This window comes from Cyanistes caeruleus, chromosome 2, assembly GCF_971803275.1.
Source record: "Cyanistes caeruleus chromosome 2, bCyaCae1.hap1.1, whole genome shotgun sequence".
Lineage (NCBI taxonomy): Eukaryota > Metazoa > Chordata > Aves > Passeriformes > Paridae > Cyanistes > Cyanistes caeruleus.
Window position 1 is genome coordinate 75,203,664 of NC_141702.1, and position 123,211 is coordinate 75,326,874.

General features: G+C 38.4%; 1 protein-coding gene and 1 long non-coding RNA gene across 5 annotated transcripts; one reads left to right on the forward strand and one right to left on the reverse strand.

Annotated features, from left to right (window-relative positions):
- Nucleotides 1-15,639: 15,639 nt before the first annotated feature.
- Nucleotides 15,640-45,116, forward strand: LOC147654928 (uncharacterized). Its single transcript, XR_015283469.1, has 4 exons — nt 15,640-15,826; nt 43,133-43,222; nt 43,934-43,999; nt 44,369-45,116. It is a non-coding gene; the product is annotated as an uncharacterized LOC147654928 (long non-coding RNA).
- An 8,899-nt stretch (nt 45,117-54,015) lies between these two features.
- Nucleotides 54,016-102,706, reverse strand: LOC147654929 (uncharacterized). 4 transcript variants are annotated; one of them, XM_086877964.1, is made up of 9 exons: nt 102,269-102,706; nt 98,307-98,377; nt 69,453-69,551; nt 68,416-68,520; nt 67,333-67,395; nt 66,666-66,847; nt 57,468-58,769; nt 56,534-57,327; nt 54,016-55,261 (listed from the first exon to the last, which is right to left on the reverse strand). In XM_086877964.1, the coding sequence occupies exons 1-4, from the start codon at nt 102,670-102,672 to the stop codon at nt 68,507-68,509; spliced, it is 588 nt and encodes a 195-aa protein (XP_086734090.1). In that variant the 5' UTR covers nt 102,673-102,706; the 3' UTR covers nt 54,016-55,261; nt 56,534-57,327; nt 57,468-58,769; nt 66,666-66,847; nt 67,333-67,395; nt 68,416-68,506. The 4 variants fall into 4 exon arrangements, 2 of the variants coding, with proteins under 2 accessions (XP_086734090.1, XP_086734091.1); XR_015283468.1 differs by lacking the exons at nt 66,666-66,847; nt 67,333-67,395; nt 68,416-68,520; nt 69,453-69,551 and adding an exon at nt 98,568-98,757 and having other exon boundaries at nt 56,580-57,327; nt 102,269-102,617; XM_086877965.1 differs by lacking the exons at nt 54,016-55,261; nt 66,666-66,847; nt 67,333-67,395; nt 68,416-68,520; nt 69,453-69,551.
- Between the last annotated feature and the right edge of the window lie 20,505 nt (nt 102,707-123,211).

Genomic DNA, 123,211 nt, shown 5'->3' on the forward strand with positions numbered 1-123,211 from the left:
GTGTTTGCTGAAGGGGTGAAAAGCACACAGTTATCTTCTGAATTTTGTTTGTTGACCTCTACTGAATGGCTATGCAGGCATCTAGTGACCTCAGGATGCTTTGTGAAGTTAAGGTACACAACCCTCTGAAAAAAAGCAAGAATCAAACTGAAGAGACCATCTTCCTTCAAATTAAATATAGAAAGTATTTGGTTTGTTGGGGTTTTTTTTTTGGGTTTTTTTTTTTTGGTTAAAAAAACAAATGGCCTCTCCAAGCAAAGAAAAATTAACAAAAATAAAGTACTATCCCCCAAAAACCCCAAATAAAACATATAATCAACAATATGAATGGTAAATATATTCATAATGTTTAGTTTATTTAAGAATTTTATTTATTTTTTTCTGAAATTTTCAAAATAATTCAAGAGCACTATGGGGTGGGGGTCAAGGAAGTCTACTATCTGTTATTAATTTGAACTTTTCTCTAACATGAACTGAAAAATAATAGAATTTCCAACGTACTACTTGCTATCTTAAGTTTCTAAACCTTTAGATGTCAGACATTTACCCAGTCATGGATTCTGCATCCAAGTCTGACTTGGACTATTAGAAGTGAAAGTTTATTTCCCTAAAACTCCTGCATGTTTTGATTTCTTTTTATCCAGCAAAAATTAGTTTGCTTTGTATAATATCATTATATGTTGAAGGATGCAATGTAATCATGTTATTATTTCCATCATGTGAGTTTCTCTTTCTTATGGAGGAAACTCCAGTATCAGTTACTTGAGCCACATTTCATATTTGGAATGACTGCAGAATAGGCTACATTTGTGCTGGATTCACTCGTGGCCATGGATGGTGGTTATGGGCCACATTTCTCACTGATTTAATTACCCTCAGTTAAATGGCTTTATATGGGGTCTTCATCCCATCTACTGTGGGTCTTGTGTGTCTCTGTGACTCATATTAGAAGAACCCACTGTGCCAAAAAAGCAGTAATTTTACCAAATCTTAGAAAAATATGAAGCCCTTTTGTTTATGGTTACACAACATCATGTTAGGGACTAGTGGCTATTTTATGCACATGCATTTATGTACCAAAACATTTCCCTACTGAACACAAAAGCCTTTAGGTGTTGGTGTTGGAAGATCCTGTACAAATGTTGTCAGAGCAACCGAAGGAAAAAAATGCTTTATTAAATAACAAGACTCTTCCAAACATCAGAGAAACAGAGCAGGAAAAATATTATCCCTCTTGTACTGAAAGTAGGAAGTCTCTCCTAATTTGGTGACTTTCTGATCATCTATGTGGAAAGGCAAAACTGTGGCAGAAAGTGATGATTCGGGAACTTTGGTCATTATTTGCAATTTGGCTGATGTCTTGAAATGCCATGTGGTCTAATAGCTGGTGAAAAAATACTTGATGTTTTATGAATAAATGTTAATTGTAGGTGCAAATCTGAGTGCTGTTTTTTGACGTAACAGTTGTTATAAGCTTATAAACTAAGAAAAGGATAAACTCCCCCATACTACCAATGGCTGATTATGGTTCCATAATTTATGGTGCTGAATCATTTCTGTAACATAGCAAATAAAAAGCACAACCACCTGCAATAGATTATGTTGATTCGTTTTGCTGGCAGATGTGAGAGAGCATCATTGCTCATTAGACAGTAAGCTTAATTGGTTTTCTCTAGAATTACATAGACAATATTCTATTAATCTGTTCACACACAGGGTGTTTAGTTTCCAAATCCCTGAATTATTGTTTAATTGTTAACATTTTTGCAGAGAGTGGTTATTCTCTGGGGTTGATTTATAATAAAAACGTGGCTTTGTCCTTTAAGTGGAAGGGAATTACAGATGAAAAGGTCACATGAGATACTCACTGTGATATGCCTCCCCCATTTGGAGTCAATATACTTCCTGTTTGAGAATGGAGATTTTTAAAGACAAGCAGATGATGGGGAAAATTCCAGGGAGCCAGAGGGAGAGGAGGGTGAAGCCTAGGTCCTGAGCATTCAATAACGGGTGACTAGAATCAGTGATTGGAAATTACCTATCCCCATTTTTTTCTGAAGTATCACACCCTGCAGGTAGGGGGGACCTGCTAACACAGCACTTAGATCCTTGGGTACTCTAAGCTCCAGGCTGAGCAGAGACTGGTTTAATGCTCAGGTTGCCTCACCTTTCCTCTGAAATGCTGGCCCCTGGTGAACCTGTGTCCTTGCTGTTGACTGGAGAGGGGGAGGTGAATCCACACCGAGGTGCTGCAGGAGAGGCCAGATGGGCGAGGTCCAGCTGTAGGCCCCATGGACAACTGGAACCTCTCAGGCTTTTCTGTGAGCCTCTGGCTCTGCTCACTTCTGTGCTTCTCTGATGCAGCAACAGATAGTACATGCTCCACATCCTGCCCCGTGGAGCAGCTCTGAACTGGCACTGCTGGGAGTCATGCTGGGATGATGTCCCTCGAGGTCTGCTTGAGCAAAGAAAGCAATCCAGGAGTGGGATGTGCTTCCCTGTCTTGGTCCTGTGGTAGAGACAAGAACATGGACTCAGAGAGATATCCTGAACCATCATTCTTCTGACACCAGATGTGCTGTATTAGAGGGTCTGTAATAAACACATCAAGCTACTCCTAAAACACAGTGATGCAAGTTGCTCTTAGTGTGCTTAATAAGTGCTGTCAGAACCTCACTGCCTGAGCCAAACATTGCTTGAGATGCCAGTTAAACTGCATTGTATGCCACTGGGAAATTAGGTAGCCTGTGTCTCCACTGTTAGGGATGACTGCTCTTACTATCATCTCTTTCTGTTGCAAAGAACCCTGGAATCCTTTTAAGAAGACAGTTTTCTCAAGAAGCACAGACTTGTGCCATGTTTTTCAGCGGTGCCTGTCCACAAAACAAGCTTACTCCTTTTGAGAGAGGGGTGTTACAATTTCAACTAATGGACTTTTCTTCCTGCTTTCTATGGGTCCTAGTGAAGGTCCATGGTAGTAGGAGTCAGTTTCTTCTGTTGTGGTATCTTGTGGAGCAATGGATGTAGTGTATGTAAAATGACATGAATCACCCAATTACTTTAATAACTGTGTATTAATTCCATATCTCAGAATAAGTTTCTGTAAAAGAAAATTTTCTGAAAAGATTTCCTAGGCTTTCCAAAACAAACCCTGAGAATCTTCAACTGTCTTGTGTGCTAGTCACCAGTTAACTTTAGAAGTACTAACTTTAAAAGCAGTAACTTTAGGAAGACTTATTTTTAAATTCCCTGAGGCTGCGTTAAACATGTACCTTCTACTTTCCCTTCTTCTGCCTTACACCTCCAACCCATGTTTCTCTGGCAACAAAAAGGTAGCTCAGATTTAGATATTAAGTCTGTATTTGTCATGCTTCTGGTTCTTTGTGTTCTCTAACACCACATCGGGAAAAATCCTTCCAACCTGGAGAAAGATATGAGGGTATTTTTTGTTAGAAATAGAGTGTTTCCAAATAGAAATGAGTAATTACTGCAGTGCAAATGAATGGATGCTGCAGATAGCTTTTTTAAAATGAGGAATGCATTAGTCTCTTCCAGTCTCCTCTATCTGGAAGCTGAATTTGGCAATGGTTGAAATGCAGGAAGAGGAAACAGGGAAAGTTTGTTCTTTTAAAATCAGGATCAGAGATTTGGATGGTATAAAATCACGTAGCTGTACTTTTTTCCAGTTTATCATTGGTCTGACTAGGTCAGAGATTAATTTGGTGGATAGATTAGGATATATTTAATATCATCAAGTACAAAGGAGACAAATAATTAAAAATATCAAAATCCTTGGAAGAAAGTATAATGGAAAAAGGACAACTGGTGTGAACTGGAGGAAGAAAGATTTCCTGGGCTTTTTTCAAAGCTTCATACTTAGGGCCACCTTGATTGAGTGGAAGCAAAATGCCAGGAGTTTGTCGTGTAAAAGTCCAAGGCTGCCATTAAAAAAGGAAAATAGAACAGAATAGCCAAATGACAATGATGCCACTGCTATAAAAAATGATTGTCTATAAATACAGTTCAAGCAGATCCTGTAAACAGAATAAAAAATAAAACTCAGAACAGGAGAGGCCTCGTATTTTCAGGGGCAAAAACAAGCCCGTCAGCTTTTCAGGATCTTAGAAGTCATCAATGTCTCAATAAGAAAGTGCAATCAAAAGAGTTACAGAAAGCCTTGTTAATTGTTTTAGGTTGCAAGCCTGCAAATAAGGATTGGAACTAGAAAATGCCTGAGTAATTTAATTGCTTAGACTAGTGCCGTTCTGCCAGCTGGCCTGGCAGGATACAGAATTTTTTGGAGCAGCTTGCCATGCCATTTGCAGGACTGTTCTCTACAGATGTCAACACCTTAGGTGACATCAGTGTATGAGCTTAGAAAATGTGTAATATGTATGCACAATATCTGACCGAAAAGGAATCTGAAAGAAACATAAAACTTTTTGGAATGGCCATACTTCCCAAAAAAGGGACATGGGCAGGTCTCCACTCTGATAGAGAGCTCTATTGGTAGCTTGTCAATCCACACAATGCAGAATTTATTGGGATTTTACTAGGAAATGTATTAGTTTTGCAGAGAGGGGTAACACTTCTAGTCCAGAGGAGTTTCAGATATACCTCTTCCCTGAACTCAGGTTTCTGAGTGCCATGCGGGCACAACTTGCTCAGCTGGACCTGCCATTCCTTTCACAGTTAGAGATTCTTTTTGTGAAGTCCCAGGCAGAAGTAGAGGAATTTCAGCCACTGCATGCTCACCCTGCAGGAAGTGAAAAGCCCCAGCTAATTTCCTCACTAACTGTTCCCTGTCTCTAACAACTGTCCATAGCTTAAACCCTGCACTGCTTATTCTCTGTCTAAAATTGGCTTTATATCCAGGGGGATAGAAAGGCTGTGTCCAGATTTGTTTTGGTTTAAAGCAGCAATGCACATGCCCTGGTTGTTCCTGTTGCCTAGTGCTCCTGGAACGTGGCAAATGTACTACAGCCCATGTTGAGGGCTATCCAAATCAGAAACACATTAAGCATATGTATTATATCAAATGTCCTGTTCTGGGGACCTGACTAAGGTTAGCTTGAGGTAAAACCCCCAAACTGCTTTTGATGAGGGGACATCAGTACCAGCTGGTTTGATTTATGTGTATTTGTATGTGTGATTTATTATACCAAAATATTCCATGGCGTATTTAGATGCAGTCAGAACAGATCTGGGAAATTCATGTGGAATATCAATACTGGGTTCCACTAATCACACACTGGTAGGAAAATAGATTTCTGAGGTCATATACTCCTTTGTTTTGTTCTAAGAGACTACATCGCCCTGATATTATTAATAGCTAAGTTAAAGGACAATTGATAATTATTTGGATAAAATCCATACCTGTATAACTGAGGTTGACTTTTGAGTGTTGTGCAATAGGGCTGGCAACAGCTTTTTCTTTAACAAACATCTAAACATTGTACTGTATCTCACTACAATGAATCTTGTTAATTAGTATGAGAAGAAAAAAAGAAAAAAAATCACAGCCATACAAAATAACACTAATAGCCTGAAGTATGAGGGTGTTTTAGGGACTTTAAAATGGAAGACTAATTGAAAAAATGAAATATCTTGGGATTCTGATATTTACTTTCCTGATTTTGAGCCACTAGGGTCCAATTACTTCACAGTTGCTATCTTTTCTCCAAAATTATGTGGTTCAAAATTCTATTTTTCTTAAGCAAAAAAAAAAAATAGTTCTCTTTTTTGTACTTTCCAGAAAATGCTAATGAAAAGGCCAAAATCCTGGCAACACTGGAGCAAACTTAGCAGTATCATATGGTCTCGGTGACTCTAACTGGAGTCTGTCCAGTGCCCTGGCCTCATATCCTAGCTATAGCAATGCATGGCAGGCAAAAATTCCTGAAGTAAAGAGCAGCATTTGCAATAGGCATGAGCAAGGAGATCTGTTGGAAAGGTGAGTAGTGATCACACAGCTATCCTGTGAAGATTTCTCAAGATGAAGAATCCGTTTTACCTTAGAGTAATATTTATTACCATCCAGCCTCTGGTATAGGAAACCTTCTGCCACATCTTTCCTGGACAAAGGTTCAAGCAGAATTATCCTGGCCATCTTCAAACCCACAGGGGTGTCTGCAGGACACAGGTGAAGATTCTGGTGCCATTTGTGTTGATAGAGTGGTGAGGGCTGCCTGACTAGCACAAAAGACTCCATTATGCCCATTACTCTCCAGTGCACTTGAATTAGGCGCAAGTGCCAGATGACTTGGCCATGAGTGAACCCAGCCTCAGTGACCAGTGACCCTTACTGTTACAGTGATGGGAGGCAGCTGACACCTTATCAGACAGCTCTTGAGCTGGGATGTGGAGAGGCAGATCACTTGCCCATTATATCCTACTTCTGCAGTTTCACTGGGAATCTGGATGGCCAGGAAGAGTAGTCTGCACTGCTGAGGGCAGTTAGAGAATTCACACCCTGGAGGAAACACCTTCCCTTTTCCATAGAAATATGTTTGGGAAAGGGGTACTGTCTTTTTAGGAGAAGAGAGTTGGCTAGGGGTTGTGTGGTAAGTAATTAATTTTGACTTATTTCTGTGTATATGTATGTGCTATAGGCTGGTTTTGTTTTAACTATAAGAGTTGTGTTCCCCCTGAAGTTGAACTATGATTTTGTTCAACCACAAAATAGGAGGAAGAAGTATCACTTCAGGTTTGAGGGTATTAAAACCCTGGAATTACCTGAAATAACCATGGTAACAAGCTCTGAAGTAATGGCAGTTGCTCATATTACCATAGAAACAGGATTTAAGAAGTGGAAATTACCTATAATTTATCTCTGTTGCTTACAGTGACAATAATATAACATGTATTTTGTGAAAAATACATACGTTTTGCCCACAGTAACTGTCAAGAAGTTACTAAAAATTATTTAAACATATTCAAAAGTGTTTTTATTATTTTGTTGCCATGGTAATATTTTGTTATTAGTCCCCACAAGAGTGACATGCAAAAAAGAATGAACAATTGTAATAAAGTGTAAAATTCATAGGTGATATTACCTGTGATATAGCACAAACAAATGATAAAGTCAGATTATGTTACTCCTGAATAGGCCAAAATTGTTTGTTGTAATTCTTGATAAATAGTTTCATACTTGAGCAGCTGTGTGTTTGTGCTCTGTACCTACTGAAATGGCAGTAGGTGCAGCAGAGCACAGGCTGATGGCACAAGTCCCAAACGGGCACAGGACCTTTCCTTGGCTGGTGGACAACCGTGTGTAGAGCAGGCAAGCAAGTGCAGTGTAAGTGAAGCCAGAGAAGCCAAAATGAAGCACAAAGCCCTTGCTCTGGGGTAAGATTGGGCATCTCCTTGTTCCTGTGGATTTTTTGAGACTCGGTAGAAATTAAAAAGGAAAATGTAGCAATTCATCTGTCAGTCTGAAGTTGTGAGCTATTGTGTTTGTAACAATGTAAGATGCTAAGACCTTATGTCACTCAGACATTAAGATGATTTGGAAAACTGGTAGACCAGTTTTGGCTTGTTGGTCTGTTCCCTCTCTCTTACCTGCTGCAGAGCATCTAAGAGATGCTAAGCAGAGATTCCTGTTTCTTGGTCATCTAGTGTGCTCTAGCCCAGTTCCTAGAGTTGTTTGCACTAGTTTAGGTGTTCTGCATGGTTGTGGAAGTTTAAATCAGAAATATGTTTTCCTTCTGGGCTTTTATACGCGTGGATTAGCAATTTCACTAATGATTCTTTACCTTAATTTACATTGGGGACCGTATGATCTGCTATTTATATCAGCAGAGGATAAATTTGGCTGGATATCCTTTGTTGGCTGAAGTGACAGCAAGCTGAGTATGTGCATATCTGGCAAGGCTGTCTAACAATAGAGCAGGTGGGCAGAGGCCACTGTGTACAGCAAAGTGGGAGGACCCCGGGTACATGCATGCTCGTAAAATGATGGGGGTTTAACTCTAAATATTGATTAATTACTTCTTTATTAGCACAGCAGAGCCCTAACCTACAGGGAAACTCTTAATTGAAAGAGTTGAACACAGCTAATGGAGCTGGACTGCTGTAACAGCCTCTGCCAGGGACTGAGGCAAGCTAGTGAATGAAAAAGCCAGCACTTGTGCTGTCTTGGGCAAATAAGGAGAAAGCTTGGTGGAGGCAGTGCCATGCACAAGGTCTCTGTGATAGGGACAGTGCTTCTTTAGAAATCAAAGAAGTCACAACCACTTCTTGCTGGCCCCCTTCCCCACCCACTCCAAAACAACACAAGACAAAAAGCCCCAGCCAGCAAAGAGGGAACACCTGACCCCAGTATTTAATGTCATCAGTCATACAAGTATTTACGGTCATGAGTATACTACAAGGTGTTTCTCATTAAACATGATAATACTGAAAACTGTATAATTAACGATTATTGATAATTAACCCTATATAAATCTCAATATAAATAGCTGGTTAGAAGAGAAAGATTTCAGTCTTCTCATTAATGTCTACAGATTTGGGGTTAGGTTTAACTGAATTCCTAAGGGATGGATCATTAAAAATTATTCAATTTCTTTAAACACATTTAAATAATGCCATTTAATAACTATATGGCAGCAGGAAAATATAGTGACCAAAACTCATTTTCATGTTAGAATGAAAGATTCTACTTTGATAATTCCTCCAACCTTTTAAAAACTGCTTGTATTTAAGTAGCAATGAGAAAATATAAACTGGCACATATTTCATTGCAGAGGAAATAAATGAAACCAAGTCTGAGGAGGCTTGTGTTTAATCATTAAATGCACAACATTTTTCTGTGGTGAATTAGCCATTTGTCTTACTAATGCAAAGCCTCAAGAGAGCTAGAGGCACAGTGGACAAATTCAGTGGCTATGCGTGGGTGACCTCTAGGGACTTTGGTAAGAATTCTGCATGGACAGAAAAAGGTCTGGTGTCAGAGTGTCTCCTCATATGTCAGTGAATGTGATCTTGAAATTGCAACCACACTTTGCTTCCTCCTGCATCTTTAACATATCAGTCAAAGAGCAAAATATTACTTTGGGCTGGAAGAAAATGAATAAGGCACCATGAGGTTTTGTTGTAAGGTGATTTTTCATGTGACTTCTGTAGAAAATAAATCCATGGTAGCATTTCTCAGCGTTGCAGCATGTCCCCTAATTCATAGTCTTTCCTCAGTGGGTTTAGCAGAGTTAGTTTAGTGGTAGGGCTTGTCTTTGCTTAAAAGGTTGTCTAAGGAAGGGAATATTTGCTGGGATTCAAAATATGAACCCTCATATATATTTTTTTTTTTCCAAAAGTGAATACTTCAATTAACTAATTTTTTTTCATTACATTTCATTTATTTCATGCATTTCATGCACAAACCATATTGATCTAATTGATTTTGAAAAAGGCGTTAATATTTGAAGCCTTCTTAGACTAGAAGGCTGAAGTGATATTAATATTTTCATTATATAGCATCAGTTAAATATCAGCTCCATCAGGCTTTCCAGAAATCCATGCATACTGTTCGTGTTTCCTGGCAGTAACACTTCATATCTGACTTCATTAAGAGCCTGTGAATTCAGTCATATGGATCCTGCCTACCTGATTTTCGTAGAATTTCTGCCCAGGTGTATATCCTTGTCTTTCTCTGCTGCATCTGGGTCAGCTTCAGAGGTTGCCTTTCGATTTCAATTAACATGCTAATTTAGCAAGAGTATATTTTTAGGATGGAAATGTAGCTATTACAGTGTCTTTGCCACAGCTGGTGAGAATACAGTGATCTGGAGTCCAGGTACAGTTTAGATGGTGGAATTGTTAATATTTCAAATGTTCAGGCTGGGAAACAATCAAGCTTTTACCTATAGAGCCTTTTTGACAGTGTATAGAGTTGAATTACTGAGAGTTGTGAGTTTTGAGAACTCTGAGAATTACTATTGAGTATAAAAGAGTCTCTTACTTGTGTGAGATTGCATTTACAGGCAATAATTGCAGGACCATGGGTACAAGATACTCCTTTTCTTTCCATCTTTGAATGGTGCATTCTGTAACATGGCTCCAGGATTGCTGGGTGCTCTTGGTCTGGGAATGGTATGTAAGATTCATTATATCTGCATGTTTGTATTAAAGAAACTACCTGTTATGTTAGTAAAAGGTCTTGTGGTACACTGGGAGGCATTTTTAAGTTTTCTGTGTTCTCTAGCCATGTGGTGCAACAATACAGCATTGTTACTGCTAGTATCAAGCTGTAAGCTCTGTATTGAACTTGTATGGCCTCAGGATTGGTGTTTATGAGGCTTGTTTAACTTTTTTTACTTGCATGAAAATTCCTTTTGCTTGATTTAGCTGGTTTCTTTAACCGATTGTGTGTCTATTCCAATTTTTTTAAAACTTTTATTATCTTTCTAAGGTACAACCTTTTCTATAAATAGGATTAATGAGCAGTTATTCTGAGTAGATGCAGAAATTTATGACTAATGAATTACTGTAGTGTAAAGAAGAGGCCTTGGCAATTGAAGATGCAGGAAGTGACTTGGAGGGGCACTGACAGGGAGCAATAAGAGATGTGGCTTGGCTAAGAAAACCCAACAAATATTAACAATTTTCCAATCATTGCTCAAAAAACCACAAAGCTGAAGCTAGAGAAAACTGGCTTCAGAGGTATAAAAAGAGAATAAAGAAGTAGTATCTGACATATGTAAAAGGCACCATAAATAGCAAACTTAGAGGTGATATGGAGATGCAGACTGATGAAGGAGGGATCACAGAGTAAATCTGTGTTACCTGGTATATAAAAAGGGCTCCAAATGGAGTGACAAAGAAACCCATGAAAAAATATATTCCTCCAGATGCTCATAGCTTGCTGTAATGCCTTTTTCCTTGCTTCTATCAACTCCACAGTTAAAGCACCAGCTTTATGACTCAGAGGAGCAGTGTAGGGTTAACATAACACCAAGAAATGGGATACAGATGGAGTCTGTGTGAAATATTGAGTGCTACAACAATTATTGAGGGTTTTTTTGTATACTAATGATATTATTGTCTTTTCCTTTTTTGTAACAGCCAGTTCTGCACTGACAGCAATCAGATTTAAAATTTCAGTTGCATAAATTCCTGACTTTAAGCAAAGGATGTGTTTCTTCATTATTCATGAATGAGATTTTGACCTCAACAAAATGTCCTTCCTGCTCTCAAAAGCGTGGGCAAAAGCTTAGTTTTAAAACTGTGGACAGATTTTTCAAATACCTGCTTGTGTTTGTGTCAAGCTGTAGCAATCCAGAATCTCAGGTCCCCACTTATCCTCCTGAAAGCAGTTTGACTCACTTAATTTCAAAATCTGCTGTCACTAGTTCTTCACTTAAGTGCTCTAACTTAGTGCAAATATGCCCTTTAGGAGGCACAAACTGCACAATTGGCACCTTCATGAATCTCTGTGTGGAAAAATGTAAGACTTTAATCTGCAAGTATGTTTTTCACGTTATCTGCTTGAAAAAGTATTTTCTTGGGGCAGGGACTGAGTGCTTGCTTGCATTATTTCTGGTGCTGCTGACTAATGGGAGCCCTAAGAAAAATCACCAATCAACTATGGCAGTCCAAATCCAAATAAGGATGACTTTTGTTTGTTGGAAGGAAAAGACACAGTGGCTACAACTTGTTGGTACTGTCTCAGAAATAATGATAGCCATCTTTGTTAAAAAACAATCTCTTTAAAAGTACTGTAATTAAAATTGAGTGGGTACAAAATTTCTTCTTGCAAGGGTCCAGAGAGAGTTGAAAACAAGCATATTACAGATAAAGGAAGTAGGAGATTGACTAACATCCTTCATCAGATGCTGTGACCTGACTGGTACCCACAGTGCCAAACAGTATCCCAAAGTTCAGCAAAGGTTTCCGAACATTCTGATGCTTTGGCCACTTTCCTCCATCCAAGTAACCAGCAGAAGACCACGGTCTGTCAAAATCTTTGGATGGACACTTAAGTTTCTAAGAGTAAACTTTAGGAAAACCTGAATGAAACTTGGAGGTTTGTGGTTCCTTAGCTGTATGGCTCATTTCTGAGCCAGCCATCAGCATCCATGTCCTGGGGGTTTATCAGTCCAAGAATATTTCACATGGATAGAAGGACCAGTGCAGATCTGCTGATCCAGTGCCACTAGAAACAGGGGGCCTACATGACAGAAACAGTAGTGACACTGGAATGGAACAACTGAAACAAAACAGTAATGGGAAAGGGGCAAAGGGAATACAAGGGGATGAGAACTGAAAACAAAACAAGAACTTAAAGTATGAAGAACTCGTCCCATTCTTATACACATTGGTATAGAGTCAGCACAGCTGTTCTGGCAATTATTCTAATTCAAATTTAAAATTTGGGTTGTCATAAAGTAGTGTGTCTCAGAGGGACATCTCTTTCTTGCTTCAGTTTGATCTTCTCATTTAGCACCATTTGCCTTGCAAATAGGAAAGAAAACATCTGGAGGAGAGTTAAAATAGCAGGAGGAAGGAGAAGAGGAAACCTACTCTCTGTGAACAGATTTTTGCTTCAGTAATAAAGCTTCTTTTCAGACTAGCAGCGAATGTGGTACAGATGGATACAAAGTAGTGTAGTAAAGCTCTGTAGCCTTTGTGAAAGGCAGATGTTTGAATACTTGCTATAACCTTTTTCACTCGTATTCTGTACAGAGACATTGAGAAGAGGAAAGTTCCTCTTGAACAAAAAAAGATGTCTGCAAGGGATGCTTTCACTTACATATATATACCTGGCTTCACAGCCTGGGTGGTGGAAACCAGAACAGCATAACATGGAATAACCTCAAATATTTTCTCTGTTCTGGGCTTTTTACTGGCTCTATCAGAATCTTGCTGAAAGCATGTGTCTCACTAGCTGGTATTTCCAGTTGGGTCTGGAGATAGAATCATAGAATCTTTAAGGCTGGAAATGGCCTATAAGATCACAGTGCAACCATAAACACAACATTGCCAAGTCCAGCCGTGAACCATGTCCCAAAGTCCCACACCTGCATTTCTTTTAAATAACTCCAGGAAAGATGACTCAACCACATTCCTGGGCAGTCTGTCCATATAACTGAAAAACCTTTTGATAAAGAAGTTTTTCCTTAATATCTAAATTGCTCCTGGAACAATTTGAGGCCATTTACCCTAATTTTATTGCCTGTTACTTTGGAGAAGAGGCTGACATCCACCACCTACGTCCTTTCAGGTATTTGTAGAGAGCAACTTGCTGTCTTCTTCAAACTGACTGAGGGCATGCTTGATCCCTTTATCCATGTCATTGGTAAAAATATTGAACAAAACTGGCCCCAATACAGAGAACTGGGGAACACCACTTGGAACCTGGTAGGAAACATGTAACACTAACAGAACCACACACACAGAAAAAAACCCAACAAACAACCAGCAGCAAACAAACCACCAAACCTCATACACATTGCTTTTTGTGGCTAATGTGAAGCTTTGGCTTTTTTTGCCAAAAAAAAAGGACCTCAGTCTCTGCATAAAGCTTGCAAGTATGCCAAAATACAATTCTGTCAGTATTTTGAGTGCCACATGGTAACATGCTGTGAAAACGTGTTAGCAGCCATAAAGCACCACTAAACAGCAGACTCTTAAAAATGTAGTGTACTGGCCTCTTATGTATCTAAAAGTTAATTCTTTTGTAAGTAAGGTGGTTTATAGGATAAAGTCATTACGGATGATTTAAATGTCCTTTCCCCCCCCTAACTTTAAACATGATAAAAAAAAAAAGTTTGTTAAATATTGCAGGGCATGAAGTTGAAGGGATGGAAGCAGATCTCCTGTTGAGATGGAAGATCTGGTAGTGTGGAGCTTGGAGAAGAAAAGGCTCAGGAGGATCTGGTGGAAGTATAGAAATACCTGAAGGGAAAGTGAAAAGATGTTGGACACAGGCTGTTTTCAGCGATGCCTGGTGACCGGGCAGAGGACAATGGGCACCAACTGAAACACACAGGAAGCTGTCTCTAGATCAGGAAACACTTTTTTTGCTATGAGGGTGACTTAGCCCTGGCACAGGTTCTTTAGGGAAATCATGGGGTCTCCATTCTTGGAGATATCCAAAACTCATCTGGTTCTGGGCAGCCTGCTCTAGGTGACCTGGCTTGAGCAGTGAGGTTGGACCAGATGACCTCTAGAGGTCAACCTCAGCCATTCTGTGTTTCTCCTGAACTTAGCATGTTTTAGATTGCCTTGGAGAACAGGACATTCAGGTAGAAAATACATTTCTTCCAGTGGCTGCTCCTCAGTGCAGGTCTGCTCAAGGGCAAAAGCATTGGTTTGCCAGGAAGAAGCAATGTCTCATTGGGCATCTCTTCTAATCACTGGTTAGGTGTGAACTCTGAAGTTGCTATTGGCTTGTTTGCATCTGATTTCTTACCGATGCAAAATTTTCCTCTAACAAGATAAAAAAAGGGGAAGTGAAGGTACAAAAATGGCAGACCAGAAGTGGTGGGGATTTCTGGTCCACAAACAAAATTTTGGGCTATTTTTTGATAGCAAAGCATTAAAGGTCCTGATGAAAAGGTGGAAAAATATGAAATTGTTGAAGGACTGCTTCCTCTGAAAATGTCAAGTGAACATATTTCTGTGGGATGTTTTGGAAATGGAAATTCTGCAGAGTACTTTAATTTCAAGACTGTGGCATTTGTGATTGGGAGGACACGAGGCTTTGGTGGCTCATTTGTGAGGTTTTTGGTGTGCACGGTTGTGTTAGTGTTAGATGGTTCCTATTAGATTGGGGGCTAGACATAATGTCTGTAAAACAGAACATGTTATCAGAAATTTCTGTCCCCTGTAAGAGAAAGAGAATAAATGTTTCTAGATATAAGCACAAGTGAAATGGTCTCTAGTCAAAATGTTCAGCACTGTTTCCACTGGCAGAGATGAAAATTGGGTTAGTGAGTAGGAAGCTTTCCTTGAGTTCCATTGTGGGACAACATCTTCGGTATTTATTTTGTTGTTCTTGCAATTGAACAACAATGTCCCTCCAGCCACAGGTCCTATAGCTTTGTGCTCCTCTGACATCAACCTACTAGCTTATAATTTGGTGGTTAAATAAGTGCCGAAAAGTAATTTCTGCCTCCATATGGAAAGGTGTTCAATGTTATACACTTTCCCAAAAACTACTTTTGCCACCCAGAAGTAAAATATCAGCCTGAGTAGCTCCTTTGACCTCACTCCAGCTCTTTCTATGAAAACAGACAAAGCAGAGGAAGTTCTGCTGGACACTGTCAGCTGAAGTCAAAAGGACAAATTTAACTTAAAGGTGTTGATCTAGCTCTCTCTTCACTTTGGAAGCAGAACCTGAACTTTAAATATCTTAATCAAAATTCCTCTTTGGTTCCATTTTGAAGGCTTTAAAATAATTTCACTCTCCCCATTGTAAAGTGCCTTTACCACTGCTCCTGGTGTCTCCATTTTTTGCTCTGATCCTCCACTGATGGGGAGTATTTAAGCTATTTGGAACTGGAGCAAGTCAGATCCAGGAGACAGACTGATTCCAGAGGTGGTGGCAGGTCTGGGATGGGCTCTGAGGCTGCAACAAACCAGCAGCAATTAATTTAACAGCAATCAGCTGCTGTTAAATGGCCTCTTTTCCATCCTCGCTTTGTTTTCAGACCTTGATTTGACCAGAGCTTGACTTATTCTTAAAGGAGTGATTCACTGCTGGTATCCCCATATGTCCATAGCCATTCTCTCAGCTGACTTTTCACGCAGCAGATGGTTTACTTAGTTGTTGCATTCATACACCAGATTTTTTACTACCTTAATGTTGCACATTATCAGTGGAAATGTGGTAAGTGAGGATGATGATCTGTAGTGATAATTGAAATTGAACTTCTGTGACTCTTGCTGCAACTGTGGTATGTACCTAACTTCCAGATTATTCTGCCTTATGTTGTTTTCTGTCCCTGTTCTATTTCACCAGAAGTACAGGGCTGTAAATCCAGATTTCTGACTACTATTTTCTGCTAGATCAAAATAAACAGGAACAAAATTATTTTGTTTGCTAACCCAAAAGGAAGCCCTATGTAGAATTGAAGTAATAGGTTTAAGAGTGCTGAAAATTTTGCTGTCTTATTAGCCACTCAATTTCCCATACTTTAGCTGTGGAAAATAGGGCTTTAGACTGTCTCTGTTCCCTTTATTACCTGGTAGGGAACATTACTTAGATCTCATGTCCCCTTAACAGTTAACTATTTTGAAGAATGGCATTCATGCTTACATTTAACTGCACTACAAATCTGTTGCAATGAATACAAGATGGAAATGTAGTTAGGTGTGCTGCATCAGAATGTGTTCTCTGTAATTTATTGCTTGTGCCATGCACTGTGAAACTTGCTGCAATTGCAAAGTTTATATGGTACTGGGTGTGTGCATGCTAAAGCAAAGCACACAAATTTTAAGCACTGATGACATCTTAAAAAAGCTCATATCAGACTGTTCTCCTTGCCTTCACTACTCAGAAAACCTCTATTCAAAAATCAGTATTCTCTTTCATGAGATTCTTTCACTGGTGTAGGCTACTAGACAAGGATGGATTTAAAATATGACTTCAAACTCCTGTGGTGTTATGAAGTTCTGTCCCCAGTCAGGTAGTGAAATGTAGAAATATGATTACTTTTCACAACACTTAGTTTTGGTCTTGAGGAATCAGTCTGTTTAGATGTCATTTTGCCTGATGACAAAATTATTTTAAATATTTTTACATTTTAAAAGAAAGTGTTTTCCTAAATCTCTTTATAAAAGGTCTAAGACTGGATATGTTTCCTCAAAATAATTAATGAAATTCTGTATATTAATATGTTCTGATGTTCCCTTGGAAAAAGCTGCTTGGTTGGTACTATTCTTTAACTCAGCTAAAAGAGCTGTGTATGACTTGCCAGTGTGTGAGATTCAGGTCTGTATGTGCTTGCATATAAATTTATTACCTGCTGTAATTAGGTGTAGTTGTGCTCATTATTATTATAGGAAAATCTCTTTAAGCACTTTTCCTGTTAATTCTTCTAATGCAAAAGTAATTTTTTTTAAAGAAGAGACATGTTAGCTACAGAGTTACAGTTTCCTTTCAAATTGCAATATTTTAACTGAGTTAAAATTACTCTGTTTAGTGGTACTGTGTATCATATTTAAAAACACGGTAAAATTGTAAGTGTTCTGAGTGACTGAGTTACAGCAGAGCATTTTAAATTTTAATGAGGTTGAATTTGGCTTTACAGTGATAAAGATGGAAACCATCTGAAATTCAAACTAGGTTTAGCACATAAGTGGGAGTCAACATGACAATAGACTGGAGCTGGTGGGGTTGAGTAGATGACTGAGGCCTTTCTGTCTCTCAGTTTTAACAAGCTGATGAATTTCTATAAGGGTGCTCTGGAGGGTGAGGAGGGGATGTAAACTGGCAGAGATGAATCTATGAATTTTTTACCTAGAACTTCACTTATCCTTGTGCAGCATCTCTGAAACAGAGACTGGCATCTCCCATTTTCTTCCTTCTCTCCACTCCAGAGACAAAAGCTGCTATACAGTGCAGTGTTGTGTCCATTTCTCATGAAATCTGAGCCAGTAAGAAGGCAACAGGATTAGCAGGTATTAAGGACATTGCCCCACATATACAGGATAACTCAGTGATTCAGCATATGCATTATGTGAAGGAGTTTTGACATTATTGTGGGGAAAAAACACAAACCACAAACACCGCCCCACTCTCCCTGCTTATTGCACTTATTATGAAATAGTCTGTTATAAACATTTGGTTATTTGGATCAGAAGGAGTCATATAAGAAGACAGAGTTCTTATATTTGTTTGTTTTGGGGTTTTTTTGTTTTGTTTTGTTTTCCCCTGCATCCCTGTGGAAAGGTTGTTGGCCAATTATTAAGAGCATATAATCACCAAATATATCTGAGATTGTTCTTCTTATACTCTGTTCTATTTATTATAGTTTTATTTAGCATTTTTCCACTTGGCATCTAGATTTTAGAGAACCATAATTGGAGCCTTTGTCCTGTGTCACCTAGAGAACTGTTATTGATGACTTCTTGATACTCTTCTTAAAAGAAAATAGCAATCTACAGACCAAAAAGATCTCAGCCATAGAAGTATATGTCTAAAGTAGATGAAATTTTTGTGTGGATCATTTTCTAGACTTGAACAATATTATTTGTATTCAGTAATAATGGCTACATTAAATAATAATAATAGATCAGTATTTCATCCTGACATTTACTGTTACACATTCAGTAGACATTCTCAAGAAACTCTCTAATTTTGTGAGCCATTCTTTCATTTAACATATTTATTAATTCCATGGAAAAGTCTGCTGGAAAAAGTAAAGTTTTGAAGCTCTAGCCAGCTTTAAACTGTGGTCAAAATGTCTTTGGTTCTTAGGTACTTGAGCTGAAGTAACCACAGTTCATTGTACCTTGACTTAAGTAGTTATGGGAGCTACCTTAGTACTCTTTTTGTTTCTTTTTTGCTGCTAGGTAGTGGTTTTGGGGGGAAATGTGTTCATTGTTTGGTGGGAGTTTTTTGAATTTTTATTTTACTATATCTACCTAACCCCATGGCTAAGATCCATTTACTGTTCTATTTCTCTGCCTCTGGCATGAAACTTTTCTTCTGTGCTGTTCAGATCAAGGCAATGCTTAAATCTCATTTATCTAATAAGTAGTCAATTTAATTTCTGCAGGTAACACTGAAGTCTTATAAATAAGTAGATGTCATTTCATGATTCATCTTGAAAAAATAAATTAAATGGGGAATTTTGTATGGTTTATAGAAAATTTAAACCGACTGGACATTTAATATCAATAAAAATATTCAACATATTTCTGATTTGAAGTGTTTACAAAGGACTGTTTTTTCAACACAGTGAGTTCAGAAAAACTATGTGTTTGCTGGTTTTTAAAGAAGAAATCTTTACAATGGAAGATTTTTTAGTCTAGCAAATGTGGACAACTCTTGTTTGGCCTGTGCTAGCAGTATGACTATGAGTTTTTGAAAGTGCAAATTCACTTGTAAATGTTTAGAGTTGCTTTCTTACATTTGGGTAAACTTTTAGTTTATAAAGCACTTCAGAAGATTACATTTTCTCCTTAGGTGAAACTGGCTGCAATAGTGGTTCCCAGTAAGGGTTTTCTGGAAGCATTTCTGTGCAATGTGTCATAGTTTTCTTTCCATCCGTACTGATGTTCACTTATGGCTTTCTCTCAACACAGAAGTTTTCAGGCAGCACTACCTTGTTGAAAAAGCCTAAAATATATATAGACAGGGCATTTATTTTTAAAATATCGTTAGCCCAAACCTTGAATTTTCACTGCTTTGAAATGTTTATCTTCTATTTCCGTGCTTACTGGTTGAATAGGTTCTAAACTCCTGATTCTTTCAAGTCATCAGTCTTTATTTCCAGAAAGTGGCAAATGCTACAGGCATACCAGGCAGAAGCTACGCTCATTGTTATAGTGAATTCTGTGTCTTTTAAATGAAAAATGTGTTAAATTTTGTCTAGACATATGTGGCTGTTTATGTATAGTTGTACATGTTGCTTTTATATAAATCCTGATGCTTTATTCTTTAGACAACATTTTTCTTTTCTTCTTTCCTTGTCTCTCAGCCTCAGTTCTGGCAAGCAAAACTCAAAGGCAAGAGTACTGGTAGTAGCATGTTCTGTCTTTGGCTATTTGCCTTGCAGCTCCACACTGCAAGAAAGGAAGACCTGAAGAGCATTTTATAGAAAGCAGCTAGGGCTAAAACCAAGATGAATGGCATAATGAAATTTTTTTTCACCACTTCCTCTTTAATGAGTGTTATGTTTTGGTAGCCTATAGAAATAGGAAAATTAGTCTGCTGCCATTGGCATAATTAATCATAGAAGGCTACTAACAATGATGAAAAGGGTCGTTGCTAGCAGGAAAAACAGCCTATATCAATTAAGAATTTTCCTAATTGAATTCTCGTAGTAGAATTCTCAGGCAGAGAGAATCTGAAGAACTGACTAGACAGAAAAGGTTGTGTGGTTTGTCAAGTGTCTAACACTTGTACTGAGAGGTATCAACAGATGTAGCTTGTAGCAAAGTCCATTTAAGTATTTAACTTGAACTGAAAACAAAAACATTTGCTGTGCTTTTTTTTTTTAAATACACCAAAATTATAGCATTGTGCTCACTTCTTATGAGGAGAGGGTAAAATAAAATTGATGATTAACGTGTAGATTGAGTTCTTTACGCAGAAAAAACCTATCCCCTACCCCTTTCTTCCTTACCCTTTTTCATAGAGAACAGATCACTTTTTTCTATGGATTATGAATGAGTTTTGCAAAATTTCACCTCAATCGGTATCCTCTATATCCTACAGTATATAGGACACTACTTTTCATTATTGTTGTTTTGTAACCTTATATCTGGAGAGATGTCTCTGCATGGGGTAAAATAAAACAACACTCTAGAGGATGACTGAAAATAAAATGGAACATTATTTAGGAAGCCATGCACTGAATAGCAGCCTTTCTGGCATTTCCAAACCCCAAACCATACTGGAGTCCATTCCTTGAATCAGAAAACCTTTACACATCTCCATAGATATCCCTTTCTATTGTTTTCTTTCTTCTGTTAATCTGCTTTCAGATTAAGGCCTACTTTCTTTTATTTTCTTGGTAAAATCACAGGCATGATCTTGTGCCTCTCCAAAGCCTAATTCAAAAGTTAATCTATGAGACACTAAGATTTTACTCAGGTGATGCTGCTACAGCCAATCACCCTCACTGTAAGAAAAGGTGGCTGAGCTTCCACAGGGAGAAGGAGGAGACCTGGGACCTATCCCTATGTACAGTTATGTGCTGGTTTTTTGCTGGTTTTTTTGGTGCTCATAACTAAAACTACCTTTAAAAACATATAGGTTAGCAAGTTGTGTTAACTTAGCTAACACAGCTGCAATAGAAAGTTTAAAGCAGGAGAAACACTTGAATATCATTCAATTAACAAGCATCTTGTACTAATCAGTGAAAGAAATTTTGCAACCTGTCCTTCTGATCTCATTAGGAAACAAATTTTAGAGAACATTCTGGAAGGAATTTGTTGCCTATTTTGAGTGATCATAGATAGTAGGTGTGAAGGTTCTTTACCTGTTCATTAAGAGTTAAATTTGGATTCAGCTGCAGCCCTCTGTTATTCCTTCCCGATGTAAGGAGGTACCTTGTTTTTGCAATCCAAGAAGGCAGGAAAAACATGCTGTTGCCTACCACGTTAACTTGCTTATTATTTCTGTAGGACTTAATCAGGGAGCTGGTGGCAGTCAAAAAGAAAAAAAAAAAAACAACCAAAAAACCCAACCAAGGTAGAAGTAGAATCTAGGGGAATGGACTATTAATTCTTGTGTGCATTATACCTCCCCACTGCATGATATCTGGGGCATAGGACACGTGCTTGCCAAGCCTGATTGTTCCCTCAGCAGAGAATAAGGAACAGGGAAGATAAATCTTTTACATGAGAAAAGCCGTGAACTTTTCTTTAGGCTAACACAATTTTATTTGCTAAATTGTCACATTTGAAGGAAGACAGAGCCCTGAGATGGAGTGACTAGAGACTTTGTATAGGTTTAATTACCCCTCTAAGCAGAAAAAATATTAAGAGCACCTGAATACTGATAAGTACAAATAAGTAATTTGGTCAATGAAAATGTCTAAAGGAGACTTGTTTCCTGCAGGATAAACAGCTTCATCAGGGTTCTTATATATTTCTACTGCCCAGCAGGAGAGGCAGGTACTTTAACTTACCTTTTTGGTATTCAGCTTTTGAGGTATTTCTGTTTTTTCACAATTTTTGTTCCTTTTGGGAGGGACTTTTTCTTCACTATTGTGACTCGAAGCAGCTGGGAGACAAAACTTGCTTCTGTCTTTTAGTTTGAGATCAGCATCACTGGGTACCCCTAAGTCTTCCAAGATGTCTACTGCAGAGCTAAGACTCTCTCTTTGGTAGCCTCCTCCGGTACAAATCCTTGGAAATGCATGGCAATAAATGGTTCAATGGCAATAAAAGGCATATTCCATACTTGGGCAGGAAGGATAATTACAGATATTTTAAGAACTATTTGAATGTTTCTGAGTAGTGACTCATCCCTAGGTTCTTCTGCACAACTGGTATATTTTCTGTCACAGTTATATTGCAACCAGGATGTTATAATTCTGTTTATATTTGTGCATATCTATCCCCTGTATGGCTTAGCCTGCCTTAACAGTGTGTAAATACTGCTGAGTAAATAACAAATGAAAGGTGAGCCTGGAAAGACAGTGTTCTATTAGTCATTAAAAAGCTCAGACACCTGCGATAGAATTTTTATGAGTCTGTTTTCTGAGAGACTTTCAGTGAAGGGTGAATGTCAGTCATCTAGCATGCTGATTTGATAATAGTTTGGATCCATTTCAGATACCTGTCTGCAAATCAGACTGAAAATGCTGAATTTGGAAAGAAGGGGAAATTAATTATTTCAGGATGTTTACGAATGCCTCTAGTTATATTTTGGTTTAATACTAATTGAAATCAGTCTTTTAACAATATGATGACTCCACCCCACCCAGTCCACATCTACAGATGTACTAGAAGTGGAAAAAAAAAAAAAAAAAGGGACTCAACTAAATATTTAAATATTTTGATCTTTCTGCAAGGATTTTGTTGCTTTAAAAAAAATAATATAAATCGGTACCAAAAGAAAGATGACAGCATGTGTATACGTCTTTTCTCCCCTCTTAAACTCCCGCTTGCTCTGAGCATTCATCACAAGACCAAAAATCCTAGAGTGGTTTGGGTTGGGATGGACCATAAAGATCATCTTGTTCCAACCCTCCTTCCCTGAGCAGGAGCATCTCCCACTACAGCAGGTTGCTCAGAGCTCCATCCAACCTGGCCTTGAACACTTTTAGCGATGGGGCATCCACAGATTTGCTGGGCAATATGTTCCAGTGCCTCACAGTAAAGAATTTCTTGCTAATACCTAATCTAAACCTTCACCTTAAGGCCATTCCCCTTTGTCCTATCGCTACATTCCTCTGTGAGAGGTCCCTTTCCAGGTTTCTTGTAGGCTCTTTTGAGTCCTGGAAGTCTGCTGTAAGGTTTCCCCTGGGAGCTGTTTCTGGTGAGGTCTCAAAGGGCAGAATCCCCTCCTTCACCCTGCTGGCCATGATGCTCTTGATGCAGCCCAGGACACAGCTGGCTTTCTGGGCTCTGAGCACACACTGTCAGCTCATGTTGAGGTTCTCATCCACCAACACCCCCAAGCCCTTGTCCTCAGGGCTGCTTTTTTTACACCCTCTACCCAGCCTCTACTTATGCACACTTAATTTCATGGATTTTTTTTTTTTTTCAATGTAACCTTTTCAGTTTTGTTTAGTACCCGTTCCAAACTCAGGAGCTGAATCATGGTAGCTGTACTCCTACCTGAGATTAGTTGAATCTGCCTATATTTTCTTATTGTGGATTTTTCTTTTCCCTGGTTTTGGAACAAAAATGAGGCCCCTGAGCAAAGTGGTCTGTGGGAAGCGGCTTGCTGCTCTCAAAGAAATCATTTGATAAATGGAGTGATAGAAGGCTTCAGGGGAGTGCTCTGTCAATTTCAAGAGGAATAAAGTGTGTTTAATTAAAGTAATCTCTGTTTAGATTAAAATAAATCATTTAGTGCCAAGGGTGGGTTTTTTTTAATGACTATGGGATGCCATTCAAAGGAGATGCAGGAAGCTGATATAGTACTTAAAACTCTATTTCCTCAACTCATGATTGATCACTTAGATGATGTACTCTGCCAAGAAAATGTTTATTAAACAGTATTCCACAGCACACCAGTAATTGGTAGGAGATGTGGCACTGAGGAAAGAGCAACAATTCTGGAACAGAGAAGTTCAAAGGGACAGAGACTTTGCAATGCATCAGAGGATTGACTATTTTGAAGTGACAACCCATGAACTGTAGGCTGCCAAGTTCTGTCAGCACTGTAATAGTTGCCAAGAGAAGTGTCCTGCAGTTAGGCAGCCTCAAAATATTAGATCTACAGATAAAATTTAGGAGTATAACTGCTCTTAATGAGCTTGGAAAAAATTAATGATCCTGCATCCAGTTGTGAGGGCAGTTTTATTGGGACTTCAGTCTCTCACTTTTAATTTCTTCTGTTTTTTGCTTTTTTTTTTTCTTCTTTTTAGCCAGTAACTTGGCTCAAACCCATTTTGATATCCCAAATTATTTCTATGTCTTGTGCTGCACAGCAGAACCTAAAATTATCTGAGCTCTGCAGTGGTGGGAGCACCTGCTCTCTCAGAGCTTTCTCCCACATACAGCTGAACATTCCCCATGCTGAAATGTGGTGGAGAAACAACTAAACAATTCTTCAGAACTGGTGAGGTGATATGTGATGCTGGGGATCAGGGACAGTAGCACAATTTGTAACAGAGACAATCTTTGAAAGACAGAGTTCTCCTGGAAAACTGTGTTGATGCATGCCTTCATGCCATGTAATGAGGAGGAGAAACTTAAATTTCTACAGATATACACAACTTGGAGTTAAGTGTCTTGGCTTTCTATGTTCAAGGAATGTAGGCAACAAAAGAAAGGGGGATGGTGCCTCATGTTAATACCCATTATGTCTTATCAGGATGACTTGGCTTTTGGTTTTGTGACAGGGTGTCTCTTTCTTCTCTTTCACACTAGGTCAGAGTTAACCCATTGATCTTTGTAACATATATGAACACCCTAAAATGGTTCATCTAGCTGGTGAACTAAAGGTTTTCTTCATCCAGGTATCATCACTGCTGGGGGTGTCTCCTACGGAGTTCTGCTCTGCTTCTGTGAAATAAACATAGAGCTGCTGCTGCTTCCTGTGTACTACACAGAACTTCTAGGAAAGGTATCATTTTGTCAAGGCTCCACAGCTCTCCTTAGCTTCATTCAGCACTGAAGAAACCTTTTGTATGTAGCATTCTCTGGCAAAATATACAATGAATGAATCTGAACTGATAGGGTGAATGTTGTCTGCTCTGAGGTGTGGTTCAGTTAATACTCCACCCCAGATTTGAAGGCGAAACACTAACCCGTGTTTGGCTGGATTCCTGATGTGCTCAGTACTTTTGAGACTTGAGTTATTACATATCAAATATTTGTTCATGATTTGTCTTTAACGCTCTGTGTCCAAGTGTGGTTTCTGAGGATAGTTGTAGTGGAAATTAGCTGCTTTTTCATAAAAAAGATAGGCCAGTGATGCTCGACTGGATTATTTTTTGTATAGAGACTTCCTTGATTATGCTATTTAATCCCTGTTGTAGTTTAGGAAGGGTAATCCCCAGTTTAAATCTCCTGCCAAGCTTCTCTAAATCATGCTGCTGCCTGTTCACTCTCCCTCCTCCTTTTCTGCCCCCATGGGTGGCTGAAGAGGAGATCTGGAGACGCAAAAGGCAAAGACCAAAAGCTGGGATAAGAAAAACTTATTGGAAATGGCAATGAGATAAAAAAAAGGAGCAGTTACAACAAGACTATTGACAACAAGTGTGTGCATGAATCCTTCCTCTTCTAGTGAAGAGCTGTTTAGTGATTTCTCCACTGATACCGGTTATGTAATTATCTGTGTATTTTAGACTCCTCATTTCCTCATACAGGAATAGTGCTCTTGTACTTTTACAGTAAAATAATTTTTTATACAGACATTGTAGGAATAATTTATCTTTTGAAGTTCTTTTAAACTCTAGTATTAAACACTTGCAGTTCTGACATTCTAATCTGAAAGCCAAAATGGAAAATATGATGGCAAAGTGCTTTCATCTGACTCTCCCTGGTTTTGACTTCACAATCAAGCCCTCCAAGAAGATCAGTTCACGGTAATTTGTTTTCCACAGACCGGTCCATTCTTTTCCAAGCAAGTTTTATGGTTTTGGGGTTAAAAAGAATGCGTGCTGTATATTTCTATATTAGTGCCCCCAGGAGGTTACTGGGTAGCAGGAAACAAGCGTCATGGCAACTGAAAGAAAAGCCTCTCTCGAAGCTGCTAGCCCAGCATGGTTCTCCTTGCGTGGCTCTTGCCACTTTGAACTGCCATTAAGAAAAGTGCTCCTTGGGGTTTTGTTCATTGTTTTGCTTTTTTTCTTCCCTCCAGCAGTCTTCAGTAACTTTCTTTGATTCTCACCACTCACTCACTCTAAAATTAGGGGAATAAAAACCCCAAAAACTTAAAAAATTATGGTGAAATAAGAGATGTAAGCAAATCTTAAAAGCTGTTGTCCTGGCCTCATAGAAAAAAAAAAAAAAAAAAAAAGAAACAAGGATTATCTGTAAACCAGTGGGAAATATTGATTTTTCAATTAGGCAAAAATAACTCAAATGTATTCAGTATAAAATATTTACAAATTAACTCTTTCCCCTTTACACAGGCAGAAATTGAATTACCATGAATTCTCTCAAATTTCTTAAATCTTTTCTTTAATGTGCATCCTTGGTGTATGTTTGAGTTCCAACCCCTTCATCTGAGGGTTTGTTAGTGATTTTGCAAGAAAATACTCAAACGTATATTTACAATATTTAAAAGCAAGACCACAAAGCAAGTCATATAGACAATCTTCACTAGTCCTTGCACTGGTACAGAAATAGCATGTTATTAACTCTTTCTGTCACTCTTTGGGTCAGTCTGCATTGTGATTTTTGAGTTAAATAACAGGTCTAGAGCAGAAGGGTGCTTGAATGGGCTATTTACATCTGTTCAATATAAAGCATTACCTTCATGTCAACCTTGCTAATTTGCTGATGGCTCAAAGATTAAGAGGAAGGCATATCTGAAAAACTCCTAATGTTAACCTAAGCACAGTGAATTCTGAGTTGAATGAATAAATAATCAAGCAGGCTAGAAGCACAATGAAAAATTGTTGCTTGATCATGCAATTCTGCTGAGTTTAAAGCCATGTTAGAGTGCTGTTTACAATCACAGGAGACTGATAGAAAATTTGTTTGGTTCAGCATGGTTGGAAGCAGCTGTGAACACTTCACAGAATTGACTGCTGAGTTGGAGGGTCTTTGTCTTGTCAGCAAAATTTTTGGATCCTTCTACAACTTCGAGATCTGCCTGCTGCAAGAATTTGTAAATCTGCTCACCTTTGGTCAATACTTTTGCAATGGAGAGCAGGGTTAGGATGAACTGACTTTCTGTTTTGATATTCAGCAACTGGATATCTGCAGACAGTGCTGTCTTCCCATCCTGTGGTTTTTCCCAGGGTGAAGTACAGATTCACTGAGGTGGGAACATGCTTCCAGAAATTATCTAGTCCATAGTCCACTCCTCCAACCACAAATGGATCAGAGAGAGGTGTTAAATTACAGGAGGCTGCTCAGGACTGTGACCAATTCAATTTCAAATAGCTACAAGGACAGACATTTCACTACTTGTTCTCATATTTGGTCATCTTCAATGTAAAAAAGTGTTTTCTTAGGTTCAGAGAGGTTTTCCTGTGCTTCAGTTTGTGCCAGTTGCCTCTTCTCCTGTCACTGGGAACTACCAAGAAGAGTCTGGATCTGCCTTCCTACTTCCCCCTCAGGTATTTATTATACATTTATCAGATCCCCCTGAGCCTTCTCCAGACTGAACAGTCCCAATTCTCCCAGGCTCTACTCATATACAGAACAGAATGGAATGTCTGTTGAAAGGGACCTACATTGGCCATCTAGTTCAACTGCCTGCCTAGTTCTGAGCTGACTAAAAGTGTAAGCATGTTATCAAGGTAATTATCCAAAGGTCTCTTAAACACTGGCAGGCTTGGGACACCTCCCACTTGGAAGAATGAATAGATTCCAGTTTTGAGGGATGCCCCCAGACCCTCAAGATTTTCTGTAGATGATCAGTTCTGATTTAGAAGATGCTAGTTCTTGCATTACTGTGGAGTGAACTCCATTAGACACAACAGACTTGTGAATATTCTTTGATAAAGCTGATCCCTGACAATTTCAGTGTCACTGTCACATGGTCCTCTGGCTCAGGGGCAACCCAATCTCTGAGTATGAAAAATTTAGCCAAAGTTTGCATCTAATGCTTCCCATTTTGTCTCCCTTTAAGCCAGATGCCTGTCTTCAACTAGTATTGGTCCAATGTTTTCTTACTATTAGCATACTTTAAAAAGCCTTCCTTATTATCTGATACAAGACTCTCCAGCCTCAATTCTAACTAAACTTCAGCCTTTGGCACCCTCTCCCTGCATAAAAAAACTACAGGTCTTTCTGTGAAGCCTGACCTTGTTTCTGGGGATGATTGTTTCTTTTCTGCTGTGTGAGGAGCACCCTGTCCAGCCAATCTGGCATGGTCTCCTACTTGTTTGACTTTTAAAGTGGTATTGCCTCCTCTTGTGCTTCTGAAAGATGGTCATGAAAAGCTGGATAGCCCTCAAAGACTCCTGAGACCTCAAAAGGAGATTCCCAGGGTACCCTGCGAAACAGCTCTCTGAATAGCTTATAGCTTGCTCTCCTGATGTCCAAGATAGAAACACTGCTGTCCTTTTTTCTCACTGAAAATTCAGGACTCAACAAATTCATGATCACTGTGACCTAGGTAGGCAACCACCTGCCTTCACATCCCTCATGAATCCTTCTCTGTTTACAAATAGCAAGTCTAGGAGGATATATAAAAGTTATCTCCCACAAACTTCAAGAATTTACAACACCTGTTTGTCACGGTAGGATGGTGCTCCCAGCTAATGTCTTAGAATTTGAAATCACCACTAGGGACAAGGGCTAGAGATCAGAAATCTCCCCTAATTGCCTATGGAATTATTCATGCTCCAGGATTTAGACATCTTCATGGCTATTCACTAGACTTGTTGCAGATATCTCTTGCACTGGGGAGCCCAGAATCAGACTCAGTGCTCCAAACTTGCCTCAGCAGTATCAGGCAGAGAGGAAGGACACTTACCTTGACCTGGCAAAGTTCTCTTAATGCAGCTCAGAGCACTGTTTGCTGTCTTTTCTGCAGGGGCACATTGCTGTTATGTGTTCTTTCATTACACCTAGTTCCTACCTGTAAAGCTGGGTTTTGGCTGGTCAGAATCCAGCATGTGCTCATCAATGGATTTGCTCCTCCATAGGTCTGGGATTTTGCATTTCCTTTGTGGAACTGCATGAGGTTCCTGTCTCTTCCCTTCTCCAGTCTGTTCTATCCTTCTGCATAATAGCAAAACAGCCTGATGCATCAAACACTCCTCCTAATTCAATATAATCTGAAAACTTGCTAAAGTTTCACTCTTTCCCATTATTAATGGGACTTGTCATGAAGAAGTTCAATTGTATTGATCTCAGAACACATCTCTTGGGAGCACCAAGCACTCCCCACAACTGGACTTCAGTGCCACTGATGACAATCTTGTGAGTCCAGCAGTTCAGTCAATTTTCAGTTTACTTCTGTCTATTTACCCACCCCATAATTCATCAGTTGTCTATGATGTCATGGGAGATAGTGTTAAAGCCTTACTAAATTTTGTTACAAGCAACATCCAGTTCATCCCATTCTCCCTGCTTCCTTATCCACCAGTTCCCATGACCTTGCAAAGACAATTGGAGTTTTTCTTACTGTGATGTTGGCCTACTCCTTCAGCACCTACGAGTACTTCCCATCAAGTCAGCGTGTGTTCTTGTGTAAGCATTCCCAAACTTGATCCTTGCACATGAAAGAGATGTCTTCCCTGTCCTCATAAATTTGCTGGTAATACTGGAATTTCAGAGAAATTGCAATGCTCTGCCTTTTCCCTGAAATCCAGTTATAATTAAGCTGATGAGATTCCTGCCATTTGAATCAAGCAGTGTTCATCAGTATGCTCTGAAATTTCAGAAATCTTTTTCAATGAGGGAAATAATGGTTGCATTGACACTTATTCCCCACCCTCCTCTGCAAAAAACTCTCCACAGCAATGATTTTTAGGTCTGCTCCATTCAATTTGGGTTAGTTTTTTGGGCAAGTGTGGCTGTGATAGGTTGATGCTTGAATTGAAGGCTAAAGGAGTTTAAATAAAGCTAAACTAAGGCACTAGAAAAATGGAATTTGGAGGAAAACAGTTAAATGGTGGAATATGTGAAGTCTAAGTCCTACCAGTTACAAAGGTGGAGAAAGTGCTCAAGTGATATGGTGGAAAAGAAATTCACTGCTAATTACCTCAGACGGGACTGGAAGGTCATCTACATCTTACAAGATTCTCTTGTTTGTTTTTTCTTTGCCATTGCTATGCAGTTGGGGAACAAAGAGTTAACTTAAATGTATGTGCTGGGAAGTCAAATAAACCTCTGCAGAATTAGCAGTGTAATTCTGTTAAATCTGCAGTTTAATGTGAAAAGTGACGCTTCTGCATGCTAAACTCTAAAGCCAGATTAGAAGGTGTTCATGAATAGTGAACAAATCCTGCTTGAATCATCCTACATGTTTTACTTTTATGGAATTGAATGGGTAAATTAATCTCAAAATCTTGCATTACTTTGCTTCTGTGAATGAAAGGCAGCTTGAACAATGGTAAAACACTGCAGTTGTTTTTGGTTTTTTTAGTGTGTTATATTGGTACTGGATGTACCTTTATTCATCTACTGTGATCTTGAATTTCTTGTTGTCAGTATTTATTTGGTTCTGTGGGTAGCAGTGGATCTCTACTGGGTTTGAGTGCTTTTGTGTTTTATCCATCAGGATGTTATCACGGTGGTGTTCTGGGGTTTTGGTTTAGGCTTTTTGGTCACAGTAATAATAATATTACTAATATAGTTCCTACTAATAATGTTATTATTAGTAGGAACTATAACTGGTAATATTATTAAATATACTATTTAATATAATACTATATTATGTATATTATACTATATACTATTTGATATAATAAATTATATTATTTATATATAAGTAATATATATATAAAAACCTATTTGAGCTGCTATCAAATTATTGAAAAGCCTCAATGTAATGCAGTAGCAATAACAAGGTCTATGGTGATCTAGCAAGTGACAGACTATCTGTCCACATTTCCTGTGTATAGTTAGTTTCTTCCCTCCTTTCTACTTTGTTCTTTGGTCTAATTGTCTATGTCAGAAATAATTTAGACTGCTGGCTGTAGCATAGAAGTGGGAGAACTGTGTATGGACTTCTAACACTGTTATTATCTTTTTGGTGTGGCCTTGACTTAGATTTTTTTTTATTCCAAGAAATGATAATACCTTTCTAGTTCTAGATGTTTGTTTAGCATATGATAACTAATGTGTCACTTGTTCAACTTTTTCTTTTAGCTTGGAGGAAAAGAGTCTCAGGGGCAACCTTATTGCTCTGTATAACTATGTGAAAAGAGGTTGTAATCCTGTGGGAATTCAGTCTCATCTACCAGGTGAAAAATGACAAGACCACAGGAAATGGCCTCAGGTTGCACCTGGGGAGGTTTATATAGGATTTTAGGAAAAAAAATTGTTCACTGGAAGGATTTTCAGGTATTGGGACAGAATGCATAGGAAAGTGATGGAATCACCATCTCTGGAATTTTTCAAAAGGCATGCACAACATGGCACTTGGGTATATGTGAACACTGTGATTCTGGGGTTAGTGCTTGGACCTGATGATCTTAGAGACATTTTTCAACCTTAATGATCCTATGATTCTACTACAGACATGTTATTCTTAAAAAGGAAAGGCCCCACACTCAAATCTTGCTAGGACAAAATTCATTTAAGAAGAAGGATGATTAGTGGTCTATTCTTCAGGCAGACTTACATAGAGATATGCTTCTCTTTGCCTCCTTCAGGAGGCCAGTGAGGTGAGGCTATGTGTCATTCAGCTAAAGGCTGCTGTGCTGTAATCTGTCCATCACAGAGCTTCACATGAGGCACTGAGTGTCCACTGGCACCCACAGACAAAGAAAAGGACTTTTTTCTTCTTTACTAGATGCTAAACTTATCATCTCTCACCTGAGCTAGCTGGTATTGTTTTCCTTCTCCCCTGCTGCTTTTCAAAGTTCTTCCCAGCCTCTTATTTTTAACCAGTTCAAATGTTGTTCAGGCTCCACACACTTTCTACCCAAAATGATCATCTTTGAGGCAACTGAGGGTAAGAGCACTTTGATTTATAATTTAAGGAAGTGTGTATTTGTAGGTGTGTTGATGAATAGCTCTTCGGAGAGAATAGGAAAATATTAACTTTCAAACAGAGTGCTGCCTTTGCTAATCTAAGTACAAATACACGGCTTCAGAAAGTATGGTTTTTGTACTGTTTCCTTAATTAAAAGTGGGAAAAAATTCCCTTGGGGTGAGAGAAATGTTTGTAGATCCAGCTGAGAGTTTCTTTACTTAGAGCACATCTAAATTATTTCTAGGTACCAAGGTGATGTCTGAATTTTACTCCACTTCATATATATGACTTTATAATAATTGCAGTAGCTGGGAGTATGGAAAATGCAGCATGTATTGTAAAGCAGCAGACATAAAAACAATAAAATCTCCTTAAAAGTAAAATATGCCATTCTCATGAGCCACATGAAATACTGTATTCAGCTGTGGTATTCTACAACCTCAGTTTGTGGAAGGAAACAGATAAATAATAATTATTCAAAAATTCTTGATGCCTAAGCTGAGATAAACTGAATGTAGGCATATGGAGATATGGGGCAAGGCATACAGCCGTGATAGGAGAAGAATGAAATCTCTTCCTCAGTCATTTGTCTCAAACGAGGGCTGTGTCACTTTACTGGTGCCAGCCTGGGGTGCTGCCACCCCCACCCTACTTAGGTCTGCTCTATTCCTTTTTTCCTGGTAGTCTGCAATGATGTTGGGCTGGGGCAAAAGGGCAGTCCAAATTTCTGTCCCTTTGTTTTGTGTCTCAGTGAGACAATCCTTTTTCCTGTGGCTGACAATGGAAAAAATCTGCAGTTTAAGTGGTGTGTCTTAGCTGTGCTGCTTTCTTTTTCTGCAAAGTAGTTGTTACTTGTAACAGAGTTGCAGTCAACATAAAGTGCTCTGAATCACGAACAATTAAAACCACATTATATGTGAGCCACAATTTCTGACTGTGAAATTGTCCATGACCAGTTGCAATGGGCACACCTCTTGTGCTGTAGTAACGACGTCTACTTTCCTCTTTTTCTTTTTTCCCTTGGTAGCTGGGATGGGTTTGTCTGAAAGTCAGATGCTGCTGTGCAGTGCTTCACTTTGCTCTCATCATCCACATCATCCTCTAATAAGATAGCTTCAAAACTAATGAGAGCCCTTGATTGCAGGTCTCATTAACCCACTCTCTGCCTCAGGTGCTTATTAAGCATTCTCCTCTTGTTTGTTTGACTCTTGAGATACAGAAGTGAGGAGTGGAAGACGGTGTAAAAATGCTGTAGTGAACTTTTTTTTTTAAATGTCCTGACTGGGGAAAAATAACAGATGTCTAATCTCATTGCATCTTTTAGAACAGAGGAGCTGTCAGTGCCCTGATTTATTTAAAAAAGGAGGAAATTACCTGAGCTACAAAAATGTGCTGCTGACACAAGCTACACTCAGACTAGACTAACACAGGATGAATTAATGAAAATAATGCTGTTGGGCAATTTACAGTAAAGTCCCTGATCTGAAAAATAAAATTAGACAAGGAAGAACTGGTGCAGGATGGAACAGGAATACAAGCAACTTTGTGGCTAGAGAACAGCCTCAAATATCAACGTCCCAGGCTGTGAGAGGAAGGTGTGGGAGAGGTGGAACAGAGAAGAACAAAAACTCATAATCTCTGGGAAAGCAGGATATCAGTATTCTCCTTGCTTGATGTGTTATCAGTACCTGCCATGCTTGTATTCTTATTTTTGTCAGCTTTACTGTGCAGTGGTTCATTGAATGATGTATCATTCACAGCCTTGTACATTACGTGTCTGGCTCTACAAAACAATTAGTTGGGATATTAAGTGATACTAAAAACATTTAGTAGAGCCCAGGAATTTGATATGCTACAGATTATTTAATCAGGTTTTTTTACCTACCACTGGTGTCATCCATTGTCTGCTGTATATGTCTCTTTCATAATTTACCAAGTGTTTTCTGCATTAGCCATATCTTATTTACACATTATATGAGAGAAAATTAAAGTTTAATTCTGTTAAATCTGTGTGGGACAAATATTTGAACTCTGAGGTTAAAAACAAAATCCCTGTAGGAACAGAGTTAAAAAGTACAGTGTCCCTTGATTTTATAATGCCATTCTTGCTGTTGAATACTGATGGTTTTTTTCCCACATTTCTCATTGAAACCTGTGGTTTCCTGGATTATTGATATTGCTGCTGGAACCTGTGTTATCTTAAGGTCTATGTCTTCTCTGGCCTCTGAGGAGACAGACTGGTCCTGTGTTGAGTGTTTTTGTTTCCAGATGTGGTGCAGATATATCACCCACACAGTCATGTAAGAGGTCTTAAATATGTGTTTTGTCACCTGTGAAAATGAGTGCAACACTTAGCAAGAACACTTTGGAAGTCAATGACTACCACATAGTACTCTAATAAGAGAAGTGAAATGCTGAGCCTTGACTGTTGTTATGAAGGTTCTTCCAAAAATATTTTTTTTATTTTTGTAGCTATCCTTAATTGTTCCACCAGTTTTCCTGATCTGCCTCCATATTTTTTAGATTATGTCCTTTTTCATTTATTCATAAACATTTCTTTATGCTCATCACCATTAATTAGATAGCAACCAATTGTAACCAAGGATCAATTTATCTGGCAGCAATTTATCCTGACCAAAGCAGAAAAAAAATTGTGGAAGTTATATTTTTAAGCAGCAGATGATTTAGTTCAGAGGTCTTGATCAAATTAAATGGAGGATCAAATTAAGTGCCAACTGGTGACTAAATTATACTGTAGACACTGTACTCACAACAACTAGTTTTCCCATGCAAATGTTTATGAGGTGAAAATGGGTAGTTATTTAGAGCTGTAGCAGCTGTGTCCCATATTTTTGACTCTCTTTCATTCATCTGTCTCTCAGTCACTTCAGAGGAAATATTACTTCTCCAGGAGACACATTCAAACTGCCCTAATGCAGCAGTTTGGTCTCTTTCCAAGAAATGCCATACAAGTGATGCAGTCACTGACTCCTAACTGAGGCAGTAACTAAGGAAAGCAAGCACATCAGAACTGCCAGTACATGAGCTATACAACTGGCAGGAATACAAAACATAGACAGCACAGCAGAGGCATTGTACAGCTTTCCCTATCAAATACAGCAAGAATCTCTTGTTCACAGTCTTAATATACACAGTTTTAAAGCAATGCAAATTTTGTCAAATAGCTCGACGTTCTTCATTCCAAAGTGTAATTGATTTAAGAGCAGAATGGAGTTCTGTGCCTTTGCTGGGAGAGGGAATAAGCAGAAGAAAATGAAGTATGGTCTTGTAATATGAGATATTAAAACCAAAACTGCAAATGGAGAATAAAATGTTTCATTGAGAAGCACATTAAGGTTCACAGTGCTCTTTTTCTGCTCTAGTTGTGCATGAGGCACCTCAGGCCAAATACCATCCATGGTGTGCCTCCCTCTCCTTTGTGCAGTCATATGGGGTCAGACAGAGTCAGTAATTAACAGCTGGTAGGATGGAGTCTAATCATAAGTCCTGACAGCCATTTTGTACCGATCACTTCAGACAACTCTATGCTCTATAAAACTCTACTTGAGTGCCTCCCTCTGAGTCCAGTGGCAGATTTGTGTCCATAGATGCAAGGAGTGTGAAAGCTTCCTTCTGGTCTCCCATGCCTTCCCATTTCTCAGTGCAAGTGACAGATCCTGTGAATCAGCTGAGTCAGTGTTTTCAGTCTCCAAAGGTGTCATTTGTGCTCTACTCTGCTGATTACTTAGGGAGGAATATCTTTTCTTGTGACTCGACTGAGATGAAAATTCTGTTGCTGTGTTGGTGTAGCCCTTGCTTTTAGCTGTCTGTTCAAAAGTCAAAGATACTGCATTTTTTTAGAGAAAAGAATGTGACATACCTATAAAGTAACTTAGAATAAGTCAGTCTTGGTATGAGGGCTAAACATAACACACTAGAGTGAAATTGACCCAGAAATTTGCCTATAAAGTGGGACTCCAGTGGCTACTGACTCTCTCTCCTAATCCTGTGCAATCTGAGATTTGAGTCGAGCATTATTTGGGTTTCATCATCCACACAGATTCATATTCATCCACTGAATATGAAGTTCTCTTCCCCTTTACCCACTCTTTCTTGACTTTCCTGTTCTGAAGACAATGCTATTAGAACAAGCAGCCAGCACACATGAGATTGTCTGTGTCTGATCAAGGAGGTTTCAGACGGGAGCTGCTGTTCCTTTCTGACACAACACGTGTGTTCTTTGGACCCTACACGTGGTGTTTAACAAGTGCTCAGCAGAGAATGGCAATTAGGGTAAATAGAGAGCAAGGCTGAATCACTGTGGATTTGCAGCTGATGGTGTATTGATTTAGGGAAAAGAATGTTGAATTTATTGCAAGAGGTGACAGTATAAAAGCAGGATAGCAAAGTTAGCAAAACTAATGCTATATGTAATGGTTTAGGGAAGAAAATGGTGAGAAGAGAGAGGTGTGATAACCTTTCAGGTACAGAGTAACTTGGTAATGTTCCTCTCAGTTTACGGTGATAGCTAATCATAGTTTCAGATGTTCATGTCTTATTTGTGATGAACCTTACAGAAATTGGTCATGAAAATTGCAAAATATAAAAGTGGTAACATTTAAAAAAAAATATGGAAACTTTGTTATTGTTACACCTTTCTGGATTTTGGATTCTAGTGTTTGTCCTAGTTATTAGGAGAATATGTATGGTAGTCAGTAGACTTATTTAATGGAGACATTTTTATTTACTAAGATGTTTCAATGCTTTTCTGAGCTCTGTGATATAAGCTGTAGCATGCAGTGCTGATACCTACAGCGTATTGCAGAAACTTACTTCCTCAAGTGATAGTAAAAAAGGTACAAGGCCTTTCCCATGTGGAGAGCTGCTGTTTGTAGTAGCTTTCATTGATCTGTGCAGTACAGCTGTGAAAACATTTTGGTCATTTTCCTAGGAAGAGAGATAAAATCCTTGTGGGTTTTCATGTCCGTCACCAAAATCTGACTGCAGCCATGAAAGGACAGTCAAATTTCTCTCTTGTTCTGTGTCACTGTGTTGCTGACTTAATGAACATTGCCACTCTCTCCAGGCACCTGGGATAGCCAGAGGGTTAAAGCCTAGCAAAGACATTTTCCCCCTAATTTCTTAGATTCTTGGCATTGCTTCTGAAATGTTGGCAATAGAGAGCCTACAGTTTTTCAAATTGCCCACTCTCAGCAGACATCCTGATTTAAGGTGGCCAGCTGTTCATCATTACTCAGGGCCCTCATTAACTTACAAATCTGCTGGACTCATCATTACACTCAGGTTATGGAGTAGTGTTATTAGTAATGCAAAGTGGAGTTGAATCCAAATGCTTAAACTGTTGTTCATGGTCTTAAATTTTAATCGAGTTTCTCCTCAGCTGAAATATCATTTTCATAATATTAAGGTTTATGCAAAGTAACCTATTATTTATTGTGATTTTACTGAAGATTAACATCAAATTAACTCTTAGTTAACAGTCAGTTGTTTTAATATAGTTATTCAATTGCAGGGACTTGAGAGATAATAGTGAAATGGTTGCATATGGTGCTGCTTATATTACTGGTTATAGATTTATTTATTTTTTTATAGTAAGAATTCAGCAAAATCTAAGCCTATGGATTAATACCACTATATTATCACAGACATTATAGAAGTGCTATTGGTATGTCTGTGATATTATTGTTAAAGCTAAGGGTTGTGATTTTTTGTCATGCAATTAGCAAAAATACAAACTGTCTAGCTAAGATCGCAGTAATGGGGCAAGGCAGTCAGCAACTTCTTGGTGCTCTGGGGACATCAGGGTATTTTGATTCATGCTGCCTTGCACAGAGAACAGTGGGTATGAATTAGTCTCAATTCACTGTTTTGCCACAGCAGTAGCAGGATGGTACTAATGTATAAGGATGGTGTTAGAGTTTGGTCTGAATCTGCTACTTTATCTTGATTTTGTGTAGTGCAGCAAAAACTTTTATTAGAAAAGTATTTAATTGACATTTTACATTAAAACCAAAAAAACCAAACAAACAAAAATTAAAAAAATGGGGTTTTTTTGTGTTTCAAACCCACACACTAGAAGTATAACACCTGTGCAGAAGTGGATGGGCCTCAATGGGATCAAAGGTGTAGTTTGGCTAGGTTTGTTAAGTGTTGTGGCTTTTGTTTTGGTTTGTTTTTTTAATGTTCACACTGCATAAACTGTCAGTAGGAAAGAAATGACATAAGAAGCAGTGTAACATTTGATCTTTTGTTTCTATGCCGTTTAAGTGAACTCTTCACTTCATTGTTCCCTAAATACATTTCTTATTTTAGTCTGAACATAGCCAGGAAAAACTTCAAGGTGCTGTGAGTTTCATATCTTTTTGTCTGTTAATTGAAATGCCTTCTGTCAAATTTCTATTCTGTATATTGATATACGGTAGAAACAAACTTTAATATTCTCTCTGACAGCTAAATACCCTGACCTTTTTTGACTGTTCATTGTTCAGCATGTTTTCCAAGTCTTCAATCATTCTTTTTTTATAGTCATATATTGCCACATCCTTTTTTTTTCGTAAATGCACCAGATCTGAATTCTTATATGCTTATTACATGGGCACACAGGGCTTGGGTCTTCCCCTGTGTTTCAGAATTGATCCTGTAAAGCATCTCCTTTCACAGCAAGTTTTGTGAAAGTATTTCCTGTGATACTTAGATGTCTAGAATTCTGCAACAAAGGACTTTGGATGATAAATTTGGAAAAAGAGGTTGTGTGGTTGTGTCTACTACCTGGCCCAAGAGTCTGTATTTTTAGAAAATGAATGATTTTATGCTTGAGGAGAGTGGGGCATTTAAAAACTGTTTAGGATGATCCAGATGTGTTGCTGTCCACCCTCTGTTTATCTGTAAATTTATTGTCTAGCATCTGGGATGCCTCTCCCCTCCCCTGAGCACTGGATTTAATATCTAGTAAGTATGTTAGGTCTCAGAACACATCTCCAGAAATGCTGTTGCTCAACCGTGGCTCCACATTTAAAACAACATTTTAAGGTCTATTACTCTGGGAGGTTTGAATTTGTGTAATGTATGCCATGCCTATCTTGCATAATTGTAATTCATTAATTAAGGTCAAATCTAATCCTTTACAGAAATCTATTACGTTAACAAGTTTACCCACCTATCAGAAAAAGCTCATTTGAAAACAAGATTTAGAATTCATAAGCCCATGTTCATTGTCTTTGATTGCATTGCATTCCTTTTAATACCTAACAGTGCCATAAATTAGTCATTCCATTATTTTATTGGGACTGATGCCAGGTCTACTGATTGCTGATGTTAAGCTAGTCAGTCCATTTGCCTTTGCAAAGTATTGTTCCATCACTGCTTGATTTTCTTGCACTGTTAAACTTTTTAGGTCTCCAGAAGCTACTGAAAATATTCTGTGGTTCAGGTTGCTTCTCAGACAGCTCTTTTTTACATGACTGCATATATTTTGTGGCTTCTTTTGTTTTGCTTTCCTGAGAACTTTATATTTGAAATGTTAAACTGGCATTTACATTTCAACAGTAACTGAAGATGATGCAGAAGTATTTTGTTATCTTTAAGGGATGCAAATACTTTTACTATTTCTTCAAATCTTCAGGAGAAAGATGTTTAATACTTATGCCCTTTTTTGCATTATCATACATAACTTGTAATCCATAGGCATTATTATTGAGATAATTTGTGTTCATGTTGTGCTTAAAAAATCTTTGAGTGCCAGTCAGAGAGATACTTTTATGTCTATTATTTGCTACATAAAATTTCTGTGCTTTCTAGCTTTTAATTCATATTCAATGTTATAATGCTGTCATTTTCTTTGTGTGAGTGTGTGTGTATTGACAGATTTTTCTTGTCTTTCTAAAAGTGACTTCTTAGTCAAAGTGACTTTCAGAGCAGATGGATTGTGACTTTTGGGGACATAAAGGTATTTTAGATCATCTTTAGCTATCTTAACTACAATATGCATTTTTTTTGCTTCTCTAGTGTGAGTAGACTGATGTTTTTAGACTTGACAAAAGGACATACTTACAAACATTACACTTAGGTTACTAAGTTTCACTTTTGCACCTGTATGCAACAAGATAATGACATCTGACTCTGAGAAATAGTTAATCCCCTTGTTTTGGGAATTTTTCATGTGCCCAGGTGATGGCTGATGTAGAATGATCATGTGTTGGATGTGGAATATTTGTGAGTCAGATTTTTTTTTTTTTTCCATGTGAAACAAGTGAAAATTGCAGAATATTTTAGTTCTAATATTCAAAGACCTCTAGTATTTGAGATTTAGCTTGTTTTTATCTGGGAGAACTTATGGGAGAAGTTTATGGTGTGCTCCTGCATACAGTGATGGTCTGTAGAGAAGCCACCTATATCTTAGATGGTGACCATTTATCTGTAAATGTTTGGGAGCTCTTGCTTCAGAGGTGGGATGGACTTGGAGAGCGGCAGTACTCCCCACATTCCTTTACCATCTGGTTCCTATTGGCTGGCTTTAAATAATTACATTTTGAAAACATTCCACATTTAATTCACTGATTTTTAGTGCTAACTAGTCTGGGTTGATGTACGTGAGGATCTCTTGTTTCCGTAAATAGGTCCTCACTGGCATTGTAGCCGTAATTTCCTCATTTTCAGGCCATATCTTTGGTACAGTGTCCCACTGTGGGCAATTTCTGAAAAGTCTTATGGTACTTATTTTTCTTCCAAGTTCCCTTAAGAGCATATCTGTATTTCTTGAGTACACATGGGCTCAGAGAGGGAAAAGTTAATCCCAAGGTCAAAAAGCCCCACTGATGTAGTGGAGAGAGTGGATTTTATGAACGATCAGTATGCTCTTGTCCTTGCAAGTTTTCTGTGTGTAAATAAGAAGAAGAAATTCGGGACATTATATTTGTTCAAGTAGATGCTGATTCAGACAAGAACTTAAGTGTGTGTCTCATCCTCAGAATGCAAGAAGGCTCATCTCTATTCAACAAAGCTTTTATGTCACCACTTAGAGATAGGCACATGCTCAAGTGCTTCCCCAAAATAGAAATGTAATTATTTTCTGTGCGTTGACTTAAAACACTTTGCTTAGGCTGGCACTTGTCATGTCTTCAGTAATCTGCTCCCGATTAGTAAGCAAACCCCTCTGTCCTTTTCAGTGAAGGGTTTAAAGCTGAGTTTTACAATGCACATACCTGTCTGTACTGCCTCTGTGTTTGCAGTACTGAACTTCAATGACAGATGGAGAGCTCAGGTGGGGAATTGCAAGCTGGGGTTAGCTAAAACCTCTGCTTGCTTACCTTTTACCTGTTTAATCAAATATAATATCAGACCTGATGGATTTTTTTATGTTAGTGCTAAGAAATAGCTTTTTTACTTATTAAAAATGTTGCCTTTGGAAAATATCTTTTGTCTATTTTTTGGGTTTTTTTCCCCTTTTGTTAATTTCACTTTTTATAGTGTTTGGGTCTTATTGTTTTGCTTCTTTGTTTTTGTTTGCTTGTTTCTTTGGTTTTTTTTTAGTTTGGTTTGATATAATGTTTATGTTGTCCTCAGCTGGATTATTCTGGAAGAAAGGAACTGTACTAACACAGTAGGGAGCCTTTGCTTAATTGCTGAGGCTTGTATGCAACAGGGCAGTGCTCCTGTTCATTCCCATGGCAGCTTAAAAAAAAAAAAAAAGTGGTATTTTTCAAAGCCAACTAAGGTGATCTGAATAGCTTTTCCCTCAAAAATGTCCAAAATAATTGGATTCTAGAAACAGTCCTTGTGGGGTTTTTTGTTTGGTTGTTTTTTTGTTTTGAGGTGTCAATCTGTTGAAAGTCATGTCAATACCAAAAATTTTCTGGGCTGCAATAGGGATAGGGTCTCCTTGGACAAGGTTTTGCTCCTGAAAAAAACCAAAAACATCTGTATGCAGCAGCTTCGTTTAATGTGAAAGTAGAGAAAGAGTGTGGAAGAGAGTTAAAAAAAAAAACCAAAACAATGTCTTAGGAAACATTGTCCCCTAAGACAATGGCAATGCTGCAGTTCATACGTAATATTACAGAGTTAATGTGTCCTCTCCTCTGAATGTTGTCTGTGCAAGTAGGGATTCGTTGTGTTTTGTTGTTTTTCAGCATGTAATCCTTGGTGAGTGCATAGCTCGCATCATTTTTAGGATGAGTCCATGCGCCTAATCCCTTGTGCTCTGCATGCTTTTTCTGCTCCTTTCATTTTTGAACAGATAGGTTGACTTGTTCTTTATACACATATGCTTCTCTGTACCCCTGTGAATCCTCTGTACCTCCATGGTTCCTCACAGACCACACAAAGTACTCCTAGTGCTCTCGTGATTGTGTGGTAACACACTAGGAACCTTTAACTCGTAAGGCTTGCCTAAAGGCAGGTCCATCAACTCCTGTTTGATGTGAGCCAGTGTATGTCTGTATTATCTCAAGTGACTCCACAAAAATATTCATATTTTATTGAACTCCTGCTAATATTTGCACGTGTTCATTCAACACATGAGCTTGACTGTACTAGCACCAGCACTTTGTGCAGGCAGCAGAAGCATTCAAATTTGAAGAACTCAGCCACAGGGTTGGTCTGGAAGAAAGGAGATGACAGCAGTAAAGCCACAAAACAGTGTTGAGGATCTGGGATGAATTGTGTCTTGCCTTTGCCTTCCTCTGTGTTGGTCTTTATTTTAATCTGTTTAGGAAAGATGAGTAAAGCTGTGACGTTTGCTGTGCAGTGCCACTGTTGAAGATATCCTAACCCAATTTTCCATTGATAGGCCACTGCTAGAGTTTGGAGGCCCCAAAAATTGCTAGGAAAATCAGACACAGACCATACAATAGTATTTGGATTAGCAGCAAAATTAAAATGATATTACTTTTGAGCTATTAAGCTGATATATTTGTCTTCTGCTTCAGGGTGCTCAGCCATCTCCCTGCAGGCGTTCTTTGCCTGGTTTTTCAATGATCTATATTTCTTTGATATGTGCAGGGGACCATCTGGGAAGATTGTCCTTTTGGGACAGAAACTCTTCTGGCTGTGAAGAGAGATGATGGATGCTCCAATGCCTACCTGTTACCTGTGAGAGAAAAAGAAATTACTAGAAGCATAAGTGTTTTTCTTTCCCAAATCTCCCTCCAGCCTCATCCTGCTGGATTTCTGAAGGTGTTTGGTCCTCCCAAAGAGGCCTTGGATTGGGGTCAGTAGGAAAGTGGGCACTTGCCAACACAGGGCAGTGGAGATCCATGTCACCGGAGGACGCACGTCAGGCTCACCCACCTGACACAAACACCTTAGCTCAGATTGTCTTACTATTCCTGGACTATATAATTTCCAGCCTGCTTAACAGTGTGTGACAATGTTTTATAAGGAATTTTGGGTGGATAAGAGTGGGGTGCAGAAGACAGAGGGCAAATGACATCTCCAGTTCTTTTACTGGGCAGGAACTGGATTGCTGAGAATATTTTTTCTTTTGATTCTGGTTACTGAACTGCTTAGAGACTGCAGGTGCTCCCTAACCTGCATCCTAGCCTTTATGCTAACATCTTGGCATCCCACCAGCAGTGCAGCATGAAGAAAAATTCCCTTCTTTCTCCAGGCCACATTTCCTCTGAAAGGACTTGAGGTTATTGTTTTGGTACTGTGTTGGTGTTAGTTTGGTTTTGGTTTCTTTTCACTCTTTGTTCTGTTTGCCTGTTTTAGGGGTTGTGACACAAAGCTCTAAGAAAATCCAGCTTGAATTTAGGCTTCTATGCCTAGGGCCCAAAACATGTTCTTTTTTTATACCTGCAGAAGAGCACACATAAGGAGTGGAGTACTTAGAGAATTAGTCAGATGTTCTGTTCCACAACACAGCAGGTGAGACTTGGACCCAGATTTTTGTTCTTGTTTAAAGCATTATTTTTGCCAGCTAAACCCATTCCTTTCCTAGAAAAAAAAACCCCAATGTTTATCATATCTCCTAATCAAATAATTGTTTTTTTTCTCATCATAAAATAGTTAATAAAATACAATAAATATTAAAAAATAAAGATAAAAGCATATCTTCCCCAAATAATGGAAAACCTGCCAATTTTCACTGAATTTGGTTATAGAAAAATTGTAATTTTGGATATTAAAATGGACACGAGAAATAATTTCTCAAGCATTAAATGCTTGAAAACAGAATATGTTACTGAGTGCTTTCCCTACCATATAATAAGTTTGTAGCTCTTTCTGCCTGTGCAGATCCGCTCTCCTGAGATCTCTGATTTTAGTTTGAAGAGGAAGGAAGATTGAAGAGAAGGCATTCAGCTATTTCCTTGTGAAATGTCATCATTGCAGGTTCCAACTCAGATTATTAGACTGAAGAGATGATCGGTATGTGGATCCTTATTTCACAGTCATCTGAGACTTAAAATACTGTGTAGACTATAAATTGGTTGGAAGGGTGAATAGAATGTCTACCCATGCCAAATCTAGATTTCTGTGGTCATGCTAACACAGCACTTCACAAATTACACAGTGCAGGATACAAAGCTGGATGGGTCATAAACTTCAAAGGCCCTCAGTGGGATCTGTTTGTTTTAGACTCTTAATTATGGCAAATTTTTTCCTGATGATACAATGAGTTTAGAAATACAGAGAGTTATGTGTGCTATGGATGGGAACACACTCTGTAGCTATCTAAAATGAGAGATAGTTTGATGTTGGAATTGGAAAATAACAGATATTGCAGGCATCAGAGATGTTCCAAATGAGAGTCAATGATTCTCAGCTAAGCAGAGGCTCACAGGCACAGTTAGGACAACTAAACATCTACAAAAATCTGGATGGTGTCCACATCAAGCAGAAACAAATTGTTGTCTGGGGTGGTCCAGGAGATATAATGAAATAAAATTTAGCAAAGCAAAAAGAGCAAACTAAAAATTGCAGAGCATACAAAACAAAAACATTTTCTTAAATAAACTAGCATAATTAAAAACTTATTTTGAGGTATTTGGCTTCTGAACTATCTAGTTTGTCAGAAAGAATCAAGCACAAAGTAGCCCTGAACAGGTATATGTTAAGTGTTCCATCTTCACAGATACAGACTTTCTAACTTCTTTCCTTTAATGTGAGACAGCTTGAGTGAGTGGGGAAACCTTTTGATTGTGCAGATTTTTACACCCATGTTCTGAAAGCTTTCACTGTTTATTTTTGGTAGGCTTGTAGTTAGCAGATAAGTACATAGTTGCAGAAAAGAAAACCTGATGAGGAGAGAATGAGGGGACGCTCTACCGTTCCTTAAGCATTCAACAAGGTCCAGTATGGTCTGAAGAGAGGTTTTTCCTTAAGATGTCAAGCCCTGCTCCTGCTCCTTTTCTTTCTGGTTCTCAGCCTCTTTCCCAGGTCTTCTGCCACCCATCTGAAGGCTGAGAACAGGTGCTGTGCTCAGAGAAAATACTGCTGCTTCCCACTCTCTGCCTCTTGTAGCCCTCTGTTTCCAGAGGGAGTTTGCATGCAAGTGATGCATAAATAAAACCATTGAAGCTCAGGCTGCAGGTTACCTGCTTGTTTTTCAAGTCCTGCTGAAATTCTGGAGCTTCTCATTCATATCTTCACTCTCTTGGGATGGGAATGTTGAGTCTTGAAGACATGAGACTGCTGCTGCTAGTTATTGCTAAAGTGAGAAAATTGTTTCTGCCTTCCATATTTAGCAGGTACCAGACCCTTAATAAGATAGAGCCAAACACCTAGACCTTGGCTGCTTGAAATCAAGGGATCCTGTGTGAAAGTTGCAAGAGATTTTAATTTTTTCTGTTCATGGAGCAAAACCAAGGTGTATACAATAAGCTGTGCTTGTATCTCAGCTTGTCAGAAAGAGATAAGGTCCTTCTGGCTGTTGTTAAAGGTCAAGCAAGGAAACATGGGTAAGTATAAAATGTTTAGTGTGACTTCAATCTGCGACAAAGAGATGCCAGAACTGAAAGAGGTTCCCTTTGCTGAAGAATTAAAAACTGGAATACATATCCTGTAAACTGATGTTTACAGGGTTGGCAGCACGCATAGAGGGAATTTCTCTTTTTTCTAGGAGACCCAAAGAGGATGCATGAGAGCTGGACTTGTCAGGCAACAGCAGACTTACAAAAACAAATTTATGAAATTTGACAGCTAGTGCTAGGAGTGGGGAATAGTGGGAGATAAGTAGAGTGACTTGATACCAGGTGGCAAATTATATAGAGCCTTAGAAGTGCTGTTATATGTGACTTGTGAACTGGTAAACTGACAGATACCAAAATCCCCAGCAAGGGGGACCATTGCTGAGCAGATGCTTTTTGAATGAAGCTGTGAAAGTGCCAGTACTCCATCCAGATCTGCCTATTCAGCACTTTCATTTGCAGTCTAGAAAGTAAACACAAAACTGCTACTGAATTGAAGAGCAGTCAGAAATGCACACTGGGAGAGTGAGATGAAAGACATCAGTTTTTCAGAAAACTGTCTAGGGAACACATGCAGTGTAGTACATAAACACAGGGAGGAAAAAATGGGCTCTGAAATACATTAGTTTAGGGAGGGAAAAGGTAAAGATAGAGCTAGTGGCTGAAAGAAAAAGGACAACATATTTAAAGAAGGAAAATCAGTGTGCACACAAAGATTCTAGCAAGGGATTGACCACTGGAACAAATTGCGATGAGTAAAAACAGCTTTCTGTCTCCCTTCACATCAAAACTGTCTGGAAGATATATTTTTAACCAAACAGAATTCATGTGGGCAGACTGGTATTGTTATTAGATATAAAGGTGGACAGGGTATATAATTCTAAAATGTCTTTGAAACTCTGAAACAATAAACCACTGCCTGCAGTGGTTTAAATTGAGTATAAGTCTTTATCATTCACTTTGTGCCTTCCCTCAGGAGGCTGAAGCAGTTATGCATTGCAGTAGAATCCCATCAATTTGAATAGCACAACAGTTCTGTGTAAGGAGGAGTAACACATAATATGGAGTTTCCTTACCCTTGCTCTGGTGTCTGCATTCTCGCCTGCCTTTATGGGCTTTGGTTCCAAGTCAACAGTTAGTTCACAGTTTCTGGGGTCAGATTTTCTAGCTCTTGGGACTCTGACGTGTCTTTGGGAGTCCGAAGTAGATTCTTGTTCTTGTTCTCAGCTTTCCAAGGGAAGAACTGGAGCTGTAATGACGTAGCATTAGTGTAAGAAACTGTTATTCTTTTTCCCTTCTGTTTTCGTTACAGAAAAATCAGTCTGCTTTAAGGAAATGAAGTTTTAATCACTCTGTAATTACAATGATGCATCAGAAACTTGTTGAATATTGTCACATAATGCTTCATTAGAATGAGGATTAGTTGTTCGTCAAACAATAAGGAGCTACAATATCCTTTTCTACAGGAAGCTTTGTCTTTAGGAGGGATGTTGCAATAAGTATATTAATATATAAGAATATTTGGTATGAAATGATGTTTTCCCAACTAATAAGAAATGTCTCCTTTTCTTCACCTTTTTTAGGTCATGGTTGTATTTGACAAATAATTCCATTTACAGCATATTGTTGCTTGTAAAATATAATAGTTTGTCCTTCAATGTCTAGAAGAGAAGACAAACCAGGAAAGTCTCTGTTTCTGGAAACTTGCCTTGTCTTTTTCAAGCCAGAGAGCTTATCTGGTGAGCTCAAAATGCCTGGCAAAAATGGGCTGCCTCTAAGAGACTCCAAAACCAGGCAAGTCCAGGGGTGATTGGAAGGAGAGTCCTGCATTTGCCAATTAAAGCCTTCTCACAGCCTTGGGAAAAAGAGAAAAAAAGTACACAGGAACATACGCACTTGCATGTCTGTCTGCCATAAAGGCTTTGACAGAATTTAGTGAACCATAGTGAATGTATACCATGGAAGCATCTGGTCTGTGGTTTCAGCTGAATGCCCTTCATTTCATTGTCTGTTTGCTTGTGTGTTACGAATTTCATGGACTGGCTCAGGTTGTTCACACTGCCTTAGAGGCAAAAAGGATGTTTCCCTCAGCACAGCACTCAATGTCCTTCACAACAGATTGACTTCCCTGGAGAAACACAAGTGTCATTCAAGCACAGACGATACAATGGAAATCTCATTCTCACGGTTTTTTGAATTGAAACAAATTTTCAATTTCTAGTACAAGTGAGCATTCCAAATAAAAATATGACATGGAGAGACCCAGTCAAGAATAGATTATGTTCTTGAATATGCATCTTGTAAGCAAATGAAAGGAAGCTGGCTGGAAATATTGCTATAATCTTTGCAAGAATGAAAGTGAAACTTTGTTCTCTCTCTAAGTAGCATACTAACTTTGGTGTCTGAATGTCAAGAGAGAAAAAAAAAAAACCACCATGAAACTTAATGTAAAGGAGGAATGAAAAAATAGAAAAAAAATGAAGATAAAATCCTGACTTTTCAAAATTCTCACATGTAACACTAAACTTTCAGTGCTTCTGTGTGGTCGGTCCTCCAATTGTATCCAAGTATAACCTTCTCTGAAGCTCTTGTTATTTTAAACATGTTTTTGGTTTCTCTTCTGTGAAAAAGAAGGATCATGAGCAAAACAAACGTGAACCTAGAGGAAATAGAAGTACCTTTATGGCCAATAGGTTTGATCACAACTCTCCTTCTAAGTTTCTCTGGTCATTTCTCTCGCTCCCCGCCAGCTAAGGAGAAAATGCATTTGTCTTGGCAAGGGAAGTGCTTTGCCCCTATTTCGTGAGAGTAATATGGATAATGAAAACTCTTGAGGGAAGGGGAGCAGCAGTTGGAAAGCTGTCATTATACCCTGGTGAAGTTATTTGTACCCTGGTGGGTAATAGAAGGTCCCCCATCTACTGTAGAAAAGACAGACAGTGTGGGAGCTGCAAATAAAGGGAGGTGAGTTTGTGCATGCAAGGGAATTCAGTCAAAGCAATTAGGAGGCCTCTGTGACTGGGACAAGAAGGTATAAACACTTAAGCAATTGAAGATAAAGAAACTGTGAGCTTTTGTGGCTGTTGTTTTGTGTAATTTAGCAAATATTCTTTATCTATTAGGTCTATGTGTGTAAAACATATTCAGTGAAGGGTTTTTATTCTTCATCTTTGTCTGTTTTTTATAGGCCAAAGCAGCTTCCCGTCCTTAAAAGTAAAACATTTATTAAAAAGCTCTGTTACACATGTGTGGATTAAAGGAACACAAGTGTTTTTAACCTCAAAAGAAATAACAAGTTTAAAAAGTCTTTCCATGTTGTGGTAAATTTTAACTCACCATTACTCTTGAGCATATTGTTGAGGTCCCATCTCAAGACAGCCATACAGATTTTGGATATAGAGGACTTGAAATATCAAAGAGAAGACAGCAGCTTAATGGAACTGGTTGGTAAAAAAAAAAGAAAAGGCCAAAGAAACACATAATATGTACTTCTTGTTAGGTAACCCTGGATTCATTTTTTTTCCCTGATGAAGACCAAGTGAAAAAATGCAAAACAACAAAATCCAAAAAAACAAATACCCCACAACAAACCAAATAAAACCCATTAAGAAGCAAAACAAAGAAAAAAAAAAAACAAAGCAGAATGAAACCAATCAAACAAACCTCAAAAAATGGATTATATTTCATAGTCATTTTGGCAGCATGACATCTAGAGAATTTGCAGGATGAAGAACCTGACCCTTCAGCAACAGCTATTCTTTGGATGTTCTGGTAGCCGGATGTTCAGTCTGGCATTTGCTGCACTGGCATTTCTGATAGTTGTGGTATCCAGAAAAGCTTAGACTTCACTGAATCAACATATTTGAGTAAAAACTTGTCATTAGAGACACTGAACTAGGGGTAATTGTTTGTTCCTATGACCCAGACAGATTTGTTGTGGAATGCAACATCCATGGCTGAATATCCTGCAAAGGCTATTGCTGAATAAATTATCCTTGTGGCTTCTTGAACACACTAAATATAGAAGAATGGAGCATAATACAAATTATTTTAAAAGGTTACTCCATTTCAGTTTGGTAGATTCCTTCCTGCTAGTTAGTAGAAGCAAGAGCAAAGGTAATTCTTGGTGAACCCAGGACAAAATATAAGACCATTCAATTTGGTGCTTTGTGTTTGAGGTGGCTGGAATGAGATTATTTACAGGGACTTCTATCAGTGAAATCTATCCTTGACCATAAGTTCCATGTGTGTAGGGATGTGTGCTCATGAGCACAAGTATGAAAAGGCCCAGTTTAGATTAGATTTCCCTGTCAGGGGAACTGGGTTTTAGGAAATCATCCAGATCGTTTCTTCACCTTCACAAAATCAATTTCATTTTGATGATGACAAGACTCGTCTTCCTAATCCTTGTAGATTCTTCATTCTGCAATCTGGGATGTGTCCTTTCTTGATATGTGAAATCTTACTCCAAGGGATAGACTAAATCTTTCTTGAAAGATTCCCAGTACTCAAGTAGTCTTATCTTCCCCCTACTCTCCTCAAATTTTTCTCTTTTTTTATTATTTTCAAGCAGGAGAAAGATAATTTTCTACTTTTCCAAACTATATTTCCTTTATCTGAAAATATGGGGGACTCTGTAAAGAAAACTTCATTTGAGAGAATTGTCTGCACTAGAATTTACAAAGATGGAGCAAATAAACTTTCAAAATAAGTTTACTGATACCAAAATATATTCATAAACTTTCATTTGCAGAGGTTTATGGTAAAAGAACTGCATACACACACACACACATGAAAAAAAGTGTCTTATTTTGTTGAATAAGCTCACACATTAGCAGATGAGGTTTCTTGTAGAGCAGTGGTAGTGAACAACATATGAATTATCTTTCCTCGATGTACTTTAAAACTGCACAAGGGAACCTGCTTTATAAACTTGTTCACTGTAACCATGAACACTCATAAACAATAAAGGCATTGTGAAGTGCAGCTTTGCTTTTCTTGGAATGAAATGCCCATTTTTTAAGTCTTTATTTTTTCCTCATTTGAAATCCCAATAAACTTTATGAGAATGTTGATTCTGAAATTCTAATTCTGCAAGAAGAGAAAACAAGAGTACACATTCAGGTAAGATTTATGTGATCTAAAAACACATACACTTCTTTTTTCACACTTTGAAATGGAAGTTGTTTTTAATCTACAGATAATAGAAATGTTAGAAACAACCTCCAGAAAATGGAGACAGAACAATATTTTAGTTTTCTCTGTAAAAAATGGTTTAGAAATAAATTGCTCACAGTTAAGTATGTGCACTGAAAACAGATTTTTTTTTTCTTTCCCTCTGATATGAATGGAAAGATGCCTCCAGTGTATGGATTAGAATGGGATCTTTGCTGCAGCCTTTATAATGGAATTGTTATCAAGAACTTCTATTATGAAGTTGGATATTTTCACAGCTAAAATGTCTGCTTTTATTATTCTCTTTTAGGCCTTAATATGATATACTTAACAATATTTTCAGCATATTAGGATTTAAATACAGGGAGACTTTTAACTTACACTTTGAATTCAATGCTTACAAAGAGTTAGGCAATTTTCTTCCTGAGTCGTCGTGTCAGATAAAGACTTATCCTTAACAGAGGAGGGGCACATTAGAGAGATGTTCTGTCATTGACAGTTTTGGGATTTTATTGCTGTTCTCCATTCTGTCCCACTCATCCTCTGCATTCTTCAGGAGTCTCCAATCCAAAATCTCTTTCCTTGTGGCTGGCTAAGTGTGACCAGGCACACCGTGTGCTCCGGTCATTGCTCTGTGCTGGACTTGCAAGGCTTAAATATCATGTGAGAAGAAATTGTGAGTGGCAAGTGGTTTTACTATCATGATGTCTAATCATTAGGCACTTGAGCAATCATTGCCCCTTATAACTAAAGATTTAAGAATTAAATTGTTTAACAGAGAAACAGAACACTCAGTTCAGAATATGCGCTCTTCTAAACAACTCACATGTTTAGAAACACTCAGGAACACTGCATATCCAACCTATGGCTATAGAATTTGCTGCTTTTTAACAGGAACAATGGGATCTCTAAAGACTAATTTAAATTATGGCTATAAATGCAATAATACAGTTTTTTAAAAGGTTTTTATTGCAAATTCTTGTCTTTCAAAATTTTATTTGGGTTTTAAAAAATGTTTCCATCTCAGACTAAAATAAATGCACAACCTGTAGTCATGCCAATGTGTTAAAAGTGTGAGTGGCCTCAGCAGCAATTATAGTATGGTAAAAAGTTTTGGGCTGGAAGGGACCTCTTAATATTTGTGAACACACCTTCCTCCCCTCCTCCCCACCATGGGTAGGGATATCTTTCACTAGGTAAGGCTGCTCAAAGCCCCTGTCCTTCCAGTTCTGATAATTTCTCTAGGTAAAAAAATCCACTGGCTCACCACCCTCAAAGTAAAAAACAAAACAAAAAATTCTTCCTTATGTCCTATCTAAATCTAGCATCTTACAGTTTAAAAACATTTCCCCTTTTCCTGTCACTGCAGGCTTTGGTAAAAAGGCTACCTCTTAAATGCCATCTTTATATAGGTCCAGTGTTAACAATTTTTCTAAAGTTAGGAAAAAATGGAAAGTAACAAACTTAAGCTGCTAAATTTGCGGAAGATAAGAAACATTTAGTAAGTCTGACTCATAAAGCCTATTTACACTAATTCTTTTGACACTTTCTCAGAAACATGTTGGTGGAATTTTTTGACCTCTGAAGATGATATGCCACAAGATTTTTGCTATCACCAAATATCTTCAGTTCTTGGCTACGGGTTTGAATTGTCCATAAGTTCATTTATTTAAATACATGTAGTGTTTCTAATTACTTTTAGTTATGTATACCTGAATAAAGGGGAAAACAATATGCTGCTTCTAGCAAGGTCAGCTGGAAGCTCTTTTCACTTGATATTATTCTGGTTCTGTCTAGTAATATTGCCAGGGTACTGGAAAAATATCATACTGTGACATTACTTGTGGTTTCTATTTCTAGTTGTGTTCCTATTTTCATCATTCCTTCACCTTCATCTTTCTGAGGACTTCAAGGAATAAAAGAAAATCTATAATTGGTGCTATATCCATTAGCATAATTATACAGAGCAGCCTGTGTAGTTGTCTTAATATGCTGTCCATACTGCAGAAACTGCATTTCAACTATAAAATGACTACTGTGGTCTTGTAGACCTTTGATAAGAGGGAGCATAATTACTGAAGTATACCTCTGTGATCTTTTCTCTCAGTTGTCTCTGTTCTGCTCTCTAACTCTCTCTGTTTTTTGTGTTAGAGCACGGCCATATTTCTGTTATAGTAGCCCCTCAAATGAAGACTTTCAAGTTTTTTTAGTAGTTTTTCAGTTGTTCTTCCCTAAATATTTCACTTTTTTTCCCCCTAAATGTGTTCTACACAGAACTTTGACCTTCAGGGATGGTATTTGACCAAATTCTTACTTGCTGCCAACGGTGTGGAGAATAGTCCAACAGTCTCATTTGCTGTTCACTACATTGAGAGAGAAAAGGTTGCAGATTTCAAAGAAAAAGGAGGAACTAAAGCGTTGTGACAACCAGCTGATGTGATCCATTTCTGTGGATATGGCACCTCCCGCCCTTCTTGATGGATAGGCAGGACTCAGGCTGGGCAGAAAGGAAACAAGCTGTGCTCAGGGGGATTCAGCTTCTCAACTGGCCTGCAGTTTGGTGGGATATCATTTGATTCCTTCAGAAAATTTTGCCTAGATATGTTGACATTTTGTTGTCTTTTTTTTGTTTGACAGGTTTTGTTGGGTTTTGTTGTGTTCTCCTGGCCCTCCTGTGCACCCCAGCTTGCCCCCACTAATCACAGATCTTTAACTTGGCAGTGAAGCAGTGAGAGCTTTGGCTGCTGCAGTCTGCTCTGTATTTTTATGCCAGTGTACATCACCATTCCTTTTTCTTAATTTTTTTTTCTTTTTTTTTTTTTTTTATTTAGGACTGCAGCAAATGACACCACCACATACATTATCATAACCTCACAACTCTTGCAAAATTTAATTGAGAAGTACCTCTAGTGCACTGACAGAATTTCCTGAGAAGTTGGTTCAATGATGTTTTTGTCTTATTTCCTGTAAACTCCATAACTAGTGCATTTCAGAAGTTCCAGAATGAACATAAAAAAATGGTACTTGGTGAAGCTAAATTAATGTTTTTCTCCATTACTGTGTAAAGTTTGTAGTTCACTATATCTGAATATAGATTGAAACTAATATGTAAAAAACATTATTTCAGAACGGGGTTGCTTGGAAAGCAAGACAAAGGAAATAAACTGCTAATTTGAGAAGAGTTGGCTGACCAAAAGTCCTTTTGCCTGCTGAAATTGTGTCCAGTTCTTTTCTTAGGTGGGGAGAGTTTCAACTGCAATGTAATTCCAGTTATAAAGTATGGGTTCATCCTAGCACCAGTCATCACTGGTACTTTGGTGATAAGGGCAGTGTCTGCATGATATATGATCTTTATCAGCTTTGTGCCTTTTCTAACATTAAACTAGGCTCTCAAGAGTTGTTTCCTGCTGTTAATATCATTGCTTTCACCAGCAGGTCTTTATTTGTGAATGAACTGAAATTGAAGCAAGTATTTTCATAATTCCATATTTTTCCTACTTGCAGGTCACCTAGAATTTTTTTTTTTCATTCAGTAGATATTATGCTTTGTTAGGGTCAAATTTCATATTATCCCAACTCTCTTGCTCACTGCTTCCTTTCAGGCAACAAATCTCATTCTGCAGGGGTGTAATCTGGTCCTGTATGAAGTTCTTTGAGCTTTGCAGGTCACGATAGTTCCCAGGAGAAGCAAAAAATGTGTGCCTTTTCTGCATTGGCTTTTAGGACTCTGGTAAACTGGAGCTCTAGGACTGATTCCCTACATGACTTCTTGTAGGAAACTCTCTCTTACTTTCCATATAGACTTGATGCATCGCTGCATTTTGATAACTCTTGTTTCAATAGCTGGCACACTGAATCAATGCAGTGTATTGCTGTTAATTCTCCAAAATATCTCATTAGTGGCTGAGAAAAGATGTTTTAATTCAGACACAGTACAGGTGAAACAGAAATGAGAAAGATAGGCAGCTCTTATCCAATGGTGTTGAGGCGTTGACTCAATTGTTTTATTTTCCTCTTAAATCTGTTATTCATCACTACTGACATTCTGAAACAATGAGAGAATTATGGCATAAATAATGCTGCCTCAATGAATACTCCCTTATCTATATGGTGAATATACAGTATTTTTAAAATACTAAGCATGTGCATTAAATACTTTATTTTTGCATAAAGTATCAAAAAAGGAGCTAAAATTGCATTTTCATTATAGAATAAAACAAGGACAAAATTAACATCGCCATTATAGTCCATTATATTTATTTAATTTTTTATTATTATTTAGCACTGGGGGATCTGAATAGCTTTGATAAAAAAACTATTTTTCTGACTTTTTTTGTGTAGAAAAGTTGTTTTGAAGAGTAGTTCTGCAAGAAAAGGAGTAAATTCTTCTTAAAGTAACTGATAATTGGAAAAAGATGACCCATTGACTTGACTGTCTCTTTACTGGATTACTTGTTATATACGAGCTAGAAACTGCGAACTGTATCTCTAACCTCAATTCTTCATCTATAAGTGGGGGTTTTTTTGATGTGTTTGAGAATAGGGAGTACCTGTTATTAACATTTTTATGGGGAATTTTCATTGGGATGCAAGATGACTTTTACTATGTGTTTCATGAAGCTTTTAATTTTTGTGCATGTTAATGATGCATTTTGTTAGATTTCTTTGGTTATTTTCTATTTTGAACACAGAGAAGGAACTTTTTAGTTCTATGATGATGTTCCCAGCTAAAACCTGAAGACTCTTAATATGCTACTGTTTATCAAGTCACTTAGTGTCACTTTCAATGTGACAGAAGAGTACAGTCCCTGAAGGACCTTCCCACACTTCATTAACATCTACTAAAAACCATTAAAAATATTAATGAGAATTGATTTCTTCAATAAAAAGAGTGATAAAGATTAAATGTGGACCATCAGATAAATGCCATGAACAACCAGCAGTATCAGGGATGAATCCGTGCAAGCTATCACCTTTGAACGTTAATGTTAACTAGAAAGGCTTTGAGCTAGCCATAAATATCAATCCAGATGAAAGCCTACACTTACAAACTGACTCAAGCAAATGTGTTGTTGAGGAAAGGCTCAGACACTTATATTTCCAGCAAAATTCCAGCTTAAAGTTTTTCTGCCTTTTCCTAGATTTATTGGTTTGTTTGTTTTGGGGTTTTTTTGGGGGGTTTTTGGGTTTTTTTTTGTTTGTTATTTTGGTTTTTTGTTTGTTTTTGGTTTTGTTTGTTTGTTTTCAAAATATGGGCATTTTACAGCTTTTTGTATTAAAAATCTTGAGTTTTCTGTAATGAAAGAAGAAGTCTTACCCCTTGTTCTTGCAGAGTCATCAGGACACAGTCCTGGGCTCTTTACCTAGTATTTTCTGCCTCTCTTGTGTCTAAGACAAAAGATGGTTGCAAAATGAGCTGGACTTGTTGCTCCTGAATGAAAATAGAAGTTGGGTAGAACCAGGTGGCTGTTCACTTGCTTTCACTGTTGCTGTTCTTTAACCATCTGACTCAGTGCATTGCTCCATTGGAGATACCAGATCTTGACTCTTAGAAATCTTCAACAGAGATATTTTGTAAATTGTTAAGAGGTTTGTTCATGTGCTAAACTTGTGTTCTCTTTCACCCTCTATGTGGGGTACCTGGAAAAGTGTGTTTCTCTTCTGTCATCAAGGTGCCAGTTTTATGCAAAGGAGTCAGAGGTAGAAAGACCTGGTGGGATTGGCTTTATCATTCTTTCAGTTTGCTGTCTTGCTGAACACTAGCTAGAAACCACTGGCTAATAGCTACAGATCCTATTTTTTGTCCTTTGTGTTCAGTAACTTGGACAGAGTCAACCACTTCTGTTGCATTGACTGGCACAGTCCCACATGAAACAGAAAACCACACTGACCTGAGGAGATCCCATGATTCAGGTGTGCTGATTCCCTAAGTTTCCCCAGAAGTTACCCACTTTTTGAGTAGTGTTTAGCCCTCTTCTGAAATAAAACAAACCAGCCCAGATAGGCTTTCTTTCTTGAAATGTTCTGGGAGTGTTGTTTCTGAAACACTCATGTCCTCTGTTGTCCTGAAAAACTCTTTGCTTCAAATTGCTTCCAACTTCACTTATGCTGCTAAATGAAAAACAAGAAACACCTAGTAAATTGTTGGCACTCCGTGATCAATTAATAATCGTTACTTCTTTTCAAAGTGGCTGCAGACTGTACACCAGGGATCTGCATCAATAGCAAAGAAATCTGTCAGTGCTACTTACAGCTTGAAAGCTCTATCCTGTTCATTTGTTGAGCTCCCAGAGTGCTTGTTCCTTTGCATTCCTCAGGTTTCTAAGATTCCTTTAGAAAAACAGAACAGTCTGGCTTAGTTCTGTGTAGTGCTTGTAATGGTATGTGTCCTATGCCTGATTTATAGATATATATATATATAGCATTCCTGGAGGGGTTTATTATCTTATGAATATTAATGATCTTACTATCTTATGGCTATTAATGATCTTATTATCTTACGTGCAAGCCTCTCCAAGATTAGAAAATGCAGACCTAGGTGACTCCCAGTGCAAATAATTTTTAACATCTGTCTGCCCTGAACCTCCAACAGCCATGGCTGAGTTAGGACGTGACCTAGCCCAAGGGAACTGGGACCAGTGGCAGGAGTTTTAACAATGTATAGTCTTGCCTGGGTTTTGAACAGCTTGCTGCAAACCATGGCTGGTGTTGATCTGGTACCAGCCTTAGCAAATTAATTGCTACATTGCAGCTGTTTATACTCATTATATGTCCATGTGTTTCGTATTTAGAAGGTGGCAACCTTAAAAAGACCTTGAAAAATTTCCTAGTCCATGCTTCTATCCCTGAGGCAGATCAGCTATGCCTCAATCTTCTCTAATGATGTTTGTTTGTCAGGCCTGTTGTCAAAAACCCCTCCAGTGGTGGTTCTGCCAATGAACTCAGGCAACCTCTTCAGTGTTTTTCTCTCCCTACTGCTGGAAAGACTAGCCTGAATCTGACAGCAAGAGAGATTCATGTTGATCATGACTATTGCTGTTCATTGGCAAAAGACGTTGGAAAATAATTTATTTTCTTGTTCTTTGCAGCAGTACGTAATCTATCTGGAAGATGTTAGCTTTCAGCCTTCTCTTCCTTATACTGGGCAGCACCAAGTCCTGTAAGCTTTCCTTGGAGGACAGGTTTTGCAGTGGCTGAGGATTTTTTTGCCTTTCAACTGTCTTCACCTTCTTGAAAGATGATAGCCAAACACAGAAGGACCCTTCTTAGTCCTGAATAAAAGTATTTTCAGGCTCTGTTTCTTTTTTCAAATCCAACTGAAGGCGTTGTTTTCCAGGAACAGAATGAATATTGTACTCATGGCATGCTGTAATCCCCAGATCCCTTTCCAGAGAACTGCTGTGCTGAGACATTCTCCATCCCATATAGTCCCCTGGGTTACAGTTGTTTTGGATAAATTACATTCTCTGCTTCCAGATCAGTTTATGCACCTGTATCCCTAATGCTGGCTTTTGAAACTTCTCCATCCTTGATGCCATTTGCTAAACTAAATTCTGGAAAAGATTTCAAGAAGGTAATTTAAGATTAAAAGCACACATAACAAAACAGCAAAGTGATCTCATTGCAAATAATTCCACATATTTCCATTAGAGCCTGGTAGAGATCTAGAAGCCCAAATGTAACAAGCCAAAAAAAATCTGAACTTTATTTTAGTTCTGTGGTACAACAGGACCCAAGAGAGCTCATTTCAACACTTTGCTAAGCTCTTGATGATAAGTTGTGGGAAGCAAAGATGTTCTTTTTTCCAGCATGAGAATTCCCCCATGTACACTCTGACAGTAATGGGCTCTCCATGTGTGATGTATAAACTTGCTCTTTTTGGGTGGATGGTTTATAAATATAAGGAAACCATACCCATACAGACATTGATTTTCTTTAGTTTCCTGGTTAAACTCCTTGCTACACTCAGCTGTGCTTCTCGCTGCCTCTTCGAAGAGAATAAACTGTAAATAGAGGATTTACTTGAAAAAGAAAGGGTGCAAAGTGAAAAAAATTCTTATGTGTGATACATGATAAAAGATATGCTTCTGTTTGAAATTAGTATGTGTGAAAGACACACATCTAGTAGAATATCTGAAGAGTAAGGATGACCACCTCTTTGTTTTTAATTGAATTGCAATTTTCAGTCATCAAAGGAAGAACTTTCATACTGATCTTGATTCTTACTGCAATAAAACAATCATGTCTTTGTAACCCTGGTGAGAAGTTCAGAGCTGAGCTGTAGATATTTAGTATTGTCTTGCTGTACTAAACAGTCTTTTAAGCTTGTAAAGGGACATCATTCTTTCATTGAACAATAGATAATAGAGAGATATGTCTATTATGATATAATAAATAATTATAATTATAATAGATATAATTATAGACATGTCAGAAGAGTGATGGATATGTATTTAAACTGCTAGAGAGTGGCTAGCTTCCATGAGTTTCACATTCAGTGTTAGTCATTTAGATGACCAAAGAATGACACTTTGGCTGGATGGTCTCTACTGTAAACAAGAAATAAGGAAAGTTTCCATAGAGTAATTAATGTAATTAAGGTTTGGTATTCCTACTGGGGAGATAAACATCTTCATATCTGAAGGTACCTGGGTTTTTCCTTTGGCAAAAATTGTCCCTGTGTAACTCACATGTAACTCACAATCCTAATACCGTAGTGTCTGAAGAACTACTCAAAAATCATAAGAGTTAGAATACCTCTTCAACATACAGAAAATTGCAATGTACTTTTGTTTTGTTTTTTTTTTTAACTCTCCAAGTTTAACCATCTCTTACTGTGATATGTACTACACCTTTTTTGCCTGGACCCTGACAGGTAAACACAATAATTTCTTTATTTGCTTGGAGATTTATGATAGCACGGGAATAGCTAGTTTACAGAATATAACAGCAGAGTTCTCTGTGTCCAAGCTTTTGAATCCCTTTTGAATCTCTTTAGCTCAGTATGAAAATTATTACCCATGGTAACTAGCTTCTGCCTCTTTGTGTGGGCAATAGGTAGGCTGAGGTAGCATTGATAAAATCTCTGAAATTGGTGGTAGGCAAGAGACAAAAGTGCTCCCTTGAGTAGGCATGTACTATGACTCATTGTAGCTGTCACTGGTGGGAAGAAAAATAAGAGGGTATTTCCTCTACAGAGTTGACTAAGTTGAAGAAATACACAGAAGACTAGAAAGAAAGTTTTAAAGCTGCTTTCCTCCTCCCCCTTTTCTTGCTTCACTGAAGCAGTCTGATACAGGTGCCTTCTAGTTTTTGGTATTTGAGCTTACCTTAGAGAATTGAAAGAAATAAAGTAAACTTTGGGCTTAATAGAGCTCCCCTTAATTCTACTACATAATGTAGACTAATAGTACTTTAAAATAGTCACTTGGAATGTTAATGATCTTAATAACCCATTAAAGAAAAAAGTGCTAAACTACCTCCTGAGAAAGCTGAGTTTTACCATAGGTATACAAAAATATCCATCTTCAGAAGAATTTTACTTTTAAAATTAAGGTCCTAGATAGGTGGATGCAATTTGTTAAGAAATATCTAGCTATACTGATGAAAAAAAACCCAAAAACAAAACAACCAAGCAAAACCTTTCCAGTTTAAACAGTGTAATCCGTATCTACGGAAAGAATATCCTTTTGTCTTCAGAATTTCAAAATGGATGAGAGCATTTATGCTATCTACTTCCTTTCAGTACAGGTGCTGTGCACATTCATTACTGATGGAAGCTGTCACTGGGCAGGGTGCTCTGCCTGTGATCAGAGACACAGCTGGGCCCAAGATTAGTAGGGCTTGACTTAGTAGAGAGAGATTAAATGAGACTAATGCCCAATATCCTCCCTATGGTAGATGCCACTCTTCATGCCTGTAAGAACTTGGGAGTCCTTAAATGTTCATCAGTGTTTTTTCTTCCAGTCTTAAGAGCTCAGTTTTCTATTTTGGATCCCATAAGGAGGTCACCAGGAGCTTTGACTTATCAAGACTTGTGTCTCACCTTGACAGGTCTGCATTGTAGATGGCAGCAGTGACTTGCATCTACAGTGTTCAATGGGCTGATAACTCACTGAGGCTCTTCCTGGCTTAGGAGTTTAACAGCTGCAGCAGATCAACTGCTGTACTATCTGTCTTAGTAAATTGCCCTTCTGTCTTCCATGTCACCCAGTATCACAGAGAAGGGCCATGTTATTATAAACTGGCAGAAGACTGAAAAGCAAAGAGTGAAGATGTGTATGTGGTTTCTTATTTTACACAATAATTTTAAATGAGTGTGAAGAGAGCACAGAGAGGTTAGAGGTTGAAAGCCTATAGAGGAGAAAATAGACAGGATGTGTTTGTGATGCTGGACTTAGCTTTGTTCTGCTGGCTCAGTTCTCACAGAAAACAACAACTCTTTATTGCCGTATTAACAGCATTAGCTGTTACCCTGAGCAAATCTTTATTCCTGACACACCTGGCCAATGGCCTAGGCAATATTTTTATACTTAGTCACAAAGAATTATGTGTTTACCAAAAAAAAAATAAATCCCTCCTGTGGTGATTTAGTGTTTGTTGTTTTGGTTTTGCTCCTTTTTTTTTATTTTTTTTTTTTCTTGTACTCTTGGCTAAATAGGAAGGTTCTAAGAAAAAACATAAACCACCACCACCAAACAATATTTTCCTTTATTCAGGGGAAATGTTAGATTTTAGATTCTTGTATATCTGAACCCTTTATTTTAGAGGTAAAATACAGAGAAGTAAAGTGAAAAAAATCTCTCTAAACCTTGAACACATGTATTTTTTTTAAACATGTATGTATTTTTTAAATGAGAAACAAAATATAGTGAAATCCACAAACCTTTAAAAAGCACATTATTTTATTTAAAACTTAGACAACATAGATATTTCACCCATCTATACCAGCAGACAGAACAAAGATGGATTACTTTTTTTGACAGAAAAGGAGGCGTGGCCAGCAGGTTGAGGAAAATGATTCTCCCCCACTACTCTGCTCTCATAAACCCAGCCCGGGGTACTGGATGTTATTCTGGGGCTACCAGTATAAGAAGGGAGCAGACCTGTTGGAGGGAGTCCAGAGGAGGACCAGGAAGATAATCAAGAGCTGGAGATCCTCAACAGTGAAGAAGACAACTTAAGAGTGTTGAGGTGGTTCAACCTGGAGAAGAGTGGGCTCTGGGAAAACCTTGTAGCAGATTTCCATTATCTGAAGGGGGCCTACAGGAAGGCTGCAGAGGGACCCTTGCAGACAAGGGTGTATAGTGATGATGAGGGGAAATGGCTTTAAACTGAGAGTAGAGTTCATTTAGATCTTAAGAAGAAGTTCTTTACTGTGGGTATGGAGAGGCACTGGATCAGGTTTCCCAGAGAAGCTGTGGATGCCAAGTGTTCAAGACCAGGCTGGAAGAAGGTTTGAGCAATCTGATCTAGTAGAAGCTGTCCCTGCCCAGTGCAGGGCTGCTGGAACTAGATGAACTTTAAGGTTTCTTCCAACTCAAACTATTCTGTCATTTTAATTTACTGCATCTGGATATACTACTGACTAAAGGTGTTTTCACTGTCTATTTCTGCCCCAATGTCATACCATACTGATCCATTGGTTCTGTCATCAGAACTATATTGTGCCTTTGTGCTCTTGGAAAACTTGTGAATTTAGCACTGCCTTAGATGCTGCTGGCTGATGAGATTTCTGACCCAAAGTATTCATTGTGAGGAAGCAATGCCCAGAAGCCACTGCCTCCTTGTCTTTAGCTCTGCTCTTCAGTGGTGGCGTGATAGAAAACCACACCTTCTATGATGTGACTCACATATTTCCCTTTCAATATTTATGTGTCTTCTTCGCTTCTGACTTTGTGAGCTCCTGCACAGAGTGACAGGAGTACCTTCTGCTAAGATAAGGGTCTTTTCCAATACAAACCCCTGTTATTGTCAAAGATGGAAGAGTGAAACCACAGAAGGACTTTGAAGGGGCTAGAAGAAGAAAGGGATGTGAATTCTGTTTTGTTAAATTCTTGGGACTGATGATATTATCTGATTCTGGACTCCCTCTTTAATGAGTGTATAAAATTTTGTGGTCATAAAGGTCCATTTGAAAATTGGAGCCTTACAAGGAAAACTGACACTGGAGATGTGGGCTGTTTTTTTGCTTTTTCTATACAAGAAGGTAAAGATAGTGGGTATCAAGGTAATTTTACATGGCAATCAAGGAAAAGCAAAAAAAAGGGTGCTCATCAGTTTTGTTTTCAAAGGAACCTATTTCAAGTTGAATTGTCTTTGAGTTATACAATGCAAAGAGGGTGAGCTGGGGACATGCATGAAAGGAAGAATCAGCTGCTATATGATACAGTTGGCTGTTTCCTAATGTTTCTTAATGAACAAGAGAATGAGACTGGGCCTTAAAATAGAATTTGGGGGAGGGAGGAGAGACTAAAGTTCCCTAAAGCATAATTAACTAGAGAGACACTTTTCTATACTCATTTATATTAATCTTCAAAAGTGAGAATAAAAGTAGGAGAAAAATACAAAGGAGCTAGGGTGAAGTAATTTTCTCTACTTTCTTAATACTTACAAATTAAGTCTTGCTTAAAAAATAGGAAAAGAAAAGAAAAGGTTGACTTCAAGGAAGGGCCTTCAGGGCAACAATATAAAATTATATGGATATTTAACTGCGCTGTATCATGGTGCCATAATTAAGACAAAGTACCTTACAATTATTCCTTCAACCAGGTTAATGCATACTGTGAGTTTGAATTCAAAATTAATATATATTAATGTTAAAGAAGATTAAAAAGAACCCCAAACCACAAAAAAAAAAATCCTGAAAGGCATATATTATAAACAGATTAACAATATCAGTTTATAGATTAAGAACCTTGTTAAATACTGTCTCACACTGTAGACAGTGTGACAATTTGTTTGTGTGTCTCCTTCTGTGAAGACAGTTAGCAATATTTGTCATCACAGACCTCTTATCAAAGCATTAAAATGCTTGCAGAAGAGTGAGCTCTCTGTATGTTTTTGTACAAATATCTGAAATGAGGATGCTAAGTGAGGTAACATAGAGCTTGCCATGAAATGAGAATTTTGTTAACTCCAGCATATGTAAAACATTAAGAATCTGAAGGCTCAGCATTAGGTTTTGTGATGAACCATGTACCTCTGATTGTGAGTCCTCACTGTGTGATCCCGTGTTTCAGAGGTTACACCACTGGGTGTGAGCATACCATTCGGTCAGGTGTCCCTGATTTCTGTGTGATCCTGGAGCTCTTACACAGGTGAGCTCCTCTCCCCAGTCTGCCAGTCCTGCTTGAAGAACTTTGGGGCTAAAACTTCAGGCAGCCTGACACTCACGTCTACTGCTGGCAAGGTGCAACACCATCAAATCTGTTCTGGCAAAGCTAAAAGGGACCAGGGTGTCACCCTCCTATCAGTTCATGTCTGGTTTTGGACATCATTCTTGGGAAGAATGTGTGTGCTTGTTTTGAAAGATTTAGTGCTAACTATCTTCACTTAAATCCTCCTCCACTGGCAATAACCTCCTTCACTTGGGAGCTGGCTGGCATCACTGTGCCAACTCTTTGTCATTTTTTCACTAACTCATGTCTATGAATTTGGGGGCTGCTGGCACTAGACAACCTGGGGTGTTAGACAGCTGGTAAATTATGATTTCTGACTGTGTTGGAAGAACCTAAATGGTGGAATTATACCTTTAAAAAAGTAGAAAAGTGTGAAAACACAGGGGAATTTGGGCTGAGTGCTCTACTAAATCAAAATTTTGACATTAATTTAAAATTGTGTCCCCTAAGTTTTTAGTCAAGGATTATGCCCTCCTTCCCCAGCTTGATATCATTCTAAACTTAAAAATTGTTTCTAATGATCTAATGTATGCTTAAGTGGACAAAATTAAAGTTCACGTTGCAACTGGAGTATCTGCTCTCCTACATTCTCAGTTCAGTCTGTTTCACTTCCAGTTGAAAACATTTAAAATAAGGTTCCTGAAAGTATTCCTGTGCCAAAAGTTTGTCAGTTCTAGAGATTCTGGTGACACTGTCTAATAGTGAATATCACCAAGATATATCTGTGAAGATACATGAAAGGAAGAAAAGAATACAGGGTTCTTCCACTTGTGCTGGAAAGAGAAGTGCTTGTCTCCGTGTGGGTGAGCAGAGAACTTCACGGACGTTTCTGTCACTGCTGTCTTCAGTGATGAATGGCAATCACTGAAAGTGTGCTCTCTGAACTAACTGAAGGGAATCAGCCCTACCATGACAAGACTCTTCTTAACAAGGAGCTACAATTATAGTGAATATGGGATAAAATTTCACTTGGGTATAGCTAGTTGAGGTCAATGCTGTTACTTTCATTTCTGAGGGATTTGATTCATCTAAGGAAGTTAAACTCTGGGGTGAGAGACATATGGGTGTAACATTTTGCTCTCATTAATGACAGAAAATGGGAAATTGGGGTATGCTTTAAGTGCATATTGATTTAGGGACCCAGCTTAAAGAAACCAAATGCTAAAAAAAAGTGTGACTCTGGATTTGGTCCATACATCCATTTCTTTAAAATAGTTTGCCTCAGTTGGTGGGGAAGAAGAGCTGCCTCTTCTCTCCCTGCTCAGTAGGTTGCTCTAGAAGCTGTGAAACTGTTCAGCGCTGCCCTGGGGGAGTGCTATCTTGCTATGGAAATGAATTCATAAATTTGACATTTTGCTGGCAGCGACAGGTGGTGTCTGTGAGAGCCTGACTGGCTGCCATCGGTTTGCCTGATGGATTGACTCCCATCACTGCTCAGCCAAAATTCATTGATTTTGCTCTTGCCCTTCCTTGGGGTGACCTTCTCAAGAGGGAGACTGCACTGATTTTATACTTTCCCACCACCTCCCCCCGCCTTCGACTCATCCCTGATCCCTTTTGTTTATTTCCTTTTGCAATAAGTCAGCTTCCTTAATCTCTTCTGATTATAGATTGAAGATAAGGGAGGTATGTCAATGGTCTGAATAGAAGAGCAAAGTATACAAACAGCAGCTCTTAGACAGAAGAATCAGAGGTTGTTCCAGCTTCCCATAGCTGGGAACTGATGCATTGTCAGAGCAATTGTATTACTGTCCCCCTAAAAATCCTTGTCATGAAGAGGAGAAGGTGGGGGTGGGCAGGAACAGGACAGACAGTGTAGAAGCAAAAACCTTTAGAGTGAATCCAAGATCAAGTCAACTCAAAGGTGGTGTGTGGTGCTAGGCAGCTATTACTTCTATTAAAAAAATAGGAAAAAAAAATCAGTTTAGAAAAAGGGCAGTACCAAAAAGTTAATTTGCAGTGTTTAATCAAGGCTTTTGCCTTTCAGGGTCACCTACTGGGGACAGTGCAAGAGGGCTTTGCTGCCCTCTGTAGCAGATGACATCTTACCTTGATCAATTTTAGTCTAGTATGCTGACTTTAACCTAAAGCAAGGTAAGGAGATGGTCTGAAAGCAGGGAGCATCTGGACTCTGGGTGCTGATGTGGCAGGAGTACAGTGGGAACTGCAGCTCTTTCCCAGGTTTTTCTGGTAGCAGTATGTCTGCTCCTATGACAGAATCCATATCTTACCTAGGGACAAATGGGTGCTTATAAGAAAGGAAGATAAAAAATATGTGAATTAAAAAAAGAAATCAGTTTTGTCTTTTTTTTTTTTTCCTGTTTCTTTAAAAACACTCATATTCAGGCAAGTTGTAGATTAAGTTTTGCCATCTGTTAAGTGAAAGTAGTGATGCTTGCCAAATCAAGGCTTTAGGTTCTGCCGGGGATCTAAGAGCTGACAATGTGCAACTACTTTAGTTGTTGCAACTACACTACAAATAATTTTTAACATACTTTTAAGCACCACATAAAATGTGTTGAGTGTAAGCCCAGCCCAGCAAAGTCTCTATTTTGTCACATGTCAGAATTTTTTTGAGCAACTTCACAGAAAAAGAGGGGTAAGGGGGGAGGCCTAGTATGGGGGCTGTGGGTGGGGAGAAGGCAGGCAGGGGAAGGATAGCACAAGAAGGAAAGGAATGAGGGATATAAAACAAGGGAAAAGGAATCTCCTTTACCTCAGATGATGGGTTCCTCATCCTTGACTTCATTTTAAAGGGGTTTGTGGATGCCCTGTAATGCTGCATGGAGAAATATTCACAAGTCTAAATATGAGGAGCACTGAAGGATGATGTGTGGGCAAGGAACTTTGGGGTGCTGCTACCAGACAGGAGAGTGCAATCCCACCTCTTACCATTGAGTTGTAATGGAGAATAAGGGGGAAGGTGTATGTCTTAAATGACAGACAGGGCACTATGGAGCATCCCTTCTGCACAGTGTCAGGAAAAAATGTTTGTAAGCAGACTGTGGGAGAATGGACGGATGACAGGAGTCCTGAGGCTGAAGCACCAGAGGGGATATGACTCCCAAGACTCCTCTGTGTCTGCTGCTCATTTTTCTGATCCCTGCCAGATGCAGAGGTGCTGAAATCCCCTGACCAAGAATGTTCTTGTGGGACTGCAAGTTCAGTGTCCTACAGTGAGGAAGTGTAAGCTGAGCCATCTGCAGTTAAGAATGCTTTTCCTCACTGAACACCCACTGACTGGTCATTTCTGTCACATATTTACATTCACTCCTTTTTTTGGGTTTGAATCCAGAGTAAAAGGCTGTAGCTCACTTATTAATACTTATTGAGTCTTGCTGACACAACAATGGCGTAGAGCTGGGAGAGAGCTTTCTGTAATCAACTACTTCGTTTCAGCATGCAGTGCTAAGATTTTTCATGTGGCAGTAGTTTCAGGATCCAAACCCTGATGATGTCACACTTCTTTTTTTTCTTCTTTTTTTTTTTTATTTTATTTTCTTTTTAGTAAGGGGCTGAAGCCTTTAATTCCTTGGTGATAGAATGCTTAGTATGGTACACAAACCAAATTCTTAATGACCAAAGTGTAGTTAGCCAGCTCTTTCAAATTCCCAGCACAGTTCAAGGAAAGCCTAATGTTCTACTCAGTAAAATGCACTGGCTGTCTCAACTTTACCTTCTCTGGAAAACTGTAAACACCATATTGCAGATGTTACATCCAATTCAACACAGTCTGAAATGATTGACAGCATCTGCTTCACAGAGGCCCAGGACAGAGCTAGCATGAACACTGTGTTACCTTGTGCTCAAAAAACCCCCACCATGTCACTGGGAACATCATTTGAGGAAGCTCATACTGTGTGGTGGCTTTGATTGCATTGCAGCTGCCTTCAGAATGCACTTTCTGTAGAAAAGGGACACAGCATTTTCAGTCCTGGGGTTTCATCAGATTTCTTGAGCAGCCTGTCTCCTCCCAACCCAAATATAAAAGGTCCCTCTGACAGCAAAGTTGAAAAAACAGGAAAAAGTGTATTTGGGTTTGTGCATAGAGACACTGAATGACTAGTCAGTTATTTATAATTTATGGTACTTTTGAAAGTAAAAGAGAGAGAAACCTAACTTTTAATTAGAAACTTTCCAAGGAGTGAAATAGTTGTCTGTTTGCTGAAAGTAAAAAAAAAAAAAATAATAAAAAATCTAGGAAATGGGCAACTACTAGCAAACTTTTTTTCTGCTTTGTGAGAAAAAGCAATGTAAAATCCCAACTAACAAGCTGATATGGCATTTCAGTATAATGAAACCTGATGGTTGATGTGCTTGGGTCATCCATAACTGATACTGTTTTTCTACTCCATACAAAAACATGGTTAAAAAGTAAAATTATTTTTTGTTTGTGTGTGTAGCAGTGGGAAAGCTGAAAGGAGGTTGCCTACTTACCTTCTTGCTTTTGATGGGGAGAAGAAAGGTAGCAAGGAGGGACACAGGAGCTTCTACCACTTTCTTCATGGAAGAGTAGAGAAGCCTGGATGTAGTGCCCCATATCAACTAGAGTAGGGGGGACATGGCATTGGATGGGTGAGTGATTAGCTACATATTTAGTAACCAGAGGAAATAGTCGGAAGAAATTGTTGTTGTATAGATGAGGTTTTTTTGTTGCAATGGTTACTAAAACCAAAAAAATCCTGGACCTAGAGGGGTGTTTGCTTCTCTGGACATGGGAATAAAGGAGGACAGAGTGCTGCTGGCAGAGCTCTTCTGTAGAGTACTTGTTTTGAAAGAAGAGTCTAGCAGATCCAATGGATCGAGTGACTCTGAGCTTTAAAGGAGAACATTTACCTTGTGTTTTTCTTGAACACACTGTCCAGCTGTACGAATGACCACAGCAAGCTGTAAGGTAGCATGAGCAAGCTGGATGAATGTTATTTGCGGTTTTTCCTAAACAAGTAGAATAGAAATTCTTAGAGCTTTGTGAGAGCTGACCTGGAAATACATTACATGTAGTGGAGATGAAGTTGGGAAATGAGAAAGAAGTTTAATACTTGACTGGGGGGAAATAAAACTCACAAATTACCCAAATTGTTTAGATAGAAAACATATTCCTAGGTAACACAGAAGATATAGGTCTCTATTACTTCATGGTTGAAACTGTTGTAAAGAACCCCTACAGCTTCAATTAAGGGGGCTGAAAGAGAGCCTGGCACTGGGACATGGAATGCTCTGGGTGAGAGGGAGAAATGCTCCAGGTCTGATCTGATAACTGCTGTGTCTGCTGAAATCTTCAGTGCTGACAGGTGTGTGCTTTGATGCAGTTTCAAAGCCCAGCTCATGCAGCTCACTTGCTTCTGGTCATAACGTGGCTTTGCTCCCTGGGGTGCTGAGAGCTGATTCAGAGAGCTATCAAGTGACCATCCCACCTGTGCTACTGTGAAAGGACAGCTAAAATGTGTCTGCTAGGGCACAGAGGGGAAGGAGTCCCCTTGCAGTGTTAGCAGTGATCCTCATGGGCATGCCTGTATAAGGAAAATACATGGCTATGCACACACAGGTTTTCCCTGGGGGAGGCAAAAATACGGTGAGAGTCTCTGCATGGTTGTCGAAAGAAAGGCTTTTCAGCACCCCGTGAAGACGTCATACCTTCCCTGGGTCTCTTAGAAAATTGTCTCCAGCCATCACTACTTGGCTGATGCATCTCCTCCTCCCTCTCTCCATCACAGAGCATTTTGGCTTTTTAGAGCAGAGATTTCACTTTGTGTCAGACTGATGGAAAGGTGTGCTGTTTATCAGAGGAAGTAATTCTCGAGATTTCATTATTTCCTGTGTGAGACAGTAAACTTGAGAGTGTAGAAATCAGCTAGGTTTTGCTAGAGGAGGAATCGCTAGTTTCAGCTCTGTGTGTTGGATTTTTTTTGTTTTGCCCAGTGATTTTTTATTATCTTTATTGCATTGCCTCTCTGGAATACATCTATGGTCTCTGCATGTGCAGGAGTATCTGTGTTTGCTTGCTGCAAGATTCGTGACAGGCATTCCAATAATTTTAGGGTGCTCTGGTCATTTAGATCCATTTGAGGTAGTCAAGAATGCATTATTTGTCATTTGGAAAAATCCTCCTCTGTGAAAAGTTATCTTGCTGGCAGGTGAGGTTGCCAGAGTCAACATACATCCTAACTTGCTCACCTTTTTTCCCCTGAAAAAACAACATTCTCTGAGTGGCACATAAAAGGCATTTGAAACTTCAAAGACCTCATCTGCATAGTTAAACTCACATTTGTTTTGCTTTATGATGCTAAAGCAGGGAAGACAGAAGAGTTTCATGTTGAGAGTCTGTCGTGCAAAGTCTTAAATTAGTCCAGACTGCTCAGAGGCAGGGTTAACAATCAGTTCTTTTGTATGCAATAGATACATTCAATAGGAAGTAATAACAGCATTTTGAGGGGAAAAAAAATCTTCAAAGCTATTAAAGTCACCTATGACATTAGGTTGATCATTGGAAGATTGCGTAATTCTTGGATTTTTGCTTTTTTTTTTTCCTAACAGCAGTTTTCTGGCTAGAATAAGGAACAAAAAGTAACCATGAGGATATCTTCAACTCTGAATTTGCACGTGTAAATTGAGACTTTCTTCACCTACAGTCTCAGTTCCCCAAATATATGTACATCCACTTTCTCTCTCCTTGCTCCCAGCTGTATTTGTCTGGAGGTACCAGTTGCAAAGAAGCTATGGGAATCCATTTCTAATTCTGCCAGGCAGCAGGTGGAGAATTAGCATAGTGACTTTCATTATGGGAAGCAGGAGGCACTGAGGTTCTGGATCCAGAATCAGACATTTCAGTGAACCTGTATAACAAATGGAGGGCCCCAGAGATTTACTGCTGTCTAGTGATAAATTGCTATCCCAGTTTTTCTCTCAGCAGTTTCGGACTGTGGTTTCAATCTAACACAACAAAATAAGTTAGCTGGAGTCAAACAGATGCTTTTAAGTTAGGCATGTGGATTTGTGGGAAGGGCTACAGGAGCTAAGAGCTGGGCAGTGTGTTCCCTGGACCAGCTGCAGCCACGGGTGCCTGCCCTTGGGTGGGTGCTGAGCACAGGCAGCTGTGACTGAGGTAAGGCACAGGCTTTGAGTCCTTCTGCCAGCAAGGAAATGAAGTCTGTCAGAATGAGGTCTTGCTTTGCATATCTGGGGACCTGCAGCTCTAAGCTTTGCTCCCCACTTCTCTCTCTGGTCACAGGTAATTCCCAAGGTCTCTGTTCCCCTTTCACCAGCTGCAAAGTGAGGAAAGTATTATTAGCTTGTCTCACAGGCCTAGAAGATAAATTCATTAATATTTGTGAAACATCAGACACCATAGTGATGAGTGCCACACAAAAGCCCATGAGGAAATTAATAATTAGGTATTCAGAGCAGGGAATGGATGTTATGCAGTAAATAAGGTGAGACTACACGTTGAATGAAGAGGATGAAAAGAAATATTGAATAGCTAATTTAGTCCCAGAGCAACATCCAGCTTGTGCACTGATTGGAGGAAGGGTCGTGTGGAAACTTCCTATGCAACTGCATTATAAAGATTGTAATGTACATATATGTACCTGAGGTCTAAATAAGGTCACATGTAGAGCATTAAAGGTGACATTTTCCTAATATTTGATAGTTTACTCTGTATTCAAACTTTTTTTTAATGTATCTCTTCAGTTTTTAACACAGTTCATTTTAGAGAAGTAATAATGTTCCCTGAACAAAATCTATTAGGAACTCATACTTCATTCCTTATGTATTTTGGGATGAAAAACATGGTATGTGGAGAAAACATGCTGCCTTATAATAGTAGTGAAAATTGATTTGAATATGTACTGAGGTGAAAATTACCTGCCCTTCCAGAAACAGGGAACAGGATAATCTGACAAAGCACCAGTGTATTTAAACAGACTAGAAGTAAATTTCCTGCTGGTAACTGTAACTTTGAATTTAGCACCAGAGGAGTTTAATTGCTGTAATCTGGATGTCAAAAGTTGACACTTACTAGGAAAAGGACTACTCTTACTACACAAGGGGAAAATCACCTATGTCTGCATATTATAAAGGAAGAAAAACCTGTTTATGTTCTGTTTGCTGGGTAGGATAGTTAATTGTAGTGCTGCCAGTTTCCTTCTCTTATTCCTATGGATAGGACCTATCAGCTACAAAGGGGTAACCTCTCTTTGTCACAACACTCATTCCTGTTAACAAACTTAACAACAATGCAGTTTCCTTTTGGAATGGATGATATAACTGGACAAATAACAGCTGGATAGACTATTGAATTACTTAATATTTTTTAACAATATATTTACTGGAGAGTACTTGACCAGCTATGGCAGCAAATAGTATTTGTTGAATAAATTTGACAAATAGTGGTGAAATGTGCCTAACATTTGATGAATGTAGCTTTTAAAGCCTTTTAATTCACTTGGAATAATTCTATTTTCTTTATTCTTTTTCTGGTAAAGGCATTTATATGTTTCCCAATCCTAACTTTACTCCCTCATCTTTACCATACTTGTCTTCTGAACTTGTTTCTTCTTCCCGGCCTGTGCTTTCCTCTCTCTAATCCATGTCATGTTTGCTCTCTTCTCCTGTATTTTTAATATCCATTTGTTCCCTCTTCTCAAATTCTCCTTCCCTCTGTAAAACCAGTGACTCTTAACTCTGATGTGCATGTCTTGGAAAAATGCCATATACCTCATAGCTGTGAACCACTAGGAAATAGTGGTGTTGGCAGTAGTGAGAAGCTGTGTTTAGACGAGAAATCACTCCTTTCACGACAGGCTTCTGGGAGAGAAGGACACTGAGGATTTCATGATGTTCATGAGCTACTTGGATATGTCACACTACTGCCTTGACTGGGTGGAATCACCACCAAATTCCCTGTTTTGGTCTATACACACAAGGTATTTTCCAGTCTCCACACCCATCTGCTTCCAAGACATCTGCTGCTGAGCGGGTAGCTACAAGTAGCTGCCAGTTTGTTCTCTAATGTGGTAGAGACAGCTCCAGTTTTACCTCCTCTCTATATTTGTGTTTTGCTGTCCCTTTAAATGCTCGGTGTTCCTTACTCCTGCTCAGCAGGGAGCTTCCTCAAACTACAGAGACAGCCTTGTTTGAACCCCATTGGATTCCTTGCTCTTTGGTGTTCTGGAAAACACTGGCTGCAAGTGGTAAAAGCCCAAGTGCTCTCCACTTGGTGGCTTGAGAAAGATCTGAACAGCAAGAAAATCCCTGCCAGAATTGCTGGGAAACAAAAATGCTTTGTTTTCAAGCTGGGATGGTTTTCTTGCCAGTGACAAGAAGTTAGAAACATTTCTTTTTGTTGGTTCATTTTTAATTGGCAAACTTAGTCTGTGCAGAAATCAGAAGCAATTGTCCAGGTAAAATGAGTGTCTAATTTGCTACATGGGTCTTCAAGCTGCGATGCCCTTTGCTTTAATCCTGTGTTTAAGAGGTAGTTTTCAGCTCTTTTGCTTCACTCTATCTTTTGCAGGTAATTAGCGATTGCTTTTATTCCCACAGAGGTGAGGAAAGAGGGCAAAGCTGCTGCCATTGAGCCGCTTAAATTCTCTAGGTGAGATTAGGGCAGAGCTGGGATCCGGCTGCTCTAAGGCCCCAGGTCAGTGTTTTCAGCGTTTTGCTCACATCTTTGTTTTCTTCTCAGGGGTGAGACACTTCATGGGTCAGGTGCATCTCTAAGTTTTGTCTTTAGTGCTGACAGCTACTCAGCTCCTTCTGCTGTTGCCAGTGTAGAGTGGGTGTAAAAAAAACTAATGCTTCAATGTAGCCTCCTTCCAGAGAAACAGCATCTGTAAAGATTTGGTAAAGTCTAATCCCTGCCAGTGCCTCACCTTAAAGCTTTGTGAGAGAGCAAGCATGGTGTTCTTGTCAAGTGAAAGTTTCTGGATGGGGAATTTAATTTTTTTTTCATTTTATTTCTTTAGCTGAGCATAAGCCCAGTACACTGCTGGGCAGCTGATAGGCACCCAATTGGTCATATCCATGATTGCCCTTTGCAGTGGGTAGGGATTTTTTACAGTTGTTTTTCTTTTATTAATCATTTAGTAGCTGTAGTGATCTCCCCAAGCTGATGCATCTTTGTAATTTATGAAAAAGTGAGTAAGAAAGAAAACGCGTTTTGTTGTCTGAAGACATATTGATCATCTTGATGTCCTCTGACTGACTCGAGTGTTAGCTATAATCAAAACCAAAGTTCATTATTTTGGCTTGATTTCTTTTTAAAACTAAGGCTGTCTGTGAGGTTTAGACACAGCTCCTACTATTCTTGCATTGTACAAATACGGTAAAGGCTTTCTTATTTTATTATTTTCTTCTTCTTCCTCTGTTATACTGATAATTTTCTGTAGAACAGAGAAATATTTAGTCTGGTTATTTTAATATTTTTTTCTGTCTGAACTGATTGGGTGTTGATTTTGCATAGTTAATCATTACTAATGCATGAAATTCATATCTAATATGGTTAACACAAGTTTGCACAAAGTAAAATAGAAAATATAGTTTTGCATTGATTTAAAACTTGCTGTCTAAAGGGAGTTCCTTGTGCCTGGTACTTTAAAATGATGTGAGAAAGTTACGGTCTGAAAGCAAGACAAACCTATTAAGATAAACACATTTTTTTCCCCTAATCTTTATGGCCGCTAAGAGAAAAGAGGAGCACATGATTTTATTTGTGGGTGAAACAGAAAACTTTCTAGGAAGCTGAACACGACAAGAGCACACACAGTGGATGGTCTGAAACCTGCAGTTATCTGCCTACAGTTATTACAAATGCATTGTCTGTGTGTGTGATAGAGGTCCATAACATTTTGCAGAAGTGCCTATTACGCACCTGTTATGATTTTGCTGTTCATAGTCCCAATTCCTCACATGGTGCTTAGGTCTTTAAAGATAGTGTGGATGAAATCAGTGCTCTGTGTTGAAACGCTCCCACCATCACCTCGGGTGAGCTGCTAGGCATGGTCTCCACACACAAAGTGTGGGTTCCAGAAGTTTTGGGGTTTTTTTTTTAAACATTAACATTTTCTTTTAGATACAAAAAAAAAATCTCCTGATTAATCTTTCTTAATAATTAAATAGTCTAGAATTTTTCTACTGTTTTATTTCTGAAACCTTCCTTACAATAGAGTATACAGCACACAGAATTCACTGATGCACAGAACAAGAAATCTGCTATAGCCCTCTGTGCTGTAACACCAATGTTTTAGGTGTTTGACTGCTGCAGGAGAATCTATAACCTTACCAAAAGCTTGTATGCTCTAGAGACTGTCTACCAGTGACAATTTTGTTTCATACACTCTGGGAGGTGGGGCAAAAATTCAATGTGTCATCCTTTGCTTACAAACAACTTCTTTACCATTTTTGGAGTTCACTGTGTCGAATTGGTTCTGATAGGAAGTGCCTTTTGAAAAAGTAATGGAAATGCAATAGTACAAAAGTCACTCCTTTCAAAACAAAAAACCAAAAAACCACTGAAACAAAAAAATAAAACAAACAAAAAACCAAAACCAAACAACAAAAAAACCCACCAAAAAAGACCCAAAGCAACAACAACTTCCCCACAAGGGAAGTAGGGAATAGCCATAGGCTGAAAATGAATTTGGAGTCCTTTGCTTTGTTCTTGAAGAAAAGATCACTCAGCAGTATGAGTGGGTAAGGTGAAAGTTAAGAGTCATGACATGCCTTGAGGTCCCTATCCCATGTCCTATTCTCTTAAGAGAGTCCTCATACCTTGACTGTAAATTATTCTGGGTCATTATAATTTGCTAACAATACCTTCAGATTCTGTGGTCCACAGAAGAGCTGTTCTTTCTCCTAGTGCTCATTTCAGTCACTACCTTGTTCCATGAATATTTGTTGCATGTCACAAAGGTGAAGTGCTTTGCAGAGGGGTCTCATAAGCAGTTTCTAGACCCTTTGTGACTCAAAAAGACTCTCTAATGATCTATCAAATGGACTTTTAATGGATTTTGTTATTTTATCATTTATGTCAGAGCTAGGTTTTAAAAAACTTTGATTATGCACATTGTCCAGCCTGTTAAGTGGATGAGCAACATTGGAATTGACCACCTTGGTGGGTGAATGCTTTTTTTAATTGAAAGAATGAAACTGCAAATGAATCTCCATAACTGTGATTTTCAGAGTGCTTTAATTATTGATTGAAGTAGAAAGAGAGGACATGCTGAAGTGTTGTGTTTTCTTATCTTTCCTCTGTCCTTCCCATTTTGAAGGAAGGTGGCAATCAGCACTGTAGGTTTGCAAGAATTTATCTGATGGTGTTGCACAGGCCATGTGCTCTAGACTGAATCCCTCCATCTTCCATCTGCCTCTCCTCTTGATTGACTCCAGGATGGTAAAAAAATGAACCAGATACTGAGTCACTCAGTCTTGCCAAAAATGGCATCCTCTGTATGAGCAACTCTTAGGTCTGGGGAACTTTGATGCAAAAAAAGTTGTACCTCTAAAGTTGGTGACAGCGAAGCAGGTAATCTGGGGACTTCAGTTCTGGACTTTTAAATCCCACTTTAATCCTACTTCTAAATATAGAATCCTTTTGTGGATTTGGGCTTAAGTCATTTCTAGCAGGAAGGACAGTTCAACACTGAAATTGATTTTATTTAACAAGGTTGTGTAATTTCAATTATCAGACTTTTTTTAACTTGTATTAGAGGTCTGTCATGATGGATTTATATAAAATAGACTGTCTTGGAGCAGGGATTGGACAGAACAGGAACCTAAGGTCACTTCTAGCTCTACTTTCTGTAATCTACACTTAGAATAAAGCACTAGCTCTTCTTCCGCTCTGGCATGAATGGTTTGCTTCTGTCGAATGCAGGAAAATCAAGAAAACCTGCTGAGCATAATTGTAGGTCTCTCAAGCTTTGAAGTCATAAAGCAAGAATGCAAGGCTGTCAAAAAATTCTTCTGAAGACTCTATTTCACTGTTTACTGCAGGACTCATGTCCTGATTTATATGCTATGAGGTTATGCCTTAGGTATATTCCATGCTCTGGAGCAAAGCCACTGAGACCAATTAAGTTCTCTGGATTAATGAAGGTACAACTGAGAGTGGAATTTGACTCACTGACTTCTCTGGGACTACATAAATATGAATTGAGAATGGTTTTGTTCATATATGTGTGATTGAAACCAATACTTAAATGCATATATAGCTGAATATAAAAAAAAAACTACTGTAGAATGAACAAAACTACTGTAACTGTGCCCATTGTCTGGAGAAAAATCTTACCAGGTTTGCTTGTTTTTCTTCCTGCAATATATGGTCTTAACTAAGTGCTATGGAGTTAATTTCAAACGTCTCACTCAACATGTGTCCTTGAAATTCTATGAAAGAAGAACTTTTATTTAATAAGTGGCTGTGGTTCACAAGTTCTTTAGAGTGAGAAGTACCAAAATTTTTGATAACCTGTCCAAGAGTAGAGTTGAAAGGAAAACTGCTGGTAATGGTACAGTCAGGATAAATTAGGTCTGGCTACAGTCCTTAAACTATAGCACTGCTGCCTTGTGTTCGCCAAGTATCAGAAAGTGAGAAGCATTTAGCCTGGTCAACAATTGATTTGATAGATAAAGGTACATTTACAATTTAATTATGCACACTAAGTTAGAAAATGTGATTTGGGTCATTTGAGTTCTGCTGCTAGACGCTAATAAGGAAAAAAAACTTTTCTGTGACCATTTTAGTTGCTAGAAATTCATGCCAGTTTTTATAAAGGTTCTTTGTTGTCTTTAAAATGCTGTAATTAGAGAACTGATTAAAAATTAGTTCATACACAAATGCACACATTTTAAAACTGGGGCCTAGGTGTCTGGTTTTTTTATGCTAGTGAGCTAACCTGAGTGTTAGAGGTGATGTGAGATATATTTCTGCTATCATTCCCTATCTTGTGCAGTGCAAGATCGAGCCTATTATGAACTTTAAAATTTCAGGATGTGTTCCTCAAAGATGAATTCTTGAGATATGCTATTACTGCTTTCCATTTTAATTGACTATAAAAAGCAATGGAATTATTTAAAAATGGAACCATTTTTCTCCTACATTGGAATTTAAATAGCTAAATATTCTTCCCGTCTCTCTGTGGCAGATTCACCCTGACTGGGTGACAGATGTCCATCAAAGCTGCTCTATCACTCAGCTGGATAGAGGAGAGAAGGTTCATGGGTCAAGATAGGGACAGGAGAGATCACTTGCCCATTATGGGCCAAGGGAAAACAGGGAAGTCTCTGCTCCAGCACCTGGAGCACCTTCTCCCCCTCCTTCACTGATCTTCATGTCTGCAGAGCTGCTTTTGTCACATATTCTTAGCCCTTTCTTCTTTAGCTGCAGTTGCTGCTGTGCAGGAATTTTCCCCTTTCCAAACTATGTAATCCCAAAGGTGCTACATCCCACTGATGGCCTTGACCAACAGCTGGTCCGTCTCAGAGCCAGCATGTGTTGGCTCTGTTGGATGACGTGAGAAAATTTCTTAAAGTTTCTCCTAGAAGCCAACCCTGCAGCCACATCCCACTACCAAAACTTTGCCACACCAATCCAACACAGACTTTGATTCTTCACCCAGAAACACTTTATATCTTCCCCTCCATGTCCTTCTATTGTTGTGCTTTTTAAACAGCCTCATGGTAAAATACTGTCTGTCTGAGAACTTATTTGCTGAATTCTTTCCGAAGTTTGATTTAACAAATAATGATGTCATGGTGGTGAATCCATCATGAAGACAGTGACAATAAAAACTTTATAAACTGCAGTAGTAGCTGAGCACTGCTTGCAGATTTGAAAGAATGCTCTATTTAGAGTTTGAAGCTCTTTTTTCTGTAACTTTCATTTGCCCAGTGAAATTCTTTAAGTAGTGCAGTCCCTCTTTTCCACAACACTGCACTATTTTGTGACTGGACAAGATTGTGCTCTAACTAGATAGATTCCGCTTATGCTTGAACAGATACCAACCAACTGGTGAAAGTGCAAAATTTCGTATGATGACCCTAGAGGCATGAGATTGCCTCTTCAGTGGTATTTCTGAGATGTACAAGTTAATTTTCTAGCTAGGCCTTTTATCCACCCGTGTCTTCGCTGTTAGTCTGTCCTAACGCTACATGCAAATGCTGGAGTGCTTCCCTCAGGACACTCATTGTTCTACCTTGTACTTGCTGTACACTTGTAATTAAAGATATGAGTATTATTTCTTCCTTCTTAAGCAAACTGTATCCACTTCCCAAGATTGTACAATCTCTCTTACTGGGTTGCAGAGATGGTGCTGGAAATGATGTGTGCTCTTGCATAGAAAAGCAAACAGGAGCTGGAGAGGTTGAAGTAGGGAAATAGATTTATTAGTTATCCAGAGAGCCTTCTGGCCAAAGCGGGATAATCCTCTACTCATTTTCTTATGCCTTTTTAATCTAAATTTAGCCATCCCCAAAACATGGGATTTCTGCCATTACTGCTGGAAGACTATAACAGGTTAATATGTCTTGCATAGAAGAGGTTTTTCATGGTGTTCAGTGTAAATTATTCCACAGATGAAATATACCTCGCTGTCAGGGAGCAGCCTAAATTTTCACTTTCTTAATTTCATCCCATTACTCCTCGTTATATCCCTTGTACCAATCTAAATAATTCATTGCCCTTCTTAATGTTTATACCCTTCAAATATTTATAGGCAGTTATCACATCTCCCTTTAGTCAGAGCTTAGCTGAGCTGTTCGTATTTAGACCTTTTAATCTTCATAAGAAAATCCTTCTACATGAGATTCAGGGCCTGATCCTCAAAGGTATGTAGGTGTCTATCATTGACTTGAGTATAATTGTGGCCTAGATATTAGTACCATTAGGCAGCAGGTTTTTTTTTTTCCTCTCTAAATTACTACTAATTTGTCAGTATTAGATTCTAAGGGGTACAGAACTGAATGTGATATTCCAGGAGCATCGTGGCCAGTCTTCCCTGGTTTGCTGGGTTGTGTATCTCCTCAGTATGTGCATCCCCCAGGGTGTGCTGTGCCTCTTGCTTACACACAGAATTGGAAATCTGTATCTATGGTAGTGTTCAGTATTGCCCTTACATGCCTTCTGGACCTCTATATTCCAGATTTCTTACTAATGAATTTGCTATTCTGTGTGTGTGAGTACATATATTTATTATAGATGCATGCATATATAAAAAAATGGTACTTACTGCCCATCGTCTAAACATAGATGAAAATTGCTATGTTCTGCTGAACATTAATCTCTATATCACTACACTGTATAGTTTTTCAGCTTCATATGGTGGCATTAATCACTACTCTTTGTTTACAGATTTTTTTCAAACAATTTATTGTCCATATAACTCTGCTCATATCCAAGGCAATTTGAATTAAGATTGTAAGGCAGAATCTCTGTATCAAATGCTTTACTAAAATCCAGCTACAGGAAATCTAGTGCAGGACATATTTCATTGTTCTCAGTGGTCTCTTTGGTCCCTTGGGTATGAGTTTTTGTTTGAATCTTCCATTTTTGTCTTGTGCTGTAGGAATTATTACTGGTGGTTATGGTTTCTGGGCTACCACAACTGGAAAAACTCTCTCATTCCAGTTAGAAATGGAAATAGTCATCTCATGTTTGGGCTCAGGATTGACTGAAATTTTGTTAAAGTACCAATTTCTGCCATCACAAAAGAGTTTGGACATAAAGGTGTAGGTCTGGAACCAGTCAGAGCTGAACAGATCAGCACACTAGTGTTAATGACTGTATTTTTGTGGGGTTGACATGAAATTTAACATGATATTTTTAGGTTTTATTATTTTACTCCTTTTTGTCTATATTAAGGAAATAGTTAAAGCAAATATTTTGAAATTAAAATTGAGTACTATGTAAATGTATAAAAGCAACTTTGAGTGGATAAAACTAATAGCCATATTTGAATGAACTTTAGAGAGATTTCTTGGCTGCATCAAAGTTTTGTCTCAGTAAGTAGTTTTTGCACAGCTCTGCTTCCATTTTGCGTCTGGCAAACGTGAAATCAAATCTTGGAACTTGATACTGCTATTTTAGATGCCATAGTCCTGGCACAGAGTGATGCTACGTCAAAGCCTGTATATCACCCACAAGCCTGCCAGACTGAACTGTCTCTCCTGTGCTTGTTTTTCTGACAGTGTTTGGGTGGTGGATTTGGATTTTTTGCCTGAAAGGGCTTGATGCTTGTCAAGTCTGTAAAAAAACAACAAGACTTCAAAATATTACATGGTAGTAGCACCAAATTTGAATGACTTTCCTAAGGCTGACTTAGCTCATCTATGCTATTTTTCTGGATGACCGTGTTTTATTGCAGGGAGAGCATTTATCTTTTTAGTATTCAATACAATGCATTTATCATCTTTCATCTCCCACTATTTCACATTTGCTTATTCTGAATCTCATACAGATTGTTATCTACAGCAAAAAAAAAACCCCAAACATTTCAATCTTCTATAGAGCTGCTGTGCATTATTTTGAGTCTTATACTCCATTGCCTTCCAGAGGTATACAATTTCAACTTCAGTCTTGCAAAGCTGGCTTGTTGTTAGTTTTGTGATTTTCTGAGATCACATGAATTCACATGAATTCATTATATGAATTCTTCTGTTGTTTAAACTACCACCCAGAGAGCTGTATATGATGCAACTATGCATATCTGTGTCTTACCAGAGACACTCGTACTCTGCCTCCTTCTTTGCAGAGTGCCATGTGAGGGATTATTTTAGGTTACATTATCAAAAAAAAGCTTTTGACAGTGTTAAACTTGGTCTTCTCTGGCAGTGTTGGCACATACAGCTCTCCCAAGAAATCTTTTTAAGTGTAGGCAAGCCACTCCTGTGTGACCTTTAGTTGAAGCAAAGTGAACAATACAGAAAAAAACCTCAGAAACTTCTATGAGAGGGTGAGCACTTAGGTGGGCTGCATGCTGGCTTGGATCAAACTGGATCATTCAGACTTGGGAAATGAGGAATTTTATTTTTTGGGTTTTTAAACAGTAAGCAAAGCAAACAGGAAAGGAATAGCACCTCCTAAGACTGATGTTCTACTACTCAATATACATTTTTTTTTATATTATAATTTTATACCTCTGCAAATGTGTAGTGCTGGAGAATCAGTTCCATAGTGTTCCTCTGACTACCTGTAATGATTTTAAAAAATACCAACAGAAATGGGGTGTTCAGGAATTAAGGGTGTAAAAAGGATCTCACACATTTATAACTTTAAAAATCACTAAGATGAATTTATTGCAAAACCCAGTACATTTCAATGTTATATTCTAAACTCTGGAAAAAGTGTTATATCTTTCCAAAATATTATTAATCAAATGGTCATATCTTGTCTGTATAAGAACAGAACATTTGGGGTTTGATTTCAGTAGGCTATTTTATTTTACTGATTTGAATTCAAAACATGTTATTTTCTTTTACTGTTTTGAATTCAAAACTTTCAATTCTAATAAAACAGGAATGGCAGGAAATAGATATACTTTCTACTCTCTTTTTAGAATAATAGTGTTAACTTCTTTAGTTATAGGAAATGAATAATGACACCAATTATCGATCTTGTGACAGGCTAAGAATATTATCTCAATACATACTAGTCAGCTTGACCTTTTATTGACTTGACCTTTAGCTTCTCTGAGAAACAAAATAAGGACACCTATATAACTTTGTGCTGTGATTTTAAAATTCTGACGTGGTTTGGATTATAATTTTGAAATTGTTAAAACGGTAATCTATCAAATCATTAATCTGTACCAGTAACACAGAGCAGACAGAGTTCAGACAGGTTTTGGCATGATAACATAGTTGTTGGGGATTTGGGATAGGGGTTGATTTCGTATTTTTTTTGTTAAGTTTCACCTTTCTTTGCCTTTTTTTTTTTTTTTTTTTAAAGAAAAAAGTCCTTTAACAAAGAGGAATAGGAAAAACAGGAATAACAAGCCTGACAGTCCAACCAACAGTGTGTGTTGGTTAATATCATCTGAATTTCAATCCCCACTTCCACTATGTCCAAAAGTACTTTTTCTTGCTTTCTTGTGGAAAAGACTATTCTAGTTTGGGTTGTGCTGCAGAAAATCTACTAAAAAACCAATTTAATAAGTTCTATGTGATGAAGATGAGAGTCTGCAAACAGCCGAGTGTAAACTAGTACAATCTAAAATATTTTGTCATATAAAAGATAATTTGGTTCCCTGTAGGTCTTCTGGCAACACCAAGGTTATCTATCTATCTATCTATCTATCTATCTATCTATCTATCTATCTATCATCTATATCATCTATATATATCCATTTTTTCTGCTATAGGAGAAGGAGATATACATGAAAGGGAGTCATGGTGGAGCAAGTAGCACATCTACTTATGTGGAAAAAGAGGATTATGAAGATGAGTGCATGCGTCCTTGTGGGAAGGGCCACGTCTCCTTGAGAGTACCCAAAGCTTCTAGTCTTCTAGTGAGAGAATGCCTACAAATATGAAGTATGAAATTGCTCCAAATTGAGTCTTGCCTAGATTTGGGGAAAAACATTGATCAAGACTGTCTTTCATGATATATGTAGACTTTTCCTTACAATATTCAAAAAAGTCACAAAAATAATGCTAATCTTTTTGACCTCTAAGCCTGATCTGTGTTAACAACGAAAGGCTGTTCTTGCTATCAGTCTTTCATCTGAAACAGCAGAGGTTCATGTGAATCATACGAAGGTTATAACCCTACTGTCGAACAGTCTGATGCCTTGGGATAAGTTCTCTTTCGTATTTCACCCTCTTAAAGACCATGGCAACCTCACACATGCACAGTTCCAAGCAAATAAACAAATAGATCCATGTGAAAAGACAGCAAAAAAAAAAAAAAAAAACAAAAAAACATGAGATGTGTGAAAACTAGAAAATGTCAGAATCAATCTGTTAGTACAACTTCCATGTGCTCCAGTGCACACACACTTAATATAGTGGCCTACTTGTGTGTTCAAACACTACCTTTTTTCTTAAGATTTCTGACTTGTATTTAGGATGTGCCTATCTAAAAGAGAAGTGAGGAAAATGTAACAAAGGAAATTATTCCCCAGAAGTGCTTTGCTTGTTGTTGATGTTCTTTTAAGTATGCTTAGTGAATCAGGCAGTTGCAAGGAAAGAAATTATAGTTTATTGGGTTCTATCCTAGAGTATCAGGCTGTAGAAAATCACTTTCTTCCTCCTTCTGTGATGGAAATCCTGTATGACGTTAAGTGAGAGGATTTCAGGTCATTCTTGTCATAGCTAGCAAGGAATTTTCCACCATTGTTTCTTGCATGCCACTAACAGTCGAAGATGGGGGCATCTTCAGCTGAATTCCTTGGAGTTGCACTATGAACATAAGTGATGGTGGTATTGGGCACACTAGAAAAAAAGTGCTCAGCTGTGGAGTCTAAAGTCAGGTTTGTGCCCTCATTTCCCATCTTCAGAACATAGGGAGTGCTTCTGCCTGACTTGCAGGCTGTGAATGCTAACTCCTTCTCAGGCCCTGCCATGGGTATGTGCTGTAGAAAAGGCCAGGAAAAACTTATCACTCTGTTTTAGGAACAGAGAGACAGGCCATATCCTGTGAATACACACCACAGTAATGAATGACTCTTCAAACTGTCTCTACATTGACCAAAGCACAGATCCTGCAGAAATATTAAAGCCACTGTGACTGAGAAATGTAGCAAAAAAACTAAGGAACAGGAAGCTGAATGAAGTTACATATAATCATATTTCTGCCACATTAACTATATTTTGTACCATTTTCACGGTTTCCTCTGCAACCTTTTTCCTTACAATTTTTTGCTGGTTATAGGCAATGCAGCAGGACTTCTTCTAAAGACCTGGCTTCCCCAGGGCTTCTTGTAAGCTGTAACTGAGACTGGGATAACTCAAGTTTTCAATTTCTAGATATTCAAATTGGATCCAGTGACAGAGTTAGAAAAATTAAACATTATGGATTAGCAGAGCCTAGCCCAGGGTATTCCATAGGAATCACTGAAGGCCTTTTGTGTTATTTCAGCTAAAGCTAGAAATTTTTTTCTTGGAAAAGTTCTTTTTGGTACTGAGAGATGTTTTTTCAGACTTATTTCAAACAGTGGAAGAAACGTAAGACTATTATTTCACTTTTTTCTCTCATATGCATAACCAAAATCCACCACTAAAATTATGTGATGAGAAGAACTTTTGTAGCTGTATGTGTAACAGGGTTAAAGACCTCATATGACCTACTTGCACAAGTACTTCTAAGAGCATCCTGCAATTTATTTGGAAAACAAACAAACAAACAAAAAAAAACCCCAAAAAAACTATGATATACCACAGCCAGGAGTATTCTGGACTTGATTACTTCTGCTTCATGGTGAGAAATTTCAAAGAGACAAATTTCAGCCAGAAAAAATTGCAATCCAATTCCTATGCAATCCAGTTGCTTCCATACCTGTTCACTCTTTTCTAGGATCTTCCAACTGTGACAGCTTATCAGCAGGAGTACCCACCAACCCAGGCTACTTAAACACTCTTTGGATTAAGGCAGCCATGCTTAGCCTGTCATGTCCTTACTCTTTCAGGGCAATATTTTATTCTGCCAGTGGTGCTGCAGAGTTTTGTTGGCACTCTCAGACTCAGCGCAGTTGGGTCTACAGAGTCTGCTCACCAATTCTCCCCATTATTTATCCTCCATGTTTGTTTTTTTTTTTTAACTTTGGGCATCATTTAATCAAAACCAACACAACAAAAAATTATAATAGTGCATCTCTGTAGAAAATTATGCTTTTTAACTCTTCTAAGTTTGGCAGTTGTACTTTATTCATGGCATATTACCATAAGAAGGGAGAAAGTTCCAGAGATATAACAAAAAATAATGCAATATTATCTTTTTACATGGCTTTGTATTCAATGGAGATTCAGTGTTTTGGAAAAGTGAGCTTTTGGAAGTTTTGCAATTAGATGAAACAAATAATTTAATAATTGTGTTTCTTGGATAATTTAAATTTCTATTAATTAGTATTAGAGGAAGAACAGTGTTGACAAGTCAGAGTTTACTTTGATGAAGTATAAGACCTTCCTTTAACAAGATCTCTGATTCTATTGTTAACAACAGAAGAGGCAGGAGAAGAAGGAAGATAATTTTTGGTATCCTGGCAGAAATACTTCTGTACCATTAGTTATGGCAAAGAATTTTCCTAAAGTGTTCTGGGTTTTTGCTCTTAGGAATAAAGCAATCTAAAAGGATGGCTATCAAGTAATATCAAATAAGATTAATGTGGAAATATACACAATACCTTTCACAAGGGGAATAAGCAGTTCATATGTGCATGGTGTGAATGATGGAGGGTGGTTTCTAATGGTTATGTTTTTGTTAAGGCAGCCACTTTTAACAGGGTTTGTGCAAAGATCTTTGTTAGCATAGATCTGCAGACTGTCATAATCTTGGCCTTGGCTCTTCAGTGGGAAGCTAAGAATGTTGGAAGTGCCAAGTGATAAATGCAGAAACAATCCAAGCATTTAGGAATATCCCAATGTTAGGATCCTTTTGTGTGGGAATTAGGTACCAAAACTAAAGGTTTGATACTTTGTCAGTTACTGACTTATCTTCCTAAGTAATGAAATCCCCAGTTAAGCCTTTGAGTACTCCTGTCCCATGATGCATATTCAGGGTTGCTGCTTTGATCCATGCCACTTTGGGTTTCAACCTCTTCTCCTCCCTGCCTCTTTCTCTCTTCCCATCATCAGTAAAAAGCTTCTTTGCAGAATTTAGAAGCACACTGAACTTTTGAACTGGTATCAACGGTTATCCAAATTTCTAGGAGGGCAATTGCTATTTAAAATATTTCTCTTGTTCCTTTTAGAGTCTTAGTCCTGATAAAGTAATCATTAGTAGTGGTGTGAATCTCTTTGGTACTTTCCTGTGAATGCATTGGGAAATACATATTTAATACATTGCATCCACATGTGTAATATGAATTTAATCTCCAAGTCACTAACTCCCAGGTCTACCTCCTGCTTCCCTTGGGGTGGAAGCCTTGTAAGCTAATTAGTGATAGCAGATAAGCTTCAACTCTGAAGAACATTGTTCATTGTAATACTTATGCTGTGTTAAAAAATGGAGGATGCTGCTGGATGGTAAAATGCATGGAAGCAGGAGAAACACTTGGGAATGGAAGAAAGCTTCAGTAATGCTCAGACATCCTAGTGCAAGGCCATTCTGCAATCATACATTACGTCTGCCTGGTCAACACATAGCTGAATTAATTTGGGAAACAATCACAAGTTTTAATACATAAATATATGTGTAGGGAGAGATATATAAAAGTTTTAACTACCTTCATGGGGCTCATTGGAGGAGACTCAAGGGACTGTGCTATGGCTGCCCTCTGGCCCTGAGCCGGTACACTGAAAAATTATATCTGCCTGGTCTATCTTTATTGCCTAGTAATCTGGGTAATAAAATGTTGATTGTACCTTTTCCTGTAAATGCACTCCTGATAATGTTTGGTCCAGTTACAAAGACATTCATCATTTGTACTCCTTTCTCAAAATGTAGGGGGTTGCCCTGTTGGATACCTTAGCATTCTGCTGAGGCTCTAGCTCTGTTGGAAGCTGGCTGCCGAAACATTTTCCTTAGAGTAGAGTGGAGTAATGAAATATTGCTTGTGAATGGGGGAGGGGAAAGTAGGATCCACAGCACAGAGAGATGTTCTAAATTGCAGAAATTAGAAATAAATTATTCAAAAACAGTAGTATTTTTATGGCACTGTAACCTCTTCTCCTGCTGGGGCTTCTCAGAAAAGCCCAGAAATAACAAAAGGTGTGGGATGTAAAATGACAAAGGTCAGACAAAATGTTCACTACTGAGATGAAAAGCTAGGCTTGGAGATTACTTGCTCTTTGAAACATCTTTCTTCTTACAGAAATAAGAGCAGCACAGACTCAGTGGCCCTTACCCTTACTGAAACCGAGTGAGCTAGAGCACATCAGGGACCCTCAGTAACTTTCCAAGCACACCCGTGTCAATGCAAATTAGCCACTAATTACTCCAAAACACTGACTTTCTATATCAAAAGGTGTGTGGGAGTTCAGTTAACTCATGCCCCTTGTGATTGTGGTAATGATGTCTCAATTACATGTGTATGCATGTCAGAGAGATGCACAAACACCCATTAATGTGCCTACGCATTTTATTTGTGTTTATGTACAAACAGCATACATTTTCTCCTGCACTTGTCAGTGGTTCATTTGTTAGCTGGTCGTTCTACCTTCTCCTGTGACAGTATTCAACTGATATTCCAGCAGGGACCTATGGGGTCTTTTTGTCTCAGTTACAAATATAAAGTCAAGAGCTTGGAAGTGTGAAGTGCACTGGGACTCTTCAGCTGCAACATGAAATGCTATTCTTGATATTTTACATTATTTGCAATAGAAAGTCTCCAAATTCCAGTGGTGTTTGCAGCTTCAAGTGGAATGATTTCGTTCACTCTTGGGACAGGATTTTTGGGTTGCCCTTGAGCAAGGCAGTACAGATAGCAACAGAGTAGATGCTCATCCTATCCCTCCAGTGTAACAGATTGTAAGTAGAAAGGTGGACATACGCTTGAAAAGAAAAAGAACTGGTTATGGGGGTGCTTGTTTGACTTTCCCAAACTTCCAACCCTGATCACTGCATAAACCTATGATCAAGCACAGCCACATTGGTCTAGTTCCCAATCCCCTGGAGCAGATCTACATTTAATAGGATCTGGAGTGTTTTCCCAAACTGTATTGCACTGCATTGCTGCATGGAATTGAAAACTCTCACATCTAAAGACTCCATAGGAAGAGCTTTTTAAAGAGGGTTTCTTAATACAGAGTTGTATAAAAGGCCAACCAGCCCAATTGGAGATGGAGAGACTCTGCATATGTTGGATGTGTCCCAATATGCTGTCCTGGGACAATTTCATTACTATATTGCATTATTGTATTCTTCTTTGAGAACTAAAGACATATTTTGATTTTCTGCTTGCATACTGGAAGAGAAAATACTGGTATTGTTTTTGAGAATTGTATGTAATATAGTCTTGTTCTGCAATAGAAGCGATAGTTTGTAGGATGTAGGATAAGTTTGATGCCTGTTCTTGTGTAACACAAAGCTCTTCTAAAATTACTGGACTTCTATGGTTTTAAAATTTTCTTGAGTTTGGTTGCAAAATCTGTTGAGGTTAGATTGCTGAATAGCAACAAATTTTGAAATTAAAAAAATTAAATGGAAAATAGTAAATACATATACAGGTGATTTAAGTTTCCTTTACTGCCATAAGGCTATGGAACTCAGTCCCTTTTTTGTAGTGCCTATGGTAGCAACATAATTCTAGATACAAAATATCAAGCGTAATGCATTTCTCAAGTACGGTGACTATGTGAGGGAAATTAGTGAGTTTTTCATTATTATGAATTGTTTGAATTTAGTGCTTAAATTTGACTTGAGCTAAGGCCCTAGTAGGTGGATTGAAATGTGTCTTCCTCCAGTCATTCCTAACAAACTGTTATTTTCTACATTACCCTTTATGACTCAGTCTCTAAGATGTAGTTTCAGGTGGTGCCTCTAATTGCTTAGCTGATGCTTTCCCTAAAATGAGGAAATTAAAAAAAAAAAGTTCATCTCCATATGTAGGTATCTTAACATTTTTTAAATATATTTTAATTAAATGTCCATTCCCAAAGTTAATTTTAGATGAATGATTGTATAGTGACAGGCAGCTGAGGGGTCCTGCACTTGGCTGTATTCCATTAAGACTGTATGACTTGTAATTAGAAACGAGCTAATGCCAAAGCTGATCTTTTCCAAAGTCTGAGTGTGTTCAGAGAGGAAGACTCTGTTCTAATTAAGAATAGAGTGGCCAGTAGCAAAGTTCAGGTCCTCTATGTAGTGAGGCAGCATACCACTCAGCAAAACCATAAAACAGAATTAAGTTTTGCCATCCTGACCGCAGCAATTTATGTGATCTTAAGCAGATTTTGAATTTAGTGGGCTCTAAAAATATGCTTAGAGTTTAGAAATAAAAGTATTTTCGCTGACTTTGGATATTAAATTTTACAGTTTTGGTTGTAGTTTTTATTAAGCATAATTTTAAATGAGGTGATATTGAAACTTTTTTTTTTCCCTAGGATTTAATAATATCCAACATTTTCATTAGGTTTTAACAAAGTCTTCAGAATTCCTCATCTTCCTTTTTAAAATCTGAATCACCTGATACTTTTCCATCAATGAGTTTTGTGGACTCTGAGCAGTAAATAGGGCATGAATTGTCTATTGTAAGACTATGAATTAAAACTCTTGTGATTTTGAGTGCCTAGGGACAGTGAAAGTGGAAGACACTCAAATCATTTTTATATCAGGGAGTACAATAAGAGTAGAACCTGGTAATACTGATTAACTCCTTATGGTCTCCTGAATACATACTTATCCTTGTTTCTCTTCAAATGAATGCCATTATAATAAACCCTTTTGTTTATAACCTGTCTTCTAATCCAGAAAGCATGTGAATGCAGCCAGCATACTTTAGAGAGGGACATATTCATCCATTCATCTGTCACTGAAGTGCAATCACCTCTGAGGTGAAACATGGCGCTGGTTCTTACATTAAAGTACTGATGGTAGTCTGATCGCTTCCTTCTTTTTTTTTTTTTTTTTTTAATCTTTCAAGATTAAGCCTCACCATAAATCAAGAACTACTTTTTCCCTTTTTCTTTCTTCCTGTGACTTCTAATACTGGAACCAAAGTAGTTCTCTGTCCTTTGTCAGTTCTTATTTTTGAAAAGAGACTTTGAGTTAATAGCGAACATGTCATTTTGAACTTCAGCAAAGGATCTCAGTTTGCCATTAAATTTCTGCTACTGGTAGACACAAAGGGGCAGCAAAAATGCCAGACAGTCCAGACCTTAATATGTTTTTCACGGCTGGAGGTGGCGTGACAGTCCTCTAGCCATTTGGCCATGAATTCAAAAACATTTGCCTGGAGCCAAAAGCCACCACCATATAGATTTCTCATTGTGCTTGTAAGATTTAGGCCACCAAGGCTATTATTTTATTAAGGCATCTTAGAGAGAAGCATTCCTTTGTAAACAGCCCCTGTCTTTTGAAAAGACATTTTTCAACTTCCATAATTTTTTTGTGCATTGATGACAGAGCAGCCATTAAATCTGGACAGAGATAATGCCAGGTGATAAATTCTTTTTCTCCTGAGCTCGTAAATCAATTGGCAGAACTATACACTGCTTGGTGTAACAGTGTACCATTTTTAATTTGCTACTACTGCAGCACAAACTAATTTTAGCACTTTAATGCTTGCTCTCTGATCCAGTTTGCAAAAAAACTCCTGGTTAAAAGCAGTGCAGTAGGTGGCTATATTTATTGGCCTTATACCAACAACTGACAACAAAAAAATCACAACTGATGCCAGTATTAGCGTTATTATATCTAGGTACTAGTGAAAAATATAGTCGTGTTTATAGTAAGATTTGTATCAATTCACACTATATTATTAATATTTAGTTTGACTGTCAAAAGTCCCTTGCTGATACTTAGGGAAGAGCCAGAGATATCTCAAGTTTTAGTAGCCCTAGTTTTCCCAGGGCAAAAAAATCTGATTTTCAACTGCCCTAGTTGTAGGTCAGGTTTACAAAGCTCTACATGATCTCATCCTATTGAAGAGTTTGTAGAAAAAATCTTCAGTGATCTATTTTCAGCATTCTTCCCTCATTTTTCCATTTGTACTTGGAAAGGACCAATAAAAGCTTCTAAGAGAGAGGAGGAATACTCATTTTTCTGTATATAAGGAGTTCAAAAGGTGTCACTTTGTTGAGTTTGTCACCTTACTTCTGACTCCTGGGAACAACTTATAATGTTGTTGTATTTTCATAGTAGATCTGTCCCCTCAGCTCCTAGGCCTATTTGCATGGTGGTTGCAGGGTCTATAGGATGATCATGTGTAAGTGTAAGAATGGATCATGGATATATTTTGAAATCTAGTGTGGAAGGATGGCCAAAACAACCTTAATAGAAGAGTCAGACTTCTACTGCTTCCTCAAGCAAGAGGACAAGGCTTTAAACCAGATGAGAAACCAAAAACAAAAAAAATTAAAAAGAGGAGACATGAATGTTTCATCCCTGTTATATTTATTCCTTCCATTTTCTTAAATAAAGGTCTTCTGTAATTTTTGTCTTTAAAATGAACTGCTTGTAAAAACACCATGGGAAACTTCAGCCTAATGCAAGAAAATCGGAGGGGGAGGGATGGAGAAATGAAGGAGTCTGAGCAGCACAGGAATGATAAGCTTTGGGATGCAGTGGAGAGTCAGCAATCTGACACTACAAAGGAGAGAAGTTGAGCAGTGTGCAGGTCCTTAAGAAGGGGTTGTATTCATGAAGGAGCAGGCAAGATTATGTAAATAAATAGATAATTCCCTTCACATGAGGAGTGAAGGCACAGAGTGATAGCCTTGAACTGAGTTGAAGACAATCAGCTTTGAAGAGGTCAATTTGAGGCAAATCTGCAATGGAATCATCACTGTAAGAAAAAAATCTTAAGCCCTTAGTATCAAAACAAAAAAGTTACTACACCAACAAACTTGAGTAAGCAGTTATGTTTTGTCATCCTTGAAACTGACACTAGCTCTCACATGTATTTACAAGTTGTATCTTCCTATGGATTAAAATTAAAGTTAATTAACCATGAAACACTACCCGTTATGTTAACAAAACACTGGAGTGGCCATTTCTGGCTTTGGGGATATCTTTGAACTTACAGAATTACTAGGTTGGAAAAGACCTTCGAGATCATTGAGTCCAACCCAAAACACAACAAAAATCTGGATGGAAGAAAATCAACCGAGCTAGTGGGAGGATAAGTGGCCACGAAGCCATTACAAACTCCAGAAGTGTACTAGTAAGTTAAAGACCTACTTGTCATTATGGTTCAGCCTAGAGGCTGAGGATCTCATAAACCTCCTTATTCTTTACCCTGCTGTATGTCTAATTAGCCATGTTGGTCAAAGAAATGGTCGGTCTTTAGCATCTCTGGCAAGAGAGACAAAGAGTGACAGGAACTCCCTGTAGTTAAAGAGCTAATATTTAATTCCTCTATGAACTTGTTTTCACAAAACATATATAGGACCTGCTGGGATGTTTGAGGGTATCAACATGTGTTCTGTTTTGCAATTTAATTGTGCATTCTCTGTTATTTTTAGTCTTCAACTTGAACTGTAATTCCAAAAGGTGTTGATGCAAGGGAGCAAACAGTGATGAGTTATTAAGGGTAATTAACACACAGCATCTTTGCCTTCGTGATACCAGTTGTATCTAACAGTTATTGATAAGGTTCAGGAAATACTTGCTTTCCATCCTGGTTTCAGACAGGTGGCAGACTGATTGGTTTCCTTGCAAATTTAACTCAGAGAATGGCTTAGGACAGGGCAGAGTAAATTCAGGAGGGACAAGGTCTGCTTCAGGTTACTTGCTCTGTAGCTGGAACAGGAAAGAAGGACTGAGGAAAACAGTGAACATGCAGAAGGAAATAATGGACAAATGAGACCCCTGAAAGCACCAACATGCCTGGTGCAGAAGGCAGGAAACTGCTCATTCACTGTATGTTGTGTGTTGCCTTACAAGTGCAGTAGCTCTGGAACAAATATAGGGGATGCTTTCTAAAAATACTATCAAGTCCTGAGGGTGCAGATGGAGTGTATTCTACACAAAAGAGTCTAAAAGCATATGGATCTGTTGTATTAGTCCCCATACACTTGTCTGTACAGTTCCCAAATGAAAGATCACAGCCTACACCAGGACTAAATCACAGGCTGTTTTTTTTTTTTTTATATAGAAATCTGTTTAATAGCAGCAATTTACTGTCAATGGTAAGTAGGAGCAAATTTGAAGATAATCTCTTGAAATAGGCTCTCACAGATGACACAGTTTCATATACAAGAGCCATTGCAATTTATAAGAACATCCTTAAAATGTTCTGTAAAGTATCTTAAAATATCAGCATACATTGTAAGGTCTATTGCACACTTCCACAATGCTCTTATAAAAGCATTTATCTACTCTAATCTTCTTAGTCCTTCACACAAATGATTCTTACTGTCAGAAGATGAATACCTAGGGCTTTATCTCATTATCTTTTATAGCTGGGTTAAAAAACTCCAAACAACAATAACAAAACCCTACCATTTTTTTGTTGAGTAGCCATAGCCAGGTACCTCATCCTTGTGTTAATTCAACATTCCTAATTATCAGCCTGTGCTTTCCAAAGATAAGTCCTGAAAGAGGCTAGTGTGAGCTGATTCTACCGCTCATTACAATTATTTTGTCCCATGTTGCTTTACTGTTGATTCTTCAGCACTGAAGCAGCTGCCTATGATTTAAAGTAAACTTGCAAGGTAGGGCCTGTGAATCTTTCCAAGTTGCATCCTGGTTTGTAGTTTCACTGTTTTCAAGGGGAAAGTGATTTGGACTCTCGAGTTATTTCAGGTTCTGAGTCTCTAAAATTTACCTAACACATACCCTCACAACATACATCTTGGCTAAGGATGTTTTGATGATCAAGGGAATAATGCATAACTGCATCAATTAAGAGTCAACTTCTATGAAAACATCTTGTCCAGAAGACTAGGGAGCTGGTAAATTGTTGTAGATACAGTAAAAGAGAGACAGCAAATGTAATAAGAGAGACAAATACTGTATTTGGTCTTCATTTTCATCTGGGATAACACTAGAAAAAAATATGCCTGGTCAATGCAAGATTGAAATCCAAGGGCAATGAATAAATAAGCACTGATTGGACTGACAGTGAATTCATTTTAAAATAGGAAGGGGAAATTTAAAATTAGAAGAGAGCTGAAAATAGTAAGTAGCAAAAAATGCATTTCATTTGGGGGCCTAGATCCTGCAAATCCTTAAAAAAATGTACCAGGAAGGAAGTTTAGAGCATGTTCCTTTAAAGGAAGAGTAGAAAAGTTTACTAATGGCAGAAATAGAAGCTGCAGCTGTGAACATATTCTAAAGAGTGTTAGATAAGCACTTGAGGGGAAAAGCACTACAGGTTACAAATGCTAGACTTAATTGGCTATATGCCTTCTTCCATCCTGAAATGTCACTATGCAACCAATGTCAGCTTCTCCACTCATCTTCTCTCCAGGGGATAATAAACACAGCCTTTGTACATGTCAAAATTGTGCTCCTTACATTGCTGTTCAGAATAATTCTGCACATTCAGTTTCATTTTTCTTTCCCATTTGCTTTTGTTTGGGAGGGGCAGGTTGCCCCTAAGTCCCCATGTAACCCTTCTGTTCCAGGAATATCAAATGCCTGGAGGGTTTTTTTAGACAGATCTTACATGTAAAATAAGGACATGTTTTCAGGTAACATGAATATGCCACCTGAAGTCTGTCACCTATCTCTTCCTTTTCAAAAGCACAAGGTCAAGGGTGCATGGTTATCTCAGATCCACTGCATACACTTCATTCATGGCATATCACTACTGTAATTGCAATCCTTGAGGTATCACAAGAGGATCATACTAAAAAGGGGTGTAGCCTAACTCCTCAGCTCTGTGAGATGAAGCCATCAACCTACATGTAAGCAATATTTTTATTTGAAAGACACTATTAGTGTCACTAGAGATAATGTTGACATGAAGCACATCTTAATGTGATTTGGGTTTTTTTTTAGACACTGCAAGTGAGATCTATGTGTATATTTTCATGAACAATGGAAAATTACAGCATCAGTACAAAAGAGTACAAACTCATCCACATAATGACAAGTTTCCAAGGGGAGTCCATTTAGATATGTGTGAGAGCCCTTGAAGATAAAGTTTATTATTTAGGAAGAGTATGTCCAACTAGCCAAGAAGTTTGAATTGTTTTCCCACCGACTGACCCTGCTTTTGTCAGCAGGGAATAACTTTCTCAGGATCACTGTATGTGTCCAGCTGTTTAGAGGAGCAGCTACACTCGTAGTGTCTGTGAAATTGTGCTTCAGATGGGCAGGATTCACTGTCAGACAATAATTCTTTTTAATACTACTGCTTCCTTCCTTCTTTCCTTCTCTCATGGCCTAGTTGGCACTTTGACCTTCCTACTGCCGAGTACTTAAAATATTTGTGTTGTTAGTTTATGAAGCGTCAAACTCTCATTACCATATAAACGTTGCTAGCAACACTGTTTAAGTATTTTAGCAGTTGGATTTCAGACCTCATCTTTAATCCATAATTGCTGTGGTGACAGCTCTAGACAGACACTTTTTTCTGCTTGCACAGAGCTCAGAGTATTTGTGAGGAATCCTCTGCAACTGGGCTTTCTCGGATAGAATTCTCAGAGAGGATGTGGTGGGTTACAGTTACAGCAGGGGTAAGACTTTTACAAAATCAATTTTGCCTAATGCTCCAAAATACTAATAATGTACATTTGAAAAGTGCATCGGGCACCATCTGTTATAAGGAAGTCTACACATTAAATTTCATTGTAATGATCAGAGGCTGCCTTTCATCTTTAAAGAGCTGGATAAATACTGAGGTTTGCAATCAAGCACTTTGAGCATGGGGACTGCCTCTTCTGAGCCCTCCAGCTCTGCCTCTTGCCTGCCTTTCTGAGACTTGTAACAAACCTTGCTGTGGGTGTGGAGAGGGTACTCAAACATCACAGAAGGAGTTTAGGAGGGAGATTTGTGAGATAGAGCTCTTCACTGTTCCTCCCTCATTTTTATGCATATGACTTGACATGAACCTTTGGAGGCAATGGAAAACCAATGCTCTTTCTTAATCTAAGGGTGACTGTTGCCTTTTTTCTTCTGGAATAAAGGTTCTCTTGAGGAAATTCCGAGAAATTCTGACAGTTCAAGTCAAACTGAGTCTTTCCACACCACAACAACCCAGAGCCAGACTGAGGCTGTATGGCTGTGGTCCTCATAGCAGTGTAACTCTGCCGTGATTGCTGTGGCATTGACAAAATGAGAATCTGGATTCAAGGTTGTGTTTTTAATCCTCTTGGACCCTTGCCTACGCAGCAGTTACTTAAACATAATTCTCATTACTTATTTGTGTCTTTAATATATTATTACATTAATTATACAACTTCTATGGTTTATTAAGAAAAATGTCCTCAGTTAGGACATCTTAGTACATACTATTTCATTTACATGCATATTTCTGTATTCAAAGCCTTCTGTGGTTCCAACTGATCAAAAACAATAAAAAATTTATAAAGTAAAAATATTCTCTTGGCCTTAACTTACACAACTTTTAATTCAATTTTAATTATTAATATTATAGTTGCTCTTTTCCTTTTTGCATTTTAGATTTTGTAGAAGCTAGACTTGGCCTTGGTTTTCTGTCCTGGACTGAAAAGTTAACATTTTCAGCTGTTTCTTTACCCTTATTTCACCAATTTCACTTGTGCTAGATTAGGAAGTATAACTTGAGGCAGACAAAATAACAATGCCTGTGGGGAAGGTATTTCCTGTTACGGATTATCAAGGTACTATCCTTATTTTTGTGCTGATTTTATGTAGGGTGTGGGACAGAAATAAACCAGTGTTTTGGATTACTATTTTTTTGAATCAGTCATTCATTTCATCACCTATTTATTCAGTTTCTGTGCAGGACATACCTTTTAGAATGCAGTCATCATCTGTTGCACCCCATTGCTGAGTGGTCAAGGATGGCACACTAGTAATGCTTCTGTGAAAGGAAACACCATCCAGTGAGCAATGAGGTTTTTCTCAGTGGCTTAGGAGTGTTTTCAATTTTATTTGACTCCTTGTTATTTTGAAAGGGAAAGAATTCAAGACAAAAAAGACAGGTAACTGTAACAGATACAACACATGGAATTGTATTTTCTATAGTAACATGGGCTCTATTTTTAACTTACCACCTATCCTATGAAGCTGAATTTCACCCTATGCTTGTTTTTGTCAGGATACTTGAAGAATGCCTTTTGCACATCCCTTTTTCTGGCTCTGGTTGGAGGAAAGATGTATGTACACACACATATGATCACACTATGCATTAGCAGAGCTTCTTGTTATTCCTTTTGTTGAATTACGGATAGATGCAGCAAGCTGACGGAGGGAGAGAAACAGAATAAAAAAAGGAGGGAGCTTAGAAAGGGACAAAAAAAATAGAGGCTATTCTGTTTTTTAGACTTAGAGTTGTCACTAGATCACCTAGTTTAAGCTTTGAAGTGAGGCCAAGTAATTGTGTTCAGTTTCTCTTTTCCTGGGGCCAAATCTTGAGTGAAGTGAATCTAAACGAGAAAGGCTGGTGTTCCCATGACTTACAGATTTTTTTTGTCTCTTTTCTGGGGAAACTGGGGTGACTATAGCTCCTTAAGATCTTTCACAGAGTACTAAGTACTCGTCAGAGAGCTTGGATCTGCTTGAAGTGGCTCCTGTTAAATCTATGGGCTCTTCTGCTTTTCTGACTTACTTGTTAGATTGTTTTTTTATTATTTTTTTTTCTGTGTGGAAAGTTTATTACTTCTTTGATTAGAAGCTGTTTACTAAAAGAAAAATAAGATCTTGCTGCACTTTGGGGGAAATATCTGATTGGTCTGACTACTCTTAGTCACTGTTTGCAGTGGTACTTTTCACGAAAAACAGTATTGTGCAGCAAATATTCTGACAGCCACTGACTTTTACTGTGCCACTTTGGCACTGACTTTTGCAAGGGAATTATATCTTTATGTCTCATTCATAGTATGAAGTATTATTACACACACGTACATACAGAGAAGACAAAATACAATGAAAAGTATTAATGTATCACAGAGGAAGAAAAAAATATTTAGTAATAGGTAATCTGCCTGTGTTTTTTGCAGTATATTTTTCTGAAATTTCTGACATCAACCATTTTCCTTGGAGCTCAATATCCTGGGAAATGTCTAGCCTCAAATTCTTCACTGCCTGTGTATTATAACCCACATATAGTAATGTATGGAGAGAGAATAGTGCAGTAAAACTCATGGTATAGATAATTTTAAATGGTATCTTGAATTACTTTTAAGAATTGTAAGTAAACTACAATAAGTAATAGACAATAAAAATAAATAATGATGGATTTATGTCATCTAATGTCTCCTTGTTTACTGATGGGAACCACAGTGAGTCCAGAAAAGGATGAAGTATAAAATATGCAGATATTACGGTTTCTTTTCTGTGCTGTATTCTAGTGATATCAAGTCTATTCCTCTCTGAGTTACTATTTAAATAGAGAAAGCAAAGGAAACAGAAAAATCACCTCTATCTACTTACTATATATGAAATTTCTGTGTTGCAATGACCTGAAGGAAACTGAAATGCCACTAGCACTCTGGAAAATTCACTTGCTTTTTGCCATCAGTAATCATGATCATATATATATATATATGCTATAATGAAGGTGTATTTTACAGTTTTGCTGCTTTCTTCTCTGTGACATTTCTACATCAACCTCTGTTGCTCCTCATGTAGCAAAAAGCAAAATACTAACTGATGACTGCTTATGACCTGTTTAGAAGCATTAGGATACTCAGCTGAGTCCTCTTAGGATTTTGTAGTTCTCTGAGGAAACTGGGTGTATGAAACAGCGTTTTTTCTAGAAGGAGAATGATAGAAAAATATCCTTATTTTTTTCTGCCCACTTCTGAGGAATGAACTAATGAAAGCAAATAGACCCTCTCTGTTATTACACCACTCCCTATTTTCTCTCTGCTCTGGAAGGGTGCCTTTCTGTTGATTTCAGGTGGTTTGGGTGTGAGCTGATGGCTACAAGCCCCCGAGGTTTCATTTGTCTCTGACATCAGGACTACTGATGACAATGTGTCATGAATGTTCTCATTAGTGCTTAAATTTTCAGCTCTTTATTAACAGTGTGGCAATTGTTGATTGTATACCTGTGATAAATGGTTCAATACACAATTATTAGGTCAACAAACTGTTATGAAGTTCTTCATTTTTATAGGCTTAAGATGGAGACATAGATGCAGCTAAGAAAAAAAAAAAAAAAAGCTAGAGAGAGAAATAAAAGCTTTCTGCAATGTCAACAGCCACTAGAAGCATTTTATATATCACAGCCATCTTGCCCAAGGCACCACAGGCGGCATTGACCCATTACCAATGAGATCATGTGTACAGCATTCAAGAATTCATGATGGAAAATGCCTTTGTTTCCCTCATGCTGCTTTATTTCCTAGGTTCTCCTTAAAAACAACAGGAAAAAAAACCCAAAAATAAAAAAAGCCTCCTTATTTTATATTTTTGCTTTTCATTTTCATTTTTATTTGTGCCTCAGTTCTCTGTGGGAAGCAGCTAATTTTATTTACTTTACTACCAGCCCTTTATGGCAATCCAGGGTTCAGCAGTGCAAATATCCCAAGGGGTGAGCAAGTTGGAACTGCTCTTCTGAGGACAGATCAGGAGAGGTTTCTTGCAGAAGGCAGAACATCACCTGGAGGTTGCAGGCACCATTTGTTTCCCTCCCACAAGTCAAACTGAGCTGCTGGTTTTGACTTGGTGATAAACCCAACTCCTCTCATCCTTGTTCAGCATTATGTGTACTGCCAGGGCAGTTAACACTTCACTAATAAAGGCATTCTCTTGATTCTTCACTCTCTGGCTTAATCCTGCTACCATTAAAATATTTTCTGAGGACAGGGCTAGATCCCTTATTTACTTCATTGTCACTCAGCTCCCCTCAGAGGAGACTAGTCACACCTCTGAAAGAGTTATTTGATCTTTGCTCTTACTAGACCACAAACTTTAAAATTATATATCTTCTGCACATTTGGGCAGATCATGAAATTAGGCAATGGGAATGGTACTAGACTCAAATCCTTACATCAAAACTTCAACAATTTGAACTCCAAATCCTCTGTCCTTTCCTTCTATCAGCTTAGGGCTTTCAAAGGTTGTGAATGAACATTGAAAAATTAAACAAAAAAAAAAGAAAAGAAGAAACTTGCTTTTCTGTAATGTACTTGAAGTAATAGTTTAATGTTTATCCATTTGTTACATATAAGCCTTGAAGAAAATGTAGCAATTAAGAATCAGTTTTGCTGTGTACTACCAAACACTGCACTATTTATCCTTTCATTTGGGCTGGAGGAGGTCAAAATAGCTTACATTGTTTATAGTGGTTCATTTTTTTTCTAAATTATTCCATCCTCTTTCACACTGTGCATGAAGTCCTGTTCTGTGAACCACAGCCCTAATTCATTTGAATATGTCAATTCACAAATAAAGTGCCAGGTGGTGAGCAAAGAGGGTCAGAAACCAGCCATGTGAGTAATGCCTTGATACCACTATCTGGCCCTGATTTTCTGTTGGTGAAGTCATCTAACAGGAAAAATATTTGCCGTGAAGAAAGAATATAAATATATGCTATATATTACATAATAATAATATATGTTATGTGTTATAATATATATAACAGAATAATCATGTTATCCAAGTGTCATGGAGTTACTTTACTTTTAAGGGAGTTGGAGTTGCTGGGAAGTGCTTGGAGTCTTTTCTCCTGACCAATTATCGGTCATTGCTGGGAATTGACAGCAGTTTAGGCCATTGAAAAGTGGGATCAACTTGTGAACCCTACCTTAAAATGTAAAACCAGAGCTCTCTGGGTTCTCTTTGTTTTCTGGCTGTGGAGGGTGGCGGAGCTCCAGGCCTCCCGTCCCTGCCCAGGCCATGCGGCCGGGCGGGGATGGGGCCGGGCCTGCCCCGTCTCCCGGCCGGGAGATGGGGGGGGCCTGGGGAAGGTTTTCCCCGGGCCGGGCCGAGCCGATCTCTGGCTCGGCTGCAGGTTTTGCTGTAACTACATTCACTAGAAACTGCCCAGTGAAGAAAGAGGGAAGCCCTGGACTTGCAGCAGGTTGGAACAGCGACCACACGCTCCAGAGCAGCCATGAGGAACCTTCCATCACAGACGGCTCCAGCTCCTGTTCGGCAGAGATCTCCGAACCATCTACAAAAGCCTGGGCAAGATTTTAACTCTTTCATTACCCAGATGAGACTTGCGGATTAATCTTTTTATCCAGAGAGAGAGAGAGAGATCAACATGAAAAGAGACTTTATAAACTACTAGTGACAGGAAAGAAAAGAAGCTTCAAGGAAGGTAGAGAATTAAGAAGATGCTTTAATTAAGCTGAAATATCTCCCTGTTAAAACTATGGAGATGGACAATGAAGTCCTGAAAAGAACTCCTTTAATTCATGATATAGGATCTAGAGAGGAATAGTGTTCAAAGTGTAAATTTGAGTAAAGAGTAATTATAGTATAGTGAAGTACTGAGAGATTAAAAGCCTTGAGAGGCCATGAGAAAACTGTTGAGAGATTTGAAGCCCTGAGAGGCCATGAGAAAACTGTTTTCTGGTGAAGCTCACAGAAACAGATGAAGAAGACTTTTTTTCTTTTTTTGCCTTTGAATAACTTATCCTTAAAAATGCTATCTCTAGACGCATGGCCCATACACACTTCAGAGTGATGTGAGAATGGGAGGAGTGAACTCTAATAATAGCATCTCTGGACAGCTAACATTAGGGCAATAGAAAACTATAACAAAAATAGTTTTCTTGTGAGAAACTCCATAAATTAACAGGAAGAAACTTCTGTTTCTCTATAAAGATTGGTAAAAAGACTAGCAAGAATTGGGACTGTTTTAACCATCAGAGTTCCAGAGTTTTTGTCTCTGTTGTCATGTGAACAAGAGAATAGTAGGTGGATAGAGGATGGAAAGGTTTTTCTGGAAGTTTATTCTGGTGTTCTTATTATTGTGGTTTGTCAATAAACTTTCTTTTTTTTCCCCTTTTAAGTTGTATGCCTGTTTTGCTCTTATTCTAATCCATATCTCACAGCAAGAAGTAAGTAATTTTCTTAGTTAGTAGTTTAAAACCACGACACCAAGTTGTTTATCCACATATCTTGATGATACACATAGACCTGATGATCCTGATGAGTCCCTTCCAGCTCAGCATATTCTATGATTAATGTCCCATCCCCTTAGGATTTCAGCTTCAGCCCATCCTGCAAAGAGGTGACCATTGTCACTGGGGATGCCCAGGTAGCCAACTGAAGAAGCAGAGCTGCTGTGTCTGTTCTGGTGTTTTAGCTAGAGGACAGATCACCGTGAGGCAGGAAGCTCAGAAAGGCTGGTGTGTGTGACTTCCTCCCCTGTTCTTCTTCACAAGCCACCCAGCAGCCTGTGCTTCTCCCCTCAGCCCCGGGTACAGAGGTGTCCGGACACCGTGCCTGCCGCACGCCCTGCACTTCACACCACAGGAGCACAGGCTGCTGCCCCCAATTATGGACTCTGTCAAAAGGGTGAGGCTGTAAGCTCTGGCTCCTGCTAGGAGGTGGAGATAGTCTCGTCTCACTACTCTGCTTATTTACCTTCTGCAGGGAGCTCTATAGCCCTCGCTTCGAGTTTTGATTTCAGGCCTGTGCAAAAAAGTAGTGTTTTGGTTTGTTTTTTTGGTTTTTTTTTGAGAGGGATAAATCTGTTAATAACGTGAAAAATCCAATAAAAATCAGAAGCAGTCTGCAAAGGGATATAAGTAAATCCCCCAAACACCACAAATAGGCCAGCCTTTACTGTAGCTACTTTTTATTGGTTTTATAAGAGCCTCTTGAAATTTCAGTCTCATTCATTTTGGGGGCTTTTGTATGTAAAATTGTTCATCCCCTTGGAATTTTGAGGCATACATTTTTAATGTTCTAATTGATTTGGACTACATTTTTTTTTTTTAATATAAAATTCTTACCATCGTAGGTTTTTGTGATCACATCAGCAGTGTTGGCTGCATCATCTGCTGGCAGTTTTACAAAATGCTCACCCGCGTGTGTAGTTGCAATATTTTCCCGTAGAAACAAGCCTGTGTGTGTTCAGTGGCACTTGTTACAGCAGGTTGCTGTGCTGACTGATCTGTGAGGCAGTCAAGGTGTTTCTTCACCAGTGCTGACTCGGGGACTTTTGGGCAGTGGCACGTCTGCCTCCCTCTGTCCACTGAGAGCCAGGGAAGGCTGCTCTGTCCTTCCCTGTCTGACTGCAGGCTGAGTCAGTGTGAACATACAGGATGTTTCTGGTGCCTGAGACTGAGCAGTGGGATGTTTCATATGTTCCTTGGGCTGACTGACAGTGTCTGCAGCTCGTCTCCTCCTCCTCCTCCTCATACTTGCATGGGCTGGGAGATGGGACTGCCAGGGTTTGCCTCATGGGGCTGACTGAGCCATAAGACAGATTGTGCTGTAAGAAATAAGAAATAGGCCTAAAGAAATGAATTGAGGTTTCACCAGAGCACTTGTTAAGTGGGTCATGAATCAAACACAACAGGATCTACTGGCCATCCTTTTTTTTCCTGTGGTTAGAGGCTGCCATTCAGTCCTTCAGGTAAGTTACATATCAGATGCTGAACAGGTGGGGAGGGTGACGAGACAGAAATGACCTTATCCAAATTCTTTATTTAACACCTGGAGCTTGAACTATCAGTTACCAAAGCGAGATGACTGTGGTAAAAGACTGAATCGATACAAAACAAGTGCTGAAAGCCATGTGTACTTAGAAAATCTTCATTTCATCATGCACTAGACTGAAAATGAAGCAGTCAAGAAAAGCTTTGGGACTACTTGCAGGGATGAAAATGGTCACTGGCAATGTAGTGTTGTAGCCTTAGGGGAACACACCTGGTATCCCCTCATTGCCAGTCTGTTATCCATTTGGTTAACACTTGCATCGTAGCTCTAATTTTGTCTCCATTAGACAAACCAAACTATTTAGTAACTTGAGGCCAGAATGGTCAAGCTCTGTAATAAGCTTAAACAATGGATCAAAAATTTAGAGCATTGTTTTGCTTGATTTTTACTTTTTCTTGGTTAAGCATGTTACCTGTCAGACTATTGACTGTCAGAGAAGACTCTCATTATTTAAGGCTAAAAGATGAGGCTGAACCTTCTTTGCAACTTTCTTTCTAGTTTCTCAGAAAACATTCTTTTAAGTGTGAAATTTCTCAGTCTCTCTGCTTAAAGCCATAGTAGTCTTTTAATTTTGAAAAATATATGTTCTTCACCAAGGAAAAGTGCTCAGAATTATGTATTGTTTTGGGGAGGAAGTATTAAGTGCTTAATTTTTGTAATCTACAAGTGAGCCTCAGCCTTTCATAAAGAAAGCTGTGTTTGAAATAGGTGTGGATTTAAAGCAAAATAAATATAAATAAAAATAAATAAAAAAAGTTAATTCTTCTATTTTTCTCTTACTTTGAAGCTGAGGGGGAAAGCCAATTCTTGAAATGTTGTCACATAATATCAACCAGTGAAAAGTACTTGCTGGATGAAACTAAATATGTAAATTAATCTTGTGTCTCAGGCTTTTCTGTTCTTATCTGATACCAAAACCTTTTTTTCTCAGAATCAGTTTAAAAGGAGATTCTGAATTTTATCTGACTTCTTTCATTCTACATAAAGAAAAGATTTTAAAAAAAAAAAAGAAAAAATTGGACAAATAGCAAAGTTAATACTTCCAAGGTTCTCTTTCAAGTGTGACAAATTTCACTGCTTTGCTACAGAACACAGTGGATGTAAGGCATTTCAGAAGCCAGTGCTTAATGAGGTAACCAGCAGCAAACCTTAGATAAAAGCCAGTGACACTGAATAGAGACTGTGCATTTCTGTGGCAAGTGAAATAGTCTATGGGCTGTCTATTTAGAGCTACTTCTTCATTGTTATTTGTAGATGAAGCAAATATGACAACCTTTCTACCTTGTTTAAAACCTAGGACTCCGTGTTTATGTGTTAAACACTGTACCAGAGATGTGTATTTGACCATTACTGAACTGCCACATGCGATTTCTGTCTTGGTTAGATTTGATCTTGCTGGTCTGTCTTTTCATCTCTGTAAGAAACTATTGATGTCTTGCTTCTCAGTCCCTGCTTCCCTAAATCTTTGGTTTTCTTTTGTGTTCCCATAGTTACAGATATTAAGTGGGAAATGATGAGAAGAAAACAGCTGAAGAAATGTCTGAAGTGTCTTTTTCCAATGCAGGTATTTGACATGAGTGTCCTTCCCGTCTTCCTAGCCCAGACAGTGCTGCAGTAGGACTCATTATTTATCTGCATCTACTGTCATTGCTGTGATTCTTCTTTTGACTTCTGTTTTCATCCCTAAGTGTCTGTAGTTCACTGCATGCAGTTTCTGGAGTTTGGAAGGAGAGAGGTTTCCTAGAGGCAAGGTCTGCTGCTAATCTTTGCACTGGTCTCTGCATTAGCCTTTGTTTTTCTCATTTGCAAGCTGTTGATTTCATCATGATGTGGCTTTGTGTTTACCTGAATATATGTGGAGCTGGGAGAGAAAGTAAAATAGAAAGCAATTACTTTTCTGACTCATCAGAGCTATTTCTGACTTATGTTTTTACAACTTTCTGGGGCTGATTTGGGCAGGCAGGGAGAGTATGTGTGTTGACATTACTGCTTTGATGGGTACTGTTTAACCTTTCCGTTTGGTTCATGAGAAACTGGTGCTTTCTTGAATTTGTTTACAATTATTTGCTATGCCTCTCCCTTGTGATCAGCTATATATCATATCACTTAAAGAAAAAAAATTCAATGATTTTGCAAGTGTTGGAATTGTTTCTGTATAACTGACTCTCATTGGAATGAAGGACAAGATCTAGAAGATCCTTTTCTTTCCTGCTGTTGCTAAATCCATACAGCTTTGAAGATGCTAGTGGTGAAGGCACTACTTTTTAGACACGATAGCTGAAGACCTCTTTTCCATTCCTTGAGGAGTAATCCAATTAAAGAAAATTGGACAGTGAATAACAGCAGTGAAAGGAGGATCTGGCCAGTTATAAAACACTGAGGCAGATTGTCGAGTGATCTCTGTGCAGTGTTCTTTGGAGAGCATTTAACACAGAGTTTAATCCCATTCCAGGATCGTTTATATGTATCTTTATATGCAAAATTTGGAAAAAACAATTGGTTCATTTATACCACAAAACAGGGGTAGCTTTGACTGCAATAACAAAAATAATATGTATGCTGATTGTGTTGTATTATTTGGTGTATTACAGCTCCAGTTATCTTAAAACAGTGTAATTCACCAAAGTCATTAGGTCTACACTGATTTGTTTAATGAGATTCACTTCCAAATACCTACCATACAACAGTTCCAGCACCATTCTCCAAGTTTGTGCATGAGTGATGTGTGTGTGACTGGAGGAGAAATTGCTTACCTTTTTCTAATCCTTGTATCAATTCACAGATTTATCCAAGGGGTAGGAGAGGTTAAAGACATCAAAAAGGCTTTTCATATGGATGGCAACTGCAGCCTTAAGGACTCTGTAGTCTGGCTGTGATCATGCAGCTCCCATCAGAGGCTGCAAGGCTCAGTGACCCTGACGATTTGGCATGGCTGTCCTCATCTGATGAGCACAGTGAGCTGGATGCTTGCTGCATCCAGCTTTCAGAAAGGAATCAGAGCTTGAAACTGGTATGTTGTGATGAAATGGCATGGACTCTGGATTAGAGTCACTGTGGTGGGTTAGCATTTTCCAGGGTGATTGATAACAACTAGATGTCAATGCCTTTCTCACCTTCTCTCCTGATGTTGGTGTAATAGTAGAGTGGCCAAAAAAAGGTATTGGCTCCTCCCACACCTGTGCTTCCTGAAGGATTACAGGGAAGAATAAGGATGCCCTGGGCAGTTCCAGGGGAGACTGTGCAAGTTCCCCACAGAAATGATTTTGAGTTGTTTTGAGGATCTGTTGTGTCCTTTAAGAAGCACTATAAATATTTCATAAATTACGGCATAGAAGTTTTGGCAGCCAGCTGGATGGGTTGGAAGGTGCTTCCTGAAAGGCCAGCTAGGAAAGGAGGCTTTGTTCAGGTGTCAGACTCAGAGCATGCTCTGACGCCTTGGAATATGTGCAGCCCAACAATCAATGGCTAAGATGGAAAAGACTATGAAAATGAACAGGAAGCACCTCTGAGCTATTATTATGCCACAAATCAGTAAAGAGTTTTCAGCCTTATCATGTGGTTTATTCATTGTGTAGCTATTACTACATACATGGGGAGAATGCATATACTTCCTCAAGGTATTAATTATCCTGTGCTGGAAGGTCAACACAAAAATTCACCTGTAGTAGGTGCTAGCAGCTGAAAGGTACATTTTTATGCTGGACACTCAGATTTCAGGTTTTCAGGATGATGGAGAAGAGGATGCCAAGAAATGGTTATGTCTAATGTCTATGGCTGTGTGAAGGTGAAAGGTAGGGAAGCAGGGAACCTGAAATCACTTCAGTGTTTAATGAAAAAATTGTAGTTTTGATTAAATATCCTTTTACAGACATGAACTTTTGCCTGTCTGCTTTTTCCTTAACTTTCCTCCTCTAAAATAGAATGTCCTTATGCTCTTTTGCTATTAGCTTGTGAACAGTAATTATGCAGTTATGTGTGTTCAAGCCTGTAGTTTCCTTATAATAATATCTTGGTTTAAAAACATGAAGAATCCTCACTGTAGAGTTACCAATGAAAATCCAAAATGATGATAAACCTGCTGAAGAAGCCTGTTTGAGCTTATGGAACAAAGATGATGTACAAGTTTAAAACAAGAATTTTTCTCCCAAAGTTCTGTTCTCCTGGCTGAATTTGAAGAATCAATCTAATCTGGAAAGATGTATCATATTATTTATATCCTTTTGATAAACCACCAAAATAACCTTTTAAATTCAGATGGCTTGTGCCTTTAAAAGTCTTCTGAGACTTTCCCTAAAAATAGTTTACAAAGCAACAGAGTAAAATTGTTGGGGAATTGCACTCAAATGCATTAGAGAGTCTATTCCTGTGGCACTTAAACCAGTCAAAGTAATAAATATAAAATGGTAATTTTTCTCCATGAGCTGTGCTTGCTGCTCCCACATGATTTCATTCCCACCCCAGAGTAATATAACACTGCCTGCTCTAACAATCTCCTGGATTCATGGAATAAGGCAGCATGTGGCTGCTACTTTAAGTGTGCTCAGAAAAATTGACAATTACAATTAATCCCTGTTTGCCTCAGAGCATTCCATTATTATTTCCATACCCCAAGTGTTGGTGATTTTTTTAAATTGTAAGGAAATTTAGACCAAGCAATGGATTAGGAGGATATATTGCTGTATTAAACAGCAAGTGAAAATATAGAAAAGTAGGATATAGCTCTATTTTGGTCCTTAGCTATATTTTTAACTGGTCGCTAAATACATGGGAGCAATAAGCGGAGTAAGTATTGTAGATGACCATTCAATAAAGGGTTGTAGTTCATTGGATTTTGTTTTTTGTCTGATAAGTTAATCACCCACTTCTTCCCAAAAAATGTCAACCGTAAAAATTTCTTTTAATTTTGGGATTTATTCTATGCTGTGAAAATTCTGCTAGCTTGCTCAACTTGTAGGCTATTCTGCCCTACTTAAGTTTTTCTCCATCAAGGAGATTTTGGGTTTGTCCTGAGGGTAGTCACAGGTACACACAGTCCTCCTGTGTTGGCCAAATCATCTGTGTGGGCAGTTGGCACATTGTCAGAGCTGGTATATTGTTTTGAGAACTAAATTTAGTTTTAAGACATAATTCTCAAACTTGAGAACTGTTTTCAGCATTCATCTCACTGATTAATTATTGGCCTACTTTAAGGTATTTGGTTATATTTACCTATATATACTAAGTGCATATGTTTGCAGGTTAATTTTTCTTCCAGGGATAACAATGAACCAATCCTTTGAAGTCAGGGATGACTGCAAATGACTATCATCATTTTGTTAAGGTACTTAAGAGAGGTCTTGGCATACACTTTTCTATTATCTTTTTCTACATTCAAACAGACTACTTCTGTATCAAAGTTCTTTCAGATGGAATTTATCATAGGACACCCACATCCAGCACCTCATGTGAAATGCAATCCAGCTGGGAAGACAGTATGAGCATAGTGAGTACATAAATTATTCCACAGGGGTAGTTTAAGCATACAGAGTTCAGGATTGCAAATGAAACATTCTGACCATAGATGAAACAAGGGGGTAATACGGGAAAGAGACTGGGGCAATAACTCTGGGTTTTGTTCACCTGTAATATTGAGTTGAACATCTTGTCTTAGTCTGATATCTTTTCAATAAGTGGATTTTCTTTCTTTGTTCGCATGTTCTGTGTATGCTCTGTCAGAAAATTTACTTGAAGGCATTCTGACTTTTTTCTGTTTCTCAAACCTATTAAGAAATTCAAACTATGGTGAGTCTGTCAAAAGTAACCAAGCATTCTTCCTTGCTTATTGTCTCTATTGTGGTTAAAGGCATGTCTGCCTTGCACAGTGGAGCACCTTCCAAAAACCTGTCAATCATCTAGATCAGCTCATGAAATATAGTTCCTTTCTCAGATTGCACTGTGGAAAAATTAACTGAATGGCTGAAAGATATCTAATGTATGCCATCTACCCAAGGAGACCTGTTCTTTATCTCCCTGCTTGGAACTGAGCATAGTTTCAAGACTTATACAACTGCTTAATTTGAGTTCTGGTTCATGTTAGTGGTAGATTTAATCATAACTCACAATTACTATCAACAGCTCCTTACACTATGTCTCTAGAAAGCTACCAGGAACAGGAAGGGCTAAAGATTTGGAATATGAACTCATGTGCCACTCTGTTTCTCAGCTTAGCACATTACCACAGGATGTGACTGGTGATGGTTCATACCTATTCAGAAAGCTAAAAATTTCAACAGGGAAATGAGTTGGATTTGTGTCCTATTTGGCCATCTTGGCTCAAGGATGTTAACCTAGGATTTTGGTAGGCAAAGTCTTGCAAAGTACAAATGCTTCATCCAACTCATCCATTCAATATTAGTCATCATCCTTTATTTTTCTATGTGAGCCAAGGACATGCCACCTTCTTTCAAAAACATCTTAAATAAATTCTAAAGTCAGTGTGGTGGTTTTGGTGCATGGGTTATTCCAGCTAGAGTAGCTGGAAGAGAAGAATTTAAAAAGTAGCACATTGAATTTTGATTGTTCATGGAGTATCTCACAGCTGAACCACTTGTTACTGTCTGTGCTGCTTCCTAGAAAGAAGGGTTTCCAAAGTACTTGTGGGGGAAGTCCACTGCTACTTAGAAGAGCAGCAAATTGATGCTTTTTCTTTGGTACTTGGTATCCCTTGGGAAGCTCCTGTCAAGTCTTCAGGCATTATCTCCATTGCTAAAATATATTTGCCTCTTCACTCTGCAGAAAACTTTTTCTCAGCCTATCCAAAACAGGGGCTGCCCCAAACAGCTGCATTTCTTTTGTCTTTTCTTCATACAGGTGTCATCTCAAAGGCTTTCTGCATCTCTTCAGGGGAACACCTTGAGCCACCTGGTTTATAGGTCTTGTTAAAGACTGCCTCTTCTTCCTTAGAATGATGTTCCAGATTGTTTTCTGTTTCTGTCACATCTAATTTTCCTACCCTAATCAGCATAGTCAAAGCGCCTGCAGATTTTATATGCCACAACTTGTAAATTTTTTTTTTTATTATTGTTTTTGCCCTGGGCATCAAGAGCTGGTTTTTTTTTCCCTTTTGCCTATCAATTATGTGTGCCTGAGGGTTGGTAAGGTGATAATAAGCCATTCTGAAGAGCTCTGCAAGCTTTTCACTTGCTTTGTCACCTGGAGCTGCTATTTTTCTTTGCTGGCAAATAGGGAATAGCCTAAAAAGTCTCTCCTCAGTTAACTTTTGTTGTGATTTTTCATGGTGCTTTCAACTACTCTTTGCTGTTCACTTTTACATCTGTATGATTTTAGTGAATGCTTCATGCCTATTGCATCCTTTTGCATCTTTCAAATGCATTAGAAAAGTCATTTGTTTGCAAGTTTCATTACTGTTTTTCTTCATGAAACCACAAGAAAGTAGATTAGAAAAGAGGAACAAGTGACCATTAAACCCTAAAGAATGGTTGTCATCCAAGAAATGTGGTGGCCTTAATTCACCGATGGTTAATTTTTAATTGTGTGTGTTAACCTCATACCCCTGTGGAATCTGAGTGACTAAGCTCTTGACATGCCGTGCTCTTTTCCCACTTTCTCAGTTTCCTCCCATTGTCTACTGACAAAGCAACATCCCTAAAATACTGCCTGGAACAAAGGTTAATCTATAATACAGTCTCCCCAAGTAAGGAAAGAGCTATGATGAGGCTGCTCATAAAGCAGAGGTGGGTTTGGTTTTTTTTTTACATCTTAGACAGGAACCTTGTCTCTGGTCCTTCCATAGATATGCGTGTGCTGCTTGCATATTTCTGAGAAGGGCAGCTTTGTCAGGGCTGCCTCCTAACACCTGCCAAACCCCAGGGAGAGTCAGTGCTGCTTCCTGCATGGGTGGTGAGGACTTTGCATCTGCATGGTCACCTGTGTGCATGAGGAGCATAAGGGCAGGTGCTGATTCATCTGTGTATTAAACAAAAACAGGCCATTTGTCTTGCATTACAAAACTGGTCTACCTTTAGTGGATGCTTGGAAAGCCCCTAGGCAACCTTTCAAAAAATAAATGGATGATCAAAGAAAAACTTTTGGGATCCATAAAGTCTTTAATTTTCAAGGAGGGGTGAGTCTGGCAATTGCCTTGTATCTTCTGAAAAATTCTGTAAAGTTGAATGGAAATATTTTCTTTTCCTAAAAAAAAAGTTCTAACGAAAACTACAAATTGTTTGATTTGGAGATGTATCTATTTTGTAAGTGATCCTTTCCCCAACTCTCCTTATAAAAGAAAAAGAGCTCTTTAAAAATATGGTGGCAATTCTCAGCCATACAAACAACAACTTTCCAGCATCTAATATGCTCTAATGCTTCCACTGAATGCTCCAGGACCTGGATGTGCTTCTACTTTCCTGATTTTCTGTCACTGGAGTTGTAGTAGTTTAGATTCGCTAATTTTGTTTCCTGGCCAATGCACCAAATAAATGTTGTGGTTTTAAAACATTAGCTAAAAAATCCCTAGAAAACTTACTCATTTTTTAGCTGTGAGATATGAATTAGACGAAGAGCAAAACAGGCTTAAAACTTAAAAGGAATAAAGAAAATTTATTAACAAAACTACAAGAATAAGAAACTAGAATAAAACTTCCAGAAACTCTTTTTCCCCCACTACCTAACCATTCTCCTTGTTTGCATGACAACACAGAGATAAAAAAACCTTGGTGGTTAAAACAGTCTCAACTTTGCTATAGTCTTTTCATCAGTCTTTGTAGAGAAAAAGAAGTTCTCTTCTGTCAGTCTATGGAGTTTATCATAAGAAAACCATTTTCTCATGGCTTTCTCTGACGCCAGCCTCCCAGAAAACTCTGTCATCAGTCCTTTCCTCCCATTTCACACCACTCTGAGGTGTGTAATGGGTCAAATGAGTTTAGGGATGTCGTTTTAAGGATGAGTTATTCAAAGGCAAAAGTTCTCTTCATCTGTCTCTGTGAGCCTCCCTGGAAACAGAAGTTTTCTCTTTGCCTCTTAAGGGCCACAGATCTTCAACAACTATTACTTTTCTTTTTCTATTCCAGCATCTCATAGGATCAAAACTATTTCACCATTTGCTTAAACCCACACTTTGAAATACTCCATTCCCCCCAAAATCCTCTTTCATGAATTAAAAGAGTTTTTTTTCAGAACACTATTGTTCATCTCCATAGTTTTAGCAAAAGAATATTTCAGTTTATTAAAGCAGCTCCTTATTTCTCTCCTCTCTCTGAAGCTTAATTCCTTTCTTCAGTGTCTTTGATAGTTTATGTTATCTCTTTACCTGTTGACCACTCTCTCTTGCCTTCTTCCTGGAAAAAGGATTAATCTGCAAGTCTCATCTGGGTGGTAAAAAGGTTAAAGTCTTGCTCAAGCCACGGGTGTTCATGGTGCCAGCTTTCAGCTAGCAGCACTCAAAGCTGGGCCCCCCCTGAGAAAAGCTTCAGCCACCCTGGAGGCTTCCTGGGAAGCTGCAGCAGAGCCCAGCCCGGCCTGGACCCAGGAGAAGCCCCGCAGGATCCATCTTCTGGTTCAGGAACAGTGTCAGGCCCAGCTCAGCCGGAGCCCAGGAGAAGCCCCACAGGCCCCATCTCCTGCCCAGGGACCACAGCAGGCCCAGCCCAGCCCTGTCCCGGGCCGCATGGCCTGGGCAGGAGCCAGGGAGCCAGCTGGAGCTCTGCTACCTATCACAGCCAGAAACCTAAAAGAACATGAAATTCCCGGGCTTAGGTCTTAAAGTGGTGTTCACAGGCTGATTTCCCTTTTCAATGTCAAAAACTACTGTCAGTTTTCAGAAATGGCCAGTTATTGTCCAGGAGAAAAACTCCCATCAGCCTCCAGCAGCCTAAACTTCCTTAGGTGGTTCTCTTTGTTTCTTAAATGTCAATCCATCACAGGAGTGCAAAGTGGGAGGTGGGTTAAACCAGAGTTTTATTCTGCAGAGGGGAAATATCCCCAGTCCTATTGGCTCTAGACACCCACAAAGACTCAGTAAAACTTAGGTTGTTCTTAAAACTCCAGGTGATTTGGCTTATTAAGTTAAAGACACAGTTTCTTTAGTGACCTGTCAGTTTTGAGAAAGCTGCATGCTTCCTGTGGCATGTGGCGGTGTTTCATTAAAAATGCTGTGCTGCTAGAAGAGCACTGCCTGTGGGAAATAGCTGAAGTGCAAAGAAGTTGCCATGTCTGACCTGAAACTTATAGACTGGTTCACTGACTTTTTTAAGAGGCTTGCAATTTCAAGTGATCAGAACAAAACATATGTAATATCAAGTAATTAAAAAACAAACAAACAAACAACAACCCCAAAACGTCTCCATGCATCAACATTTTTATTGGCCTGTTTTGCAGTATTTGATTTCAAATTCTGCTGTTTTCTCCCAGAGACAGCTGATGCCATCTGTAGAGATGGAAGAGATGTCAGCAGTCTTGCCCTCAGGATGCAGTCTATGCATCCTAACAAGTCCATAAAGAGTGTAATAAAAAACTCTGAGGTATTCATTGTGTTTTACCTGATGAGAAGTTACATAGAAATGACTTCTGTAAAACCCTTATCTTTCACCAAAGATCAAATTTATGGTGGTCCCATAAGCATAAGCATTCCAGGTTGAAAATATGATGTTCATGTGCAATAAACAGTTTTCAAATGTTCTTGAACTCATTAATATCAGTGGATAATAACATAAATTACAGCACTTATACTCCAAGAGAGTAATGTCAAAGTTAAGTTACTACACCATTGTGTGAGCTGTTTTCCAGCTCAGAGTCCTTTCTCCACTGAATGTATTTGGTTTGCTTCACAGTAATTTGCTGCAATTGTTTTGCTTTATTATAACCTTTGTTCTCTGCAAATAGTGTCCATGGGGAAATGGAACCATAGGAACACCTGATCTTTGATATTGAATTTGTCTTCTGTCATCTTTCTGCTTTCTTTTATCTGGAGCTTAAATCCAGACTTGGTTAAGGGTTATAAGATTTATCTTACACCCCTGCACTTGGACATGAATGGGTTATTGAGCTGCCTTCCTAGCAATCTGCATCCTGCCAGGTTGCACTTCAAGCTAGACTGTCAAAGATGTGTGAAGGAGCTACTTAGTAAAGTAGTTCCTTGATAATGGGCTTTTACATAGAACCTGCCAACACAAAACCCTGAATAGAATCTAATGTAAATTCCAGTATATTCATTCAGTTTATAATCTCTGTGGTTTTGCCTTTACCCCTCCAACCTGTGTGCATTGGCCTTCTCCTTAATCTTAATTTTCCATGTTGTATGTGGTCAGATAGAGAAAAAATTCAGACTGTAGGTCTTCATGATTACCTTGGTTTAGACCTTGCCCCCTGCCCTTTAGTTTTATGTGGTCCCTGGGTTTTTATATGTGTTGTGAGAGTGATAAATAGTCCCTGAGAGAAGGATCTGCTGAAATGCTAATCAGCTACACAGACACAAAATTTCTCTGGTAAAAAATGTGAAGGTGGGAAAACATACATTGCTCCTTCATCCCCTCATTATATAGCTTTCTGCCATGATATTCTCCTCAAGAAAAGTGACTTTACATTGGCCCCCATCAGTGCTGGCTCTACTCATTCTTAATCACTTTTACCTGTTGAGAACACCATTTGTTAGTAGATTAGTCAGTTCCATTTTTCACAGGACTTTCACCCTCATGAAGAAAGGAAGGATTATACAGAAGCATACAAATATTAAGATGATTTTTACAATATTTGGAATTACACTGTTGATCTGCTGTTACGCAGTGGACAGAAGAAGCCTCTGCACAGGTTATTGCAAGATTGTCACTTGTTGGGGTTTTTTTAACTCCACCTTGGTGGCTCTGATATTTGTCTCAGAGTGAATTGTCAGCTGATACCCTGATGCCTAAAGAGGCTTACCTAGAAGAGAGGCTAGACAGAGTCAAAGGAATAGAGTGGATATTTATTAAAAGGCCTTCAAAGGATACACCTTAGGCAATACAAGAGCCTGGCCAGGGCTCTGCCTAAGATGAACCCAAGGTGGATAACTAACCATGAGTTTTCACACTTTTATAAGTTTTGGTTCATTTAAATATTAGTATTAATTGTCTAATTACAGCTTCAGATTATGAAGTCACATCCTCCTGGTTTGGTCTCCTCAATTTGATGTTGGTTATTCTTTTTGGGCCTGAAGCTGTTACGGTGTCCTTGGTTCTCAGGCTGGAAAAGGATTGTTTTGTCTAATTAAACTGTGAAGAGAACTTGTTAACACTTTATATGAAATTCAGTCACACACTAAGGCAGTACAGGATCTGGAAAATATGAAAGCTAAAACTTAAAGCATCACCCAGTGTTCTATAAAAACTCTGTAAAGAAGCTCTTACCATTACATACTGTTCTAAGAACACACTGCTTTTTTTACAGAGGGCAACTATTTAAGGTGAACCATAAAATTGTCAAGAGCTATAAATCTCTGGAGTTAGTACTGTAGAACATTAAATCTCCAGAAAGCCAGCAATATCTGTAATGGGCATAGCCATATTCCATAAGCGACTGCCTACAACAATAAACGTGGGACAAGCAGCCACTTCTAGCATGGTTCAGACAACAATTTACTTTGTAAAGCCCACCCAGCTTCACCCATGTTCTTATACAAACAGAATCAATAACCTCATTGGAATTTAGATTAGAACATAACCAGATGTGAGCCTGCAGGTACCTAAACTCGTCAGCTCCAGCCCAGTCAGATAAACATAGACTGCTGCATCTTTTAGAGTCAAATATGACTGTCTCAATCTCTGTCAATTCCAATAATGTTGTTTTAGTGACTCACTTGTCATTTTCTCTGTCATCATGCTCTATGGCGTGAGCAGCCAGAGGGGAAAAGAAATTGCTGTATTTTATTGAAGCTTGCTGTTTATCCCTTGTTTAGTCTAAAACAGGTCGTTTACAGTGCAAAAAAAGTGCCTCGCTTATAGTATTTCACAGCACCTTTTTATTCAGACTGAGTTGTGGGACACCTGTAATGATGGGTGGTTGTTAACTGTGAATCCACAAAAATCCTGGGGAAATAAACTTACGGCAACAATTGTGTACAAAAGTATAATATGGATTGTGAAATGAGTCAGCTTTAGAAAAGCTCTTTTATGTTTTTGCTGCATCCTTAGTTTTCAATGGTTTTCTCCGCACTTCTTGTCCTATTGTCCATACGTCTAAAATCAAGCACCTGTATCTTGGCAGGATCACAGCTTTACCTTTTTTTTTCTCTGGACTGTTCTCATGTTTTTCTTTTAATATATCATCACCACATTGGGAATGAGCATAAATCAACCTTGATTTTTCTTTTGCTGATAACCCCATTAGAAGAGTAGGAAGTTCTGGCTGCCCTGCTACTTTGAGAAAAGAGATATTTGGCTTTTTTTTTATAGCCTCTGAGAGAGCATCATGAACCAGATTCTAATGTTTAACAGAACAAAAACCTAGATGATGGCAACATAGTAAAAACACCCAAACACAGTGGAGCTATTTAGTGAATTCTTCAAAAAGCCAAGGAGGAAGTAGCAGCAGAGGGGAAGGTACCTGGGTGGTGACTCCATAGACTATCCCATGTTCCTTGACATTTGTGTTGTATACCTCTACCCTGACAGAGGTATGATATGCTGTTAATAGAGACTGGGTAAAGTTCTGTGCTGTATCTGACAGGAAAGCACAGAATGTCCCTGCCAAGGACTGGTTTCCATTGGGGTGAGTACAAGATTCACGATGTGTACCTGCGTCCTGCAAAATGCCACAAGATGCAATTTTCAGGCAATTTCTTCTCTACCCATCAGTCCTCATTGCAATCAACTGAAAAAGAAAGAATCTTAAAATGTTGTTGAGATGGAAAAAGAGATGTGGTTTTACTGTTTCAGACAGAGTTGCTAAAGAAAAATCCTTTTGAAAATCCCCCAGTTTTCAGAAACTAGGAGTATCATGAGAGACTGGCACTGGCTTTTCTAGGTGGGGGAATCTACTCTTAAAGCTGCTGAAGTTGAAAATGCTGGTGGCAAAAATGTACAGCTTAAGTATGAATGTTCCACTAAAATGAAAAAAATAAACTTATCCCATATCTTCATTAGGACACTTCTAATTATAAGGTCTTTTTGTGTTCGAAAAAACCTGCTGCAGATATTGCATTATATAATAGAAAGAAAGAAAAATCTCACCCAAAAACTTTGAGTCCAGAAAGCAGGGAAACCTTCACAACAGGTATTTCTACCAAGATTTTTTTTTTTATCAGATAAATAAATAGCAGAGAGTTGTTGGACAATGGACAACAGTTGACCCTTGTCAATTATTATTATCATTGCCTCAGCACTGTGATGATCCATGAGGAATTTGCAGTGTCCTAAATCTAATTAACAATCATATAACTAAAGCAACTTTGCTGCTTGTAGGAAAACTTGTCGTGTTTTGGGTTTTTTTTAAATATAATTTTTATAGTCTTTAAGATTGAAAGTATGTTTCTAAGAAATGTCAAAGTGTATTCTTGCCAACAAGGAATGAATTCATGCTCTGAATACTGCAATGTAAAAATGCCACTATAATGTTTTGATTGGGAAAACTTTATTTTAATTATGTTTTTAAGAGGTTGAAGTTGAGTCTGATCGGGATGACTAGCACTAGGTAAATTCCAATTTTTGTTAATGATGTCTTTTGCAATAAATGCCTATGTACTTTAACATGTTTTCCTTCTGTACAAAGGGAAAAAAATGTTCAGCTTCATTTTTGTTCCATATTGCATTGCCTTGTTTTTGGTGAAATGGGCCCTCTCTATGCTGTTTCAATTTTTCGGGTGTATATAGTAGATAGATGAGGTTGTGATTGCAATGCGTTTTCCATTAGATTGGCTATTTCTTTCAAGCAGGTTGCATTTCATGACTGGTTTGTCCCCCCTTCATAACCAATAAAAGGCAACAATCACACTCCTCAGTCTGTGTGATAAGATGAAGAAGTTCACTTACATTTCCTGTATCTTCATATGAAAGTGAGCTCTGATTCAGCTTTCCAAACTTATATAAAGAGTGATGTTGGCTTTAGTTACATATCACATAATATCCCTCTGCCTGGATGGCCTTGCTGTCTTCAGAGTGGCTACAAAGTTTTAAAACTGGAAGGGAATTTAGTATGTGTTTTTAAGAAGTGGCAAAGATCAAAAGAAATTGGAATGTCCGTTTCCAGCAACATCTTGTACTGCAACATTTTTTTGATAAGGGTTGTGCTTTCTCTTGATATTTTGTACCTTTACATTCCTGTTTGCGAAGTTACTTTGATGAAAGGCAACTTTTCATCATGTGTAAGAACTAGTCTCTCAAAAAGAGGAAATGGATAATATACTATTTTTTCATTAGGATAATGAAAAAATGAGGTTTGTGGTTTTTGTTGTTTATTTTATTATTTTTAGTTTTTGTTTTCTTTAAAGCAAGATATTTCCTATGCTTATATAAGCACTAAAAGTCTGAAATGAGAAAAGAAAATTAAAAACATTAATTTTTTGAAAGATACTAAGAAGGAAAGAAAATCAACCCATAATGCTTTTTGAACAAATAAAGTCATCTTTACCCTTCCATTTGGCTTTCTTCTCTACTACGTGGCTATTTTCCCCCTGTATTCAACTTTGCTCTTTCATCCATTACTACTCCTAGTTCAAAACCATTTCTTTAAAATATAAACATAATACCAGTGAAGATGAAAAGTCTGCTATAATAACTCCTTTTGCCTGATGGTGATTACAGCCAGAAACAAGGACAGAAAAGGGAAAGTAGATGAAAAGGTAAACAGTTTTTTGCCACAATGTGGCGAATGATTGTGAAAGAGACATAAATTAGCATGTTCCCCTAAATAAGATTCTATATTAATGTGATTCTTGGAATATCCTTAGAGGCTATTTCCTCATCCTTCTGGTGAACATTTGAGACAATGTTGCACTCCCTTTGGTAGAAAATCAGAGGCTTAGGTAAAATTTGAGCATACAGCATGGTGGTAAGTAGATACCACTAGTTACTAATAGAGAAAAGTTATCCAAACCACTACCCTAATGGTTCTTCTTCCACTCAGAGATTATTAACATACCTGAATCTCATCTGTCTGGAGAATGCAATTTAAATTTCCTAGGTCTTATTACAGTTTTCCTTGAGTTTCTTCTTCATTTGTTTCCCCTTACTACCAGACTTTTTACGTGAGTGCCTTCATTCTGTTTCCCGACTTTTCTAGTCTCTTTCTGCACAAATCTGGAAACTAAAACTAGCTGCCAAAGCCCTTCTAAAACTTCCAAGTAGCGACCTTTGCATTTGTTGCACTTTACATGAGTCAAAATCAAGAATCCACTTTGGCTTTTCTGGCTCTTCATTTCGTCTTTGCCGTGTCTAGGGTATTGCATTATGTATGGGATTAATTGGTGTTCTGTGGCCCACCAGGCAGGGGAATGGCAGCATTTTTGTTCATTAAAAGCTCCACTGCAGGAGGTCTGCATGTACATCTCCTCATACAATAGACAGAGAAACTCTAAATAGTGGTTTTATATGTGTACTATATATTATGCATACATGTGTATTCAGAAGACACTTTTTATCCCCTTCTGAAATACTCTTCTTGGCTTTGCTTTTAATTAGCACCTGAAATGCAATTACTGAATTCATAAATCTTAAAGTATATTTAGTTTTCCAGTTAGCAGCATTCACCTCTATTAAGACATATGAAAATAATAACCTTGAAAACTGCTACTTTATACAGACAAATGTATCACAGAGATTTTTCTGGTACTTCATATGGTATCTAAATTATTAACTTTCCTGATGAGGCTCACAGAAATTCTTTTAATAAGTTGCTATGATATTAACCTTTTGTGTAATACAAAAAAAAATATATTTAATGATATAATTAGGTTTAAATGAAACTATTTTTAATTTCTTTGGCTTTAATTTGATGTTGCTGTACTCCAGCTTTGAAATGTAGAAATGGTGAAATGTGTTTGTGACCACAGTCCTCACTCTACAAACAAAACAGACAAGCCCATTTTTTAAGATGTGAACTTGTTTTCCTCCTGTGGACAAGAGTTCCTCTCTGTCCTTTTGCTTTGTCTTTTGTAATGACACATATAAACATTTACTTTAGGACAGTGGGTATGATAGCAGTCATTTGAGCATAAAGGAATTTCATACCCAACTGCCTCCTACGTTAGGTGTCTCTATGCATATGGTCAAAGGTTATTTTACTTTTATTTCTACATGAAGAACGGACAATTAGCACAGTACTCTGCACATCACAATGTCCCTGTATTCTTGGCTTTGTGCTAACTAGAAAAACAGCTGCACAAACTCCTAGGATAAAAGATTACAGAGAACTGTGGAAGGTAAAGATGCCACACTGGCTTGAGTGTCCTGACCCTCAGATCACTGTGGATGAGAGTTTATTCTGAACCTGAAATACTTATGTGCCTCTGATGTTTCCTGGGCTTACGCTGCTGACCACTGCCTGGAAGAGGCTACTGGCCTAGCTGACCCCTTGCTGTGACCCAGTGTGCTCATTCTGTCTGACAAAGTGACTGGTACACAAACCATGTCCTTCAAACACCAGCTGAGGTATTTCTGTGTGGCACTTAGCCAAGAAGAGGCATTAGATGAATCACTCAGCTTGCTAAATCAGGTCACAGGACATTTCATCATGCAAGGTGCAATAATGAGAAGAGGCCTCTCTTGCTTGTGGGTCCACCTTGTCCTTCAGTGAGATGCAAGTGAAAGGCAATCTTTTCATGAAACTTAATCTTAAAACAAAGAATTTTTGGTCTTTGTCCCATGCTGTCTGGCATCTAGTACAATTCTGCTTGAGGTGCAGGTTTAGAAAGTAAAACAAATATTTGAAGTTTTCTGTCATGTTTTTTTATGAGTTTCTGTGTATTTTAGTTTCATTTATTTTCTTAGGCAATTGCCAATTATATCCATATTCTTTAGAGATCTGTGTGAACCGGCATATTAAAAGCTGTGTAACATTTAGTATCTCTGCTGTGTGAGAGACTAAAAACAAGGAAGGATGGATGATT

Excerpts from the sequence above, each read along its gene's own strand:
- LOC147654929 (XM_086877964.1), bottom strand. The coding sequence starts at position 102,672 with ATGAAAGAGTTAAAATCTTGCCCAGGCTTTTGTAGATGGTTCGGAGAT. Across the intron at positions 98,378-102,268 it reads CTCTGGTTTTACATTTTAAG|AAGCATTACTAGTGTGCCAT; the intron begins GTAGGGTTCACA and ends TTCCTTTCACAG. Across the intron at positions 69,552-98,306 it reads TGATGACTGCATTCTAAAAG|GAAAAACCGCAAATAACATT; the intron begins GTATGTCCTGCA and ends CTACTTGTTTAG.